Below are 134,202 nucleotides of genomic sequence, written 5' to 3'. Positions count from 1 at the left end.
ACAAAAGAATCTGTGGAGTAAAACGTGAAAGCCACAGTCCTTCATATTCTTTCATTTATATCTTTTTCACGAAGTAGGACAGCCAAAATTTTAAATTATTCTTAAATTTGAAAGTGCATGCTATCATTAAAAACATTCTTGTTGGTATTTGTAATGACAAGTGTATCTTACAAAACCTTCTAAGCTCTTTATTAAAAATTTCTCCTGTAATTTTTGCACTTCCCTGGCAGTCCAGTGGTTAAGACTCCATTCTTCCAATGCAGCGGGTGCAGGTTTGATCCCTGGTCGGGGAACTAAGATCCCACAAGCCGTATGGTATGGCCATTAAGGATAAAAAAGTCTCCTGTAATTTTTCCAATGAAATAAAACCTTGTTCTGTTTGTGTCAATCTCCTAATTCTTGGAAAGAAAGAAAGAGAAAGAAAGAGAGAGAGAGAGAGGGAGGGAGGGAAGGAAGGAAGGAAAGAAAGGAAGAAAGGAGGGAGGGAAGCAAAGAAGAGGGACCCAGGGAAGAAAGAAGGAAAGAAAGAAAAGAGAGAAGGAAAGAAGAGAGAGAACAGAAAGAAGAAAGGGAGGGAAGGAATGAAAAAAGGAAGAGGGAAGGAGGGGGGGAGAGAGGGAGGAAGGAAGGTAAGAAGGAGAAAGAAAGAAAGAAAACGAAAAGAGAAAGAAAGAAAGGAAGAAAGAGAGAAAGGAAGGAGGGAAAGAAGGAGAGGGAGGGAGGAAAGAGAGGGAAGGAGGGAGGGAGAGAGGGAAGAAGGAAGGAAGGAAAGAAAGGAGAAAGAGAAAGGCAAATCACGGTTGACGCCTGCAGTTCTTCCCAAGTGACAGCGTCCTGACTGTCCATGTGATGTAACTGGGCCTTGAGAGTTCCTTCTGAAGAGACCAAAGTAAGAAAAAGAGAAGTTGGGCTTAATTCACACAAATTTAGACTGAGTTGCCACATCTAAACTTATTACTCAATGAAGCACATAAAGAAGATGCTTTATTTGGTGCCGTTTACACAAAGCTCACCCACATGTCCCTCAACTATGGTAAAGGAACAGAATGTGAGGAGGGCCTCAGAGGACTTGGCATAACAGAGAGTTCTGTGCTCTCTGCTGTAACATCAAGCAAGTCAGTAAGTCCTGGGCAAACACAGCTGAATCCTGGGATGAAGCAAAGTGTCAGCAGGGGAGCTGGTGCGGAGCAGAGACCAGAGCCCATTAGAGTCAGAGATTGAAACAAGCTCTGAGATTGCAAAGAAGGTCAGAAAGGAGGCATAATCTGACATTCCCTCATTCTGCCAACACAGAAGACACAGTGCAAACACATGCTCATACATTTCCTTTCCAATAGATTTCCCTTCCAAAGCCAAGTATGATTTATGAGTTGTAAAGAGTTGCAGACAAGTTGGGAAATACTGGGCTTCTCTACCATAGGATTTCTGGGTGCCTTTAATCGATTAAAATGTGTTGAGCCTCCTCAAGAGGGAATATGGTCCCCAGTGTTGTTCGCATGTCCTTGGTCTCTGAACTCTTTTCTCAGAGGCCATGTCACACAGCTGGAGTGCCTGGGCATGCACTCTGAAAAATGCTAAACTATACAAGCCCCAAGGACCCCGAGGATAAATGGACCAAGTGGTCCACCCTTGCGAGTAGAAAAGTATCTACGTTGGCCATGAAGACTTCCACATGCAGAGGATCCTTTAGCCCAGGAATTTCTTGAAGCTCTGTTGGATATCCCAGCTATACCAGATTGCTGCAAGCTGGCAGTAAATGCCATCTCCAAGGGTGGATGGATGATGGGCTGTTCCACGTGAGCTCATTGGCTCAGCTCCAGAACGTCTTGGGAGCTCCATGGCAGTCAACAAGCATTTTCAGGAGTGAACTATGAACTTTTTAATGTTCTTGCCTTGGGAGATGAGTGTCATGGGCCAAATGGTGGCCCTCCAAAACACATCCACGCCCTAATCCCTGGAACCTGTGAATGTTACCTTATTTAGAAAAACAGTCCTTACAGATGTAATTAAATTAAGGATTTTGTGATGAGGTCATCTTGGATTATCCAGGTGGACCATAAATCCAATGACAGGTGTCCTTATAAGAGTGAGGCAGAGGGAGATTTGAGACACACAGAGGAGAAGGCCATGTGAAGATGAAAGCAAAGATTGGAGTGATGCAGTCACAGGTCAAGGAACACTAGCAGCCACTAGAAGCTGAAAGAAGCAAGGAATGGATTTTCCTCAGAGCCTCTGTAGGAAATGTCCTGCTAACACCTTGATTTCAGACTTCTCGACTCCAGAACTGTGAGAGAGAAATTTCTGTTGTTTTAAGCCACCTAGTCTGTGGCAACTTGTTACAGCAGTCAAACTAATACTCATGCTTCCCCACCAATCTGAACCTCAATATTGATTTGCTGGCTCCAGAGGCTGTAGAGCCAGCAAGTGTCAACCCCCTCTGCCACACATGGTTACATGCAGTGTCTAGAGGCAGCTCCTGGGGCCCCAAGGGAGGATCTCTTTAACCGATGAGTCTGTTGAAATAAACATTTTCATCCGATATTTCAGATTCTAATCTGAAATTGTGTAGTTGCCCTAAAGCGAAGTTCTTCCTAGAAACTTTATCTTGTGGAACCCAGAGGAACCTTTAGGGATTATCTGGCACCCCTCACTCCTGTACCTATGGAAACCATTAAGCTCTGAAGCTGGATTTCTTTTGTTACCTTCTTGTATGCCTTCATTATCTTTAAACAGTTACTGAGCACTTATTTTGTGGAATATGCTGTTAGGCCCCAAAGATAAGCAGGTCAGGTATATCTAAGACCTGATTCCTATCTTCAAAGGTTACCACTGAATTAGGGATGACTATCTAGTTTTATTGGGAAAGAATCTTTTTTACAACCTCACTTGGAGAACCCATGTAATGATTAGCATTCTGACTAATGTAACTAGTCACATTAAATGTAATTACATTTAGATGTAACTCTGGAGCCTAACTAGAATTTCTAAATTTCTTAGGTTGAATCTTCTTTTTGCACAAACTTTAAGCATATGACTACACATACATGTTATTTCTGTTTGTAAATCTCTCCATCCCCCCTTCTCCTGGCAACAAGATCTGCCTCTCTTTCAGAGAATGGATCCTCCCTCCAAACACAGAATTTTAGGGGACCTGCCAGGCTTTCCACTGGCCTATGCCTCTCTTGCTCCTCCGTCCCTGGGAAGGGCATGCAGTCTAGGCTGGACCGAATGGTGCCCACGAACGATGTGTTTCTACTACTGGCCCCTTCAATCCACTCACCACCCTTCTCTACCCTACTCTGAGGCCAGGTTTCCAACACTTCAGCTGACAGTTACATTAACACAATTTGACATCAATCCTAACAATATATTTAATTTCAGTTTTTGACCAATTATTCCAAAGCAAAACAATATCTAACATTGACCGAGCACTTGCCAAGTGCCGGGCACAGTCCAGTGAACTTGACGCACATTAACTCAATAATTCTCAGCAGTTTGATGAGGTAGGAGCTGAAGCGAGCACTCAGGTTCAGTGAGTTACCCACGTCCCACACCTCCGAAGGGGCCCTCGCTCTGCATCTAGGGCGTGTGCCAGGAACACAGCCCCGACTCACAAGGGGCTCTGAGAGTCCCCATCAGAGGTGCCCCTGCACCCTGTATTTCTGAGATCAGATGGGTGTTTAACCTCACCCACCTCCCTCACTTTCCTCCCTGTGATGCTCCACGGCCCACCTCTCCTGGGGTGGTCCTCGCAGCTGCCTCTCTACACCGCTCAGTGCCTCACTTCCTTGCTAATAGGACCATGAGGACTACTCTCTTGACTGTCTAACTTCTGGGTGTTCATTGAGAGACTGAATATACGAACGGACAATAGCCAGGCCATATATGACAATAGAACTCTGACCCACAGTCTGCTGCAACCAGTCCAGGAAGCCAAACCACTACCACTGCAGCAAGCAACCCGGAACGGTCAGCACTTAATAACTGTCAGCTTCCCTAGTTTTTGGCCCGCTTCCAATTCAGGACCAATCAGAGAAAGCCAAATAAGCCACCCTCGCCAATCGCACAGGACGACCCCGCCCCCCGCCCGCCTCCAGCTTCCCCAGGACAACAGCCTCGGATCAGTGCACACCTGCAGCCTTCCCCTTTTCTGTTAGGAGCTTCCCCACGCCTCCCTCGTCTTTGAGCCTCTGCCAAACGCAGGAGGGCGGCTGACTGAACAGCAAGCTCTGCGTAAACAGCCTTTGTTTTTTCTCATTTGGGTGATCTTTGCTTATTTCCACCTCTCTTTAGTTTTAACTGGCCCTTACCTCTTTCTCTTGATGCCCTGACCACCTCTGCCCTTCAGATAACCTTCACCCCTTCCTCTCTCTGAGGCCTGTCCCCCAGCCTCGAATCTGCCCCATTTCTGCACAAATGAACCAGTCTAACAAGCGTCAGGCTTTTTCTGCAGTGACTCATCAATTTCCTCATCGGGCCACACAATTCCATGGCAGGTGAGACCTCAAGCACGGATTGACACCCACAGAGCCTCATTTTAGCCCCAGACCTGAGGAAGCAGTTGCCATAGCGATAGATGCAGCGGGCGGGCTGGAGAGTGGCTCACTGCAGCCAGCCCACGCCGGGAGGGGCCGGGCCTTCCGCGGCGTCTGAGCTGCTCAACTCCCATTCTCACCTCCTCCCCGCCCCCACCCCCGAACACAAAAGGGCTGGGAGTGGGGACTGTCCGTGTGGATCCCTCTTGGAGCCTTGGCTTAGCACATCCCCCGGGTTGGCTGTTAAAGGTTGGCGTCCCTTGGTTGTGCCGCTTAGCCTGTGTTGCTTAGCAACGAAAGAACAAACAACGTAAATCGAGTCCCCCTCGAGTCTTCAGTGAATGCCTCGTTTGCATGGACGCAATCTCAGTGCGCAGCGTCAACCTGGGGGTGGAGACGGTCTAACCCTTTTCAAGTGGAGGATTAACACATACAGCAAAAAGAGCACAGAGCTTAAGTGCACGTCTTGGAAACTTGTAACTAGCACGCAGATCAAGACATAGAATATTTTCAGGACCGCACAGAATTCCCTCCTGCCCTCCCGATAATCAAGACCCACTGCCCCGTACCTGGGTGTGATTACCATCACCATCGATTTGTTCTGCCTGTTGTCGTCTTCTTCTTCTTCTTCTCCTTCTCCTTCTCCTCCTTCTTCTTCTTTATTCGTCTTCTTCATGTTTCAGGTGCACAGCATTTCAATTTGACATTTTATAACTTGTATACACTACGAGGTGGTCACCACTACGAGTCTAGTTACCATCCATCACCATACAGTTGACCCCCGTCACCCATTTCTCCCACCCCCCACCCACTTCCGCTCTGGTTACCACTAATCTGATTCTGTATCTTTGGGCTTGTTTTTGTTTAGTTTGTTTGGTTGTGTTTTTTTTAAGATTCCACATATGAATGAAATCATACAGTATTTGTCTTTCTCCATCTGTCTTATTTCTTCCCCACCAGTCAGTGACACCAAAACCCTGCATCCCTTGACCCTAAGCCTGAGAGTTAGGGCATCCCAGAGCCGGGAGGCCCAGACAGTCACTGCATCTCAGCCTCAGGCATTAGAATTCTGTTTCCCCCAGACAGTATTTCACTTCTTTCCAATTAGTTTCCTCTTCTAATTTTAAAAACTGCTTATTCTGAAATAATTTTAGACTTACAGAAAAGTTGCAATAATAGTACAAATTCTCATACACATTACGCCCACATTCCCCAAATGTTAACATTTGCTTTGCCATTCTCTCTATCCAGACATGGGTAATTTGTATATGTTAATGTTTCTAAACCGTTTGAGAGTAGATTGTAAACATGTTGCCTCTTTGCCCCTAAATACTTCACCATATATTTCTTTTTTTTTGGAAAAAGGGACACTTGCTTACATAACCACAGAACATTTATCAAAATGAGAACATTAACATTGGCACACCATTGTTATATAATGTACAGAACTTACACACATTTTGCCAATCATTTATGAATGTTCTTTTTTTTAAGTTGCCGTTTTTTAGAATTATTTTTATTGTGGTAAAATATATATAACATTCAATTTGCGGCATTAAGTACATTCACAACGTTATGCAACCATCACCACTGTCTTAGTCTGTTTGAGATGCTACAATAAAAATACCATAGGCTGGTTGGGTGGCTAGAAACAGAAATTACTTCTCACAGATCTAGAGGCTGGAAGTCCATGATCAGGGAGCTGGCAGATTGGGTGTCTGGTGAGAACCTGCTTCCTGTTTCACAGACTGCCATCTTCTCACTGTGTCCTCACAGGACAGAAGAAGCAAGGGAGCTCTCTGGGGTCCCTTTTATAAGAACACTAATCCCTCTCATAACCTAATCACTTCTCAAAGGTCCCATCTCCCAATACCATCAAATTGGGGATTAGGCTTTAATGTGTGAATTTGGGGGGACACAACAGTCTATAGCAACCACTATCCATTTCTAGTACTTGCTCATCATCCCAAACTTGCTCATCATCCCAAACTGACACTCTGTACTCATTGAACAATAACTCCCCATCTGCCCTGCCACCCAGCCCCTGGTAACCACTATCTATTCTGTCTCTATGAATTTGACTATTCTAAGTACTTCATAAAAGTGGAATCACACAATATTTGTCTTTTTTTGACTGGATTATTTCACTAAGCATAAAGTCCTCAAGGTTAATCCATGCTGTAGCATGACTAATGTCCTTTATAAGGAAAAAAGGAAAAAATGTTTTTTCCTGGGCAGGATCCAATCCAGAATCCATATTGCATTCAGTTGTCATGCCTCTTTAGTCCCCTTTAATAAGGAACAATGCCTTAGTCTTTCTTTGCTGTTCACGATGTGGACATTTTTGTAGGGTGCAGGCCAGTTGTTTTGTAAAACGTCTCTCGATTTGATTTGTTTGATATTTCCTCACAATGAAATTCAGGTTATGCATTTTGGGCATGTTGTGCCCTTGTGTTGCATCATATCAGAGCCACCTGTTGTCAATGTGTCCCATTAGCGGTCACATTAACTTTGATCACTCGGTTAAGATGGTGGCCAGGTTTCTCCACTGTGAAGTTAGTGTTTTCCCTTTCGTAGTATCCTGTGGGGAAAGAGCTTGAGACCGTATACAAATCCTGCGTCTCATTAAACTTTCACCCACTGTTTTAGCATCCATTGATGATTCTCCCTGGCACGATTATTACTATGGTGGCTCCAAATGGTATTTTCTAATTCCATTATCCCTTCTACATTCATTAGTCAATATCATATCATAAGGAAGAGCTTTCCCTTCTCCCTATGTACTTATTTTTTTATTTACATGATTATATCCATATGCACTTGTGGATTCTTACTTTAGGCTATGATTATAATAAAGTAAGAATAGTTATAATTCAGTAATATCATCATCTTAGATTTGTCCAGTGGGAGCCTGCTCAAGCTAAGTATCTTTTGTCCTTTTTTTTTTTTTTTTTGCCGTACGCGGGCCTCTCACTGTTGTGGCCTCTCCCGTTGCGGAGCACAGACTCCGGATGCGCAGGCTCAGCGGCCATGGCTCACGGGCCCAGCCGCTCCCAGGCATGTGGGATCTTCCTGGACCGGGGCACGAACCCGCGTCCCCTGCATCGGCAGGCGGACTCTCAACCACTGCGCCACCAGGGAAGCCCTCTTTTGTCTTTTTGATATGTTCCTATGATTCTTTGAGCACTTCCTCACTGTCTGGCAGAATAATATGTTTTGGGCACATCTTGTATCTTGAACTGTGAAACTGGCCATTTCTCTGTGGAGCTCTGGTTCCTTTTAGTGGAGAATGGCATTTGGAATGCCCAGATCTGGCGCTGGGTGAGCGTCAAGACTCTCTTAGCGGATAGAATGGGGCGCGCCAGCATTAGCCATGTGGCACTTCAGCCTTCACACCAGTGCGTTCTCACACCAGTTCTGGGTCTCAGTTGACTGCTAAGCTACAGATACGAAAAATCATGTGTTTGTTCTGGGAGGTGGATTACAAGTGACTGATTTTCTTCTTTTTTTTTCGGCCATGTCACGTGGCTTGCAGAATCTTACTTCACAGACCAGGGATCAAACCCACGCCCCCTGCATTGGGAGCACAGAGTCTTAACCACTGGGCCGCCAGGGAAGTCCCTTCATTTTAAAGATGTATGTATTCATGTCCCCTTGCTACTGTAACAAACTACCACAGACTTAGTGGCTTAAAACAACACACATTTATGATCATAGAGTTGTGGAGGTCAGAAGTCTGAATGGGTTTCACTGGCCTGCAGTCAAGGTGTCTGCAGGCCTAGGTTCCTTCTGGAGGCTCTAGGGGAAACTCCTGTTCCCTTGCCTTTTCCACCTTCTAGAAGCCGTTTGCATTCCAGGCTAGCGTCCCCTTCCTCCATCCTGAAAGCCAGCAATTGCATCGCTCTGACCTGTGCTTCTGTCCTCACATTTCCTGTGACCCTGACTCTCCTGCTTCCCTATTCTGAGGACCTCTGTGGCTGCACTGTTCCCCGCTGGATGATGGAGGATAATCACCTTCTCATGATCCTTAACTTAATCACACCTGCGAAGTCTCTTCGTTTTTTGTTTTTTATGGGGGGGGGTGGGCTTTAACATGTGTACAGGTTGTGGGTGGACATCTTTGGAGGCCCATTATTCTATTCAGTGTATTTTATCTATTGTTAAATCATGAACACAAATTACTGTGGTAATAAAAACGTTGTAAGAAAGAAGGGCCAAAGGGACAGCTGCCCTCAGTGCTCACCCCTGCAACTCTTGATGGCATCTGCCTCCAGCTCCTGAAGCATCCCTCCACTTTGGCCAGAGGGCAGCAGAGACAGGAACTGGTGACAAGGTGGCCCAAGCTGGCCATATGCACTCTGCAAAGGCAAAGCTCCAGGGTCACCGCCCAGGTGAATGGCTCCGGCCTCGGTAGGGGCTCTCCTTCCAACCCCCAGCTCCCCAGGAGAGACGTCCCCTCTTTTCGGGTCTCTGAGATTCCTCAGGCTGGCGTGCATTTTAGAGGCAAACTCAGAGGACACTGTGGGGCGCCTGGGACTCGGTTTCCATTTGAGTGGCTGGATTGCAATCACGCGATGGAGGAGTTTAGCTTATCTCCGTGCATCTCCTGCAGGAAGCGTCCGCACGGCCGTCTTCCTTCGCAGCCCCTCGGCTTGCTAGCCCCGACCCAGCCTGCCCTGCGAATTGTGCCCACCCCACCGGGCAGGGGTCCCACGTGATCCCGGACCCCGCCCCGCCTCCGATCTAGCTCCTGGCCGCCTCTCTTCTGCTTTCTCCGCGACCCCCATCCCTACTTCTCTGGACCCTCCTATTTGCTTTTCTCAGTAATACAAATATTGCCCTTTTACGAACCTCCCGCCCCCTGCAGGCCCTTCGATTCTGAGCCAGGTCTCGCTGGGAGAGTCAGGACGGATTCCGCTGACTCAGCGCCCCTTTCCCTGCGGGCCCTCCGCTTCCTCCTCGTGTCCCCGGCGGCCCTTGCGGGACCTCGCGCCCACCCGAGGACACCGCCCCTCTCGGGCCCGGCGGCGACCCCGGAGGGACAGGATCCAGGGGTGCCACCGCAATCCGCGCCCCTTGAGAAGCCCTTTCTGGGCTGGGGGTGCGGTTATGGTTGGTTTCGGGGTCTCCTGGGATGGCTGGGATTGCGCCTGGGGTCGAACAACTTTGTTAGTGTCGCGTGCCACCCTTTCCCTCGGACCGCAGCCCCTGGAGCTCGGCAGGGGTGGAGGGCCCCCCTGGGGCCCCGCCTGGCAACACGTGCGCGCGCCCCCTGGGGGTGCAGCTAGAGACTCCTCACCCACCCTCTGCCTCCCCTAACCCCATCCCACAGCATCTGAGCAGGAAGAGGGAAAAGGGAAAAGGGAGCCTTGCAGAAAAGGTGGCAGGGGCCGAGAGCAGGAGGCTGTTTCCCAGGCGATCTTCTTGCACTTAGGACAGAAATGGCATACCGTATCCATCCCTCTAAGGACTAGAATACCCATCCTCAGTGCTCAAAGAACAATTATTTTTAACCTCTTTATTGAGATATAACTCACATTACCATGCCATTCATCCAAAGTGTACGCTTCCACGGTTGATACATTCACAGGGTTGTGCCATCGCCACTACAATCAGTTTTACAGCATTCTCCTTTCTGTAAAAGGAAAACTATTCCCACGAGCAGTGGCTCCCCATTCCTCCTCTCCCCCCAGCCCCTGGCAACCTCTAATCCGATTTCTGTGCCTATAGATTTGACTATTCTGGATCTTTCATGTAAAGGAAATCATTGTACTATGTGATCTTTTGTGGCTGCCTTCTGTCACTTAGCATAATGTTATCAAGGTCCATCGATGTTGTAGCATGGAAGAGTACTTCCTTCCTTTTTATCACCAAATAATATTCCACTGTGTGGATATGGAGCATTTTATTTCTCCATTCATTAGTTGGTAGACATTTGGATCATTTCCACTTTTGGGCTATTATGAATAATGCTGCTGTGAACATTTATGAGTACGTTTTTGTGTGGACATATGTTTTCAGTTCTCTTGGTTATATTCCTGGGAGTGGAATGGCGGGGCTATATGGTGACTCTGACATTTCAAGGAACCGTCCAAGACCTGATTTTAGCTATTTGGGAAAAAGGGGGGTGGGGCTAGGTCAGAAAGCAACCAAACAGGATAACTACCTCCCAGCTGATGACAGAGAGCCTTCTGTACAGAAAGCCTACCCTGTGGAGACCTACGAGAGGAACTGCTCACTATGCTGAGAGGAATAAGACCCAGCTCAGAGAGGGCTCGGTCCAGTGAGGACACCCTCCTCCTGGTGATGGAGACGGAGACAGACATCCCAACTCCCAGCGGTCACCCTTTCACACGGGGAGGGCAGAAAGCCAGGGGAATGCCCAGCGGTGACTGTTTGGGGTGGGGAGGGTGTGGGGAGAGGGCAGCTTTACAGCTGAGATAACATCTGCGTCCACCTCCAAGAGACTTTGCAGCAGAGAGGGGGAGCAGCATGGGTTAAAGCCCAGCCATGTGAATGTGCTTGATGCACTTGGCTGTGAGAAAAGGAGGACAGGAGTGGGGCAGACAGGCCCAGGAGGGCAAACTGAAGCCTGACTTCGATGCCACGCTAGGGAGTTTGGACTTGAACCTTTAGGCCCTGGGAGCCACCCAGGACTTGGGGCTGGGAAGGGTGGTCAGCCCACGACCCGGAGCCAAGCTTTTGGAGGAGGGGAGGGAAGGAGGCCTGAAGCTGGGGGTCTGGGTGGAGGCTGCCATAGGAGAGAGATCAGGAAAATGTCGGGGCAAAGACCGGACGTGAGGGTGGGGAAAGGGGGGAGGAGGTGTATGGGAACCCTGACGGGACTGCGGGAAGGTGGGAGGTGGTGAGGGAGAGGGAGAGCCGCCGCAGTCATAAGGTTTAGTCCTTTCTTCCAGGGAGAAAGAATGGCTACGACCTGGACCGCGCCCAGGGCATGTACAGTTGCTAAACGCTTTTACTGTGTGCTTCTTCCCACTGAGCTTCAATAAGGAAACAGCTTCAGATGAAAACGCAGCTTCTGTGGGTTTGGGAGAAAGCCTTCACTATCCGTCCCCGCGGAGGGGAGTGGAGCTGCCCATTACATGCCTCCCGCCCCTGGCACACACAGCGCCCCAACCCCCCGCCCAGCCCCACTTCTGCAAACCCCTCTGGGCTCCTCCTAGATGGCTATTTAAGGGCCACCCTAGGGTCATCAGAAGTGTGAAAAGGAAATACTTGTCTCCAGAAGCCATTCTTTTTCTTCCTTCTTTCCTTGTTTCTCTGTTTCTGTGCCTCTTCTCTCTACTCCCCTGTTTTTCTGTAAGAACTCAGAACTCCAGCTGCCAGTGTCTCTGCAGGGCCCGTTCCCAGGGTGGTGTGGCTTCCCCGCCAGCCCTAAGGCTCAGGTACAGGCTGAGGGTTGCAGAAAGAGCCCCTGACTCAAGGGATCAGAGGAAAAAAACGTTCCCTAAGGATGCATGCGGGCAGAAAATCTGGGCTGGGGGCAACAGAGGAGCAAGCCAAAGCCCTTCCAGGATGCTGAAGTTCCTGGTAAGAGTCATAGCACGCTTCATTACTTACCCTTGGGGGGTCAAGTCTGAGGTAGGGAGAACTGCTAGTGCAAAGGCTTTGAAGTGGAAGAAAGCATGATGAACTTGGTGAGGTTGAATAACGGGGGCAGGTGTGGAAGCAGTTCCCAACTTTGATATTCTTGCATGCCACTTTCTTCCCAGGGAATTTCTGGAATGAGCCCAGACTGCAGAGGTGGTCAGATGTCGGTGTAGCCCTGGTCCTCATGCAACTGCCGCTCCTTACTGCCAGAGTGTGACAGGTTTGGCAGCCTGCAGTGACAAGAGGGCCAGGTCTGAGCTGCAGGCACAAGGGTTATCCTGGCCTTCTCTGTGCCTTCTGCTGCAGACACCTACCAGCATTACAGCCCTGGTTCACGTGCACGTTCAGCTTTGCCCGCATCCTCTTGGCAATTGGGTCTTTTCCTAATTCTACAACACTGTGAAATGTTTAGACATCAGGAAACCTAAGGGAGTTGACATACAATTAGATAATAATAGTACATTTAAAAATAGCTGATGGATTCGTGTTACTTTTCTCTTAGTTGATGGTTAAAATCCCCATAACCATCAGGGTCAGATTTCTCTGGCTCATCTATAAGTGGTTTCTGATAGTTTTAAGTAAGGATTAACTGCATCAAAGCTGGAATGAATACAAGCTTCTGATCCAAAATAGATCTTTAGTCTAATTTCATCCAGGTTACAGTCTCAGAGCCAAGAGCTAATTTAATTAATGTTTATATGAGCTTTAAATGTTATTAACAATAGTGTGGTGCATTGTGACAGTCATGGCCCCCACAAATGGTGTCCTGTGTCCTCATTCCCTTGCAGTGTGACTTTGCTGCTCTTCCCTAAGTCAAGAGGTGACACCTGTCTCTCCACCCCTTGACTCTGGGCTGGCCTCCTGACTTGCTTTGGCTGATGGAATGCAGCAGAAGTGACACTGTGCAACCTCGGAGACTAGGTCTTTAGAGGTATTGAAGATTTCATTCTCAACGTCTTGGAGCAGATAGAGACCATGTGGAGAGGGAAGCCCCACCAGCAGCCCAAACAAGGTCCCAGGATGTGAATGAGGCCACCTTTGACTCCAGCCACAGTACCTCCACCAGCAGTCTGACCTGGGGAGACCAGCAGAAACTTGAGAAACAATACCTTGTTGTTCTAAGCCACTAAAGTTTAGGGACATTTGTTACGCACAAAAGATAACAAATATAACTCGTATCCTAAATGGTGGCAGAATGGAGTCCTTTCCCATGAAAACAGACCTCATCCCTAAAAACAAATGAGACATTTCCTCACTTTCTGGAATGGTACGGTAGAGTTTTCACCTTTGAAAGCAAGCAAGCAAGCAAGCAGGGTTGTTCAGGAAAGTCTTTGTGTTGAGGTTTGAAAGCCAAAATATAATAATGTTTATCCATTTTTTAAAAAATTAAGTTTTATTATTCAGACTAAGAGCTCGTTAGGGAGAAAGAAAAAGAAATTGATAAATGCATCCCATGATTGCCTCTCATTTGTCCTGGTCGGTGCTTTGTTGGCTTCCAACTCGGAGGAGTTGGACCTGCCTTCCTAGCACCTGACGCTGAATTAGCAAAATTCTGCTCTCCCTTTCTGTCCTATTTCCTTGCTGATGCCTCCTTCACAGCAGCTCTCACCGCACTAGATACACGGTATCTCTCCCCCCTGACATCACGACCTTTCTCACTTGCAGGCATTTGAATTAAAATGCATCTTCCTATACCAGGTTCATGTGCCAGATGCACAAATGCTGAGATGCGGAGGCTTGCAGCACAGAAAGTGTTTATTCACGAGACAGCCGCGCGAGGAGATGGGAGAACAAGTCTCAAATCTGCCTCCCCAAAGGCGAAGGGCTTGAGATTTTTATGGGATAAAGAATCAGAGTGGCCTGAGGTGTGGAGAAAGAGGATCAAGGCCAAGAAAAAGGTGAAGGAATAGGTGTTCTATGAAGGTGTATCTGAGTTACATGCTTCTATGGGATGCATGTTCAGAAAATGGCAGTGTTATCCTGATCGAATTTGGAGAACTGTCCAATTTCTGAAAAACAACTTAAGCAACCATTACCATAGCGACCCCATAGGTCAGAGGTGTCATCTACTTGTGATATATTGTCTAAGCTACATGAAGCTTGGGGGGAATGCGGTTTGCAAGGACAATTAAATCGAGCTAAGTCGGTGAAGACAGGTTACAGAATATTACTCATTAAGCAAGTTATAGTAAAAGGGATATAAGTGAAGACTCCTGCCCTCAGTTTCAGGATTTCAGGAAGGACCCCTTTGCTCTTTCACTGAAAAAGAAACACATGATGACAATACTCCTTTCATGGGGTTCTCTTGAAATTAAGGAATTTGATAACAGGATTTATTCCCTTTTTCACCAGAATACTGGGCAACAAATACCTAGAGAAAAAGATCCAGGTACGGAATTACTGTTTATCCTTTTTTATATTTGTCTCTTTACATATTTTAAATTATTTTAAATGTACATACTGTAAAATACACATTTGATTTTGGTACACAGCTCTGTGCATTTTAACATATGTGTAGATATGTGTATCCACTACAATCAGGATAAAGAACAATTCCAACACCCCAGAAAATTCTCTTGCATGCTCTTTTGTTGTCAACCCCTCTCCCAATCCCCAGCCCCTGGCAACCACTGGCCTGTTCTCCCTTCCTACAGTTTTGCCTTTCCAGAATGTTGTATAATGGAACCATGTACTATGTAACTTTTTGAAACTGGCTTCTTTCACTCACCTGTTCATGTTTTTGAGTGTGCAATATTGTAATTTATATATATTTGTTCACTCAGATGACCAAATATAAATTTCTCATGTATATATTTGGGCTTCCTCCATAGTTCCTGGCTTACAGCTCCCAAAATCCTTAGAATTTCCTGAGTCATAAGAGCAAGGGGGAAAAAAAAGAGTAAGGGAATAATAATTGGTCTCTTATCCTCCTGAAATTTCAGGAATTTCAGTTCCTGAAATTCTTCAGGGAAGGTGACTTTTGAGTCCCACCCAAGATTGGGGCCCTGATACCAGGAGAATCAATTAAGGGATCAGAAGGTTGGAACTTTCATCACCACCCCCCAACCTCCAGGGAGGGGAGAAGGGGCTGGAGGGTCAACCATTAGCCAACAGCCAATGGTTTAATCAATCGTGCCTATGTAATGAAGCCTCCATAAAAACCCAAAAGGACAGGATTCAGAGAGCTTTTGGGTTGGTGAACACATGGAGGTTGGGGAGAGGGCCTGGAGCGTGGAAGCTCCGTGCCTTTCCCCATGCCTTGCCCTATGTATCTCTCCATCTGACTGTTGATTCCTAACAAGCCAGTAATCTTGTGAGTAAATGGGTTTTCCTGAGTTTTGTGAGCTGCTCTAGCAAATTAATGGAACCCAAGGAGGGGGTCATGGGAACCCCTGATTTATAGCCAGTTGTTCAGAAGCACAGGATGCAACCTGGACTTGGAGTTGGCATCCTGAATTGGAGGGGGTCGTTGGAACCTCCAATTTGTAGCCAGTTGGTCAGAAGCACAGGCTTCCACTGGCGTCTGAAGTGGAGAGTGGTCTTGTGAGATTGAGCCCTTTACCTGTGGAATCTGGTTCTATCTCCAAGTAGATTTAGTTGAATTCTTGGACACCCTTACGGGCACCCAAGAATTGCTCGTTGATATGGGGAAGCATCCATACACAGACGCGCATCACACACACATTGGAATTGGGTCCAGGAACCCTTTGCAAGGTGTGTAAATAATTTGTTCCCTTTTCTATGTGAGTAGTATTCCATTGTATAAACGTACCATTGTTTGTTTATCTGTTCACTCACTGAAAGATATTTGGGGGACTTCCCTGGTGGTCCAGTGGTTAAGAATTTGCCTTCCAACTCAGGGGATGTGGGTTCGATCCTTGGTCAGGGAGCTAAGATCCCACATGCCACAGGGCAACTAAGCCTGTGTGCCGCATCTACTGAGCCTGCGCGCCACAACTAGAGAGAAGCCCGCGCACTGCAACGAAAGATCCCACGTGCCACAACTAAGATCCAATGCAGACAAAAAATAAAAATAAAAATAAAAAAAATAAAATAAAAAGATATTTGGGTTGTTACCAGTTTGGGGCAATTATGAGTAGAGCTGCTATAAATGACTCTTTATTTAAATTCATTAACTGTAATGTTATTTATTTCAAAACTACTTTATCAGCAGAAATATTAAACTGTAGTTTATGACACTTTAATTTTATTTGAAGTGTTTATTCTAGTAATTTGGGGGTAAATTAACATTTCTCTTGTATTCACTTTTATTACATAAATATAGATTATTAAATAACTACCATGACTTGTCCCCACAAATCATGACAAGGCAAAGATCAAGTCCATATAATGGATACAAATAAAGTAAAATGGTGGTTTGGAGCAGGGCAGTTTTACACATGATCTGAAGATGGAGAGATAGAAGTTAAAATTTTTAGAAATTTGATGCACTTCGGTTGGACCTTAGAAAGTATTCAATATATTGGCAGCCAGAAATGGATAAGCGAAGGCATGGATTTGTGGATAAGTTTTTGGCATCCTTGAGGGTAGTTTTGGGTACAGAAGGAACTGTGTGGATGTTTATTTTGGCTTTACATTTTAATTTCCCATATATGAAAGTTACAAATCCTAAATCCTTATTCTCTTATTAGTTATTAAAGTTCAGTTTACAGATCTCATTCTTCTTATTATACATCTAGTAAACCCGAGGCATCAGTTGAAAGAGGTTTTTGGATTTACTAAGTTAATGAACCATCTTCAGCTCTTTTAAACAACATTTATACATGTAATGTAACTGATTTTCCTTTAAAGTATTTTTGTTGCCCAAATTAACAACAAAAAAGATTCCTGAATACTACATAATTATAGGAAATTTAATAAATTAATTTACAAAAGAAGCAAAGCTTAAGTTCTCTTACTCCTTTCAGTATGATGAATCAACCTAGTAAGACTCCAGCCTTGAATCACAAATCTAAATTAACTATTTAGTTACACATTTTAAATTGGTGATAAATGGCTGACCTTCTAATTGGTCAAATTCTATTAAATATTCCAAGAACATAAAATACCAAATATGCACACATCTTACCTGAGAAATTTCATGTTAATACTACGGCTTTGACTTTCATAAAGTTTTGATATTTAATTCTAAATCTTCCCCTATTAAAAGGTATTTACCCAGAGGAAAGGATGGTTACCATTCCAGTTAACTGAGGCTACTCAGGCCGGGGGCTTCAGACAAACATGAGTCCTGATGCTGCAGACATTTAGAATGGAATAGAAATCTCTGCCTGACAGTCATGCACAGCCCTTTCCACAGCTGTTTTGTGATAATTCAATACAATTGACCCTTGAACAACATGGGGGTTGGGGGTGCCAGCCCTACTCCCACCCCACCCCTCTGTCAAAAGTCTGCAAATTGATAAATGACTCAACCAAGGGCAGGAAGCTGAAACAGTTTGGGTAGGATCAGGACTCAAGCCCTAGTTCTTTTGATACATACTGTGATCTCTAATCAAACACAAACTTCCCCATACTTCATTGTACCATGTGGAACAAGATTTTTAGTAAAGGAGCCAAGTGATCAAACTTAACATGACTCACAGTGGGACACCTAACGTTATGTTCCTCCTCATGTCCTAGAACATGAAGTTCTTCAGACTCTTGCCAAAAATGTTTAGCCTGAACTACATCAACCCTTTAAACTTACCTTCCAGTTCACAGGAAATACAGGGGAGGGTAGTTAAATGGACACTGTATTAGCTAGCTATTGCTGAGTAACTAATTACCCCAGACCTAAGCTACTTAAACAACAATGAGCAGTATCTCACACAGTGGTCCAAGAGAAGGCAAGGAGAAAGCCCCAATGCCTCATATGAACTAGACTCAGAAGGCACAAGCTGTCACTTCTGCCATATTCCATTTATTAAAAGTGAGTCAATAAGGACAGCCCACACTCAAGGGGAAGTTCCATCTTTTGAATCGGGAGAATCAAAGAATTTGTGAACATATTTTAAAATCACCACAGGGGTTATTTTAGTTTAAAAAAAGATAAAGAAAGCAGAAGAAATGTGTGAATCCTGATTGGATCCTGGATTTTCTAAAAAGTCATAAAAGTCATTTTGAGGACAATCATGCTTAGTGAAACAAGTCAGACAGAAAAAGATAAATACTGCATGCTATCACTTATATGTGGAATCTAAAATAATAAAACAAACTAGTGAATATAACAAAAAAGGGGGCTTCCCTGGTGGCGCAGTGGTTGAGTCCACCTGCTGATGCAGGGGACACGGGTTCGTGCCCCAGTCCGGGAAGATCCCACATGTTGCGGAGTGGCTAGGCCCGTGAGCCATGGCCGCTGAGCCTGTGCGTCCAGAGCCTGTGCTTTGCAATGGGAGAGGCCACAACAGTGAGAGGCCCATGTACCGCAAAAAAAAAAAAGAGAAAGAAACAGACTCGCAGATATAGAGAACAAACTAGTGGTTACCAGTGGGGAGAGAGAAGAGGGAGGGGCAAGATAGAGGAAGGGGATTAAGAGGTAAAAACTACTATGTATAAAATAAATAAGCTACAAGGATACACTGTACAGCACAGGGAATATAACCAGTATTTTATAATAAGTATAAATGGAGTATAATCTTTAAAAATTGTCAGTCAGTATGTTGTACACCTGAAACTTAAGTAATATTGTAAATCAACTTTACCTCAATTAAAAAAAGGTAAGACACAATGATATGTTGTCTACAAAAGACTCACTTTAGATATAAAAACACGAAGATGGTTGAAAGTAATGGGAAGGAATATATGCACCTTGCTCACATAAGCTTAAAAAACTGGTATTACTATATTAATATTACTCAAGTAGACTTCAAGACAAAGAGTTTTGTCTGAGATAAAGAGAACTATTTTATTATGATCAAAAGATTGTCAATAGAAAACCATAAAAATCCGAAGTGTGTGTGCATCTAATAAAAAGAGCTTCAAATACACGAAGTAAACATTGACAGTATTGAAAGGAGAAATAAACAAATCCGTAGTGAGACTGAGACAAACATCCCTCTCTCAAGATGCTTATCTGCTGAAAAAAAAAGTAAACAAAAATTAGTAAGTGTATAGAAGATTTCAATAGCATTATTGACCAGTTTGATCTAACAAACATTTATAGATTGCAAAAAGAAAAAAGCCATAAAAGTCATTTTGAGAACAACTGGAAAACTTGAATATGAAACAAATATTAGACGAATTAAGGAATTATTAATAATTTTCATAGATATGACAGTGGCATTGTGGTGATGTGGAAGAAGATTTTTATTCTTAGAGAAGCACACAGAAGTATTTATCAATGAAATGTCATGAAGTCTGCAACCTGTTTTTAAACAGATCAGAAAAAAAAGAGATAAAACAAATGAGACAAAGTATTAACAATTGAATCTCAGTAGAGAGTACAAATTATTCATTGTACTGATTTTTGACCTTTTCATACTTTCAAAATTTTTCAAAATAAAAATAGGTAAATATATCAGGATAGTTTGGTGTCAAATTAGGGGTGAGTTTCTCAAATTCAAGACTGAGGAATTAGGTTGTCATCCGTGGTTTGCCAGAAGGAAAAGGAGACCCTCTGCTTTTAGTAAATGCTCTTCTTTTGTCTAATATTCCTGGCAAGTGGGTACCACATTAGCTTCAAGGAACTCTCTTCCTGTAAGAGACACAGGAAGAAATCCCTGGTGTATATGTGGGGCTCCGTCCGCAAAGCCAGGCAACAAAACCACTTTGAAGACATTAAAGACACTCTGGAGAAGCAGAGCCAAGCAGAAATTGATGTCAAGGAGAAAAGCCGGTGTACTTTACAAAAAGCAGAAGTTCCAGGGCCTTCCGTGAAAGTCTGAGAAGGAAGAGTGGAGGAGGTAAGGAGGTGGGGAAGGAGAGCCCCCTCAAACTTCCAGCCCAGGATTTCAAAGAAAACCACCAAGAAGCCTCTGTTAGACACTGAGAGACTCTGGAAGAAAAGGAGGGGAGAATTGTGTTTGAGGTCAACAAACGAAGGTCTCAGGTTTATGCCTCTGTAGGCAGATAGAATGGGTGTCCCGGAAGAAGAGAACCAGACATACTGTCTAACACAGGGGTCCCCAATCCCTGGGCTACGGATGGGTACCAGTCTGTACAGCAGGAGGTGAGCGGCGGGTGAGTGAGCAAAGCTTCATCTGTATTTACAGCCGCTCCCCATTGCTCACATTACCGCCTGAGCTCCGCCTCCTGTCAGATCAGTGGTGGCATTAGATTCTCAAAGGAGCATGAATGCTACTGTGAACTGTGCATGTGAGGGGTCTAGGCTGTGCACTTCTTATGAGAATCTAGTGCCTGATGATCTTTGAGGTGGAGCTGAGGCGGTGATGCTAGCGCTGGAGAGTGGCTGCAAATACAGATTCTCATTAGCAGAGTGGTTTGACTGCACAGAGACCCTAATATATAAATTGCTTGCAGACTCATATCAAAACCCTATCAGTGAGTGGCAAGTGAAAACAACCTCAGGGCTCCCACTGATTCTGCATTATGGTGAGTTGTATAATTATTTCACTATATATTACAATGTAATAATAATAGAAATAAAGTGCACAATAAATGTAATGCGCTTGAATCATCCCGAAAGCATCCCCCCCATCCCCAGTCCGTGGAAAAATTGTCTTCCACGAAACCAGTCCCTGGTGCCAAAAAGGTTGAGGAGGCCATTTTGGCCTAAGCCATTTTGTGATCTAAGCCTGTCTACAATGCCTGCCTTTGACCAGGCCAGGGAAATAACTTAATCATATCAGAGACAATAAATCAGTTATAAGGACTCCCAGTTCTGTTTGAAGGTTAGGATTAGCCTGAAGCTCACTCTTGTGCCATCTTGCAGGATCGAAACCTCCTTGAGCCCTCAACCACCAGAATAACTGGAAGCTAGGGAACGATGATGCTGACCTCTGCTGACCCTTGAGACTTCAGTCAACCAGAACCTGGACTCTGTCAATCTCTTCCCCAATTCTAGACTGAATTCTCCTCTGCCCAAGTCCCCTTGTGAATATGCATATACCCTTGGCTTAAAACTTCCCCAAGTTTGCTCTTGGGGAGACACTGCATTGGGAAATATCCCTGGTGTTTTCCTTACTCGATGCAAGTAATAAATCCTATGTTTCTCTGTTCTTTGGCTTGGTTGTCTTTTGTGGCTTGGCATTCTCCAAGAGGCGAACCGAGTTTTTGGGTAACATCTTCGAAAGAAGACTACATCCCCTACTTTAGAATACTCAAAGGTAATCCTACATATAGAATTTGAGGTTAATAGTAGAATAAGTTAATAAAACATTATTTCAACATCCCATGATGATTTAATAACTCTTATTGACACCAAAACATTTCATCCATTTAATAACATGTGGTATTATTTTTAGCAACTAGATATTGATCTAAAAATCACATTTTATTGAAGTACATTAGAAGCAAGTAGATAAAGTCAGAATGTGGGAACTGCTACAGCAGCGGTCCCCAACTTTTCTGGCACCAGGGACCGGTTTCGTGGAAGACAATTTTTCCATGGATGGGGGAGATGGGGGATAGTTCAGGCAGTAAGACAAGCGATGGGGGGATGGTTCAGGCTGTAATGTGAGCAATGCGGAGCAATGGGGAGCAGCAGATGAAGCTTCACTTGCTCACCGCCACTTGCCTCCTGCTGTGTGGCCTGGTTCCTAACAGGCCATGGACCAGTGCCGGTCTGTGGCCCAGGGGTTGGGGACCCCTGTTCTACAGGATAACAACCCAATGGGGAGACTATTCTAGATAAAAGAATGTTAAGAAAAAAGATAATCTCAAAACTTGGAAATAGAAAAGTGATGATTTAGTGTCCTGTTTTTTCAATGTCACGCTGGGGCATTGCCTAACATGCTAGGGGCGTGCACCTTCATTTCAGGCTATTTAAGATTAATGAAGGTATTTCACAGTTCTGTGAATAAAGATGACAACATGTATAAAACAGAGTGATGCAGATGATTCTTATCTGATAGCAACTGGGATTAATTTTGTCTGGTAGAGATGCAAGTGATTTCTATTTGGTAGCAAAGATCATCAAAAAGATTTTGATTTTAATTTTTATTTTCTTGGAGGTTGTTAACCAGTTTTACAAAAAAAATCTAACTTAGCAATCATTTTCTGATGCCTCAGTTTCTCAAAGTTTCTTTTAATCAATTTAATCATCTTGCTGCTTCCCTTATTACTGAGTTAATTAAATATTTAATACCTAGTTCCTTTATGTTTATAGGAGACTCAGGTTTTGCCTTTTAAAAAATTCTATGTTGAAAAGAGACTTGAAAAACAGAACACCAAATGCAATAGGGGGACCTTGTTTAGATCCTGTTCTCTAACAAACCAGTTGTAAAGACATTTTTAGGGAGATGGAGGACATTTACAAGATGGTCTAAGCATTAGATGATATTAAGGAGTAAGTGATAATTTTCTTAGGTGTAAAGATGGCATTGTGGTATGAAGGAAAAGATTATATCTGTATCTATATATATTTAAGTGTATGAGTTATCTAGTGCTGTGTAACAAATTACCCCAAATTATGCTATTTTAAAATGTAGGTTTTATTATTATTTACGTATGGCAAGGCCAATAGATCAGAATATGAGTGCCATTGAAAATACAGTTTTCTATACTCCTACATCCCAAGAGAAGGGAGCACACTACACCACACCACAGGTGAGCTACATGGGGAAGCACCTGGGTCAGTCTGGAGGCAGAGGGACTGAGGGGAACATGTGGGCATGAGACTTTGTTGTGGTTTCTATGGGAAGGGACAGGCAAGGCAGGGAAAGCGGGCTTAGGATTGTCTAGTCTGAAAAATTTCAGTGGACTCTGGGGCATGGGGGCTATCTCTAGTTGTCTGGTCCCTGGCTATGCGGTCACTGGTGCAGGTAGATAGTGGCCCAGAGTGTGAGAGCCTGATGGAGGAGGTGGTTGGGGTGTGGGCTCTGGATTAACTGGTTTGCTTATGAAAGCTATGTTCTCTTTTTAAATTTTTAATGTTTTATACAATTTTTAAAGGTTAAACTCCATTTACAATTATTACAAAATACTGACTATATTCCCTATGTTGCACAATACATCCTTGTAGCCTGTTTTACACCCAATAGTTTGCATCTCCCACTCCTCCATTCCTATATTGCCCCTCCTCCCCTCCCTACTGGTAACCACTAGTTTGTTCTCTATATCTGTGAGTCTGCTTCCTTTTGTTATATTCACTCGTTTGTTGTATTTTTTAGATTCCATGTATAAATAATATCATATAGTATTTGTCCTCTGTCTGACTTATTTGATTTAGCACAATGCCCTCCAAATCCATCCATGTTGCTGCAAATGGCAAAATTTTATGGCTGAGTAGTATTCCATTGTATGTATACCACATCTTCTTTATCCATTTATCTGTTGGTGGATACTTAGGTTGCTTCCATATCTTGGCAATTGTAAATAATGCTGCTATGAACACTGGAGGGCATGTATCTTTTTGAATTAGTGTTTTTGCTTTCTTTGGATGTATATCCAGGAGTGGAATTGCTGGGTCATATGGGTCATATGGTAATTCTATTTTTAGTTGTTTCAGAAACTCCATGCTGTTTTCCACAGTGGCTGCACCAATTTACATTCCCATCAACAGTGTACAAGGGTTCCCTTTTCTCCCCGTCTTTGCTGATATTTGTTATTTGTGGTCTTTTTGATGATAGCTGTTCTGACAGGTGTCAGGTGATATCTCATTGTGGTTTTGATTTGCATTCCCCTGATGATTAGCAATGTTGAGCATCATGTGTGCCTGTGAAAGGCATGTTCTATCCCTGGGAATTGGCTAGCCCTGGGAGGCACAGTCTTTCCAGGCCCCAGAGATAAAAACATCAGAAACACATGGTTAATACACATAGCGACTTTAAAAAATTTAGTATTTCATACAGTTTCCGAGAGTCAGGAATCTGGGAGTGGCTTTTCTGGGTGGCTCTGGCTCAGGGTCTCTCAGGAGGTTACCATCCAGTTGCTGGCCAGACCACGGTCATCTGAAACTTGACTGGGGCCAGAGGCTCTGCGTCCAAGATGGCCCAGGCATCTTGTTTTCTCTCTGTTGGAAGAGAGCTCCTTGCTGATTTTGGCCAGCGGCCTCAGCTCCTCAGCAAGTGGGCCTCTCCAGAGGGTGGCTGGCTTCTCCCAGAGCAAGTGATCTGACAGTGAGTGAGAGAGTTAAGCCACACTTATAAAAATATAAGTATCAGAAATGACATACCATCACTTCTGCCGTATGCTATTGGTCAGACAGATTAACAGTGGTCCATTGTGGGGGAAAGGGCTGCACAGAGTATGAATACCAGGAAGCAAGGTTCACTGTGGGCCAATTTGCAGACCACCACGGTCCACCAAAAATTCATATCCTTCCCACATGCAGAATACAGTCAACCCCTTCCAGAGTCCCCAGAAATCTCATCCTATTGTAGCATCCGCTCAATGTCCAGAATCTCATAATGTAAATAATGTAAATCAGGTCCGGGTAAATCAGGTCTCATAATGTAAATCAGGTCTATAAATTTATTATAATTCCTTAAATCCAGTTTCTCCAGTACAGTTCTTCTTGACAAATTATCTGCTCCACCCCTCCCCCTCTGTATTAGTCAGCTCAGGCTGCTATAACAAAATACCACAGACTGGGGGGCTTAAACGACAGACATTTCTTTCTCCCATTTCTGGAGGCTGGAAGTCCAAGATCAGGGTACCTGCATGGTTGAGTTCTGGTGAGGACTCTCTTCCTGGCTTGGACCTGGCTGACTTCTTTTTCTTTTTGGCTGACTTCTTACTGTATCCTCACATGGAAGAGAGAGAGACAGAACTAGCTCTCTGGTCTCTTTACAAGGGTACTAATCCCATCATGAGGACCCCACCCCCATGGCCTCATCTAAACCTAATTACTTCCAAAATCTCCACCTCCAAATACCATCACATTGGGGGTTAGGGCTTCAACATGAACTTTAAGGGGACACGAATATTCAGTTCGTAAACCCTCTCCTACTGAACACACAAGGGGACAGACAGAATAACCACTCTAGAAACTCTTGCTGAAAAAGGGAGAAGATGAGAGCATGAAGAAGTTGCTGGTCCATATAGATTCCAAGCCAAGCAAACATCCTAAGTTCCTTAATTATGTCTCAAGTCTTGGGAACCATACTCCAAGGCTTTGGACTGCCCTCTGGGCTCTTGGTTTTTCCCTGTGAGTCATCCTTCCTTTTCCATGAAAGGAAAGGTATCATGCTGTAACATGAAAGGTATCATGTGTTAGCAGCTGAGTAATATTCTCAGCCTGCTTCCTGCCAGTAGCACTTTGAGGGTCCAAAGACCTCTTTTTATTTTGTACTGGCTCTGTCCCTTTCAGTCCAAGTTGGTAATGATTCTGTACATATAATTCTCATAAAAACTTTATGGATTTCCTGCGAATCTCCATGGGATCTACTCCATTAGGCAAAGTCAACACCCCTAAATCTCTTTGAGATGAGCCCTTCTCCACATAGATAGGGCTTCTGCAGACAGCAGAGGGGCAATGATCCGAAGCTTCTAGGAGCACTGTTTTTCTTTTTTTTTTTTGGCCGTGCCGCTGGCATACAGGATCTTAGTTCCCTGACCAGGGATCGAACCCATGCCCCCTGCAGTGGAAGCGTGGAGCCCTAACCACTGGACCACCAGGGAAGCCCTGAGGAGCACCATCCTTTGATTGAGAGGGTCTGTGAGTGTCTTAGTCCACTGGGGCTGCTGTAACAAAACACCACAGGCTGGGTAATTTATAAACAACAGACATTTATTCCTCACAGTTCTGGAGGCTGGAATTCTGAGACCAGGGTGCCAGCATGGCTGGGTTCTGGTGAGGGCCCTCCTCCAGGCTGCCGACTTCTTGTGACCTCACATGTGAGGTACACCTTTAAGCCCACAAGCATTCGGGCCACAGCAGCGAGGCACACGTTTACTCTCCTTAGAGGGCCTTTTGTCTGACAAAAGGACTATGGGGTATGGCTTTATATCTTTCTGAAATCTTTTAAAAATTATTTACAGGCACAGCCTAGGGTCTGTCTCTGGACCACAGGTTTTCTGGCAGGGCCCTGAATTTGGACTTTTGCTTGGAAGCCATTCCTTGATTCTAGCATAATTTGTCATCTGGCCCGGCTGAAAACCTTCCAGTCCCAGCTCCTTTCTGCTTAACGACCCTTCCGTTCATTTCTCTCTCTCCTCTGGCATCTTACTATAAGCAACTAGCAGAAAGCAGGCAGCACTGAAAACGTTTTGGCTCCAAATCTCCTTGACTAGATCACGAGTTCATCGGTTGCATTTTCCTCTGTCCACATGACTGCAGGCAACAGCATCACCAGGATCCCTTCCTCCAGTTTCTGACACTTTCCTGCAAGCTCTGACCTGAATCTTTAACGACCTGGACTCTTTAATTCACAGCTTCTTCAAGGTGCTCCAGGCATTTACCGATGCTCTCAACAAAGCCCACCGCCTGGTGCCAAAGCCACTCCCACATTTTGGGTTTCTGTCACAGTACCCCGCCTGCAAAGGTATCCAAATGTGTTCTATCTGTACTACCAATGTAGCCCCAACTTTAGCAGGTTAAAGCAGTAGAAATTATTATCTTGCACAGTTTCTGAGGGTCAGGAATCTGGGACTGGCTTAGCCGGTGGTTCTGACGCAGGGTCTCTCAGGAGGCTCCCACCTAGATGTGGTGGGGTTTGCAGTCATCTGACACTTGACTGGGGCTTGGGGATCTGTGTCCATGAGGCTTTCTTTGTCACATGGGCCTCTCCATGGGGCTACTAGCGACATGGCAGCTGACTTCCCCCAGAGCAAGTGATGAGAGGGAGAGGGAGAGAGAGAAGGCAAGATGCAGCCATGTGTCTTTTGTAACTTAATTCCAGACGAGACAGGCCATCACTACTTCTGTATTCTACTGGACCAACCCTGTACAATGTGGGAGGACACTGTCGGAGGGTGTGAAATCCCAGAGGCGAAATGTCATGTTGTCTATAACCTATATATTTCAGCAAAAAAAAAAAAAAAAAAAAAAAAGAAATGAAGTAAACTGCAAAAATAGTCACAATAATTATATCTAAATCAGGGGAATATGGGACTTTACTGAGCTTTTCTTTCTATTTTTCTGCATATTTGTACAGTTTCATAGTAAAAAGTGAAAAAAAGCTAACTTAGGCTTTCTGTCTGGGGGTGACAAGATGGCTTAATGGCTCAAGAATCATCTAGAAACCAGCTTTCTTTTCTACCCAGCCTTCCGACCTGCCTTCAGCAGCAATGCCTGCCCTGCACCCAGGACTCAGTGCTTTCCCAGCTGGCTACCTGCAGCTGCATTCAAGGGGTGGGGCTGAGTCAGCAACACCGCCCCAGAAATGGGAACAGATGAACTGCAATACACTCTCCCCCAGGTATTCCTGGGAGATGTTCTCAAACACACCAGCACTTCTGATTTTGTTCCAAAATTTCTTTAGAGGAGCAGTTCCATGGAATACTTTTCCTGACCTTGCCTTCAAGGTCAGTGTTCATACAGGGCTTTAGCAGAGTCTGCGGTCTTGTTTAACTTTGCCCGGTTTGTTAATTCAGCTTGGGTTCACTCAGTTCCTGGAATTTAGTCCCTTATTTCATAATAATAAATAAAATAACTTTGGAGGGATAACCAGCTGTGACTGCTGAGTCACAGCTCTTTATTAAGGAACTCTGTGAAATCCCAGTGTTCACTTATGCTAAGAGTTTCTATAAGAATAGAGCTTTAAAAAAATTTTTTTTTAGAGTTAAATATTAACGTGTGATGAATTTTCCAGAGGAGTTTGGAACTAAAACTGGTGAAGGTGAAAAAAATGCCATTTGGGGTGTTGCAAGCAGTTTGTACGTTTTAAGATAGAAGCAAGAATTTATGTTTAGGGCCCACCCTCCGTTGGTTCTGGGTGGTAACACTTTGGTGACTTCTTTGACTTATTCAGATATTTAAAAATTACCTACACATTATTTTGGAGAAATCCCAAGGCAGTGAAGTAATTCAGTTGCAGATGTTTCAAACTGGCACGTGAAAGGTTCTGTTTAATGCTAAACCGGTGTATTTCTAGCAGGATAACACCTTTGCCTTGGGGAGGACTGGAAGGGTACCCAGCCATGGTGCGATGGTTTGTCGATGTGCCCACTGGGCTAAGCTGATCTATGTTTCCCAGGATTCCCTTTTCTTGTATGTTTCTAGTTTGATGGACCTATAAGATTTATTTTATCCTGAGAGTTGCACCTGCCTTCCTCCAGCCAGGCTTTCCTTGCTGAACCTATAACATAAAATCATGGAAGGTTGACACTGACATGGCCTATACAGATTATCTAGTTCAATTGGGTCCTAAAGTTGGTCCATCGTAAGAGTCATTTGGGGAGTTTTTTTTTTTTTTTTTTTTGCGGTATGCACTGCTGTGGCCTCTCCCATTGCAGAGCACAGGCTCCGGACGCGCAGGCTCAGCGGCCATGGCTCACAGGCCCAGCCGCTCCGCGGCATGTGGGATCTTCCTGGACCGGGGCACGAACCCGCATCCCCTGAATCGGCAGGCGAACTCTCAACCACTGAGCCACCAGGGAAGCCCCTGGGGAGTTTTTTTGAAATATGGTTTCCCCAGTGCCACCCTGTAAGATTCTGGTTCAGTAGGTCTGAGCCCAGGACATCTGAATTTTACAAGTTCCCTAGATGGTTTTGATGGTCAGCAAAGTGGGTTTGCTAGTCACTGTGATTCTCAAAGTATATGGTCCTTGGACCAGGGACACCAGCATCATCACCCACAATCTTGGACCCACAAATTCCTGAGGTTCCCCCTGGACCTCCTGAATCAGAGGCTCTGTTTGCGGTCCAGCACTCTGTGGTTTAATAAACCCTCCAGGGGATTCTGATGCGTGCTAAAGTTTGAGAACCAAATCTAGTCTAATCCCTCATTTCATAGTTAAGGAAAACGAGTCTAAGGAGAAGGGACACGTCTTTGGTTTAATGCAAGGAGATGGACACAGGAGGCATCCTCTCCTTGCACTCAGGTGTTTCGAGCAGAGAACACTCACAGCCTGCCTTGAGAAACCGCAGGTTACTACACTTGTGAAAGCAAGGTTTTCATCAACTAGAAGATGTTACATGATCCAGTGACCCAGTTTGTAGTACAAAATGCCAAAGGAATCATTTTTTTTTAGGAGTGCAGGTTAAGGAAAATCAAGAGCTGTAGCACTTAAGCAAGCTTCATGAAGAAGAATTCTGAAAGCTGGAAAGGATTTGCATAAATGGAAAGAGAGAGGGCGGCCCTCTCCCCAAATTGGGGAGACCACAGGGAGGAAGAGGCAGGACAACGGAGATTCCAGCCAGGTTCAGGGGGAAGGTGCACGTTAAGACAAAGAGGAGACTGTGAGAGGGGTCTGGGAGATAGTTTTGGGAAAATAGGTGGGAAAACAGTAGATATAAATCGTTTTTGAATGTTGTAGCAGAGGTGTACTTTATAATATAGCGCTGTCTCGTAATATTGGAATCCACTGCACAACTTTGCCAACTGAGACTGATTTGGAGGCAACTTTTTAAAAAATTACTTTTAAGTGCGTGCATAAGTTTAACGCTGAGTTGGCAAATTTTGGCAAGGCATAGAGTTGTGAATATGAAATCCCTCATGTTAATAAGTGTTAATTAATGTCAGGAATGATACTTGGAGAGCTAAATTTAGCAAATAGAGAAAAATGATGTGTAATCAGTCACATTAGTCTTTCCATGTAACTGGTACTTCCAAGATGCTGGAAGATGCTTAGAAACAGTCTAATAGAAACAATTTTGTGTTTCGATGGAAACCTATGCTTGCCTAGAGGTCACCATCCAGGCTATCTGATTCTTGTCTTCCAATGTCTGGTCGCTGTTTCACAATTCTGTAAGTTGTAGGTAGATGACAGACAAGCAAATTGACCTCGTTCCCCATCCTGTGGAACAAAAGCCAGTTTGCCTCTGTCTGCATTTTCCTTTCACCATTCCTTTACTCCATATGTGTGCACTTTTTAAAAACTTTCTTCTGAACTAGTTTTAACATCTGCCTCGTTTTCTTATTAATTAATGAGTACTGTAAAGTTTTCAACACAGGTCATTTTTATATCTGTGTGAGCATCATGATTTTACCTTTTTCTGAAAACTGCCCTTTAACAATCAGATTAAGTCTCACAAACCTTACCCCTCGAGGCTTTTTATATTACTGATTTGCCATCCCTCTGCAGAAAAGATCCCTTAAGAAAAAGTCACCCTCAATCAGAATTCACGCCTTTTCCAACTGGAAGCGTCTTAACTAGTAAGGCTCTATCTCACGGGTCATGAGATTTGTGGTGAAATTCTTGTGGCGTCAAGAAGCTGCTGCTACTTTTCCCCCTGTCACTTATTTTCCTAATCAACATTTCTTCCGGTTTTCTTTCTTAACCCTTCTCTGTAGCCAATTGAATTGGTTATCACAATGTTAGGTGACCAGACAAAATATGGAGTGGCGGCGGAGGGAAGGAGGTCAAGTATGAATATGTAGTCATCTACTGTTTAAAATAGCCTAATTTTGATTTACAGTAAAGAAGTCACAGGTCTCAGGAGACAGGCGCACATGTAAATTTCATAGGCGGACTGTCTTCCTCCTCCCGGTCTCCCTCCCCCCCTCGTCGTCTCCCTTCCCCTCTCCTCCCCCCTCTCTCTCTCCCTCCCCTCCCTCCGTCTCCCTCCTCCCCTCCTTCCCTCTTCCTCCCGACCTCCCCTCCCTGCCCCTCCCTCCGGCTCCAGCCTTCCCCGGAGGCCGGGAATCCAGGACAGCCACTGGTCCACCGGGATCCCACCGCCCTCCGTCACCGCGTCCACTTCCGTCCCCGAAGGAGGCGCCTCCCCCTCGGCTTGCCCCTGACCGTCTCCCCTGTGTCCCGCGGGGCTGCGGCGTTGCCCGCTCCGGTCCGGCGTCCTCCGCGCGTAAGGACAGCGTCCTTCAGGCAGTTGGACGAGGTACGTGCGCTTCGCTAGCCCAGGATCGCGCTGCAGGTCCGCTCCGCTCTAACTTGCGCATGCGTTTGCTTGAGGCAAAGGCGGTCTTTGCCATGTGCACAGGTAATGAACCTATTAAAGTCCATTTTCAACACCAGCTTTTATCAAAGCAGTACATTGTCACTGCAGAAAAGCAACCCCGCCATCCTACTTTGGTATATTTTCCTGTATTGTTTAGCCATACATTTTGAATAGACAGTTGAAATCATACTGTATATAAACTTGTATTCCTTTTTTTCCATTTAACACTATGTCTTGATCCTTTCCTCCGTGCCATTAAATACTCTTTGTAACCGTTTTCCTACAGTTGAACATTTTGGTCGTATAGTTCTTACTACTGATATAAAAGTATGGGGGAAAAATGAGCGTATCTGCGTCCAGCTCATTCTCCACATTTTGCAGCCTTTATTAAGGATGGGTGTTAAGAGAGTAGGGTCTTGGGCTTCCCTGGTGGCGCAGTGGTTGAGAGTCCGCCTGCCGATGCAGGGGACGCGTGTTCGTGCCCCGGTCCGGGAAGATCCCACATGCCTGGGAGCGGTTGGGCCCGTGAGCCATGGCCGCTGAGCCTGTGCGTCCGGAGCCTGTGCTCCGCAACGGGAGAGGCCACAACAGTGAGAGGCCCGCGTACCGCAAAAAAAAAAAAAAAAAAAAAAAAAAAAAGAGAGGAGGGTCTGGTCTAGGCGTGTAGCGTCCTGTATACTAGGTCCGTGTTGCCAGGAGAGACTGTACCGTTCCCACTCGGCCATGTGGGTCAGGAGGTGAAGCGGTGGCCTGTCCCAGGCCTTGCTGACGCTGGGCACTGCGATTTAGGGCTACTTGCTGATGGACATGCCACCTGTTGTTTTCAAAGCCCATTTAAAGTAAGGTGGTCAGAAGTGAGCCCTGTGGGTATCTGGGGGAATGCCATCCAGGCCTCACAACAGTCCAAGAAAAGGCCAGAGGCAGCCACTTGATTGGCAGTTCACAGGCCAATCTAGCTTCATCCCATCTAGTTTTCTAATTAATGCTGTCAAGACCGTGTACCCTTTGGAAAACACAACCGTGATTACTGAAAAATAAAAATAATTGGAGGAGTTGATGTTCACAGAACCATCTAAGGATAAGGAGGGCCCTGCCTTCCCTGCTGCAAGATGGAAGATCAATTGCCATGCAAGTTACAGTGTTTACCCCGTAAAGGAAACCCCCAGCCTTCCCCTGCAGCCACCTTAGAGGTTCTGTAGTTGTTTTCGATGCCCTTTCAGGTGTTTCCGTTTCTAAATCTCTGAGGCTGCCAGCATTTTATTCCTAGACTTCTTTGCTTGTTGCATTCCCATCAACACCAATCCCCTTCACTTATCAAAATCTTCTTCCCTATTTCTTTTGGAGATCTTCATTGCTTTGGGAAGTGTGACTTCTGAGTTATTTAAATCCTGGGGGGTATGAAAGCAGGAAACCACACTAGCTCAACCATACCTGACCACCCATTTCTCGCCTTCTGCCCTCCAGTGAGAAAAGGGAAATGTTCAATTATACAGTTAAAAGATAAGTTTCAGCAAAAGGCAAAATCATGACTAATACAGATAGAAAAACGAACGTGTGTTAAAGATTCTATTTTATTCATTAAAGAGGGAACCAGGCAGATCTTATAACTGGTTCAGAAAAAGAAGTCAAGAAGCACAAATTTGTTTGGAGTAAAAGAATGCCTCCGGATGGTACATTTTAGGAAAGGGGGGAGGACACAGCAGCCCCTTGGAATTTGCAGGTCAAACACGCACCAGTGATCCCCGTAGGTTTTGACTTACAATTTTGTGGAGGCATTTGCTGTGTGAAGGAGGACTGGAGGGTGTCAAAGAAAATATCATTCATTCGTGACACTTGTTAAAAAACGGTAAGGCAGACCTTATTCAGGACCATCGTGATAGGGGTTAGGGACCACTCCAGGGGGATCTTGCAGTAGGAGAGAGACATTGGGCTCAACTCTGAATATAAGGAAAAGTGGGAGTTTCTAGCCAAGGGGCAGAGTAGGGGGTCAGTGGATGGAAATAAAGGGATTCCAGCTAAGCTGACCTAACAGGATTCTTGCAGAAGACAAGCCAGGGTGATCGGACATCACCTGGGGGATGATGGAGGATGAGGGAGAGAATCAGATAGGTGGCTGGGGGATTCTGCTAAACCGACTTAGCAGGATTCTTACTAAAACTGGACAAAGCCCAAAAGCCAGGGCCTAGTTGAGAAGAGAGTTCAGAGGATCCTGACTAGAGTTCGGTCAAGGAGAGAATCTTTGTCAAGGGGCCAGAAAAGTCAGTCTGTAGGGGATGGGTCTCGTAGTCATTCACAATTATGTGGGATCTTGCAGGGGTGTTATGGGGGAAACATGTACTTTAGTGCTGCATCCTGGGTGGCACTGACAGAGAATGTGCCCATCAGGGTCTCCCCTGCTGGAGCGTGTCCTGGCCATCCCTCGTGTCATAAAGAGAGCTCTGACTTCTGGAGGCGTTACTGGTGGAAACCACAGATCTGATCTCAGGGTGGCTGGAGTGTGTTGCCAAGTCCACCTGACATGATACAGAAAAGCGCTTCTTGGTACATTTTATGAGGACCCCACCATACATGTCAGACCTACAGTCCCATCCCCTTACAGGAGGAAACCTTATCCCTCACTGTGACCTTATAATGTCATAGAAGAAACTCTGTGTTTCAATGGAAAAGTACCCATCTACTATAGCCCACCCTTCCGGGCTGTCTGATTCTAGCCCTGTTCATTGTATTTGAGCTGTTTTGCAGCTCTGTGAAAGTTGGGGGTAACTGATAGGTTTGTAAATTCTGTCCTGTCTGGTGGAGAATTAATTGGCTTCCTCCCCTACTGTGGAAAAATTGGTTTTGTCTCCATTTACAATTCATCTCAACATCCCTCTACTCCATATAAATTAGTGCCCTTTTCTTTTTTCCTTAGGACCAGTGGTAACATCTGCCTTATTTCCTCCTATCATATGAGTAAAGTACAATCCTTAATGTGAATTCATTTTGGTAACTGTATAGGAGTTGAGTTTTACTTTTTTTCTGAAAATTGTGTTTTAACAAATGTGTCATTTGGGAGGGAAAAGAGCCCAAATCTTGAAATATATATACAGAAGGTTTACGTATAGTACAATCAGTAGAGTGTCAAGGGTGTGTTTCCCAAGGCTCTTGCCCACAGAGAGACTGTCTACCCTGCCCACTGTGGCCTTGGCCCGGGACACACTGGCTGGGCTTGGCTGCTGTGCCCCGTGAAGTGTCTGGCAGGAGTCCAGCCTTCATGTGTGGCACATCCAGGCCTTCCCAGCCAGCACCCCTTTCTGTGGGAGAAAGGCCTTTCAGGATCAGTTCAGAGAGTGGCTGTCTTAGCTGTAAACATTCCTTTTGGAAAGTGGATAGCAATCGAAGGTAAGTAAAAAGATTCAGATTCAAGGCTGCTTATTTTCTGTGGTCTCGCATCCTCATAGGACAGCCAGGTAAGAAATCAGCCTGAGGAATAAGTTCTCAACAAGTAATGTGCAGTGGGACATAAAGTTTACTGCTATTGATACTGGATTGTTCTGACTTCTCTTATAATAGTTCCATAATGTAGTTTATGGAAACAAAACTATGAAAAATACCGTCAAAGTTTTCTTTGGTCAAATGACTAGCTCTTAATTTCTCTTTCCTTAAAATTTAGTCATTTCTAGTTATGAGCATTTAGAACATTCTGGAAAGTACAGGATATAATGTAATAGCCACCTATAGTCACATGACACAGATTTATTTAAAAAAAAAGATATTAACATTTTGTCCTGGGCTTCCCTGGTGGCGCAGTGGTTAAGAATCTGCCTGCCAATGCAGGGGACATGGGTTCGAGCCCTGGTCCAGGAAGATCCCACATGCCGCCGAGCAACTAAGCCCGTGCGCTACAACTACTGAGCCTGTGCTCTAGAGTCTGTGAGCCACAACTGCTGAGCCTGTGAGCCACAACTACCGAGGCTGCGTGCCACAACTACTGAAGCCCGTGCGCCTAGAGCCCGTGCTCTGCAACAAGAGAAGCCACCGCAATGAGAAGCCTGTGCACTGCAATGAAGAGCAGCCCCTGCTCGCCGCAGCTAGAGAAAACTGGCACGCAGCAACAAAGACCCAACACAGCCAAAAATAAATAAAATTAATTAATTTAAAAATATGTATTATTCAGGGGTTTTAGTATTAACTTAGCATCAAAAAACCATTGTCTCTCTCTTTTTTTTAACATCTTTATTGGAGTATAATTGCTTTACATTGTTGTGTTAGTTTCTGCTGTATAACAAAGTGAATCAGCTATACATATACTTATATCCCCATACCTCCTCCCTCTTGTGTCTCCCTCCCACCCTCCCTATCCCACCCCTCTAGATAGTCACAAAGCACCGAGCTGATCTCCCTGTGCTATGCGGCTGCTTCCCACTAGCTATCTATTTTACGTTTGGTGGTGTATATATGTCCATGCAACTCTCTCACTTTGTCCCAGCTTACCCTTCGCCCTCACTGTGTCCTCAAGTCCATTCTCTATGTCTGTGTCTTTATTCCTGTCCTGCTCCTAGGTTCTTCAGAACCACTTTTTTTTTTTTTTTTTTAGATTCCATATATACGTGTTAGCATACGGTATTTGTTTTTCTCTTTCCGACTTACTTCACTCTGTATGACAGACTCTAGGTCCATCCACCTCACTACACATAACTCAATCTCATTTCTTTCATTGTCTCTCTATATAGCATTGTTTTTGAGATTTACTGTATTGATAAATATCTATGGAATTTGCTCATTGAACTGCTATGTAATGTTCTTTTTAGGAGTGTATTAGCTGTAACACATTACCGCAAACTGGGTGACTTAAGACAGCAGAAATTTATTCTCTCACTGTCTGGAGGCCAGAAATCCGAAATGCAGATGTTGGCAGGGCCGTGCTCTTCCTGAAACCTGTAGAGGAGAGTTTTTCCTTGTCTGTCTCCCGGCTTCTGGTGGCTGCTGGCAATTCGTGGTGTTCCTTGGTTTGTAGACGCACCCCCTCCAAACTCTGCCTGTGTCTTCCAAGGCTGTCTCTCCATGTGTGTCTGTGTCTGTATCCAGATTTCTCTCTCTTCTTCTAAGGACACCAGCCATTAATTAGATTAGCACCTACCTTCACCAGGATGGCCTTGTCTTAACCTGATTCCTCTGCAAAGTCCCTATTTCCAAATAAGGTCACATTCACAGGTTCTGTGGGTTAGGACTTGAACAGTATCTTTTTTGGGGGACGCAGTTCAACCCACGACAATGAATAAATGGCAACGTATCTCATTCTCCTGATGGTCGTTATATTGCTTGCAATTGTTGCCACATTTTGGTGGCAAGAACAGGCTTGCATACCCACTGCATGTGTCTGTGTGTACACACATACACACACACACACACACACACACACGAGTGTGAAATTCTCTAGGGAATACACCAGTGGGGGGTGTATTCCTCATTGCCTTTGCTGAACTGCTTCCCAGAGTGTGTATCAGTTTACACTCCCTTCCGTTTCCCTGCTTGGGCACCATCTCTTGGTGTTAATAGACTTATTGCCAATCTGCAAGAGGTAAAATGGTGTCTTGTTCTTGTTATAATTTCCTTAAATACCAGTGAGGTTGAGTATCTCTTCACATGTTTACAGGCCATTCAGGTGTATCCTTTTGTAAATTGCCTCATATCTTTGGAGCATTTTCTATTGGGGCTGTCTTTGTTTTGTTAATTTCTAAGAATTCTTCATATATTTTATCTGGATACTATGGCCTCTGCTTTGAAAATAATTTCTTCTTTTAGTTCGTATCTTGTTTTCTCACTTTTTTACGGAGACTTTTATCTTACAGTGTTTAAAATTTAATAGAAGTTTGAAAGCTTTTTGTTGTGGGAAATCTCAAGCGTGTATGAAGGTCGAGAGGGGCTTCCCTGGTGGCGCCGTGGTTGAGAATCCACCTGCCAACACAGGGGACACGGGTTCAAGCCCTGATCCGGGAAGATCCCACATGCCGCGGAGCAGCTAAGCCCGTGAGCCACAGCTACTGAGCCTGCGTGCTGCAACTACTGAAGCCCGTGCGCCTAGAGCCCATGCTCCACAGCAAGAGAAGCCACCACAGTAAGAAGTCGTGCACCGCAACGAAGAGTAGCCCCTGCTCGCCGCAACTGGAGAAGGCCTGCGTGCAGCCATGAAGACCCAACACAGCCAAAAATAAATAAATTAAATAAATAAATTTAAAAAGAAAAAGAAAGTTGAGAGACTAGTACAATGGACGCTCCTGAACCACCCAATTCCAGTACTGTCAGTACTTAGACACTCTCCCACAATCTCCACAGCCTACTGGGAAAGTCCCAGTACACACATCAGCACGTAGCTATAAAAGATAAGGACTCGTTAAAAAAAAACCCATCACTGTTATAACACTATTCCTCCTTCCCTTCCCCCCCCCATTAAAATGATTCTCAATATCATCAAATATCCAGTCAGTTCAATTTTCCCCCATTTTCTTATAAGTGTTTTTTACAGTTAGCTACTGCTATGGACTGAATTGTGTCCCCCAAATTTACATGTTGAAGATGGTACTGGGAGGCGGGGCCTTTGGGAGGCAGTTAGGTTTAGATGAGGTCATGCGTGCAGGGCCCCCATAATGGGATTCGCACGTTTGAAGGAGGCTGACAGGATCTCTGTGTGTGGTAGGCAGTGACTCACAGGGCTTTGTTTTCTCACCTGGGTTGCTTGGTGTCCATCCCACCTCCTGAGGAGTCACAGAGCCTTCCTGCCCCTGTCATGACCCGGCAGAGCCCCGTCTGTTCTGCCGGCCTCTCCCTGCCTGCACCCTGTAGCTGGACCTGGCTGGGGGACACGGCCTCGCTGACCCTGCCTATGTTCCGGGCCCTCATTTTCCACTTCTATTCTCCCTTCCAATCTCCTCCTTCTACCCTGATCTGTTGACTCTGCTTCTTAGTTCTCTGAGCAAACAGAGGCAGGTGGGAACATCCACAACCTCCCTCCTGGCAGCACCCACCCACCTGTGTCTGTGTCCTCACCCTCTGCCTTCTCTCCCAGGGCTGTGGGAGGACCTGCCCAGTGCCTCCTCTGCTGTGCTGGCCTCACCTCTCTCTCCAGAGACCACTGGTTCCCTCTCCGTGGTACATTCTCATCCACAAGCCAATATGCTGACATTTCTTCCATGAAGAAAAAGAAAAAAAAAGACTTGTTTCCACATCTTCCCTCCATCTTTTGCTCACTCTCTTTTTTAGGACTGGTGACAGTCTAGAGAGAGCTTTCTGTATTTCCTGTCTCCCTGTCTCTCTTCTGTCTCAGCCCCCGGCAGTCCCGCCCTCCCCGCTCCTGCAAACCTGTTCTGGACGCCCTCAGCCTGACTTCCACCGTGCAGAGCCTGGTGGGCAACCCTGTCTGCACCCTCGGGTCTTCCTGCAGAATGTTGCATGGTCTACACCCTCCCTTTCTTTCTTTCTTTTTTATAAAAATTAATTATTTTTGGTGCATACACGTTTTTTCATTTTTAAGTATAGTGGATTTACAATGTTGTGTTAGTGTCGGGTGTACAGCAAAGTGATTCCGTTATGCTTACACTCTCCCGTTCTTTTTTTTTTTTTTTTTTTGCTCTACGCGGGCGTCTCAGTGTCGTGGCCTCTCCCGTTGTGGAGCACAGGCTCCGGACGCACAGGCTCAGCGGCCATGGCTCACGGGCCCAGCCGCTCCGCGGCATGTGGGATCTTCCCGGACTGGGGCACGAACCCGTGTACCCTGCATCGGCAGGCGGACTCTCAACCACTGTGCCACCAGGGAAGCCCCACTCTCCTGTTCTTGAAGCCCTTCCTTGGCTTGGCTCCTGGACACCACACCTGGGGTTTCCTCCTCTCTCACTGGCCCGTCCTTCTCAGACACAGTCACTAGCCCCTTTTTACCTCCCCAAAGGAAGTCTTAAGTACTGAAGGACCCCAGGGCTCCGTCTTCTGCATTCTTCTTTATTGTTATTTCCTGAATGATGTGATTCACTCTCGAGGTTGTAAATACTGTGTTCAGCTGATTCTCATTATTCACAGAAGGTATGTTCGGTAAAGTTGCTGTGAATGCTGAACTAGCTGCTAGTGGACCACAGGGAAATGTCGTCGGTTCCTGCGAGCCTCTGGTCACGTTTCCATCAACTCATCAATATTTGACCTTGTTTTGTTTGTGTTTCTGTATGAAGAAACACAATATATATTTACTACATATTGCTGATTCATTAACATTGACTCATGGCCAACAGCAGTGTGACTCACACCTGAACAAAGCTTGTCTAACACGTATTTAAGGCACATCACAGCCTTCTTGCACTTCGATCACTAGACGGCACTTTAGCGCTGCCCATGAAATCACCAACAAAAAGCACAAAATTACCAAACGTGTGGCACTAAATAGACCATGAGAAGGACACTTGTTTACAGCGTGAGAGCTGATACAGGAAGACAGAGCACAGCCTTGCTCGACCTTGACTGGGAACGTGCATCTCAGTGACTCAGATTTTTTGTGGCTCTACACAGATTTGTGGGTGATGCAAAAGCCCGGCAAGAACTGATTTTGGAGTTACGAATAAATTTAGCAAGTAGGCAAATTCATGAATACAGAATCTGCAGATAATGAGGTTCCACTGCGTATGCCGATCACTCTGAAATGCATATCCTCAGCTTGGACCCCTGCCCTGAACTTGGGCGTTGTTATCCAGCTGGCCGCTGGACAGGAATGTGAATGTCTCATAGACATTTCAAACTGCTTATGCCACAGCCTGAAGTCCTGGTCTCCTCAAACCTGCTCTTTCGGCACTCTCCCCTTTCACTTAGACATTCCATCCTTTTCCAGTTGCTCAAGCAAAAGACCTAGTCACCACGGACTCCTTTCTGTTAAATATCCTACGCGTGCCATCTGTCAGCAGAACCAATTGGCTGCACCTGAAAAATCTATCCAGACCCTGACCTTTCTCACTCTTTTCACCATTACCGTTCTCGTGGCAAGAATTTGGCTTTTTCGGTGTGAGATGGAAGCTGCTGGAGGATTCTGGGCAAAGCAGTGTTTCCCACCACGCTCTCTCCCTGATATTTCTGTTCCAACTACACTGTTCCTTGTTGTTCCTCAAAAACCGGAAGAAAATGAACACTTGTGATCCCCTAGATTCAACAGTTGTTTGCAATGTGCCATAATTGCTTTATGTTTCTGTATGTATGTCTGTGCATGTGTGTTTTATAATGATTTGAGGGTAAATTGCAGATGCTGATACTTCATCCCCAACTTGAGCACACATAGTTAAAAAATAAGAACGTTCTCGTACATAACTTCTATTACCACACCGTAGAAAATTAATATTAATTCGTAATATCCACTATCATCCATATTCGCTTCCTCACTTGTTCCCCAAGTGTCTCTTGTAGCGGTTCTTAACTTGGAACGAGGATGTAGTCAAGATTCACATGGTGCATTTGATTTCATTTCTCTTTAATCTCTTTTAATCTCGAGCTGTCTCATCACCTTTTTTTTTCTTTTACATTTTTGAAGTTAGGAATTTTTTCCTCTCATTCTGCATGTTTGTCAGTTTTTCCTGTTTCTAAATTTATTAGCGTAAAGTTGTTCATACTAATTTTTTGGTGATTTTTTTAAAGGGAAAAATCCGTACTTACGTCACCTTTTTCATTCCACATATCGTTATGCTGCTGTTGTTGTTGTTATGTGTTCTTTATCATTCTTTCCTTTTTATTGATCGGGTTTGCTGGGGATATACCTATTTTATAACTTCGAAAATCAGATTTTAATCACTTTCTGTTTCTCCATTGTTTATGTTCATCTCATTTTCTCCTTTTGGGTTTATTCTAATTTTTCCCCTCACTTCTTGAATTGAATGCTTAACTTATCTCCATTCTTCCCTTTTGTCTAATACACGCAACTGAAGAGGATCAAAGGATGCGCTCCTCAAACGTGGTACTTCGGCGCATTGATTATTTTGAGCTGAAGGCAATTAGGAAACAGCAGATGCCAAAAGAGTTTTTCTCCCTCCCCCTTTCTGCCTAAAATTAGGGCATAAATTCCCTCTCCCCCATGAGGGGAGCAACTCTCATCACCAGATTCCCCATATATTTCCCAGTCATGCCTCCACAATTTATCACCCTTTGTTAAAATGCTGTATAAACCATGTGTCTAACTGCTTCTTGGGTTTTCACTTCTTTTCTGCAAAACCACTGTGTGCTAAAAATTAAAAATATTAATAACGTGTATGCTTTTTCTCCTGTTGATCTGACTTTTGTCGGTTAAATTCGCAGGCCCTCCGGTGCTGAACCTAAGAGGGTAGGGGAAAGTGTTTTTCTCTCTGACTGCAGTCTAGGGCATCAGTATTTCTCTAAGGACCAGTGTATTGCTTCAACTTTTCGCTACAGTGTTTTCATTGTAATTCGGTTCTAAACCTTTTGGATGTTTATTATCATTTCTTCATTGTGCTAATATAACACGTTTTATATAAAATTTTTGTTGACTTGTGGGTTAATATGTGGGCAGTTTGGTAGCTGTTCACATCCGCTTGAAAAGACTGTAGATTCTCTAATTGCTAATGAAGAGATCTCTATCTTTGGGTTCAGGCTTCCTAGTTTTTCCTTTCCAAGGAAACCTCTTTGAATTGAAAACAAAAATTTAATTAGAGAATCTGTCTCAAACAGTGAATTTAATATATTTACATTTGTTTGGATTCATTTCAGCCCACATTATTTTTTGCTTTATGGTTGATAGGTTTACTGTTCTTTTTCTTCTCCTTTCCTGCTGTTTGTTTGGTCAAGTGTGTTTGGGTCTCTTCCTCATTTCTACCCCCGTTCCCACCATCAGTCTTCCTGACGAGTGTTTATTTGGAGCACTTCCTCCTGTGAAGCTATTTGTAGTAAGCACCTCTTCAGTGGGAAGCATTTTTCGGCCTGGATTGTGAAAGTCTTGCATTTGTTTCTGCCAGGCGCCCAGGGATTTCCCTGCCCAGGGTCCACTGTTCCATCAATTTCTCAGCCTAGGTATTCCTACTTCAAAAGGATGGTGCAAATTGGGGGGATTGGTTTTTGTGTTGTTGTTGCTGAAGACTTTACATTCATTTATTTTCCAGTTTTATTTTATTATTTTATTTTTCATGGTTTCTTTTTTCCTTTCCTGGGCTTCCTTACCATATTCCTAGGCTTGGTTGGCAGAGTTTTTCTTTTTTCTTTTGTTGTTTGTTTTGAATTTTGTCTGCTAAATATGAACCTTTGAGGGCTCAGACCTTGTGTGGGAAAGTCTCAGTTACAAATCCCTGTCTCAAGGGGTCCCAAGGCCTCACTGGACACAGAGTCCTAAGCACTGGTTAGGTGAGGGCCTGTCTCTGGGTCTGGCCCTGTCCCCAGCACCCTGGCTCCTTCACATCTGCTCCTGCCACCCTGACCCTGACCTCCAGTTTCCTCTCTCACCCGGGGAGGGGGGTTGCTTTCTTTTCCCTCTGAGCTCCACCATTTTAACTTTTATTTGTTAGTTTCACTCACTCTGCTATTTCTACTGTTTATAATGGGAATGGATTTTTTTTTTTATTATTTTTTTTTTGCGGTACGCGGGCCTCTCACCATCGTGGCCTCTCCCGTTGCGGAGTACAGGCTCCGGACGCGCAGGCTCAGCGGCCATGGCTCACGGGCCCAGCCGCTCCGCGGCATGTGGGATCCTCCCGGACCGGGGCACGAACCCGCGTCCCCTGCATCAGCAGGCGGACTCTCAACCACTGCGCCACCGGGGAAGCCTGGGAATGGATTCTTCTTAGCTTAATCTTATCACCCAGAACCAGTATCATTGATTTCTTGCATGAATACACTGTAAGTATAGTTTAAATTAATTTTTTCCTGTACTCTTGATTTTAGTTTTCTCATTGTTTATAATCTTGGGATGTGCCCCACTCAGTGTAATGCATGTGTCTCTCTGTAGCCTGACTTAAACATCTCCAATGGCTAACGAAGCTCACCCTTGTCCATGTGACATTGGCCATAGAATAGAGTACGGAGGGTTGGGGCGTGAAGTTCAAGTTGAGCACATCAAGGCTTATCTCACCGCATCCCCCGTGGACGCTGGCAAAGCTGTGATTGTCATTCAAGATATATTCGGCTGGCAATTGCCCAATACCAGGTATATGGCCGACATGATTGCAGGAAATGGATACACGTACGTATAAAATTCTTCTCCTTTTTTTTTTGTTTGCTTAAATTCATGTAAATTTCTGTATTTTGTTCCCTTCAAAGGAAATGAAACCAAAAAACCCTGAGTATATTCTGATGTACATTATGTAGTGCAGGTAAATGGAGACTGTCACATACGCCAACTGCTCCCAACCCAATGTCTGGGCTTCAGGTCCTCCTAGGATGGCTAGCCCTGTAGACTTGTTGGACGCTGGGAGAGTTATTTCCCGATGTGAGGCCCTGCGCAGACACCGGTACAGGACACCTAGGGCAGAACTCGCCAGCTCTGAAATGGATCCATTACTTGGCCCTTGAAGCATCTCCACCTGGGGTCAGCTTTCACGCACAGGGCACACGTAGTTATCCTGGTCTGAACACGAACTGTCATGGCCTGATGTGAGTTAGACTGGCTTCCAGAACTGGCAGAGTGAGACCTCAGCTCCCAAAGGCTGTCTCTGTCACATTGTGTGACCATGGCCACCTTTGGTGACTGCTGTCACCTGCTTGCCCCGCACCGCTGTGCTGTTGGTAGCAGCTTCAGTAAAGCACGGAGGAGGGAGAGGAGGGGCCATCCCTGCCAGCCCAGCTTCACTCAGCGAGCCCCGAGTGTGGTGCACCCCAATTCCCTTTGTTTTCTTATTTCTTAAAAAGAGGAGCTGAAAACCAAAGCGTGCATCCATCTCGTTTTCCTACAAAGAGAAACCCATTGAAAGGAAGCACCCCCACTGCCGTGTGATGCAATTTCCTGTTGACTGGAAAGAGGACGTCCACTTGATTTTTCCCTTTTTCATGCCCTCACGTTTCTTCTTGTGGATGAGGCAACTTAACTTTCCAAGGGCAATACCAGTAATGAAAACAATAGCCAGCCCTGATTGCTTTCTGGCTCCGCCAGACCGGGGCCCTAGGGCGTTCCCTGGGTAATTGCCCGTCATCCTTCCAACAACCCGGACAAGGCGGGGCTGTCACTGTTCCCATTTTGATGGTTAGGAAACCGGGGCATGAAGGCGGAGGTCTCAGTTGCCCCAGGTCACCCGCTGCATCGAGGAGATTGGATGGGACGGTGGCTTCCGTTGTCTTGGGTGGGTCCATTAGCTGGAGACGGAACATAAAAATGAGTAAAGATGCCTGTGACTTACAAAGCCTGTCACCCTTATCTAAGTATTTTGCCTTCAGAATAATCCTCTGAGGGTGCACAGCTCTGTTAGATCAAGAAAAAGAGGCTAAAAGTCATTAAGTGACTTGTTAAGGTTTCAGGGCAGAACGGGGCAGTACAGAGACCTGAACTTAGATTCTTCTGACCCAGATTTCAGTGCTCCTCCCACCCCTGCAGGAGAGGTTGTGTTCCTCCATCCATGGCCGTGACCTTTACTTCCGGAACCGGCTCTCTGGCGGGGGCCGCGTTGCCCCACCCCGGGGTTGGTGCGGAAGGAAGGTTGACATGGACCCCGCAAGCTGGCGTGTCTGCTCCGCGGCCCCTTTTAGAGCCTGCATGAGACCAAACCTTCGGGGCAGGACATTGTGCCCTGTTGGCATCCTGGGCGGAGGTTGGGAAATTGCATGGTCATGGTGACTGGGCCGCTCACCAGGTGTGCCCTCTGGCCTGAGGCTAATGCGAAAGGCCAGCTGAGAGGTGCGACTCCTCAGGGGCAGGAGGGGAGCCTGTGTCCGCCCGCCCAGGCCCTCGCCGCCTGGGAACCCTTGTCCTGGGCGTCACAGCTAGCGGGGAGTGTGCACGACCGGGGCCTCGGCATTTCAGACGGGCTGGGCTCTCAGCCCGCTGCCAGAGGCCCTGCACCTTCGGTTGTGAAATCTGAGATGCTCTGGCCTGGAGCCAGTTGGCCTCTTTGCTGCGATCACAGCTGGCCCTTGTGACCACTACCTTTCTTCTCCTGTGGTCCAGAACCGCCAACGTGACAAGTTCTTAATGAACAGAAGCAAATATGGAGTCCCAACAGTTCTGAAACTAAGCAGGATGCATGTCCCTATTTTACAGAACCATTGTTCCAGACTTCTTTGTAGGACAGGAGCCATGGCACCCCTCAGGGGACTGGTCCACCTTCCCGGAGTGGTTGAAGACAAGAGATGCCAGAAGGATCGATAAGTAAGTCCCAAGTACGTTACCAGCCAGCGTGGCTGTCTTGGTGGCGCCCCAGGGCCCCGGGGGGAAAAGGCAGGAGGGAGAGGAGGGTCTGGCTTCCTCGGTCACCCACCCACCTGCCCGCCCTCCCGCCGTGTACGACCTCAGAGGCCACAGCTCGCAGAGTCCTTCCTGAGGCGTAAAGGAAACCGATTTCGTTTAGCACAGTCTTTGCAGCGGAGGGTTGGTTAGAAACCAACAAGTACCCTGCTGGCCAGTAAGTTCACTTGCTTTCCTCTCTGGGAAATGCTTCGTGGCACTGATGCTGAGAGAGCTTCCTTGAAGTACCCGGGGGTCCCATTTTCCTTGACAGTTGGGCTATAGGGGTCCGTAGATCAACACTCCCTCCTTCCCCTCTGGTTGCAGAACCAGTTGAAACAACAGGCAGAGAAGAGAGATCAGAGAACACGTCAGCCCCACTTCTACTCCGCTGATTGGAAACTGAGGCCCCAAGCGCCATCCCCTCCCCCCCAAAACCGCCACCCTCCCACCCCCTGCCTCGGGGAAACTGGGTCTTTAGACCAGACCCACCAGACCAGGACTGTGGTCTTGCCGGGGTCCAGGGAACTGTGGAAAGAAAAGGGGGGGATCCCCCAGGATTGCAGCCTTTTATTAAATTGGCTCCAGTCAGTCCAGAAGCAAGGACCAGAGGGCTCAGCTGCCACTCAGATCCCCTCTTCTTGGTCTGGAGGAATAAGGATGGAGTGGGGAAAGAGGCAGGGATGTTCTCTAGTGCCAAGCTCCTCCTGAACAGGAAGACCTGAGCCCAGGGCAAAGGGTCCCCCAGCCCTAGCCCCCGACTCACCGTGACCAGGCATCCTCCTGAATGCTGTCCTCTCCCATATCACATCACAGCACAGCCCAGCTTCTCTCTCTGCCCTGCTTCCTCCCTTGCCTTCCCCAGGGTGGACTCTGAGATCACTGGGGACCCAACTTCCCACACCTTTATCCATTTCCAGGCCTCCCTCCCAGGGACTCAGACTGCAAGCCCAGGAAAAACAAAATGAAGCAAGAAGTTATGAGTAAAATACAAGTAGAAACACAAGAGACCCCGAGAACCTGTGATGTGAATATGAAATTCAGCTTTGCGTGGAGGGGAATAGTTAGGACATTTTGAGGAAAAGCCTTGTGGGGCTGCCTTCTATCTGTGAGCGCAAATCAGGGTGATCCTTTCTGGAGGGCATTAGAGCACCCAGAGGTACCTCTCCACAGGGGATAAGGAGAGCCACACATTTTAAATCAAAATGAGACATAAAATGGAGACACTAACTTGGAAATTAGACTAAAGTCCTTGTGTCTAGTCAAATATCTTTTGTTTGAAAGAAAACCCATCTTGAATGGTTACTGCTTAAGGATTCATGGAATTTATTGGCTTATAGTACTGAAAAGAGGTAATTTCTGGCTTCAAGCAGAGGTTGGTCTATAGCTCAGAAGGTATCCCCAGGATTCGACCTCCCAACATCCCTCAGCACCCTTGTCTGATGCCCGCCCCATTGTCAGGCAGCATTTGCCTCTGGGTGGCAAGATGGCTGCAGCAGCCCCAGCCTCCCATGGGCTCCTTTCCCAGCAAACCAGCAAAATTCTCGTTTTGTCCTGATGGTTATGACTGGGTCACAAGTCCATCCTTGAACCAATCGTTGTGGCTAGAGATTGCTATGCTGCGATTGGCCAGGCCAGAGCCACATACTCCCTTCCTGGAACTGACCCTCCCAAAGTATATGGACCGAGCATGGGGAAGGGAGTTTCATCCAAAGCTAAGCTCTGGTGTTCCCAGGAAAGTGGGGAATATACTCGGCAACAAAAGGAAGATAGGTTCACTTGAGTCAGTGAAAGAACGTTTATAGAAATGCCCTCTTCCTTCTTGTCCCCTCCAGTTAAGGCAGTTATTCTTAAGATCAAAGCATTCGAGAAAAACTGAAAAACAAAATGACAAAAACTATTCCTTATTCCATTTTATTTTGCAGAATTACTTAATTACAGCTCTTCTAACATTATGAAAATAACTACTTGCACACAGAATGGTATGATACATATGTTTAAATGTGTTCAAAGATATCTTACGATTAAAAGAAAAAGAACGTGCAATAGAATTGCTTTCTCCTTTTTTTTTTTTTTTCTTAATTGCAAACAGACAGCGTTTCTTCCTTATCAGATCCAGCAGAACTTTCCGGGCCGGCCTTGCAGCACTACCTCTATTTTGGCATCGTGCTTCTAGTTGCAGAAGCTGTATGAGTTCCAGACAACCAATTTGCAAACGAACCATTTGCAAGGCCAGAGCCACTGTTCCCCGTCCCCTCGGGCTTGCCTCTTCCTCGTGGCTTTCCAAATACTACCGTGCTCTTTGGGCATGGGAGGAAACAGGCGATGCAGAGTTAGGGTGTCGGGCAGGGAGATGGAATGTGCTGAGTCAGACAGAGCTGGGGAGCTGCCTCCTGATTGAGGCTGCGCCCTGTTGAGAGAGAGGAGATGAAGGAGCTCCCTGGGGCCGGATCTTGGGATCAAGCCCTAGAGCCGCGGTGTGGCCTTGGGCCTTGATCTCTCCTGAGGCTGTGGAAGGCTGTTGCTCAAGATGGTCTGATTTGTGCCACCCTGTCAGGTGGTTGGAAGAGGCTGGGCTTGGCAGGGAGACTTGCTGGGGAGAGATGTCACTTGTTACTCGTCACCCAGGCAGGAGGTGGTGAGGACGGAGCTCTGAAAGTGGGGATCTCAGAACCTCAAGGAACAGCTGCTGAGAAAGCCCTGCTACCACTAGTGCTTGCTGCCTAGTGTACTTTCAAGGGGCCACAAAATACCTCGTTTGTTTTTTTTGGCTGTGCCAGAAGCTTGCTGGGTCTCAGCTCCCCCACCAGGGATTGAACCCGGGCTCCGGCAGTGAAAGTGTGGAGTCCTAACCACTGGACCACCAGGGAATTCCCCTTGAATAACTTTTCTTTCATTCTAGAGAAGTTGACGCGGTCTTGAAGTATCTGAAACAACGTTGTCATGCCAAGAAAATTGGCGTCGTGGGATTCTGCTGGGGTGGAGTTGCTGTCCATCACATGATGATGAAATACCCAGAATTCAGGGCAGGGGTGTCCATCTACGGTAAACCTGCCTTGTGCATTTTTACACAATGAAAACTGGAGGAGGGGTTGAGTGACAAAGGCCACGAGCCTCTTCCCAAACTGAGGGTCCTGGTGTAACACAAACCCCAGTGGAGCAGAGGTGGCCTATCTTAAGGAATTGGTTTTAAAAATCTGAAGGTAGAGGCGGAAGTATGTAATATCTAACCAGAGGGAACCTGGGTCCCGACAGTGTGCCTTTGGGGAAATCCCCTAATCCGAGGTCTCAATTTCTTAACCTAGGATGAAGGGGATAACTTTCTTTCTGTGATGATGTTTAATATCAAGCAATATTTTTATGAGCAATAGCTGTGAAAAGATTTTTCGAAGATATGACTAATTCTCAACTACTCATGCATGCATGCAGTCCTGCACACACACACACTATATATACACATGCATATATGTGTATATATATGAAAACAGGGAAAGGGAAAACCGACTCTAAAATGTAAATAGCAACATAAACATTTCATGCAAACAAACCAAATGTATCACACCAATGACATAAGAACATTATATCTGTGTATAGAAATGGTTACTAAGTGAGGATATGGAAACATCCGACCTTGGCTTTCTTTCATGATAGTATATCCAACAGTTATACTAATGATTCTTATTTGGCTTAATGGTTCCTCACTGCGGTATTTTCACTTACTTTTAGCATTAAAAAAAAGCCCTTTACCTGTTTACTTACTCAAAGGCAGCAGCAAGCTGCCGGTTGCCGCTGTGCACAATGGGGCTGGCAGCCCTCGCGGCGCCTTTGTGTGAATTAGCACAAGCCGCTCCGGAGTGGACTGCTCGCCGGCGCCCCCTCGTGGCCGCCTCTGCGCAGTGCGCGACTGCGGAGCCGGGCGGGACTTGGAGCCCAGGGGCCTCAAAGCGCTGTGCAGCCACCTAACGTGGCCTTCACAGAATAGGGCGGAAAGCGTGGCCCTCTTGCCCGTGGCTCCCTGCATTCTAGAAAGGAGTTACAGCTAAGGGGAGGCTCTCCGGCTTACTTGGCTTTGCTATACTGCCAACAGGAAATGGAAAACATTTTTTTTTCCTCCGTACTGACTGGGATTCTCTATGACCACCCTTGAGTCAGGCTCCGCTGTGAGTCCTCTTTCTGAGGAGGTCCCGACCTTGGGCTCTCTCCTTGGCCCACTGGGTCAGTTTAGCGAGAACTCCCCATCCTTGATATGTGATCAAATTCCTCCTGTTCCCCCCCCCCCATGCCTTGTCACCTGGCCTGCCTTCAGCAAAGGCTTTGTCAAATACTGTCTGGCCAGAATCCCCGTAGCCCGATGATTCCTTAGTCATTTTCCATCCACCGGCCCCCATCCTGCTCTGCGGTGGAAAATCCCACTTGTCCTCGCATTTGGGGTTGAGTTTGGTGTCCCTCCCTCACTGCAAACCCTTGTTGCCGTGGTCTCCTCGAATAAAACCTTCCTTACCGTCTTTGACAAGTGCCAGAATAATCTTTTCTTTATTTAAATAAATTTATTTATTTTATTTATTTAGTTTTGGCTGCGTTGCATCTTCGTTGCTGAGCGCGGGCTTTCTCTAGTTGCAGCGAGCGGGGGCTACTCTTCCTTGCGGTGCGCGGGCTTCTCTTTGCGGTGGCTTCTCTTGCTGCGCAGCACGGGCTCTAGGCCCACTGGCTTCAGTAGTTGTGGTGCGTGGGCTCAGTAGTTGTGGCATGCGGGCTCAGTAGTTGTGGCTTGTGGGCTCTAGAGCACAGGCTCAGTAGCTGTGGCGCACGGGCTTAGCTGCTCCGCAGCACGTGGGATCTTCCCGGACCAGGGAGCGAACCCATGTCCCCTGCATTGGCAGGTGGACTCCCAACCACTGCGCCACCAGGGAAGCCCAGAATAATCTTTTCTTTAGAACTCCTCTCATCTCAGAATGACAGTGGAGTTTGAAACTTTTACTTATTTTCCTATAGGAGTGGGCACACTCAAAGTTGTCTGAATCCCCAAAGTCCAACATGCTTTTGACTAAATGATCTCTAAAATTCTGAAGGCACTTTAGAAGGATGAAAACTAATTATTATGAATGACCTGCTGGGCCCCGCTGCCGTGCCCAGGGACTTCACACACGTGGTCTCCTCTGAGCACAAATACCCCATCAAACCCTGACGTCAGAACCTTGGGGCTTGAGTAAACTGTGAGAAACTTCCAGAACAGCGGTGGTCAGATGGTCCAGATTAGAAAGTTATCACCTCTTGGTAAATGAAGACACGTCCCAAGAGGGAGCATTTTTCAGGCTGCTGCGTATCTTTACCTGCCAAGCAGCCGGCCAGGTCTACAGCCGTCATTTAATGGCCTGATTCCTGGTGAGTGAGGTAGAGAGAAGGGAGCTCAGACTCAGTAACCTCTTTGAGCCCAGTTTTATAGAACAGGCCACTTTTGTGGAATTGCTAAAAAGAAGAGACACAAAACCCCCAAAGCATATGTTTTCCTTTGAAAAATCTAACTCACATCGTTTTCTGTGGCACATGTATGGGAGTCATACCCTGTGTCCCTGTCCCGCCCCCATTCTCCAGGCATCATCAAAGACTCTGAAGACGTGTACAAATTAAAGAACCCCACGTTGTTCATTTTTGCTGAAAACGATGCTGTGATTCCTCTAGAGCAGGTAAGTTGGCATCTTAACTCTTCTCGTCTCTGTGTTTAATGGCAGGACTTGACATTTTGGGGAAAACATCCCGAAGGATTCATTTGTTGCTCCAAATACGTTTCAACATTAAAGTTTTAAAGGTGTGTTTTATCGGGGACTTTGAGGGGGTCTGTAACCCCTTAAGTGCTCCTGCCATGGCTGGATGGCTGGTTACTTCCCTGCCCATGCTCCCTCCGCGTGGAACCCATGAGTTATCATAAGATCTCTGTCCTTAAAGACACAGCTCTGTTTGTTTTTTTAATTAAAAATTTTTTTTTATTGAAGTATAGTTGATTTACCATGTCATGTTAGTTTCAGGTGTACGCCACAGTGATTCGGTTATACATAAAAAATATATATATATACATATATATGTATATATTTTTTCAGATTCTTTTCCCTTATAGGTTATTACAAAATATGGAGTATAGTTCCCTGTGCTATACAGTAGGTCCTTGCTGGTTATCTATTTTATATATAGTAGTGAAGACACAGCTATGTTAAATCCAGTATGTTGATAAGGAAAAGGCAGATGGAAACTGTGGTTCAAAAGCAGTTGTTTAGAAATTACTGTTGTTATTCATAACTGATATATTTTATTGATATGTTTTAAACAACTTATACCTGAATCTATGAATTACATATTGAATACATTGAATATGGTATATGCAAATAGACTGAAGTATATATTGAATAATATATAAATATATTAATACAATTTCAAATAATTGATGTATCTTTAAAAAAAGTATTTTATTTTTATTTATTTGGTTGCACCGGGTCTTAGTTGTGGCACGTGGGCTCCTTAATTGCAGCACGCATGTGAGATCTAGTTCCCTGACCAGGGATCGAACCCGGGCCCCCTGCATTGGGAGTGCGGAGTCTTAACCACTGCACCACCAGGGAAGTCCCCTGATGTATCATTTTTATATCGCTCTGAATTCTCTCCTTTGTCAGAGGTGCGGACTGTGCCGATTTTAAAATTAAAAGTGAAAAATTCATGATAGCTATGGAACTTAATTTAAAGCACAGATGTTAAAGCTCTTTGATAAGCATTCAGGGAAGATTTGGAGAATGGAAAATATTGCTAGAGGGTTGAAGTCCTATCATCATGAAATCTTTTGCCAACCAGGTCTCTTTGCTGACTCAGAAGATGAAAGAAAACTGCAAAGTGGAATATCAAATTAAAACGTTTTCTGGGCAAACGCACGGGTTCGTGCATCGCAAGAGAGAAGATTGTTTGCCTGAAGACAAGCCCTATATCGATGAGGCGAGAAGGAGCTTGCTCGAGTGGCTGAACAAGTACGTGTAGCCAAGGCCAAGGGCAAACTTTCTCAAAATAGCTCACATCCAGAAATTTGCTTTGAAATGCTTAGATCATTTGATTTCATTTTCACTTTACAGAAGATGAATCAAGGAATCCTGAAATTCATCTGAAACACAAATTCAGTAGGAAAAGTTAATGTATGAAATACTTTAACCTTTAACATGTGCATAAAGAAAAATTTTAACAACAGGTCAGGACCTGAAGAATTTGGATGGTAGAGTAATGTGCTAACTATTAGTAAAAACCTAGAGCTATCCAGGGACCAGCTCACAGATCAGGCATGGCCTTCCGGCCTTGAACTGAGCACATCCTCTAAAACGAATAATATGGCAAAACCGTGAAGAGCCTGAAATGTAAACTCAGGTAAAGCCCACCTTAATTGGACTTTTATCTCTGTCTTAATACAGATGAATTTGTCATGTTCATATATTGCACTATGAGAAATTTTGAGATTAAAATAAGGTTTTAATGACTGACCTAATCATATCAAGCTAAAGACTTAATTTTTGAATCTGTGGCTTTTTCTAAAAGCTAATAAAAAACGATGGATGAGAGTTGCCATCCAGCTCCCTGCTAGGCAGTGGTGTTTCAGACAGTGACGTTTTCGGGTCCCTGGGGCTGGGGTGGCATCACAAATCTCTCCTGTGTTCAACCAGAAGGGTGGTGTCAAGGGTAAAGTTTCAGTTTTTACATTTAAATTAGTTAAAATCACATCAAATCGAAGGCCCAGCTCCTCAGTAGCCCTCCCAAGTCAAGCCTTCCATAACCACGGGTGGCGGGTGGGAACCGCATGGGGCGTGCGTGCCTGCAACGGTCAAGCCACTTCACGTGCTGTAGCTGCGTCCTGCTGATGCTGTTAACCTCATCATCCCCCACGTGACGGCCCAGCGGTCGTCCTTCTCAGTCCCGGCCCAGAGGATCTCTCTACCTGGCCAAGTGCTCACGACTAGAGCACGTAGCCATCCTTCCCGCTGGCCTGCAGGCTCTGCAGATGCTGAAGGGCTACCTTGCTCTCCACCGGCCCGGCCCTGCAGGAGGCTCTCACCAGGTGGGGCTGCGGGGAGGGGGCCGGCTTGGGTCCTGGGTGGGGGGTGGGCTTTCAGCCCAATGTGCATGGCTGACTGGGGGCCGTTTCTTGTCAGGGCTGGGGCTCCGGGAGGGAAATCGGGGAAATTTCTCGTCCGGAAGCCGGGGAGCAAGAAGGTCCCGGCAGCCTCAGGGAGCCGCCCCTCATCTTCCGTGGTCGCTGGGCCTGCAGAGGCCCCGGGAAGGGGTCCCGGGCTGGGCCAGAGGCCGGGCAGCTGTGGGTGGAGTGGAGAGGAGGTGAAGGCGCGGGGAACCAGGCTGGCTGTAGAGAAAATGAGAGGCGCGAGGGAAGAGCCCAGGACTCAGGACCCAGAGGGGCTTGACTTGTTCTGCTTTTTAAGGGGAGCTACTCGGTGGAAGGTGCGAGGGGGTTGAAGGTGCAGTGGAGAGGTTCTGTCAGGCACGGGGACCTCAGCTCTCAGGGTGAACCTGTCCAAGAGCCCTGACTCACCTCTGCTCCATGCCCACGGCTGCTGGAGGGGGCTCCCATCACTGTCCCTCCAGGGGCCAGGCTGGAGTGGCCGCCTGAAATAAGGCGCCTGGCTGTGCTGAGAGGAGAGCACCCTGGAGGGCCCTGCATGGCTCGTCAACGCTCTGGCCTGGAAGTGATGCTTCTCTCCCCTCACTGGCCTGAGCTGCTCACACGGCCCCGCTGGTCACAGAATCTGGAAGCGCGATCCTGTCGGGTGCCCAGAAAGGGCCACGTGTTGGTGAGGCTCACTCGTGACTACCTGAGATGGGGAACTGAGGGAGCAAGCTTGAGAAGAGTTGGAATCTAGGGTAACACCCCCCCCCCACACGACAGGAGTGTATGAGTTTCCTACTGCTGCTGTGACAGATGATCACTAACTTTGTGGCTTAAAGACAAATGTATTATTCCGTCAGCTCAGCTGTTTTTTCTGCTCTGGGTCTCACAAGGCCAAAGTCCAGCTGCTGGCTCGTTAGGCTCCCTTCAGGAGGTCTGGGAAGGATCCACTTCCAAATACAGCTGACCCTTGAACAGGCCTGGACTGCGTGCGTCCACTTGCAGGTGGGTATTTTCCAACAGTAAACACTGCAGAGCTACACGATGCGCGGCTGGTTGAATCCTTGGATGTGGGACTGAGTGTATGGAGGGCCACAGGGCCGGCTGTAAGTCACTCAGGGGTCTTCACCTGCACAGGTGGGCGGCGCCCCTAACCCGTGGTGTTCAAGGACCAAGTGTGCACCCGTTTTTGCCACAGCCGTCCCTTGCAGTTCGGGACCGAGGCCCCGTTTCCTTCCTCGGCCCCTTCAGGCCTGTCTTCGGGGCCTGCACACGGTCCCTGCATCTCAGGGCCAGCAGGGGGGCATCCAGTCCTTCGCGCCTGCACCTCCCTTCTGTGACCACGAAGGGCTCCTGTGATATCACGGGGCTCACCTGCATCACCTCCCTCTCTTAAGGTCAGCTGACTAGTACTTCATGCCGTCTGCAAAGTCCCTTCACGGCAGCACCTACATCAGCGTGATTGGATGACTGCACAACCAGACTGAACCCTGGTTTGGAATCCTGCCTGCCACCGGGAGGGGGGTGGAGGGGCTGGCCAGATGACCATGGCCGCGAGCACAGAGGCCGGAAGTTCACACCATCAGCTTCAACCGCCCTTGAAACGGGTCAGGATCATACAATAAGTCTTGGTAAGTGCAGATTTTCAGCGCTGTATGAACGAGTTTATTTCAACGAGTGAATGGTGCAAACTACGCAGCGTCTCTTGGCAATGACCGGCATATCATGAGGATTTCAGGTGCTAATGCAGTAATTCTCAAACGTTTTGATCTCAAGATCCCTGTACGCGCTTAAAAACTTATTGAGGACCCTCCCCCCTCCTCCCAAGGGCTTATGTTTTTGTCAGTTACACCCGTTGGCATTTAGTGTTAGAAAATAAAACTAAAAAATTAAGGCAAATATTTATTTTAAAATAATGAACACACGTTAATATACACTAGTTGGAAAACAGTGCATATTCTGTTTTAGTCTCTTCCAAAACAGAACAAGTGGTAGTTTCAATAAACTTTTCATTCTGTTACGTTGGTCCACCTACACAAGAACGAGACCGTAATATACTGATGATTGGAAAACACTAGCTTACTGAGCCACGCACAAATACCATCAGTCGTTGCTGGCGGGGGTGGGGGGAGAAAGAGGGAGACTCCAGAGACCCTCCCGGAGCCACAGTGAGCAGGTGGCTGCCGCCTACAAGCACTCTCACCAGACACCGGACCCGTCGGCACCTTGATCTTGGACCGCCAGCCTCCAGAACTGTGTTGTCTAAGCCACCCGGACTACGGTACTTTTGTTGTAGGTGTTCCACTGAAGTGACAGGGTCACAATTCATTTCTGAGCAGCCGTCTGTCACGCAGACGTGTGAGTAACCGGCTGTCAGTCACATTTAAATAAAGACAGTGTCCACAGGGAGGGGCCAGTCCAGCTGAGGCGGCTGCCATGCCTGTTACGTGAGGTGCTTCACACACTTGCTGTGTCGAGCGAGCACCGAGACGCGTTGTACTCAGGGGCCGAAATCTAATGACTCAGTGGCTGGCACTGCTTCGAGGTCACCCTTCAGTGGCAGCAGCTTTCTAAGCGGGTGGTGGTGAGGAATACAGCTTCTAGCACCACCACCCGATCCCTACTCACGAGTTTTACCCGTCACTGCTTCTGCACCATCAGTGCAACTGTCAACACGGTAAAAACGGCAAATCAGCTCTTAGAAACTACTGTTGGCCTCACAGCCCCTTGAAAATCGCTGTTATCACCTACGTAAGACGTTACAACAGCACTCAGGACCCAGCATGTTCCAGGTGCCCTCGCTGCTGCCACTGCGTTCCTCCAACGCTCCCCAAGGAGCCACCTGTCTTTGGTGCCCTTCTTTCCTGGCACTTCAGATGACCCGCGTCTGCCTGGCTATCCCCAAGAAGCACCTGAAATGCAGAAACACTTCTCCACGCCTAGTAGTACTTCAATTATTTGTTACTTCGTTACTCCCATTCCCCCCCCCCCCGCCCCCTTTAGTGGAGCTGTTTCACCACGAACAAAGAAAGAAAGGATTCAAGACCTTCGGTCACATACAACCCACTAGCCTCTCAGCCCCTGCAGAAGCGTTTGTATTTCTGAGTGGTTGTTTATAATTAAAGACCAGGCCACCTAACAAACACTGAATAGGGAATTCCCTGGTGACCCAGTGCTAGGACTTGGCGCCTTCACTGCTGGGGCCCGGGCTCGATCCCCGGTCGGGAACTACGATCCCGTAAGCTGCACGGTGCAGCCAGAAAACAAAACAAACTAAAGGACAAACAAACAAACAAAAACACTGAATAAAGCCGCAAGTGCAGGAACTGGGAATCAACAGGACAATGCTGGGCCCTGCGTGGGAATCCGGCTTCAGGGTCAAGTGCCTTCACTGCTCTTGATACACACAGGATGAGGTGTGTGCTCCTGATACACACGGGGTCGGCTACAATACAAGGGATATAGACTCGACCAGCCATTTGGAACTGGAAGATAGAAGGTAACATGGTGCCCTGAAGAGGTGCTTTTACCGGAAAACATCAAAAGCTTGTGAAACAACATGTCTACGAGTTTGTTCATAGCCACATAGTTTCTCTCAACCAAAACCAGCAGAAGCATCTGTGAGGTCCACTCTTTGGAGGAGCGGTTTCGTAGCTCTTTTCATTCAACCACAAACCCCTTCTTGTGAGACTGGTCCAAAGCAAGTTGCTGTATGTCCTTTATAGGCTAGAATCCACCCTTGTAAATCAACTCACCTGAACTACTAGGTCAAGACATTTATCTAAGTGGGTCTAAGTCTGACACGATCCCAAACTTGACGCACTCTGACGCTGCACCCAGGAAGCAACAGTGTAAGTGATGACAGTGCCACTTCACAATCCATTTCACGATGAAACGTGTGCCAGGTTGTATGTTCATTAGGGTGAATGATACTGGCGCTTCTACTACGCTGCCTAGCGAAACCACCAATGTGTTAACGCAGAGAAAACACGACGACCCAATAGATAGGACTGGTCAGCACCCAGGTCCCCAGGAGAAGGAACCCTGGATCGTTTCCTAATTCTATGGAACCTGACTGGTCCAAATCCTCTCCCCCTGGTGGCACAAGAGTGAACTTTATCATCACGATTCTCTACGAAACATCCTTTTAGAGAACCAAACAAGCCAATGGGGAGAGGGGAACTCTCGAGTTAGACTGCCAGGGTTTGACTAAGCTCTACCATGTACTGGCCAGAAGAGGCTGGCAGATGATCAAAACTCACCTGTAGGATGGGAATAACAAGAAAACTGTCTCCTTTACAAGGTGGTGAGAACAGGTAAAGTTCTCAGAACACACCTTGGCCTTTGGTAAGGGCTATGTCACTGTTAGCCAGTATTATTTTAATAAGCAGAATTAATTCAATACCAATCTACTCATACATGGTCATTGCAAGGTATTTCCTCCCACTTAACCCATTTTTCTACATTTCACTCTAACCTCTACTCGTTCTGTTCCTCTGATAAGAAAACGCCAACAGGGTTCTGAATCGCCCTTCTAAGCACCTGCAGGTGGTGCAAGAGCCTGTGCCCACTCTGGGCTTCTCTGTACACATGCTGGCCTGCGCTTAGGGTGGAGCCAGGGCAGGATAACGCCAAGGGGACTACGTGAAGGTTACGCTGTTAACACGGTCTCAGTGGCACAGTAATAACGCCCTAGCTCACGTCGGTGTAACCTAAAAGCACGTTAAGACATCCCACAGTCGTTTGGTGGATACTCACCTCTGACGGGTCTCTACAGTCAAAGATCCCACCCATTTACACAGATGCAGCATTTAAATAAATAGGACCAAGCCCATACTTCCTCAGTGTTAAAATAAATCTTGAGAACAAATGGAACATTTAAAGCTGTTAAATACAGGTCCTACGGCTTATTAAAAAAACAAGGAAAAAAAAAGAATAAAAAAATCAACTCAAACCCCTTCAATTAAGGCATTTGATGAATGTTACAATGAATGTTTCTTAACTTGAAGAGCAGAATATAAAGGCTGTTTAAAGAGTTCCCTTTAATAGCAAATACAAAAACCCTGTGAGATCACATCTCTACAATTCCAGGTCTCTGAACAAGTCAAACTATTGCTACCGAACAGCTACTGTTGTTATAGCACCTACAGTGTCTAATGAAGGACACAGTAATAAATAACTGTAGATCATCACGAGACACCCATTTATTTAATCACGGTAGTGGATCTTACTTCTACATTTTATTCTAAATTCTTTTTTTATTCTTCAGATTCTCCAGGCTTACGGATGTCATCAATCTTCAAAATCATTCTAACCACTTGTGTTGCAAGAGAGATCTGCTGCTTTTTGCCAATCAAGGTTTCTATGACGTGTTGTTGCTTCATATCTGAAAAACACATATAAATTACTATAAAACAGCATACATATTTATTACTAATACCTTGCTCCAATTTATGGAATTAGAGTAAAACTTAAGAAACACAAATTTGGAAGCCACTAGTACACTTCCACTGCTTCCCAGGACATTCTGGAATGTGAGCCTGGCTTCCAGAGAGCTGTGGGGACAGGGCCTCCTCAACCACAGGCTGAGTTTCTCAGTGACCTGCCGAAAGGGGAATCGCTCAGCAACACCTCATCCCACAGCACACCCAATGCCGTCACTTACTGATAGTAAGCCCGATGTGACCGTGCCTGAAACGTAAAGTGACTCCAACGAAGACCTGGGCATTCAAGTTAAAGGAACTGAAATATGTGTCTGACAAGGAGTTGCTGCTGTTACTCAACTCCTTGGGCTGCTAACCTAAAACCCAGAATATACCTACAGTTCTAAGTAAAAACAGAAGAAAACAAAACACAACACAACACCAAGGGCTTCCCTGGTGGCACAGTGGTTGAGAGTCCGCCTGCTGATGCAGGGGAGGCGGGTTCGTGCTCCAGTCCTGGAAGATCCCACATTCCGCGGAGCGGCTGGGCCCGTGAGCCATGGCCGCTGAGCCTGCGTGTCCAGAGCCTGTGCTCCGCAACGGGAGAGGCCACAACAGTGAGAGGCCCGCGTACCACAAAACAAACACCAACTGCTGGAGACTCTGTGGTCAGGACTAACTGCAGAACCCCAGAGACGGCCCCATCAGGAATCACTGGGAACCACCAGGACCACCGTTCCAACACGCTAAAGCTGCGCTACCTTTTCAGCAGATGAACTATGCGAGTGCTACAGAAGTTACAGTACCTCCCATTTCTAAAACACCCTGGACTTTATGGGACACGACCACAGAATCAGCTGTAAACCGAAAGTCAATTTCAGAGCTGTCTTATAGGTCATACAGAACCCACACCGACAGACATTTGTGTAAAAAAGGTAAGATGGAAATTATTTTCTAAAATGGAAGTCACCTTTGGAATAAATACCACACTGCAGCTTTTTGTTATTAAAATTAGTTGTAGGTTGCTAAGACCAGCAGTCTAACAATTCCCAAGGTAATTAAATCAAATGTTCTAAAATTCAGGACCTGAATACCTGAAGTGTGTTTAAGTATTTAAAAAGACAGGATAACACGCAGCACGTAATGTTTCAAGTCGAACCACAGCCCCAGAGCGGTGATGGTGCCTCACCGTTTGTTCCCCTGTGCATACAGTCAATCCCGAGGGCAGGGTTCATCTCCTTCACTTGTTTGGCTCGGACTTCGGTCATAGTCTGGATGGGATTCATGCCGCTGTTTTCGGCAAGGGCCATGGGGATGACCTCCAGAGCGTCGGCGAAGGCTCTCATGGCGTACTGCTCCAAGGTCGGGCACTGGAAGGGCACACGGTTACGGTCAGCGTACTTGGCCAATGCCCCCCGCCAGCAGCTATTTGGAAACATAATTAAATCGTGTACTTTGAAAAACTAACTCATAAAGAATTCTAAGGACAGACCGTCCTATGAAAACGTCACTACAGGATAAGGATGGAGAAGGTACATGTGTGAGAAGTCGGAACAGGTCAGCCCTTCCTGCTGTGCCTGCAGGTACGACGTCTAATTCTGAATTTCAAGTAACATTAAGAGTGCAGAGATTTGCTGTTGAGGCTGCAAGGTCTGAAAAGGGCTGAGACACGCTGGTTTGTGGTAACCCGCACTCGAGTACACGGCACGAGAATCGACGCAGATCAGACGCCTGGGGTCTAGCATCCCCGCTGCACAGTCTGTGACGGGTCTCGCTCACCTTGTCGGCCTCCTGGCTGACGGCCAGAGCACAGGCTATTTCAGCAGCGCCTCCGCCGTACACCACGCGGTTGTCACGGATGAGGTTCCGGATGACACACAGAGCATCGTGAAGGGATCGTTTGGCTTCCTCAATGATCTGGGGAAAACAATTTTGCCTAAGTTAACGTGATCACAATCTAATCACTTTAGAGCCGAATACCGTGCACCTGGGGTTTAATCTAAGTGCTTGCTGGGTACTGGAAATATTCCTACCTCATCCCCAGTAATATCCTTCGTTAAAAAGACTGGTGCCAGAAAGTTCTTTGCCAGATGGGTTTTTATCTATTCTACTTTTCCTCCCTATAATGTAGTTAAAAAACCCCAAAATACAGGGCAGCCAGGGACTCATTCCAGGACCTATGCCCAAGTGAAGGGGGTCAAACAAAAACGACAAAGAAACACCCTTACAATGAGTCTTACTCATCTCGATGCACTAAAAACCCATTCCTGGTGAATGAAGAGCATGCCTATGGTTACCACTCAGGTTCCCCATTTATACCTATGAGACAGAGGAAAGGCAAGTGGGCCTCGTAGACCCAACAGTGGACACGGTCTTCAGTATCTTACGTTGTGACGTGTCCTTTTTTTCCCCGGCTGCACCGCACGGCTTGCAGGATCTTAGTTCCCTGACCAGGGACCGAACCCAGGCCCTGGCAGTGAATGTGCTGAGTCCTAACCACTGGACCGCCAGGGAATTCCTGACGTGTCCGTGCTTCTCTAAGAAAGATGCTATCATCTTTCTTAAGGTAACTGTGTCTCAGTTAAGTACATTATGGGAAAAGCCAAATCACGTTCCAAATTCTGAAAAAATGTAGGACAAACAACTGTGTTCTCACCATCTTATTTCCTCCTCTGATGAAAATGGTGACGGCTCTGGAGTTCTTGCACTGCTCGATGACCAGCATCTTGTCTTTAGTGGTCCCGAATGAAATTTCCTTCACAAGACCCGCAAAGCCCAGCTTCTCGGCCGTGAGCTCTGAGAACCTCGGGACGATGCGGCCGCCCGTGGCAATGGCGATCAGCTGACCGGCAGGCCGGGGGAAAGGAAGAACAGGCTGGTGAGCGGGGACTCTCAGAATCGCACCACGGAGGAGCCACACTTGACCCACGAGCGCCGTGTTCAGTAGAACCTCTGCCCCAGCCTGGCCCAGGTTTCAAAGTCTGCCCCGAAAGCCTGGCTCACTGAGCAAGGTTCCGAAGAGCTGGGTGTCCTGGTCAGGCTGCGGCGGCCCAGCGCCATGACCCCGTGCGCAGCCCTCAGCTCCCCACCCGTCCCCACCACGAGCAGCCACAAGGCCACGTGTGCCGGGCTACGGACCACGTCCGCAATGGCTCTCAGTACTGATGGGGCTGACAGTGAAGTGGGCAGCCTGTGCTCCTGCCTCAGAGTGCCTACGAGACAGCCAGGGAGAGAGGGGAAAGCGTCTCCAAGTGCCGTGAAACATCAGAAACACATATAAAAATGGTGACAAAGACTCTAGCGTTCTCCTCTCCCCAGCGCACCCTCCTCTTATCTGTGGAGCCCTGGCAGTGTGCTGACTGCAGGCGAGCGAGGTCACTGGAGCCTCACGTACAGAAACGCACCGTAAGCTCAACCCGTGTTCACAGTCTCTTCACAGGGAGCCTCCTACCTCGATTTCAGGGCCTCCGACCCAACGAACCGCAGGCAGGTTATTCTGAAGAAGTAAATGATTTGCTTCGTCGTCAAAGCCCCACTGGCAAATGGCTAGGTTGGCGCCAGTTTCTTTAATCTGGGGAAAGAAATGCCGCAATCATGTTAATAAAAAGTAAGTACTCCTTGAGCTCTTCTGTTTGAAAAACGGTGAGAAACATAGCTAGGTGTGTAGGTGGGTGCATTAAAATAATGCACAGAAAAGAGAAGAAAAGAAATACCCAAATGTCTACCTTCTGTCATCTCTAAACTCTAAATATTGAACATGTATCAACGGGAATCACCTCATTTTTAAACAAAGCTTTAAACGTTAGCAATTCACGTGAATGCCACCGTTACAAGTGTAGCAACACGAGGCACGTCAACAAGGCCAAAACCCTGCCCCCCGGAAACCAAGGTCACAGCTCTGTGTTGCCACGAACACCTATGAAGCAGTTTATTCGTGTGTGTGTGTTTAACAAAAGTTGAATCTTGCGATACAATTTTCTGTAGCTTGCTTTTCGCACTTGAGTAGGCTATCCTCCGTGGAAGATACAGGCTAATTTACAGGCCGACAGAGGTGACCCTGATTCTAGCACTACCTTCCCCCGCCCCCAATGCCACAAACAGCTAAGTGGCTCCTCCCGGGACGGCGGCAGTGATCGGTACTGTCAATCCCTCCCCAGGCGGTAAGGACTATGCCGTGTCCCACAGCTGCCATTTCACTCCTGTCTCCACCCACCCACCTGGTTCTCCCCCTCCTCCCCCGCTTCCCCGACCCTCTGGAAGCGTCCAGTGGCCCTCTGGAATTGAGCCCATCGCCAAACTCCTTCTTGGCAATGTTCCCTTTCCATTCTGGCTGTGATCGAACGCTGGCGTCCCCTGAAAAACCAACACGCCACGCCTCCTCCTCAAATGGCTGTTTTCCCTCCCACCTGCTCCAAACAGGAGGGGCCCTTGCCTCTCCCGGCCACCCACAGCGTCCCTCTTTGGGTCACACTCTCATTCCTGACAGTGTTGGCATCCAGCCCCATCACCACTCCTGTCAGCATTCCTGGCAACCTGCACACCTATCGACACGGTCCACCTGACCCCCTTGGCATCTTGGTTCCTGTCCTCTTTTCCTGCAGGGCACCTTGGCCAGCACTCCCATGGCTACCCTAGATAGAGCCCAGGTAACAAGCTTTCATTTACAACCCTCTGCCAGCATACCCAACCCCTCAGCCTGCTGTTCCCAGCCTCAGGGCCTTTGCACATGCTGCCCACGCCCACCTCGCCGCAGCCTGGAACGCTCCTCACCCAGCCATGCGGCTCTCACTTCTCTGAGGTCTCTGCCCACGTGCCACGCCCCCAGAGGCCCTCTGACCAGCGTCTGTAACAGTCCCCCGACCCGCTTTCCCCTATTCTGCACCCTAGGAGCAAGCGCTCTGCTTTGTTTACTGCGTATATCCAGTGCCCACGACAGCGTCTGGTATGTACTAAGCAGAGAGATATACCATGAAAGCATAAATGAACTCAACTATTCCCCCCTCCCCTCAGAAACAATGGAACAGGTTCTAGTTTGTTTGCTATGATAATGTTTCAATAGAGACCCATGTTCATGCATCCCTGAGTGCTGGTGTTTAAAACTCCCAAGGACAGAGTCCCCAAAAGAGGAAACCGTTTCGTCGGAGAGCAGGCACGTGTAAAACGTTAATAGCCAGAGAGAAAGTTAAGTATTTATAAAATAAAACTCTTGACTTGTTGAAGCAATGAACTGGGATGACTATGACTGCATTCTGGTTTGATTTCGGTTACTCAGCAACTCTTTTGTCTGAAAGTTATACTTGGAAGTCTCAAACATGTGGTAAGCCACACTACAACTGTTCAAACCTGGCACACACTAGCTCAGATGTGCCCAGGAGAATAAGCACATAAAATCGAAAGTGCAGCTCCAAATACACAGGCCGAGTCGTTCATGCGCCCCAGACACGTTACCATTTTAAGACTTGCCCCCTTATGCCGTCCTGTGCCATTTGATTTTTTTCTCACTGTGAATGTTTATCCATTTGATAATTTAAAAGTAAAGGAGGGGCTTCCCTGGTGGCACAGTGGTTAAGAATCCGCCTGCTAATGCAGAGGACACGGGTTCGAGCCCTGGTCCAGGAAGATCCCACATGCCGCAGAGCCACTAAGCCCGTGTGCCACAACTACTGAGCCTGCGCTCTAGAGCCCGCGAGCCACAACTACTGAAGCCCGTGTGCGTAGAGCCCGTGTTCCACAACAAGAGAAGCCACCGCAATGAGTCGCCCCCGCTCGCCGCAACTAGAGAAAAGCCCGCGCAAAGCAACGAAGACCCAACGCAGCCAAAGATAAGTAAGTTTATATATACAAAAAATAAGATTTAAAGAAAAAATAAAGGAAAGAAGCCTATACCTTTAATACCTTATTTGTAGCCACATAAAGTAGCAAGATTAACACAGACCAGCACCACATGTATTCACTTCCTGGAGCTAACTAACTGCACCCTTTCAAAGTTTTAAATTTCACCAAGAGCCACGGTAAGACTTACCTGCCGAATCATCTCCTCAAACTTCTCCTTCTCATATTTCTGAAGGGCTTTAAAATCTTCTACAGACGTCACATCCAGCTTATGCTTCGTCTTTGGTTTCGGCGGTTCAAACGGACATGTTAAGATGGCAATCTTAGCATCTTCCACTTGCTACAGTGAGAGACAGAAACGTTATGAACAAACCAGTGGGCTAAGGAGGGAAAAGCCTGAAGCTGCAGAAGGCGCTGACTCACTTTGGGCATCTGCGGGTGACTGAAATCCTTGTCCACGATCACGCCCTTGATCAGCTTGGTGTCCTCCAGCCTCCCGCCCACTTTGCCTTCTACTTTGATGAGCTCGAAGTCAACGTCTCTGCGCTGCATGTCGGCAACAGTGAGGACGGCGTTCACGGCAATCTCGGCCATTTGTCGGTGACAGCTGTTAACCCTGAAACACATGAAACAAACCTTTCACGTTCACTGAACAGTGACTGCAACCAGAGCACAACACGTGATGTGGTAACTCATATGACACAACGTACTGTGACCCACAGATACTGTACAAAAAGAATGCCACCACGACCTTCACTTTCAACCGTCTGGAGCAGGGATTCTTAACCTGGGATGCAGGGACCCCCAAAGGGAATCATAACCTGGGATGGGAAAATAATTCCATCTTTATTTTCACTAACAATAACTGAAATTTACTATTTCCTTCCATTATGAATATACGTAAGGTAAGAGACCACTGAAGTATGGCAAGAACCGAAAATTTACCAAGACTGCCACTTTTTAATACTATTAACATCCTGAAGTCCAAAACAGAATGGGAGAGCGATGAAACCACCAAGGAGAAGCCAATCTCATCCACAGGAGGTGCAGCACTTAATGAGAAAGGCCTGACCATATCAGTTACAGAGGGGGGACGTTTTCTTTTCTGAAAGTTTTGAAACATCGGAAAAGACTGCTCAGTAATTTTAATTTGATTCTGGAGAAACCACAAGGGAACTCTAGTACTTGAAATACAGTGCCTGAAATCTTAGGTCACCTAGAACAGATAACCATGAAACTAAAAATACCGTGTGACCTAAGTAACTGATATACAACGTTTTGCTCTATGTTGAGGATATCTGGCCCTCGTTAATCCATTTGGACATTTTCTATAGTAAAGACCTACACATACTGGGGTTTTATAAAGACTTGCAAATAAAGCAGGGTCAACTTAGAAAGCAATAATAACACACGATTTGTGCACTTCAAGAAAGGGTAATGCCTGCTTCCCAGGAGAAAAACAATGCTGTCCTTGTGACAGAGGCCACTCTGGGTAGTCACCCTTGCCCCGGAGCTGTCTCAGCTCAGACCTGCAACAAGGGGACAGCTGGCATCACTGAAGACTTCTTTGCTTTAACACAGTGCTGCAGTGGATGCCTTTCCCCGAAGGCAGAAAGCAGCAGACATTTTTGTAGTACTTCCCCTGACCTCTAAGTTGAGACCATGTCTTCCTTCTTGGTACAAATTAAAAAATTTCTCAAATTGATATGGATAAGAAAAACAGCGTAATAAGGCACCTTACACTGGATTTTTATGCTACATTTTTACAAGAGCCCACGAGTCTCTACCGTTGTTCAAAGTAAGTGTGTCCTGGGGCTGACGCTGCTTTGAGTCTCTGGGGCAACGACTGTGTCTTGAGTCCCCAAGACTTGGCAGCAGGCCTGGCACACAGTCAGTACTATGTAAATGTTCCAAACGTAAGTCACTTTCAGCTTAAGTCAAACTTCAAGACTGCCCCTTCATACTAAATCAAAATTCTGGATCATTAACTTGCTTGTTGAATGAATAAAAGCAGAACTTTCCCACTAAAAGGCTTCCTAGCAAAGAAATGGTAGAAAGAAGTGCTATGAAAAATTAATATATCCCACTAGTAGGACCTTTTGCTAACCCGTCCTATCCTGCCAAATTAAAGAACTCTATAGTTTCCAAATACTGTCAAGAGGCCTTAATAACCAAACCTGGAAATTCAGCTTCCAACTAAAACACAAAATGCCCGTCTACATTTGCAGTAAAGACAGAGTAAACCAAAATAACAACACAAACCGAAAGCAGCTCATTAAATCAACAGGAAACCATCAATGATAATTCTCAGTTGCCTTTCTGAACAAGCACACAAACTCTGCCCACTCTGTGAACGCGCCCGGCAACACTGTACTGTACACGCACACTTTGGAGCCCAGCGTGGTCTTCGCGGTCTGGATCAGGGGCTCGGTGTCCTTCGTGTCGACGAGGACACTATCGCTGATCCTGTCCAGGTACTCGATAGCGATGCGGGCGGCCTGCTCGTAGCCATCGGCGATCCTGATGGGGTGAATGCCGCGGTCCAGCAGCTGCTCAGCCTCTTCCAACAGGGCACCAGCCAGGACTGAGAATGAGACAGCACACACCTGGCTCAGGAAATCGCTAAAACTCAAAACAAATTAGATGCTACCACTGGAAATACGAAGCTTCCAGAATTAAGCTGGAAGCATCTTAGAGGCCGAGGCCATCTAATCTAATTCTGCTTCGGTTCTAACCTGTATATTCAATTCTTGGTGATATACAGAATGTAAAGAACATAAATCGCAAACATTTTTATAAAGGGGAAAAAACTTATGTATCCTGGCCCAGGGATTTCTGTTCAGGGACATTTATGTTGGCGATAAAAGGATTACAAAATTTGTTTATTATCCTCCCCCCAACCTTGCCTTTCCCTCTCATTTCAGCATCACAAAGATGAGGAGTTTGTTTTAATGCTGCTGTATTCCTAGCACATCCAGAACAGTGCTTGGTACCCAATGAATATTTGAAATATTTGCTGAATAAATTAATTCAAATTTCAGATACAGAAACATTAAAGATATTCATCTTATCAATCCTCCTAAACTTTTAAAAAATTCAAACCTTCAGAAAAAATTTCATGACAGTAAAATGAACACTAGTTTACTCATTAATAACATTTTGCCGCATTTGTTTTCTCTACAGATGTGTGCCTTTTCTTTTCAACTATGAAAATTAGTTGCAGAAATCAGACATGTAACCCCTAAATACTTCAACACAGCTCCTAAGGAAAAGGTCATTCTCCTGCATCTCTGTAACACAACTGTCATACTCAGGAACCTTAACATCGATAAGATACTACTCTAACACATGACTCACAAATGACCCCATATGTCCCAAACATTCTTCACAGCTAGGAAAAACAAACAAGCCAGGCATCCAACCAAGTTTTACACATTACAGCTGGCTGTCATTTCTCTTTAGCTCCTTTAATCTAGAATAATTGCCTAACTCTACTCCCCACCCCTTTCTTGTTCTTTTATGACAGTGACAGTTTTGAAGAGTCTGGGGCACTTGTCTTGTATCATGTCCATTTGGATTTGTCCGACTGCCTCCTCATGATTTAATTCAGAATAAACAAATTCTCAGCAGGCGTGTTAGGCCTGTAATATTAAATAACACCTCTTAAATGAGAAAGGACATTTTGCCTTTTCTTACCAACCACTCCTGTGGTTCCATCTCCAATTTCATCATCCTGTGATTTGGACAGTTCGACCATCAGCTTGGCGATCTGATGATCAACATCCATCATGCTTAAGATGGTGGCACCGTCATTAGTTACGGTCACGTCGCCATCCTTATCCACCATCATCTTATCGAGCCCTAAAAGACACCAATGTTTAAAATGGCTTTGACCTCTTGACCCAGTTCCTATCTAGGAATTTATTATAAATAAATAATTCAACATACATAAAGGAATATCTCCATGGAGACCTTTCTAGATTGGCTAATCTAAAGCATAACACTGGAAACAATTTAAAATGGCCAAAACTAGAGAAATGGCAAAAAAATTATGCAGCATCACAAAATGTAACAGTCATCACAAAATATAATGTCACAAAAGACAACAGCTATGATTTAGAAAATGCTAATGGTAATTATGTTAAGTGGATAAAACACCTAACCTAAAATTTTATGCACATTATGACTGTAACCGTGTTTAAGGTCTGGAATACACCAAAAACGTTTGGCCACATTAGGGGAGACGATGCCTCCCTTCATTTCCTAACTTTCGGCAAAGATACCGTATTGACTATTTATGATTTATGACTTTTGTTAAAAAACAGAGAATGTTAGTCTCTTACCATTTGGTCCAAGTGATGTTTTCATTGTATTTGCTACAGCCTTTGCTGCCATTATATGAGACTAAATGAAACAGAAAAAGCCAATATTCAAGTTACATATAATTTTAAGAGTTAAGAACATAGAGCTGATGGTTATAAAAATCACTTATGACATATTTTCCATTCTCTAGAAGTAGCAGCAGACAGGTCCATATCTAACGGTGACCACTTCCCAACTGCTAGTGTTAGAAGACAATTCTTATGTAAAAGAACAGAGCTAAGTGCTCTGTGTTCTCTCTTTAATCCTCAACACATCTATGAGGCAGGTTCTACGGGCCCATTTTACAGCCCAGAGCAGAGACAGTCTGACCTGACAGGCCTTGCAAGAGCACTGTGCAATGCTAACGTCATATGAAGAGTCTGGCCGTCAACACACAGCACCTTGAACTGTCGCACTACGGTTTACTGCACACTCCTCTCTCAGGTGGTCCAGCCAGTACACAACCCACAAGGTGGTCAATGCTGAAAATAACAGCAGCCTGAATGCATCCTTTCCTCCTTCCACACGATTGCACTCATTTGTGTGGTTCCCTGTCTTCCTATTCCTGCCGTCACCGACCTAACCCTGATCCATCGCACCTTACAGATTTCCTGGTCTCTTACCTCACCACCGATCCTTTGGATTCATCCTCCATCCAGCTAAGCTATCCATTTCTCTCAAACATGTTACTTTCCAGTCCCCAGCCCTTAAATGACTCCCCAGCACCTCAACTCTCACGTCTGAAAGCTCCAGCTGCTCTTCAAAGCCCTCCACAGTCTGAGACCCCGCCCCCTTCCAGTGAGGACCTGTGCCTGCGACCCAACAGGTCCTCTGGTCGCTGAAGCACCAATGCACAGAAAACCCTCCGCCCGTCAAAATCCTGACCAAGTCTCCAAGCAGTTCAAGCGCGCACGTGCCGTGAAGCCTACCCGTCACCCCATCTAACAGGTAACAAAACACACAAAGTTCACCAGGTTTGTGAAAATACTGGTAATCCTCAAAATACACCTTGACTGATAGGTCTGCACAATGGAATTTTTATAGGCCAATAACCACAGGGGCGTGGCATATATATTCTTAACCAGGGGTGATACTGCCCGCCAGGAGATATTTGGCAATGCCCGGAGACACCTCTGGTTGCCACAGTCAGGGAGGGGACCACAGTGGGTAGAGGCGTAAACATCCCGAACAGGACAGACCCCACAACGGAGAAGGATTCAGCCCGAAATATCAACAGCGCAGAGGCTGAGAAGTGGGCTTTAGACCACCGGCTGCGGAGTCACACAGAGGTGGGCCTGAACCGTGATCCCGTTCTTTACTAGCTCTGGGACCTCAAGCAATCCCTTAACTCCTGTGGGGTCAAGTTTCCTATTCCATAAAATAGTACCTGTCTCAGAGTGCGAGAACTACACGAGATGTGGCAGGTCCAAAATAACCTGGACCTTCTGTTATACTGGTATTTTGGGTGCATGTACTTGGCTGTTACTTTCTGTGAAGTGAAAAATGGAATTGAATGCGTAACACAAGTGGTGTGAGCATCTACCACATACCAAGACTGGGCGGCCACTCCTTACGTTACCCCGTTTAACTCTGGTCCTCAGCTCGACGGGGGTGTATTGCCCCCACTGGGTTGTGTAACTTGTCCTAAGTCAAACAAACAGCCCGGAGTAGAACTGTACTGCTTCTTAATTTAGTGAAACCCCAAAAAACTAAGCAAACAGGGACACCTCTGACCTGGTGACACGGTCCATACACAGCAACGTCATGGATTCCATCCTAAATGCTACCTCCCCAAGTTTAGTTCTACTTAAATTGTGATTCTGTTCAAATCCCCTTCAATGGCTCCCCTCCCATCCCTCAGGATAACATCTCGATTGCGAGGCATGCAAGAACTTCCACTTTTCGGAGCCACTGTAACTTAAAGTAGACTGTGCTGTTAAAACCGAAGTGCTGTCTTCTACAAAATGCCATGCGTTCTCCTGTCCCGGTCCTTGCGTTCGCTGTTTCCTCTTCCTGGAAGCTAGCTCTTTCCCATTCAAAACATAACTCCATCCCTGATCAAAAGCCAATCAATCCTCTCTCCAACGCCTGAAGGACACCCTCCAACTTTTACCTGCCACCCCTCCCAAAACTGGTGATTTTGGTCGCACACAATCTTGTATGATGGTTATTGGTGACAACTTTTCACTTCTGTAGCTCGTTTGTAAATTTTTACGACCCCACGTCCTGGAATACGCCATGCATAAACGGACTCAAAAATGAAATACGCCGTAAATGACTAAGCCTTTAGGAAGCGACAAAGAAAATTAAACTCATTTCCTTTGGGGCTGTTGCAGGGACACCGCCTGAAGGCTAAGAATCAGAGTCCTAACCGGTCAGGTGACCTGAGAACACCTCCGCTGCATCTTACTGCTGAAAACGCTGCTCGGAAAGACTGCAGGCTGGAGAAACCAGCGGGGACGCGCCTTCAACGCCTGTGAATCCAAGCCACCCCACCCAACTCTGAAGGGCGCCTGCGGGCCTCTTTCACTGCCAAATGGGACTAAGGGCTTATACGTTGGCCTTTCCCGGGCCCGAGGCGTGGACCGCAGGACTGGAGACCAGAGGGGCTCCCTCGAACCTTCCCCGGGAGCACGTGGCAGAACCGCTGTGAAGCGGCGCAGGCGCAGAGCCACTGGCTTCGGCCGCGTCCTCTCATCCCACCGCCAGTGCGTCCCCGTCCCGTTACCTTGAGGGCCTCAAGTCCCATAAGACGAGACTTGCGGTCCTGATCCTTGATGATGAGGAAAGGGCGGCCATATTCATCGAAGGCGAGGGTCCCCACGGACGCCATGATGCAGCCACTCCAGTTACTCTCCCGCAACCGGCGGAAACTACCGCGGAAGCAAGAACACACTCTGCTCTCGCGGGCGGGCGCAAAAGCTCGCGCATGCGCAGTATAGGCCGCCTGAGACTTATTTCTTACTAGAGACTAGTTTAACGCCGGACAGTACCTTCTGGAATCAGCGGCCTTCGGAAACTTCTATCATCCAGGAAGCTGTGGGGGGAAGTTGGAAGACACGGACGGGAACTTGAGAACCCACAAGCCAGGAGTAGATAGAAGTTCAACATTTATTAAATCTATAAAATTGACTATTTCTTGACAGTGGTTCCCAACGAGGAGCTCATTTACTTAGAGCATTATTTTCTCCCTCCTTCCCACCCCGGCTCCGAGGAGATGGTAGAGTCCACTTCCTGTTTTTAAAACTACCGGAGATCTCGCGATGGAAGAAGGAGGTGAGCGCGGCCGGGCGTGGTGGTGTGTTCCGGGCGTGGTGGTGTGTTCCGGGCGTGGGCGGGGGCGCGGCGTGGGCCTCCTGGGCCTGGTGGTCAGTCAGCCGGGATGTCAGCGAGGCAGCAGGTCCGTGTTGGCGCGGCGGGACTGAGAGCTGCGGGGCCGCTGCTCGGGCTCGAGGTCTGGGGTTTGGTGCTCAGTGCTTGTGCCTGCGGCGGTCCTGGTATCTGGCCACCAGGAACTGTTCTCAGCGTTTCAGAGCGAATAACTCACTTAATCCGGAACGGTCTTCTGAGATGTGGGCACTGGAGTCACACTGTCCGGGTGGGGATCACAGCTCTGCCACTTACTAGCTGTGTCTTTGGAGAAGTGACTTGTCTGCAAAAATGGCAATAGTAACAGTAGCATCTCTGTTTACGGCTGCTTTACGGATTCAGGGAGAACAGTGCCTGGTCCCTAGCAAGCTCTGTTTGTTTGTATTATGTGTTTGTTAAAGAGATTTGTTTGTATTTGTGTTTGTTAAAGAGATCACCGTTTTGCACGAATACTCCAGTAACTTGCCCAGAGTTACCCAGCTAGTAAGAAGCAAAATGGCCTGGCCTTGCGCTAAGAGTCCCACTCTGAAGCCCTGTGTTGTGCTGCCTGTGAAAGATCTTTTCCTGGCAGCCCTATCTAAGTAATACCAGGTCCTCTGAATCCCCTCTGCTGCTTTTTCTTCGGAGTGCTGATCACGACGTAATACTTTCTAGGCTTAGACTTATTTGTTATGGGTTTCCAGTCTCCCTGCACTCTAGCTGCTGTAGAATAGGGACTTACTCTGCTGTATTATTCCTAGCCTTTATCGGCTGCTCAGATGTTGAAATGAATGCGTGGGTTGTAACATTTAACTGTGGCCTGAAAGTTAAGAATTGGCTTTGTCACTGGATGGTTTGTGGTGGGCATTTAACCTCTCCTGTTGCTTGGCCCACTTAAGTGGTGCTCCGAGGACATTTTGGCTCTGGTCTCAATTCACTTTGGCTTGGTCAAGTCAGCGTTTCCTCATTCACGGTGATGAATCCTGTAATCCATTTGGTTCATTAGTGTCCTGAAGTATAGAAAATGTCTAATGATGTCCCCTATGCAGTTATTTCCTGTCAAAACATGGAAAAAAAGTTTTTTTCTAATGTCAATACATTCTCTGTTTCAAAAAGACACAAATGACGTTAGACCAGTACAAGAAAGGCTTCTTAAGGGACAAAATAATATACGTTAAAGGGACATAAAATACATGCTGTAGTTTTTCAGCCTGTATGTATATGCAAGTACACGGTGAACAGCCCTAAAATATTGCGACGTTCAAATATAAACCCCACTTTAAACAAACGGCAGGTCCCAATCCCCAAAAGGCCTGTCCTTTCTTCCTGGCCTTTTTCCTTTGGCTTGAACTCGGATAAGAACCCTGTACCTTTTTGTGCCTCTGTCACTGCCTCTAGCTTTGGCTGACCCAGATCTGTCACTGAAAATTGAGATTTTCAACCATTATCAGAAGTCAGTAACTAGGCAAGGCTGGAGACAACAGAAGTTCACTTTTCTGGGTCATTTACTTTCAACAACTGGCTCCCTCCAAGTGCTCAAAAATAGCCAATGGTCCCCACAGCTCTCATGTAAAGGAATGTTGCCATGTTCAAAAGAGCACATGTGACAAATCTTATGTCATTTATATGACAGTAAGACTGAATCTAACATGTTCCATCCGGAGGATTAGACATTTGTAGAAGCAGTCTTGATTTTAGCTTTGAATCTTTAAGGATTGGCTTTCACTGATAAAAATCAGTGCATTTTTTACTGAACGGACATAGCAATATTTTAGATATATACATTGGATTTACATAGTAACTTCTTCAAAAGCTCATGCAAGTTTTTGTGACGTTGAAAGACTTTTGCAGGTCTAAAAACTTGACACAGAAGATTGAGTGATTTCATCAAGGGGTACACTGCTGCCAGTGTTGACTTTCTAAAAAACACAAATACTGTAGTGCTTTTGCACAGAAAGTTTCATCCCAGTGCATAAGAATAAAGTACATGTTTAACCTGGTGTGCAAGGGCTCCCCCCTCCTTCCTGTTTTATCTCCCACCCCGTGCTCATCAAACTGCTCCCCCGCCTTCCATGCCTTGGTTCCAAGGTGTCCGTCTTTCTTTTGAGAATGTCCCTTTTCTAATACAGATATCCTTTGCTTTTTGAAAATGAACTTTACACCACTTTGCTTTTGTGAAAAACCTACATTAGCCCCTGTTTTCCCAAACTGAAAGGAGTCCAAAGAAGGTTTTTGCTTTCATGACAAAGGGGGAAAAGGGAACACAGCGTGCTGACTTAGTTTTGCAGGGAGCTGTCCCGGAGAAAGTGTGCGCCCCGGCAGCGGGAGCAGCCCCGCCAGGCTCCTTCCCCAGAAACCACACTCAGCATCCAGCCGCCACAGCCCTGAACTGTGTCTGGGAGCATCCGTGCTTCACCTAGATTTCTTTTGCTTTAAGCCGTTTGGCTTACGAAAGATTTCATGGAAACACTCTGCTTTTGGACAGTGGGGGAAACCTGTACCCTCACGCCCCGCTCAGATTCTGTTTCTGCCGACACCTTCCCGGTTCCATCATTGGGATCAGTCTTTCCTCCACCTCCTGTCGTATTCCCATGGCGTTTGGTACACGTTAGAGCATCTCTCACAACCTGCCTTGTAACTGTCTCCACTGGGCCCCCACCACTCACTCAGGCTAATGGGGGCCCTGAAGACCAGGAGTTCATCACATCTTTTGCTGATTAAGTTGAAGGGCCCATGTGTACACAGGTGAAACCGTTTGGGTCATCTGACTCGTGTTGGTCTAATCAACTCCCTATTGGCTTATGCTGACTAGAGAAACAGTCCATCAACAGACAAGTGGATAAACAAAATGTGGGCTATCCATACAGTGGGATATTAAATATTTGGCCATAAGGAGGAATAAAGTGCTGATACATAGTACAACATGGATGAATCTTGAGAACATTATGCTAGGTGAAAAGTCACTCACAAAAACCGCATACTGTATGATTTCACTCATGAAAGTCTGCTTCCTTTAGAGACAGAAGGCAGATTTGTGGCCGCTTAGGGCCAGAGGGGCAGGGGGGAGGATGGGGGGTGATGGCTAAAAGCATAAGGGGTTCCTTCTGGAAGTAATGAAGAAGTTCTGAATTTAACTATGGTGATGGTTACACATATCTGAATCTACTAAGAACCTTTGAATGGTACACATCAGATGGGCAAATTGTATGATATATGAATTACATCTCAATAAAGCTGTTAAAAATTGTTGAGCCCCCCTGTGATAGTATTGAGAGTAATAATAATAGTGGCCAGTAGTCATCACTTTCTCTCTCGGGCTGTGCTAAGGGCTTTATATGCATTGTTTATTTAACTGACCCAATAACTCTGTAACGATAGTATTATTTTAGAATGTTACAGGCAAGGAAACTGAGCCTTAGCAACAACTAGTGCCACACAACCTGTTCAGTTCTGAGACTCCAGAGTTGTGTGGCTGGAATCTTCCTAACCACTGTCCTCTACAGTTGGAATGCCTGCAGGAGGATTTTACACAAGGCAGGACAGATGTGCCTTGACTTATAAAAAAGAAAAATCAAATGCACTTCTATTAGCATGTAAGTTCCTCCATACAATGCTGAAAAGTATAAATGAGAATGTATTTAAAACTCTTGCTTTCTATCAAACACAATCACTTTCCTAAACTTTACTTTACTTCCATCGCCTGCATCAGCAATAGACTTTTGTTGTTGTGTCTGAACTGGTTTTCCTCCCTGACACTAGTTGTAAAACTCACTTCAGGGCACCTCGGGCAGCAACAACAAAGCTGCAACAAAGATGCTGAGGTGGGTCAGCTCCTCCCCCCACCCCCCCAAGCAGTGACTCACAGCCGTGGGCCAGCTTCTGGTGTGTCCTGTGTTCACATTTGGACCTCACCACAGCTGTGACAGATGACCACATCTCATGGGTATGGTAGGTGGAAATAGGTCCATGTTTGAATCCCCGGACCCTGCGAGGCCGCTACCTGGGGAGCAAGTTGGCAGATGTGGTTAAGTTAAGGACCTTGACGTGGGGGAATTATCCTGGCTTGTCTGGGTGGGCCAGTGTGCTCACAAGGGGAGGATCCCTTTCCTATAAAGGAAAGGGGGGCAGGGCTGTCAGAGGAGGTGTTGCGATGGAACCAGAGGTTGAGCGATGTGGGACCGGTGGCCGAGGAATGCAGGTGGCCCATCCTACCCTAGAGCTTCCAGAAGGAACACAGCATAGCCAGCCTATTTCAGGCATCTGACCTTCAGAACTGTACGTTAATAAATGCGTGTTTTTATTTATTTTTTCACACACACACACACACACACACACTGTATTTTATTTTTACAGGAGATAAATAGACTGACACCAAGCATTGCAAATGGATGACCACGACAAAAGCAACAATGATTGCAATTACCAAACACGAAACACTCACACTGTGTCATAATATTGACATTCAGTCCAGGAATCCTCCACTGTAACAGCTCCTTCACTTTGCAGTGAAAATTGATTTATATATTTTTTGCCTCTGGGTCCTTGTGGGATTTTTTTTTTTAATTCAAACAGTCATAAAAATTATAATCATCCGCATCAGCTATGCGTGTTGTTTTAACCCACCAACTTTGTGGTTATTTCTTACAGCAGCAGCAGGAGACTAACCCAGTGGGCCTTTTGTATGGCTTACTAAGGCCAAAACTATGAACACTACTGCCTTCGATGGATAAGACTCTGTTGTCGCCCCTCCTCTCACTCTCCTTTTTCCTGCAGATTCCTGTGGTTTTGGTCTTAGCGCCTCAGTGAGATGGAGAGCTGGTTCAGGGCAGCGATGGGCTTGTTCCCTGTGGGGTTCAGGTGCTGGGCGCTGTTCTGAGTGCTCTTCCTGTATCCCCTTGTTTCATCCTCACAAGGATCCCATGATCCTCACCTTACAGAGGAGGAGACTGAGGTTCCGAGAGGTGAAGGGTCACAGCTCTTAGTGAGGGGCGGAGCCAGGGTCCTGACCTTGGCAGCCTCTGCAGCCGTGCCCTTCGCTCTTGTGCTGTGCTCATCATTAATCCATTTAGAAATTAATTTCAAGTCAATTTCAACTTAAAAAACTTGAGATCCTATTAGGAATACTGTTCTAAAGGATAAACTCAAGAGGAGGTTATGTAAGTTACCATTTGTTTCCTCTGTAATCAGTGACTAGAGTTTGCTATATTCTGTACTTGTGATAACATTGAAATGCTTATTTTATTTTTTGTTCTTTGTGGATCTGCTTTAAAAATCTCCTTATTACCATATTTAGTAAAACCTGAGTTTTGTCTCCTCTGTACTTCAGAATTGAATTTGTACAACTGGATAATTGATGCCTGACCAATTTTGATGTAGAATACTTTCATCCTATTTGAAATAGGGTAATAATCAGACATTTTCATGCTTATTTCTTTATGGGGCTTTGTTCTGAACCATAAAAATATGGAGTACATAGTTAATATTTGAATTAACGGATACTGATTCATAAAATACCAAATAGATTGGAACACATTGTTTTCTAAGGAAGATGCCTAGAAAAAAAATCAATATGTTGGAAAGAAAAGGTTTTAGTCTTCCGTGAGTATTGAATACTTTTCTGTAAAACACTTTAGTTGCTGGACTCTAGAACTCATTGTGGAATTCTACATTTGTAATTTAAATTGTATTGAGCAAAATTATCCTTTAAAAAGCATGAGTGTATTTGTCAATAAGAATTGTAAAAAACACCCCTACCTTGGATTTCCCATTTGGTGCTACATATATCTTCTCTGCTTGCTCTCAATCCAGGGACACCCCCAGAAACACTTAAAGAAGAAAGGCAGTCAGGATGTGTTCCACCTACAAGTCTTGAGGGCAACAGTTTGAAGAAAAGCAATTGGGGGTTCTTATTTACTGGCATTGTTGGGGGGACGCTGGTGGTCGTGTATGCTGTGGCCACACCGTTTATAACACCAGCCTTCCGAAGAATCTGTTTGCCTTTTGTACCTGCAACTGCAAAGCAGATTGAAAATGTTGTGAAAATGTTGCGATGCAGGAGAGGACCCCTGGTAGACATCGGTAGTGGCGACGGACGTATCGTGAGTTATGCGAAGATGTTTTAAGGTTTATGTTGTTTTAGGTTTTAAGGTTTAAAATTTCTGTTTCACATTTCTTGTGAGGCTTATGCAAAGACTTGCTAAATTGACAGCCTGATTAAAGTCATTTAATTTTGTGTTTGTTTGGCTGAACTTCTAAGCCCTTCAGCGGGATTTTGGAATTTATTTTTCTCAGATTTAATTTTTCTTAAAGGTGAAAGTGCACTGTAGATCTGCCAGGTAAAAAGGAACAACTAATTTGTAATTATGAAGTTGTCCATTAAAAAACTTAGGCAGTAGAGGTGACATAACCAGAAGAAACATGTTAAGTCATGTAGTTTGTTTTACATTTTTTGCATCGTAAATGCTTCTACATTTACCTGTATTTATACAAGTATCATAATTCCTGTGTGGTAATATTGAGTTAAATAAGGAAGAGCCAATGTGTTGAGCCCCACTTATCCAAAAATCAGACTTTCAGTGACTTCAGCTCATTGTGACCCCAGCTAGGAACCTATAAATAAAGACTTAAAGCCACTGACTGGCCAACGGTGTCCCTCGTTGGGCAAGGTGGCACCATCTTTAGGCCTCCCCCCAGATGATGAGCAGAAAGTGAGGATAGCAGAAGCATAGGCTCGTGTTCTGGAAACATTTAGTGTGGAAACCAGCAGGGTACAGCACCATTCACTGCCCCTGCAGACGTGGACCCTGCAAGTTTCATGGTAGTGACCTGGAATAATCAGCAAGAGTGACTTGTTTTGAAGAAATCCGGGGATTATATATTAACTAGGAGGACATTTTAAAATCCAGATATGAACGCTTTACATCTCTGGATGGTCTCTTTCTGGTTTCTAAGAAAATGGCAAAGGGGCGACACCGTAGTTACTTGGGAAATTGCCGTAGATGGGACAGTTCCTTCAGGGCTGCTCCCTTGAACAGTGGTGGCAAAACAGGGTGAGCAGAGACCGCAGCCCAGCCCACCGTCCCTCTCACCTTTGGAGGCCGGGGACATTCGGCACTTGACTTTATCCTGACTCGTTCCATTTTGCTTTTACCTGTTGTCGATTTTGAGCGAACCATCATTAAATACCAAGGAAATGTGTAATTAATTGCAGGTTCCTCACTGACCGGTTGTTCTCATTGCATGTTACAGCTAGTTCACAAAACAGTCTCCAGGCTCGCTCAGTTCACCTGCTGCTGTTCCGTCAGTGATGGAAGGAGAAGGCAGGTTTTCAGAAACTTTTTGTCAGCCCTTCCTGGGGTGGGCCAGTCCAGAATGAATTAGGCAGCTGTCCAAAGCAAGCCTGTTCTGATGCTCAAGGTGAAATCTTCGACAGAAAAATAAGAAAACTGAGTTTAAATGGACGGGCATTATGTTGTCCACAAAGCTATTGTAACTTCAGAGCCCCACCTTTAAATGGTGTCTTGAACAAACACCTTTTGATTGGATGTTTTATGATTATAGACCATAAATAGGAAGTTTTCATATCATTTGACTATGTGAGTTGATGTTTTTCTTATTTTGAACATGGCCTCTCCCCACAGGTAATAGCAGCTGCAAAGGAAGGATTCACAGCTGTGGGTTATGAATTAAACCCCTGGCTCGTCTGGTACTCCAGATACTGCGCTCGGCGGGAAGGGGTGCAGGCATCGGCCAAATTTTACATCTCAGACTTGTGGAAGGTAAGTAAGGCAGAGGATGGTGCTAGGAAACTCCACCCCCAAACTTTATAATTCATGGTTAGTATGACTGAGACCTGAAGATGTATTAAAAGAAGAAATGTAAGTGTATATTTCAGCATAATGAAATGTGAACAGCTTTTAAACTGATACATTTTACAAATCAACACTACTTTAGAGTAGAAACTTCAGGTTTATAACTTACAGGTCATGTGAATACTAGCATTTCATTTACTCAATTTAAAAAGTTCTCATTTCTATTTATTATGCAGTGATAAGATTTTGATCTCTTTTGGAAGTCTTATGCATCGTAATACAGGCATTAACTTGTTAATGTCATTCTTGGTAAATAGTAGGTGTGTGTGTGTGTGTTTGTATGTGTGTATGTGTGTGAGTGTGTTTATTTGTGTGTATATGTGTATGTATGTGTGTGTGAATGTGTGTGTGTATATGTGAGACTGTTTATGTATATGTGTGTTTGTGTATGTGTGTGTATGTGTGTATGTGTGTGAGACTGTATATGTGTGAGTTTGTGTATGTGTGTGTATGTGAATGTGTGTATTTATGTGTGTGTACATGTGTGTTTGTATATGTGTGAGTGTGTATATGTGGTTTATGTGTGTGAGTGTTTATATGTGTGTGTGAGTGTGTGTGTGTGTGTGTGTGTGTGTGTGTGTGTGTATGTGTATACATACCTAGAGAGAGACAGAGATGGTGCAGGAGAAAAGAAGGGATCCACCAACCATGCTGTCATGGTTCCTTCATGTCTTCATAAAGCACAAGATATTTCTAAGTTTACTTGTTCTCTAAAAAGTGCCCTGTAATTTTGCTTTAGGAATGCTCCATAAAATGCTTTTTCTTAAATAACAATTTCCCATTGTAATATTGTCATCAGTAGCTTATAAAAATTCACTCGAGTTTTATTCTGTATATACGTAAATGATCTCTCCATAGAGTAAATAAAACTTTTATTGGGCACTAAGAATTTTGACTGGTGAAGCACTTTTTCCCCCAGTTTTCCAACTAAAGACCATTTCATTGCATCTTTTACTTAGTATTTTAGAGAAGAGGAGGGGGGCTAGAATTCTAAGGATGGCTCAACAGGAAAAACAGGTGGTTCTGAAATCCCTTGAGCTCTTGCTAAGCTCGTTTGGTAGAGAGTGGAGTAGAAAGCGGGCCAGGGGTGCAGACGGCCCGGGCTACCTTGATGAGCACCAGTGGTCCCTGGATGAGTCACTGCCTTTCTGACAGTTGACCCCGGGCGGCCCTGCATGGAGTGGCTGTGAAGATGAGATGAGATAACTTACGGGAAACTTTTGGAAAACTGTAACAGATGAACTAACACGGGCGAAAGTGTGAATGTGGGAAATCTTAAAAAGGACCACTCTTTGCGAAAACCCACTGTTGGGTGAAATGGGAAATTGATACTCATTTTGAAATAAAACTTAAGCTAATGTATGGCTTTCAAAAATTAATCTGTGAATTGTTTTTTCCCTCCCCTTTAGGTCACTTTTTCGCAGTACTCAAATGTTGTTGTCTTTGGCGTGCCCCAGATGGTGAGTATGCACTCTCCTGCCCCCTGCGTGTTTGGTTCTAGGTTATGAGGGGGCTTCCAGCCCGAACAGACCACCTATCTCAGGCCTGCTCCCCCATGTGCAAAATGACAGCCTCCCAAGATTCTGAGGGAACATCGGATTTTAGATCATTGGTTTAACAAAGTACTTCAGGGCCCTAGAAGATTAATCATAAAAGATCCAGTCTTGTAGTTTAAAACTTTTGCTTCAGATAAAGGTCTCAATGATCTACCTAAGCCCTAAAAATTCCAGTCTGAAAACTGCTTTATGAGCTCCTGGTGTCTAATATGGGTGGATATTTTCACGTTCACTCACTTATATTCTGCTGAAATCACTTGGGAAAGTTAAGGGAATGTTCCCTTGGAGCTGATCATTCCTTGGATTTTGCAGTGAGATGATTTTCAGGGTGCATGAGCGTTGACTAGTTTCAGCTGACCTCAGTTGACTGATTTGTATTGAACTCTGACTCTGTACTTTCACAAGTGAAAATGCTGCCGCATCAGACTGAAAATGATCCTAAATTTAGCCTTTGGAAAGGTGACCAGAATGGGATGCTTTCATTGTAATTGTTGGTTTACAGACCATAGTAAGAAATCCCCCTTCACTTTTCAAAGTATATAATTGTAGCCATAATAATCTTGGTAAAATTGGATGTTTGCTGAAATGCCACTGTATGACTGATATGATTTTTAATTTAAAAAAAAAAGAAATTTACTTTTTTGTTGTTATACCTTCTTATTCATACCTTACTTTTTGTTTAAGATGTCTCAACGCTGGAGAAGTTTTGTCTTACTGTTAGGACTTTCAGTGCGATGCCATTTTCTTTAAAAAGTCTATTTAGAAGTGCTTTTGTTAGATATTCTTGAAAGTGACAGAAGCTTATATGTTCGTAATTCTTAGCAAGCCTAAAATTAAGATGAAACCTCCGCATCTACACTTCTGTTATAGAAATGAAAAGAGGTAGAAAGGCATGATCCCTGGTTATTAAAAGAAAAGAAAAAAAACTATTTAGGATCGTAGAATTGCTATGGAATTTGATGGTTACTTCCTACTTATTGTGAAGTTTGGGCATTCTTTTGGAATAAGTAGCATTTTGGGGCAAATAACTTTAATTTGAAATCTGTACTTTCTAAAAATAGAAAGTTGCTGTTTATTCCTCGCTGTCTTGAGAGGCCCCGTGGTGGCCGCAGCAGCTGTGTCCCAGTGGGGGGCAGCAGTGGCCTTTGCTGGGCTCTAGTTCCTTGTGCTTCTAACCACTTCTGTAGTCAGTTTTGGGAACTGTTCACTCAAGGGAAATAAGAGTGTGTAATTTTGAAGAATACTGTTACGATTATTGTCCGTTCTTCTGTACACAGAGAAATCTTAAATAAGGAACTTGCAGCATTTCACTGTTCCCAGAAAAAGGGAGCGGGTGAAATACACGAAGCACCCACGTTCCCTGGGTTAAGAGGGATTCAGCCAACTTGGAGTCTTCCATGCAGGGGGATCGATCGGGGTGCAGGGCCCAGATGGCTTCTGTGGGTCTGGGGACCCTGGTTTCCGGGTGGAGGGCCCTGCTTTCCCCCTTGTCAAGCTTTGCCTACGTGGAGGCAGTGAGCGGAGGGGAGTGCTCCCAGGGGACTCACGGGGCCGGGTCGGCCCTCTGCGGGTCGTGTGAGCGCTGGAAAGTTCTTCAACCCGTCTGGGCCCCATCATGCCATTTTCTGTTAATAGACTGCATTTCCCTGGCCAGTTTCCTGGCAGTGGCTCGGTGGCTGGACAAAGCCAGCATGGCAGGAAAGGTTTCCAATGGCAACTGAAGCACACAGAGGCTGCGAGAAGCCGGAGGATGCTTAGGGAGCTCCAGAGGTGCGGACCCTGGTGTTACCCATCCTCACTCTGCCCCTGGTACCGGGCTGGTGCTTCCTAGCAGCTCTGTGCAGTGGTAGCTCAGATGAGAGCGGCTCTGACCTTTGATCCTGGGTGTGTGTCCGGCGTAGCAGGAGTAAGGGTGCCAGTGGACCTGGCAGGCCAGTGCTAGGATGGTAAACAGCCGCACTTAACACAAGCTCATGCCCCAAGAGTGTCTTTTTGGAATGTGGGACAGATCGGTTGTGTCCTTGTTGAAAACCCTTCTGTGACTTCTTGCTACCTGAAAGCAGTGAGGGTAAGGCCCGGCCCTCCACATGGCCCGAGTGGTCCTGCTTCCGCCAGCCCTCTGCACACCAGCTCCATCCTTCTCTTGGCCCTTAAACTGTACTGTGTGGGGTGGTGTGTGTCCTTCTCTCTGACTTCAGTGCCCCCAGCTCTGGGCCTGGTTAGGGAGCGTCTGCTCAGCACTCGCAGGTCGGATGTCTTTTCCTTCGAGGAGCCATCCCTGATCGCCCTGTGAGACAAGCCCCAACACCCCCGACTTCTAGAGCCCTTTCCTCTCTCTGAGGACACATGGCCGCACGTTTCCTTGTGCGATGGCTTTGGTGCTGTCGGCCGTGGGCACCGCGCACTGTGAGCTCAGGAGCAGGGCGGACCTGTCGTCCTCGCTGCCAGACCTCCAGCTCAGCAGCACCCGGCCCCGTGATGGCCCAGGAAACGTGTGTCAAACGAACGGATGAATATCGTATAAATACACACATTAAGTACACTCTTCCAGTGGGCTATTAAGTTTCGTAACTTCAGAGGGTGACTCCTTTAATTTTAGTTATGAATCCTGTTATGACTTGATGAATGAAAATACTATCATCATGTTCTGATCAAGAAACATGATTCATGACCGAATCATTTATCATTCATTCATTCATTCAGGAGCAGGTTCCAGGAGCAGCAGGGAGGTGGGCAGGAGGAGGGGAGCAGGGGAGAGGTGGGGTCCGAGAAGAGACAGGGCTTGGGCGGGAAGGACACAGGCTGCCATGGGGAGCAGATGGGGAGGAGCCAGGGGACGGGGTCTGAGCTCTGGCAGGCATCTGGGCCATCGATGGAGCAGCTGGTGAGAGGTGGTCCAATTCTGGATGCGTTGTGAGGAGAGAACCAACAGGGTGAGCAGGCAGATCCAGTTGGGGGCACGAGGGAGGAAGGAGCCCAGGGCGGCCCGAGGTGTTTGGCCTGAGCTGCTGGAGTTTGCTGAGCCCGGAAAGGTGCAGGCAGAGTGTGCAGGGACGGGAGGGGAGACCAGGAATTCCACGTGGCCTGTGCAGTCTGGGACGCGTGTGGATATGTCAGGTGGGCGGCGGTGGATGCCAGGAGTCTGGGGCATGGGAGGGAGGGCTCGTGGGACATTAGTGCCAGGAGTTGAAGCCAAGGAGTGGCTGAGGTCACCTGGGGAGGGGCCGGAGCCGTGTAAGGCCTGAGCCTTGACCCCCAGCAAAGGACTCGAGGGGAGGGGGAGGGGGAGGGGAGGAGGGGAGAGGGAGGAGGAGGGGAGGGGAGGGGGAGGGGGAGAGCAGGTGTGTATGTGGGTTACTCCAGAAGCCAAGAGAAGCCCGTTCCAGGGAGGACTGACCAAGTGGCTTGGAGCTGCAGGTGCACTTCTCTAATGTGTCTTACGCCTTTGAGCTGGTTTCAACTTATGTTTAAAGTTTTGAAGATGTAATTAGAATACGATGAGTTCGTGTCACTTTGAAACGTGTAATTGTATGAATAATTTTGAATTTCATTAGGCGGACGTGGCACATCATGGCTTCTCTTTGTGTATGATATCAAGACCCAGGTTTGTTACATATTTATGTGTAATTTAGTCAGTTAATTTCTTATGGTTGAAATAGTGCCTTTCATTTGTACGTTTATCTTGACTTAGCATATGACAGTCATTTGGAAATAAAAGATCTGTAAAAAAGAAAAGAAGAATGGTAATGTGAATAAATTTATAATTGTCCTTTCTGTGAACAAAATTACCATAAGAAACATCTGATATTTTGGAAAAACACATATTGTCCTATTCTTTGCTTATTTAATTTTTTCCTTCAAGGAAGAAAACTTTTCCTTTTTTTTATTTTTTAAAAAAGCAATCTTTTACTAGCTGTTAAAAGAATGGAAATATTCCATCCTTAATGGAATTTATTCTTTGTTATCTTGGTATTGATTCTAATGAAGAATCAGAATTCTGGCTCACTGCAGCCATAGGTCAGGTTAGAGGAATTTTTCCAAACCTTTCTTTAAAGATATATAGGTGAGGAATAAAATCTTCCTAGAAGCCCTATTGATTTGTTCATCTTGATTTAATTGGTTACTTTTAAAGGGAGTAGGTTTTGCTCAGATCTTGGTTTCTAAATATCGTTTCTCACTCAGAGGAACCGGGAATGTTTGAGAAATGGCTGATTCCGGGGCTGAGGAAGGGAAGACACAAAAGCCTGGAACATTTTGTTGAGCCCATATAGCAGGAGGTGCTCAGAATGTTTGATGGGGCACATCGACAGGAGAGAGAAGCCAGCTTGAGGGAGTTCCCAGTGGCCAAGCTGGGACAATTTGTGTGCTAGAGTAAACAAGGACGATGGTGGGTTGTAACCCATCGAACGAAGTGAGAATCTAGGAGTTCACACTTACAGTGATGGAGAGACAGAAGGGAAAGCTATTCCTCGACGTTTTGACTGTCGATCTGGGAGGAAGGATGGAATTAGCAAATTGCCACTTTCAGTCCTTACAGTAAAACTTGACTCAGGCAGAATCATCAGGAATGCTGCATTGAGTGGGGCAGCTGGATGAGTAATAGGACATTTGCATCTTCTCAAGGCATCTCCCCGCAATTGCTTACCCATTGCAAAGGAGCAGTAGTAACCAAACTGGAGACACCAGAAAGCTCCTTGACTGAGTGGTACGTCACCCTCAAAGCAGGAGGACCCCATGGACTCGGGACCGTGGAGCCCTGCAAAGTCCACAGCCCCGCTCGTGGGGCGTTGCCAAGGACGCGCGCACCGAGTCATCATGAGCCCGTGTCAGAGGGACGTCCGGTAAATAACTGGCCTGTGTTCTTTCTTTTTTTTTTTTTTTGCGGTACGCGGGCCTCTCACTGTTGCGGCCTCTCCCGTCGCGGAGCACAGGCTCCGGACGCGCAGGCTCAGCGGCCATGGCTCACGGGCCCAGCCGCTCCGCGGCATGTGGGATCTTCCTGGACCGGGGCACGAACCCGTGTCCCCTGCATGGGCAGGCAGACTCTCAACCACTGCGCCACCAGGGAAGCCCTGGCCTGTGTTCTTAAAGGAGGTTATTGTCGTGAGAGACTAAAGGAGGCTGAGGAACCATTACAGCTCCATGCAGTGTGGGAGCCCGGCTGTGGGACAATGTGAAGGACATTACTGGGACATTTGACAAAATTGGGATGCTATTGGAATTATTATTACTGGAATACAATGTTAAATTTCCTGAATTTGATAATTGTGCTGGGTCTCTTTCTTAGAAAACACCGAAGTATCAAGGAGTAAAGGGCCATGTTGTATGCGACCTGTTCTCAAGTGGTTTAGAAAAAATGTTCAGAGAGAGGGGAAGAGAGCAATAAGACAAACTATTAAAAATTGGTGAACCTGGGTAAAGGAATACAGGAGTTCTTTGCTCTATTCTTGCAACTTTTCTATAAATTGAAATTATTCCAAAATAACAAAGGAATAAAGTAGAAAAGATGTTTTTAGGAGGTGAAGGTGGTAATATAATTTTAGGACCTGAAGATAAAATTTTAAGCAGCTGTTAATTTGCTGACGTAATTACAATGTCAGTACTCTTAGCAAGCAGTAAAACTCCTCCTTCACAGATAGTAATAAAATTATGCAAAAGTGATAAGAGGATTTTATTTTTTATAAGTTATATTGACTATCAAGAAATTAATTATCAGTGTATTATGGATGCATTTTTAAAAACTATGAAATAGCGGGCTTCCCTGGTGGCGCAGTGGTTGAGAGTCCGCCTGCTGATGAAGGGGACACGGGTTCGTGCCCCGGTCCGGGAAGATCCCACATGCCGCGGAGCGGCTGGGCCCATGAGCCATGGCTGCTGAGCCTGCACGTCCGGAGCCTGTGCTCCACAACGGGAGAAGCCACAACAGTGAGAGGCCTGCGTACTGCAAAGAAAAACCCCCCAAAAACAAAAAAAAAACTATGAAATATTTCATCATATTTCAAGTTGGTAGAATGTGTATATTTTTTCATGGTCTAATTATACCATTTTTTGTTGATTTTAGGTGCTGTTGATTTTAAGATGTACCATTGCTATTGGGAAAGAAAAAAAAATGTTGCCAATTATAGTTCTAAGACAATGTCAATTGTACGATGTATCCTGATTTCAGACATGTTAAAAATGTGGAAAAAGATAAATAATTGAGACAGGTAGATTGAAATGTTTAGGTAGGTAAATAATTTAAGGCTGCTTCTCACATTAATTACTGCCACATCATGATTTTAGTCAGGAAAGTGAACTCTGTGATACACATCTGCTATAAATGGCAAATTTTATAATTGATACTAGAATATTCTTATAACTGTTGTTCATGTGACTTCTGTATTTTAATGGATTATTTGATGATGTATTTATGCCCAGGAGTGGTATTTTTACACTCAGTAATTTTGCACAGGCTTTTTTCAGGGATGCAGATACAAAAGGACATTGAGAAATCATTTCCTCCGACTATCCGCTCACTGAAATGATGGCTGTCGTTCTCCACAGATGCTGCAGTTGGAGAAGAAGCTTGAGCTTGAACTTGAGGACGAGGCTAGAGTCATTGCTTGCCGGTTCCCCTTCCCACACTGGACCCCGGCCCAGGTCACAGGGGAGGGGATAGACACCGTGTGGGCCTACGATGCCAGTTCTTTCAGGAGAAGTAAGAAAAGGCCCTGAAGATCCGTGCATTTCCAGTTGGTCATTCAAATATAAACTTTATCCAGAGAATTTTCTGAAGTGTTGGGGGTCTTTGATTTTATAGAGACTTAAGGCTGTGTCTTCAGCAAAGAGGATGTTTTTCCTTGTTATGGAATGAGAAATTATGATTGCTTTCCTTAACTTTTGGAGAAAATAAACAGCAGTTGAGAACAGCAGGTAGATTTAAAGCTCCTTTCATGGTGTGTTCAAAACAAATGTGCTTGCTGCTTTCCGTGCACTCGGGTGCGTGAAAACATGGGTGAGCTATGGTCATGTTGGTGGGTGGGGAGATGCCAGCAGCCCTCCACATTATAAAGAACATGCTTTAATGCCACAGATGAGAAGAGACAATTTAAAAGGAGGGAATGCATTTGTAAATGTTTGCAATTTCCTGTAACTTTATTCACACTTGAGATTTATCTCTTTTTTTTCTGTACTAGGTCAAAATTAATTTTCTGAAGGATTTAGAGAGGTATTTATATATATATATATAGTTTTAAAATTTTTTTAAAAAATTTAATTAATTAAGTTATTTATTTATTTTTGGCTGTGTTGGGTCTTCGTTGCTGCACACAGGCTTTTCTCTAGTTGTGGTGAGCGGGGGCTACTCTTCGTTGTGATGCGTGGGCTTCTTATTGTGGTGGCTTTTCTTGTTGTGGAGCATGGGCTGTAGGCGTGCGGGCTTCAGTAGTTGCAGCAGGCAAGCTTAGTAGTTGCGGCTTGTGGGCTCTAGAACACAGGCTCAGTAGTTGTGGCGCATGGGCTTAGTTGCCCCGCGGCATGTGGGATCTTCCCGGACCAGGGATCGAACCCGTGTCCCCTGCATTGGCAGGCAGATTCTTACCCACTGCTCCACCAGAGAAGCCCAGTATTTATATTTTATAACACTTATTAGGAATAATTTGTTCCAAAGTTAGTGCATTACTGTATTTTGTTGAATCTAAGCTGTGCATGTGTGTGTCAATGTGTGTCTATAAATACACATTTTAACATGTCTGAAATTGTGATGTACCTTCCAGTTGATGGTGTCTTATCACTGTAATTGGCAGTGCTGTACTTCATGAGGTAGTTGTATGTCACCCACCATAGACAGAATCTCAGATATGATGAACTCTGGTATTCAGAGAAGACACAAGGTATAGTGGAGTAGTTGGTATGGATTTAATAGTAAAATAAACAATCCTGAGCTTTGGTGTAAGCCAGACCTGGCTTCAGATCCTGCTTCCTCATTAGCAGGGACCTTGGACAAGAGGCTTTCCCTTGGTTTCCTGAGCAGCCCTGTCATTGGGATAATGATACACTGAATAGGGGGCTGGGGACCGATCTGTAAAACTCATGGCACAAAGTCCGTGGCCTGTAAGTGGCATTTATTATTTTAGACACTAAAGAAAAGCTTGTTCACAGAAGTTGCAGATTATTTCTGCTAGTCACTTCTTTATTTTATGAAAGCAGCCATTTATTTAATATTTCTCATTTATGAGAAGAGACTTGACTGATTTAGATAAAGACAAGTTAAGGAAAACCTCTGAATGTGAGTAGACAAGCTTCACATATCTGAAAAATTAATATTGAATGGGGGTTGAATAATCCTTGTGTATCATGGAAAATAAACTCCCAATTATATACCTGAAATCTAAATACCAAAGCATTTTAAGAGAGATTTGATATAAAGTGAGATGGTTTGCATCTTTAACTAAACTGATAAAAATATGATCAATTTGATAATCTTCATTTTAGTGAGAAGCCACTGTGGACTCATTCATTCATTCAGCAAATGGTTATTGAGTGTCTGCTGTATAATAAGCTTTTCCAATTCAATGGTTAATGACATGCAAGTTCCTGAATCTTATGGGATTCGTGTTCTAGAAGAGAGACAAACAAACAGGTGAGTGAATGTCACTGTGTGTGAATTCTCTGGAAGAGGTAAACAGTGGGTGGTGTAGAGAGAAACTGTGTGTCTGGGGTGAGGGGCTGGGATGTTGGGGACATGTGTCAGGTTTTTAGCTGTCACCATCCATCCGTTTCCCAATAGTCCCTGATTTCCTTACGAAGAACAAATTCTTTCTCGCTGTGTGTAGTTTTGGTGTCTTCCCCTTGCTGCCACCTTCCATTCCAGCCAGACCTGTAACTTGGCTGGGTGCATCTGGAGAGGGACCTCTCATAGCTCCCTGCCAGGAGGGTGGGGTGGGCAGAGGCCGGGTTTTGTGGAACCTTGGAGGTATTCCATAATTTCCTAGACATATTCCTGCTGGACTTGTAGAGGCATCAGGCTATCTGCAGAGTCATGTATGACTTGGCTGTTCCTCCTTTAGCTTCCTGAGAATTAGATGATGCTTGGTCCTGCAACCTTAGAGAAAAACGGACCGTTTCATAGAAGTTCTGTGATTCATGGCATCTGCAGGGTCTTTAATTGACTTTTAGTTCCTAGGTTAAGGATACGGATCAAATTTGCAAACAACACGAGGCAGGGAATGAGAGCTGCTATATTTGATGTCAAAAATGGGATTCAAAAAATGTCTATACAGATTGAAATCAGAGGCAAGTGCTAACCTGATAAAATTTAAAGTTAAATAAAACAGTAGAAATACAGCTTAGGGGTCATGTAGCATAACAGGAGCCTTTGTGAACAGACCTGGAGGTTCCATTAACACTCAGGTGCTCAAAGACTTGAGCACATTTCCATCTGAACGCATCTTTCTCTGGAAGCATGGCCCCAGGTTTGCAATGCTTGTGTTCCCCAGGTGTGCCAGGTGGGCACCTCATCAGACCCTCAGCCAACTCTGGCATTCAGACTTCTCGAAATGCTTAGCTCCACCAACTGCACATGAAACCAAGTTTAGAAGGTGTAGGAAATGAGACTCTTCCACATACATTGTTCACCGTTGCTGGGAGATGGCATACACCAGGACAGGTGATAGCCAGAATAAAAAAAAATGTAAGATTCCTGATATTTAAACCACGCAACTGGATACTACCCCACTGCCAAAGTACTTTCCCTGATGGCCAAAATTATTAAAGACCTGCTGTGAAGAATTCAGTGTCCTCAAGTCCAGGAGTCTCCTAAGCTTGTGCTAGTATGTGTATTTCCTAGCTTAGCCCTGGCCGAGCACATTCCAGAAAAGACCTTGAAGCCATTGCAGAACATACGACAGGAGTCTACTTAAGTCTCGACAGACAAGAAGCACATCCCTTGGCTGTGTGGTGTGGCTCGTTGCCCACTGTGGCCCTAGTGTGATCAGCCCTTTATTAAGATGTTGGAGTCGTGTGGGCCATGGTGGTGTATTCCTCACCTGGTCTGGGCAGCAAAGTTTGCTGACCCAGGCAGCAGGGGGTGCCAGTAGACCAGCCAAGGGGGTGTGCAGACTCTGCTCCCTCCTGCCCAACAGCCATCTCCCCTCTCCTTGGTGACAGGCACCAGTTATCCAGGTGTCAGGCGTTGATGAGTTCAGGGAATGTGGGCCCTGCCCGTTGTCTGATCCCATCGCCTGGGCGTCAGGATGGGCTGTGGGCAAGTAATCCAGTTTCCTCCAGTGAGGTTGGAGGGTCCATCCGCTAGCAACTTCGGGAAAGGTTTTGCGGCAGTAACACCTGAAGTTTTAGCAGCCATTTTGCAACCACTGGGGAAAAAATGAAGATGAAACCCAAGATACTGAGGCTGGAGGAGCAGAAAGAAGGAAAGACTCTGGGTCTTTCTTTGATGACGCACTGAGTGGCTGAACCGACCTGGAGCCTCTGACTTCAAGACATCTTGTGCGGTGAAGTGATAAAACCATGTTGTTCTTAAGCTGTTTTTACGTGGGTGCTGTGTTATTTGCACCCTCAGCAGCCTGACGGAGACAGGAGGGTTGAGGCTGCATTGGGGTGAGAGGTGCCCGGCAGTGTGAATGAGCCCACTCCCCCCGTCTGGAGGGCCCTGGAGGAGGCAACACCTGCTAGCGAGGTTGGAAGGTATGTCTGGAGTGTCCCAGAGAGACGGCGAGCTCCCAGGAGCAGGGAAGCCTGCTCCCAGAGTGGTGTTTGGGAACTCTTTACCAAGTCAAGGGGGCTGTGAACTTGGACGTGGCCTTCACAGTGACATCTGAGGAGAGCATCCTGTCCTTGGGGACACAGGCAGGGATGAGTAATAGCAGAGCTTCAGCTGTATCCCTACGCCCAGGGAGTCCTGTAGGGGGAGAGATGATTTCTCAGGATGGGAAAGGAATTAGAAAAAGGAAGAAATCACCTTGGACTGCCTTTCTTGACAGGTAGGGTTGCCAAGTAGAGGAGCTGTGTTATGGACTGCACGTTTGAGTCCCCCAAAATTCCTGTGTTGAAATCCTAACCCCCCCACCCCCCCACAGTGTGATGGTATCAGGAGGTGGGGCCTTTGCTTTAGGTCATGAGGGTGGGGCCCTCATCAACGGGGTTAGTGCCCTGATAAAAGAGACCCCCAGAGAGCTCCCTCACCCCTTCTACCACGTGAGGACACAGCGAGAAAAGGGCCATCTATGAACGAGGACGCAGGCCCCCACCAGACTCTGGATCAGCCAGCGCTTTGACTTTGGACTCCCCAGCCTCCAGAACTGTGAGAGTTAAATGCTTGGTGTTTAAGCCCCCCAGTTAGAGCAGCCCGGGCTAAGACAAACTGGTACTTAAGAGAGCCACGCTTGGCACTGCCCAGACTTGTCCGGGCCCTAGCCAGCATTCCCTTAGCTCTGATGAGGAAAGGAACTTAAAGGGAGCTAAGCTTCAAGAGGACTCTCCCATGTGCCGGCTGTGAAGGGCAGCAAACCATCCCGCTGACCTGATGGTCAGGACTGAATAGGCTCCAGAAGTTCTAGTGGGCCGTTGGAGGGTGTGGTTGGACCATGCTCGCAAAGGAGGCCTCCCCGGGAGGGGTCTCCTCCCCAGGTCTCCCCTCCAGGCTCACACGGGGGAAGCTTTTGGCAGTTTGTCTCTAAACTAACATGGGTGATGTAAAAAACTAGAATTAGAAAAGGGAGCAGAAGAAACCACATTGATAAGCAGAGTGACTTCTAGATGGTAAAGTGTCCTGAAAAGACATCCTAAGAGGCACAGAGTGGTTGTGATGTTTATCCTGGGTGAGAGACGGTTCGGAGGAAAGAGCTTTCAGCTTTTGAAGGGCTTCCAAGCAGCAGCAGAAAGGAAAGTGATAACACGGCTGTGTGCCTGGGTTTCCATGCACTGGAACTGTCCCGTTCTCATCCTCAGGGAGGTGGCACCGTCTTTACTTATGTTTCCTTTTTTAACCAAGGCGGGGGTGGTGGTGGTGTGTCATCATTAACTTGCTCAGTTACAACCTGACCCGGAGGCGCAGGGTCTTACTACACTTGGCTGCTTCCCTGCAATTCGACCTGTTCTGTGGCTCTGGGGTGTGAACTGGGGTCATTGGGTGGGTGCCAGAGGGACGTGACGTTCACCCTCAGGATGAAGTACAGTCCTAATAAAGTCATTTATAGTCAAAATGTGTTGCCTCTGGACCTGGTGAGTCCCTTGTCACTGGAGATGCTGGAGCAGAGGCTGGACAGCCACTTGGTGGGGATGTTGCCGAAGGGATCCTTCCACAAGCAGGCTGAGTCCTAAGACTTGAAATGATGATGAGTTTTCCCATCTTAGCGGGGCCGCCAACCTCCGGGGGTCTGGGAGGCATCACAGCAGCCTTCAGCGGTGAAGGCGAGTCACACAACTGCAGAACTCAGCATCCCCAAACACAAGGAGGCTGTGATTTGCTAACAAGGTAGTTGAAGTACTGGGGTGCAGATGAGTGAAGAGAAACGTATCAGGACTCCAGCTGAGAAATGTGTAGGACCAGAGAAGGAAGTTGGAATCTATAACCCCCCCCCCCCCCACCGCCAAGGGCTCAGCTGGAGAGAACACAGTTGTGTTCCCTGGGTCCTGATTAAACCAGGGGACTGTTTCTGAAGACTCTGGTGGAAATAGGTCACTAACGGTGCCTCATTCCCTTCTGACACTGCCTCACCGAGAACCTTGTCCCCGGAGCAGCCTTCTGAGGACCAGAAGCCCGCGACCCTTCTGCAGTTTGTCGGCCCAGGTTTGGACATCTGGTGCGGCTGGCGGATAGACGCGAGCTGAGCTGCGGGATTCGGTGTTGAGAATTTTAACTGGAGAACAGAAGAATTGGGAAAATCTTAGTGGAAGTTAAAGTTATGAAGTTGAGGCCAGAGGAACTTGGTGTGAGAGACGAGAGCCAGGTTTCTCTCTGGGTCAAGGGCTCCGTGCAGGGGCCAGGCCATGGTGCTGGGGACATGGAGGGTGGGACCCCCTGCCAGGTGCCTGCCCCCACCCGCCGGGCGGCAGGAGGACATGTCACTGTTCTGGAACGTCTCAGCTGCCTCTTCATCAGAGGAGTGTCCTCTTCCTTGAAGAGCTCCATTTAGGAACTAGGTTATTTTGGACGAATGAAAATACTACTCATCATAGCAGGTATTAAACAGGAGGAGCTCTTTTTCCCCAAAGACGGTGCAGGTCATATACTTAAATGGAAAAAGATGGATATTTGTATAAATGTAAGAAAATCTCCATCTAAATAACACAATAAAGTTTTTCGCTCAGGTAGAAAACTTCAGTCGTCCAGGATCCTCTCGGGCAGGACTCCTTCTCCCTTCGGAGTGAAGTGTTGCTGTAATAAGGACGTGTTACAGTTGTATTGGAATTGGTGCACTCGTGACCCAGTGGACTGATGCAAATGGAATATGAGCAACAAAAACCATATGCCTGGGCTTCCCTGGTGGCGCAGTGGTTGGGAGTCCGCCTGCCGATGCAGGGGACGCGGGTTCGTGCCACGGTCCGGGAAGATCCGGGCTGGGCCCGTGAGCCATGGCCGCTGAGCCTGCACGTCCGGAGCCTATGCTCCGCAATGGGAGAGACCACAACAGTGAGAGGCCTGCGTACCGCAAAACAAACAAACAAAAACCATATGCCTTTTCCAGGTGAGGGAGATTAGATGTCTTAACTCTTTCTCATTTAATATTATGGTGTGAACGTTATCCGGAAGGATGGATAAAACAGTAGCTCATCGATCACTAGGTTTAATTCAAGGATTCGAGGGAGGAATCAAGTGAGTTTTCTTCTCCATAATATTGTAGGATGAGCAGTTGGGCAGCTGTGTCAGAATAATTTCACAAAACTCCATCTATATCCCAAACTCCGTGGATACATTCATTTGGCGAGGTCTTGTACGGTTGGCTATAAATATAGCTTTGCGGTATTGTCCGTGGGGAACGTGACAGCTGAAGAAGGGGCGGCGTGTCACAAGACATTAGGCGAATGCCCGTACCGCATAACTGGGAGTCAGCAAAATCCTAAGGCAAGTTCATGAAGCTGTTGCTGTTCCAGTGATCTTCCCTTTACCTCCCCCTGCACTGACCTTGTCCCAGGCTCTTACCCTTTACCCCTTTACCTTTTTGGCTTTTGCACATTTTTTCACACTTTAACATTTAAAAAAATTTTTTATTGAAGTATAGTTGATTTACAATGTTGTTTTAGTTTCAGGTGTACAGCAAAGTGATTCAGTTCTACATATATGTATTTTTCAGATTCTTTTCCTTTATAGGTTATTACAAAATATTGAGTATAGTTCCATGGGCTATACAGTAGGTCCTTCTTGTTTATTTTATATACAGTAGTGTGTATCTGTTAATCCCGAACTCCTAATTTATCCCTCCTCCCATCTCGTAGCCCCTTTTTCACATCTCTGCTATTAAGCCTTACATTTTCAAAGGCATTTGCGTTTCGTTAAGGAGTGTGTTAATATGAATTTGAGTAAGACCGAAAGAGATGAATTTGTAATGGAGAAGTGTCAGATTCCTTGCTTCCACCTGCCCTTACCCCAGTCTATACTACTCAACTGGTACATCCGTGACAGCTCGGAAAGGCAAACTGTGGTTGCCGGAAGTTTCTCTTGACTTGAAAATGTTAATTATGAATGGAAATTTGTAGTCCAGAAACTATGATAGTGCTCGTGTAATGACTGTCTACCATGTGATCAGCCTTTTACATACTTTATTTTTAATTCTTATGTTAGCTCTGCAGTGTAGACATGGTATTTCTTAGTGGGGTAAATGGAGGCATTTAGAGAGATTCGTTTACTAAGGCCCAGGCACTACTAGGCAAGTAGTGGAGCTGGTATTCAAACCCAGACCCTCTGATATTAAAACTGCGATTTCCCTAATTTCACTGCCTGGGCAGGACGCAGGGGACATTCTGTTGCTCGGGAATCAATCCCGTCTACCCAGTCAGCAACACTTGAGAAACTCTGAAGCCTGGGTTCTATCACACGGTAGCGGGCACAGGGTGGTCCTCGAGTAATAATAATACCTTCTAAGCAGAACTGAATTCCCATCTACCTGCCTGATAGGTCTACCCCACCTACAGATGGGTTAGTGCAGACAGACCACCTATGCTGGGAAATAAACGACTGGTGAAAAGTACCCATCTGTATTAGTTTGCTCAGGTTGCCGTGACAAAATGTCACAAAATGGGTGGTTTCAACAACAGAAGTTTATGTGTCACAGTCTGGAGGCTGGACATCTAAGATCAAGGTGCCAGTAGGGTTGGTCTCCTTGGCTTGCAGATGGCCGCCTTCTCACTGCGTCCTCACGTGGCCTTTCCTCTGCGCACGTGCATCCCTGGTGTGTCTTTCTCTTCCTGTAAGGGCACCAGTCCTGCCAGATTAGGGCCCCACCCTAGTAGCCTCATGTTAACTTAATCACCTCTTTAAAGGCCCTGTCTTTGAGGTCCTGGAAGTTAGGGCTTCAACACATGAATTTTGGGAGGACACAAATCAGTCCATAAGAACATCTGACCAAGTTAATTATGGCATCAGTTTCATAAGTAAATAATTGGACCTAGCCTAAATGTGCATCGTTTGGAGACTAGTTAGTACCTTCTGGTCTGTGTGTCTGGAGCAGCTGTGAAAAAAACTACAGCAGAGTGACGCGTACCAATGCACGTGTGATTTCCGGAGAGAGGTTCCTGTACTGTGACACGTGTTCTTCAACAACGCACATTAAACGTCACCTGCCTTATGGAAAAGTTGGGTTAATGGGAGGCTATTCAAAATGGGTGCAACCTTGAAATCAGAGCATTAACAGAAAGAATCACTGGTACCTGGGGAGATTACCTGGACTGTCCAGATGGACAGCTCAGTGGCACTGGAGACTGCCCCAGGGGATAATAATTTATTCAAATAGCGTGGGAATGCTGGTTTGGGGGAACAGCACAGCAACAATGAGTCTCCTAGGGCTTCCACTTGCTGCAAGCCCAGGACTGTGCAAGCCCTTGGGTGATGCAGACCCTCCTTTTACAATTTCTTAAAGTACAACAGAAAGGGCCCTAGGTTGAGAGCTACTTCCCTTCCAGCCGAAGCTTCCAATTCTGTTCTCATCATTCAAAGCTAAGCTCCCCTTGCAGGAAAATCACACATGAACCAATATGACTTACAGGTTTTTCTCTACTCTCTGCACCAGTGGTCTGCGAGTTAATTGGTGTTATAACAATAGGTGTTGTTGCAGCGTGGGATGTTGTCAGGTATAACGAACAAGGGGCAGAACACTGATGTTTGCATCTGTTTATGTCATCACGGAGCATTCACATGCTCACACATGTGTTCTGTTTCTAACACACACACACACACACACACATCCTGCCCAAAGTCATCTATGAATATAGGAGAAACTGGTAATAGCTTTTGCGTCTCAGGAGGGTGGGTGGCGTTTGGGACTTGAGGTAAGAGGAAGATGTCTTTCATTACATATTTTAAAAATTATTTTTTGCATTTTTACCATACATATGACTTTTCAGTGAAAAGTTAATTTTTACAAGTTCAGATAGAAGGTTAGGTCCAATTCACATATGAGATGCCACTTTTTAAAGCACATCTGAGGAACTTCCCTGGTGGCATAGTGGTTAAGAATCTGCCTGCCAATGCAGGGGATGCGGGTTCGAGCCCTGGTCCGGGAAGACCCCACATGCCGCGGAGCAACTAAGCCTGTGTGCCACAACTACTGAGCCTGCGCTCTAGAGCCTATGAGCCACAACTACTGAGCCCACGTGCTGCAACCACTGAAGCCTGTGCGCAGCAATGAAGACTCAATGCAGCCAAAAAAAAATAATATGACAAAGGATTAATCTCCAAAATTTACAAGCAGCTCATGCAGCTCAATATTAAAAAAACAAACAACCCAATCCAAAAATGGGCAGAAGACTTAAATAGGCATTTCTCCAAAGAAGGTATACAGATTGCCAACAGACACATGAAAGAATGCTCAACATCATTAATCGTTAGAGAAATGCAAATCAAAACTACAATGAGATATCATCTCACACCAGTCAGAATGGCCATCATCAAAAAATCTAGAAACAATAAATGCTGGAGAGGGTGTGGAGAAAAGGGAACCCTCTTGCACTGTTGGTGGGAATGTAAATTGATACAGCCACTATGGAGAACAGTATGGAGGTTCCTTGAAAAACTAAAAATAGAACTACTATACGACCCAGCAATCCCACTACTGGGCATATACCCTGAGAAAACCATAATTCAAAAAGAGTCATGTACCACAATGTTCATTGTAGCTCTATTTACAATAGCCAGGACATGGAAGCAACCTAAGTGTCCATCAACAGATGAATGGATAAAGAAGATGTGGCACATATATACAATGGAATATTACTCAGCCATAAAAAGGAATGAAACTGAGTTATTTGTAGTGAGGTGGATGAAGCTAGAGACTGTCATACAGAGTGAATTAAGTCAGAAAGAGAAAAACAAATACCATATGCTAACACATATATATGGCATCTAAGAAAAAAAAATGGTCATGAAGTACCTAGGGGTAAGACGGGAATAAAGACACAGACCTACTAGAGAAAGGACTTGAGGATATGGGGAAGGGGAAGGGGAAGCTGTGACAAAGTGAGAGAGTGGCATGGACATATATACACTACTAAACGTAAAACAGATAGCTAGTGGGAAGCAGCCGCGTAGCACAGGGAGATCAGCTAGGTGGTTTATGACCACCTAGAGGGGTGGGATAGGGAGGGTGGGAGGGAGGGAGACGCAAGAGGGAAGAGATATGGGAACATATGTATATGTATAACTGGTTCACTTTGTTATAAAGCAGAAATTAACACACCATTGTAAAGCAATTATACTCCAATAAAGATGTTAAAAAAATAATAAAAAATAAAGCACATCGGAGAGAGACCTGCTCAGCAATGCTGTGGGGCTGAAAGCTGGGCTGTTGTGACCATGTATGTTGGTAAATGAGTGGAAAATTGGAGAGCTGGGTATTTCAGGGCACATCCACCGGCAGTCAGAACTGCGCTTTTGTGAAGATGGAGAGCTGAATTTCAGTGGTTTGTGTTGGTTACTTGTTGTTTGTGATTTCTTTTTCATCGTGCTGGTTACATATTGTTTGTGATTTCTTTTTCATCTTTTTTTTTTTTGGCCTTGCCGTGCAGCATGCAGGATCTTAGTTCCCCGACCAGGGATTGAACCTGTGCCCCCTGCTTTGGGAATGTGGAGTCTTAACCACTGGACCACCAGGGAAGTCCTTTCTTTTCATCTTCGGGTCTTTCCCTCTTTCTCCCCTGATATGTGTCTTTATCATCAAATGGAACAGAGAAACACGTGATTTGTATGATTTAGGTCAGCAGTCCCCAAAGTTAGAGACTGGAAGATGGGAGGTGGGTGGAGCGAGGTGGTGGATTCAGTGGGTGAGGAGGGAAGTGGACGGCCCTGAGCAGAGATTCCCTTCCCTGGGCCAGACCTTCCCCTCCGCCGCCCTCCTTCTCAGCCGCTGTAGGTCACGTCCAGCCCCCCGCCCCCCCCCCCCCCACCTTCGCCCTTGGTGTCCTTTACCTCCTCCTTCTCTGGGAGATTGCCACTAACGTTTGGAACGGGTCACGCCCAACACTAAATTTTGACAGCAAGTTAAAAGCCAAAATGCATTCTCTTTTGCTTTTTGTACTGCCTAAAAAAGGACATCCTGCGTAGATTAGCAAGTGACATGCACGGACAGTGCTGAATGGAACCTTTAGGTTATTGATTCTAAATAACCGTAACTCCTGTCTGAAATGTTTCCTTTGTGTCTAGGGAGCCCTGAGTGAACGCTTCCTGGGACTGGCCGTTCACTCCCAGCCCTTCAGGCAGCCCGTTTACCTTGGGCACCCCTGTTGGAAATGCCTTCTGTAAACGTGACTGAAACCAGGCTCCCTGGCACTTCCCACCCACTGGTCTAATTTTACCCCCTGGGGATCACCCTGAAGGAATCTAATTCTTCTTCCATGGGCTAGAATTTCAAAGATTTGAGGGACCATCTCCTGTCCCCAGTGAATCTTCTATTCTCCAAGTTCTTCATATAAACTAACCTCCCTAGGCTGGTAACTCTCCTCTTAACAGAAGCTAGAGTTTGTATGATGATCTTTCTAAAGTGTGACTCCTGGACCCAGACATGGCCCCAGATGTGGCCCAACCAGCACAGAGGAGAACGGATGACTGCCTTCCTCATCTTCAAATTAGACGACACATGACACTCTCAACTCACATGGAATTTTTAGTTATGCTTCTAAGTCGTCATCTGTCCCATATAATAATCTTATATAAACCACATTCATGGAGTGTTTTTTTTTTTTTTGACCCAAGTGGGTTTTAGTTTTTTGAAGCAAATAAAGAACCTTAAATATAGTCCTTTTGAAATTTTATTGTGTTTGACTTGCCCGACTGCCAGGGGTTTTGAGGGGACGGCTGGATCCTAATTTCATCATCCAGTCATCTGGTTGCCCCTGTGCCGCCCACAGCTGTAACCACCATGCCATCAGTCTTCTCATCCACGTTGTGTGAAGGAAGCAGCCACAGAATGAGGCAGAACCCTGAGACCTCCCCACCTGTAACCTGTACTTTTGCTCTTCTGGCTGCACTCCTGGGAGGCTGTTGTTCACTGAGCTTATACTCTACTCAGTGATGCTCTCTTACAGCTCGTGTCCCTCTTTCTTGACTACAAGGATGTGTAGATGAGCGTGTAGCCAGAATGTCACCTCCACGTGGAATTCATCACTGTGTCCCAGCTCAGAAGACAGTGCCTGGATGTCTTAGGCGGTTGGTCCATAGTATTTGTTGAATAAATGGGCGAATGAAGGGTGTCAGGGGAGAGTTGTTCACATGTCTTACTAAAGTCCAGCTACACTGTTTTCCTTTATCCCACACCCAGTGATGTTGGCTTCCTAGTTAAAAAAGAAAACCCGCTACCCTGCCATGATTCATTCCTAGCCATCCATACTGTCTTCTGTAGTCCCTACATATTTTTTTGACTCATTTTTTTTTATTATTTGCTTTCTCACATTTTTCTTAAAAAACAAAACAAAACAGGTTTATTGAAGTTTAATTGATACACAAAACCCCCCCCAACAAAATCCTGGATGTATTTAATGTATACAGTTTGATGAGTGGACATATGCACACACCTGTGAAACCATCACCACAGTCAAGGTATAAACATATCCATCCCCTCCAAGAGTTTCCTCCTACTCTTTTGTGTTTTGTAGTTGTTCTTGTCTTGGTGGTAAGAACACTTACCATGAGGTCTGCCCTCCTAACAAATTGTGAAGTGTACAATATTGAATTCTTCACTGTAGGCACTGTATTGAGCAGTAGACTTCTATAATATATATATATATATATATATTAAAATTAATTATTTATTTTTGGCTGAGTTGGGTCTTTGCTGCTGCACACGGGCTTTCTCTAGTTGTGGCGAGTGGGGGCTACTCTTCATTGTGGTGCACGGGCTTCTCATCGCGGTGGCTTCTCTTGCTGTGGAGCATGGGCTCTAGGCACGTGGACTTCAGTAGTTCTGGCACGCGGACTCAGTAGTTGTGGCATGCGGGCTCAGTAGTTGTGGCGCACGGGCTTAGTGGCTCCGCGGCATGTGGGATCTTCCCGGACCAGGACTCAAACCCATGTCCCCTGCATTGGCAGGTGGATTCCTACCCACTGCGCCAGCAGGGAAGGCCTAGACTTCTAGAATTTATTCATCCCGTATAACTGAGACTTTATACCCACTGAACACAGCTCCTCTTTATCCCTCTACCAAGCCCTTGGCAACCCTCATTCCACTCTCTGCTTCTGTGAGTTTGACTATTTTAGATCCCTTGTGGAAGTGGACTCATGCAGTATTTGTCCTTCTGTGGAGGCTTACTTCACTCAGCACGGTGTCATCTGGGTTAGTCCGTGTTGTCACATACAGCAGGAGTCTGCTTCCTTTTTGCTGCTGTGCATAAACCTTCTCAGCCTGACTCTTTCCTGAGGTCCAGGTCTTGTCAGTCTGTAGTTTCCAGAATTGACCTTCCTCCCCTTTTCAGGACTAGTGTTTGCACACTGCTAAGAGATCTCCTTACTTCTCCTGTGGTACATGATTTCTCCAACCTCCCCAGTAATAATCTTATTTCTGGACAATATTTTATTCTAACATGGATTCATTAAGAGCAGTTAACTGACCCAGCTGTCTCTCTGTAGATTAAAAAAGCCCTAGTTGGAATACATTTTGCTATCCATTCTGTTTTTTAAAACTTTCTTTCCCTTTGGATGACTATGAAATTCTCGCAGTGCTGGTTTCTTCCTGAGTAAATGAGTCTAAATTTGAAATTTCTTTCTTTTTCTTTTTTCTGGCCACACTGCTCAGCACATGGGATCTTAATTCCCTGACTAAGGATTGAAACTGTGCCCCTGGCAGTGGAAGCATGGAGTCTAACTACTGGACTGCCAGGGAAGTCCCTAAACTTGCAATTTCTAATGAAGAAGTTTTTCTTAGCATAATCACTAATTGAGATAACATTTCTCTCTACTGACAATTTTTCATTTATAATATCTCAATTCAAAAGCTAAGTATTTTGGGTGGTGGGTTCCAAAATAGAACAATGGGTTTCACACTCACCATGTGTTTCTGCTTGTATTTACAATTTACAAATCACTTTCCACTGTCCATCGGTTCAGCTCAACTGACTTTTCTCCTCCTCTCTCAGACACTCACCTTCATCTTATCTTCCATTCTGTCTCTCTTGCATTTTGGGACCTGGCATGTGCTGTGTCCTCTTTCTGTTCTTGAGGAGGTGTTAGGTGTTTTCCTTCCACATTTTAGTTTTTACAAATACAGTTTTTGATCACAAAAATTCACACCCTTACGAAGCCTCTTGTCGTTTTCTGTTCACGTTTAACTAGACATCATCTTGTCTTTTTTTTGTTTTTATTTTATTTCGTAGCCTATCTGCTGATGCAGCATCACTTTTGTTTCCAGTAAATGAAAGGAAAACATTTCCACCCACTTGGTAGTTAGGCAAAGGGAAGAAAAGAAGCTTGAGTGCTCAGCAGTTCTCTGAGGTAAGTACATGATGGATTGACATTTTATTCTGTTTCACTCTTTGGTTCACAGATTGGTGTTTTGTATCTTCTGTAGTTTGGTGATTATTTGTTAAGGTTTTTACTTGATGCTTTTTAAGACATGGATTTGATCCTATATAAAAAGAGTTTCCATTAAAACAGAAGGTTCTGATTTTTTTTTCAGGCATAAAGAATTACTTTGCTACAGAATGCAATGGATTATGTTTAGCGTGATAGGAACAAACAAATATTTCAAATTATCCATATGACTGTTGGTCAAATCCTGCAAACTGCTAGCAAATGTGAAAATAATCCAGACTGATTATGATGAATTTTGTCCCAGAATCAAAGGAACTGTTGCTGGAATTAAAACAAGAACGAGGATCTTACTGCTCCATTTGTCTGTGGAGGGAAATGATGAAGGACAGGGATTTGCTATTTACAGTTTTTCTCCCACAGAGGGAGAAAGCTTCAAAGTTTCAAAGTGGGTTTGATATGGTTTTTTTTCTTTCAGTTGTCAATCCTTTGTTCAGAAAAACCAATATTCTGGCCTAAGGAAATATCAATGGAAATGTCTTCCAAGTGTTGGCCAATAATGATACCATATAAAAATACCATTTAGAATGTTTTAACCTAATGTTTTAAGGTGTTAATGGTAAAATATGAAAGCTATATGCTTTTAAAAATTGAGGTATCATTTACATACAGAAAGACAAACACGTACCGTCGCCTAACTACTACACAGTCGAGATATAGAATAATCCCGTTACCCACAAAATTCCCTTGTGCCTTTTGTGGTCAGACCCTCTCCCCACCCTCACTCCCTGACAGCCACTCATCTGTCTCCTCTCCCTCTATTTTCCAGAATATTGTATGGATGGAATCATAGAGAATGTAAACCTTTGAGTCTGGCTGCTTTCACTTAGCAAAATGCATTTGAGATTGTTTCGTGTTTATTAATCTTTACAGCTGAGTAGGAGTCCACTGTATGGATATACCCGACTTTATCATTCACCAGTAGAAAAAATTTGGATATTTTTCCTGCAATTCTTGATGATTATGAATAAAGTCGCTACAAACATTTGAATAGTGTTTATTTTATTTTATTTTTTTTTTGTGGTACGCGGGCCTCTCACTGTTGTGGCCTCTCCTGTTGCGGAGCACAGGCTCCGGACACGCAGGCTCAGCGGCCATGGCTCACGGGCCCAGCCGCTCCGCAGCATGTGGAATCTTCCCGGACCAGGGCACGAACCCGTGTCCCCTGCATCGGCAGGCAGACTCTCAACCACTGCGCCACCAGGGAAGCCCTTTATTTTATTTTTCATTTTTACTTTTTTGTGAACACGAGTGTTTGTTGAAGTTGGGTAAATCCCTAGAAATAGAATTGCTGGGTGTTCGTTATGTTATAAGAAATCGCCAGGCTGTGGCTGTATTATCCACATTCCCACCAGCAGTGCAGGGGAGTTCTGCTTGCTCGGCGTCTTCATCAGCACTTGGTTTTCTGAGTTTTCTCCTCTCGTTCCAATAGGTTTGTTCTGGTTTCTTATTAGGGCATCATTTTGTATTTTCCTAATGATGTAATGGGGAGCATCTTTTCATAATCTTATTTGCTACCCATAGCAAATCAGTTCTTTAATGAGGTGTCTGTTCAGATCTTTCGCCTGTTTTTAAAATTGGGTTGTTTGTTTACTTATTATTAAGTTTTGATAGTTCTTTATAAATTTAGGATCCAAACATATATCAGACATGTGTTTTATCAGACATATGTTTTGCAAACATTTTCTCCCAGTCTGTGGCTTCTCTTTTTCCTTCGTTTAGCAGTGTATTTTGCAAAGCCGAAGTTTTTAAAAAAAATTTATTTTATTCAAGTATAGTTGACTTACAATGTGTTAATTTCTGCTGTACAGCAAAGTGATTCAGTTATACATATATATACATTCGTTTTCATATTCTTTTCCATTATGGTTTATCACAGGATATTGAATATGTTCCCTATGCTCTGCAGCAGGATCTTGTTGTTTGTCCATTCAATAAATAATAGTTTGCATCTGCTGACCCCAAACTCCCAATCCATCCCTCCCTCCACCACCCTTGGCAACCACAAGGCTGTTCTTTATGTCGCAAAGCAGAAGTTTTTAATTTTGATGAAGTCCAACTTAATCAATCTTTTATGAATTGTACTTTCATATCATATCTAAGAAATTTTGCCAAGTCACAAAGTTTTTCTCCTATGTTTACTTTTGTAGTTTAGGTTTATAGTTACAGTTTTTACATTAAGGTCTATGATCCATTTTGGGTAAAATGTTGTGGAATAAGGTATGAATTAAGGTTTATTTCTTTGCATGTGGCCATCCAATTATTCTAGCAACATTTGTTGAAAAAACTGTTCTTTCTCTTTTGAATTGTCATTGCATTTGTGTTGAAAATCAGTTGACAAAATATATGTGAGTCTACTTCTGGACTGTGTGTTTTGTTCTACTGATCTATGTGTCTATCTCTCTTCAGTTCCTTACCATCTTAAGTATTACAGCTTCATGGTAAATCTCAGCTTTGTTCTTTGTAAAAAGTGTTTTGGCTTATTGCAGTTCCTTTGCCTCTCCATGAAAATTTTAGAATAAGCTTGCCAATTTCTACAAAAATGTCTACTGGGATTTTGAAGGAATTTGCATAAAATCTATAAATTAATTTGGGAGAATTGACATCTTAACAATATTGAGTCTTCCAATCCATGAACACAGTATATCTCATGTTTATTTAAGTATTTAAATTTTTTTTGCCAGCATTTGGTAGTTTTTAGCATACAGATCTTGAACATATTTATTGGATTTGTACCTCAGTAGTTCATGTTTTGGGGTTCTATTGTAAATAGTAGTTTAAAAAAGTCAATTTCCAATTTTTTATTTCTGGTACCTAAAAGTACAACTGTTTTTTATATGTTGATCAGGACCCAGTCATTAGTCCTTGTAGCTCCTTTGTAGGTTCTTTGGGATTTTTTTTTTTAAACATCTTAATTGGAGTATAATTGCTTTACAATGGTGTGTTAGTTTCTGCTGTATAACAAAGTGAATCAGCTATACTTATACATATACCCCCATGTCCCCTCCCTCTTGCGTCTCCCTCCCTTCCTCCCTATCCCACCCCTCTAGGTGGTCACAAAGCACCGAGCTGATCTTCCTGTGCTATGTGGCTGCTTCCCACTAGCTATCTGTTTTACATTTGGTAGTATGTATAAGTCCATGCCACTCTCTCACTTTGTCCCAGCTTACCCTTCCCCCTCCCCGTGTCCTCAATGGGATTTTTAGTGTACAGAATCTTATTGATGGCTTTTCATTTCTCACTTTCTCTTATTAAAAAATGAAATAGGGATATTAATCTCTGATTTCTCCCTCCTTTTTCATGGATTAGTGAGAGAATTCTGAAAAGCAAGCTTCTCGTAAGAAAGGTGTAATAAACATTATAATTGTAATGTATTTTAGTTAAGAAATCTATTAAGATAGCAATTGATACATGTGATAATTACAATTCAAATCCAGTATGATCAGTGCCCTCTAAAATCTATTGTATATCCACAGTAACAGTGCTGGAATGATGTTAAACATAATGGAAATTTTATCCTCCAGTGTTTTAAACCTTCAGGAGCTTCTCTAGTTTTTTACATTTTCTAAAGAATAACGGATTGAGCTTTAGAGCTGTAGGTCAATTTATATCATCTGAGGTTATGAGATAATTGTCATATATATATATATATATATATATATATATTTTTTGCGGTATGCGGGCCTCTCACTGTCGCAGCCTCTCCCGTTGCGGAGCACAGGCTCCGGACGCGCAGGCTCAGCGGCCGTGGCTCACGGGCCCAGCCGCTCGGCGGCACGTGGGATCCTCCCGGACCGGGGCACGAACCCGTATCCCCCGCATCGGCAGGCAGACTCCCAACCACTGTGCCACCAGGGAAGCCCCAATTGTCATATTTTTATAATTATCTTTTAAGAGTGATCCTTGTTTTAATGAATATCAGATTATAGTTAGTTTCCTTGGACTGGTTGCCATTTCTTTTCCAAAATTAAAAACACGTATACACACACTATATTTCAAAAGGAACAATGGTGAAATTTTTGATGAGTCAATGAATAGTCAGTGCAAAGTGAAAAAACTAGAGAATAAACTTCAATAGTTGCAAATACCTGCCTTAACTATGGCTATACTTTATTAAACTTTATTGATCAATTTTTTTGTAAAATGGTAAGCATGTTGAGGAAAGGGAGAAAGTGGAGCATAATCAATGAATAGACGTGATTTGCCTCCTACTGAAAAATAATCATTGCAGAATATTTTATGATAATTATCCTAATAAAAGAAAGAAGGAGTGATTTTTTTGCCCTTTTATTAGCCATTATGCTATACAAATGTAGCTTTGATGACACATTTTTACATCTACACTCTATGATGTATAAAAGTAATGACAGGGCTTCCCTGGTGGCGCAGTGGTTGAGAGTCCGCCTGCCGATGCAGGGGACACGGGTTCATGCCCCGGTCCAGGAAGATCCCACATGCCGCGGAGCGGCTGGGCTCGTGAGCCGTGGCCGCTGGGCCTGCACGTCCGGAGCCTGTGCTCTGCAACGGGAGAGGCCACAACAGTGAGAGGCCCTCGTACCGCAAAAAAAAAAAAAAAGCAATGATAAAATTCTATTTAAGGAAAATAGATGCCACTTAAAGAAAATTATTATGATTTTTAGTGTTTTCATTTTCATCTTAATTGTAATAACTTTTAATATAATTTTTGGGACATAATCAGATTTTCAAATATCAGTATTTTGTCTGATGCTTTGTTTTTTTTTAAAACAGGAACTAGTACTTTATTGTTAGGGCACTGATTGTTTTAAGTGTACAGTTCAGTGGTTTTTAGTATATTCACAAATGGTGCAATCATTGCCACCATTTAACGTCAGAGCATTTTCTACACCCCAGAAATAAACCCTGTACCAACAAGCAGTAACCCCCAACCTCTACTTCCCCAGCCCTTGGAAACCATTAATTTGTTTTCTGTTTCTATGAATTTGTCTACTCTGGAAATTTCACCTAAATGGAATCATACTATATATGTGGCCTCTTGCGCCTGCCTTCTTTCACTTAGCATTATGTTTTCAGTGTTCATCCATGTTGTAGCGTGTAACAGTACTTCATTACTTTTTATGGCTGAATAATATTCCACTGTATGGACAGGGCAGATTTTATTATCCATTCATCAGTTGATGGACATCTGGATTGTTTCCACTTTTTGGCTATAATGCATAATGCTGTTATGAACATTTCTGTATGAGTTTTTGTGAGAACATTCATTTTCAATTCTCTTGCTGGGTCTTATGGTAATTCTATATTTAACTCTTTGAGGAACTGCCAAATTACATTCCAAAGTGGCTGTGCCACTTTACATTCTCACCAATGACATATGAGGGTTCCAGTTTCTCTGCGTCCTCACCAACACTTGTTATTGTACATCTTTTTTATTATAGCCATCCTAATGAGTATGAAGTGTTATCTCATTGTGGCTTTGATTTGCATTTCTCTAATGATGAATGATGTTGAGTATCTTTTCATGTGCATATTGGCCACATATATGTTCTTTGGAGAAATGTCCATTCAAATCGTTTGCCCATTTAATAAATTAAATTATTTATCTTTTTTATTGGTGAGTTGTAAGAGTTCTTTAATTACTCTGGACACTAGACTTTTACCAGATGTATGATTTTTAAGTATTTTCTCCCATTCTATGGGTTGTCTTTTCACTTTCTTGATAGTGTCCTTTGAAGCACAAACATTTTTAGTTTTGATGAAGTCTAATTTATCTTTCATTGTCTTGTGCATTTGGTGTTATCTAAGAAATAATTGCCTGTAATAATTAAATGTAAATTGAATATTTACATTTATGTTTTCTTCTAGGAGTTTAATAGTTTTAGCTCTTACGTTTGAGCCTTCGATTCATTTGGAGTTAATTTTTGTATATGGTGCGAGGTAGAGCTACAGCTTCATTCCTTTGTATGTGGATATCCAGTTGTCCCAGTCTCTGTTGAAAAGACTTATTCTTTCTCTGTTGAATTTTCATGCACCTTTGTCAAAACTCAATTGACCATACATAAGTGGTTTAATTTCTGGACTCTCAAGTCTATTTCATTGACCTGTAAGTCTATTTTTTTTTTTTTTTCGGTACACGGGCCTCTCACTGCTGTGGCCTCTCCCGTTGCGGAGCACAGGCTCCGGACGCGGAGGCTCAGCAGCCATGGCTCACGGGCCCAGCCGCGCCGTGGCATGTGGGATCTTCCCGGATCGGGGCACGAACCCGTGTCCCCTGCATCGGCAGGCGGACTCTCAACCACTGTGCCACCAGGGAAGCCCTGTAAGTCTATTCTTATGCCAGTACTGCATAGTCTTGATTGCTGTAGCTTTGTAGTAAGTTTTGAAATGGTGAAGTGTGAGTCTTCCAACTTTCTTCTTTTTCAAGACTGTCTTGGCAATTCAGGGTCCCTTGCATTTCCACATGAATTTTAGGATCAGCTTGTCAATTTCTGTTAAAAAGTTGGCTGGGATTTTGATAGATGTCTCATTGAATATGAATACCAATTTGTGGAATATTACCATCTTAACAATATTAAGTTGTCTTCCATGAAATTGGGATGGCATTCTATTTCTTTAGATCTTTAATTTCTTTCAACAATGTTTTATAGTTTTCCATGTTCAAATCTTGCACTACTTTTGTTAAGAGTATTCCTAAATATTTTATTCTTTTCTATGCTATTGTAAATGGAACTGTTTTCTTTTTTTAAATATTTTATTTTATTTTTTTAACATCTTTATTGGAGTATAATTGCTTTATAATTGTGTGTTAGTTTCTGCTTTATAACAAAGTGAATCAGCTATACATATACATATATCCCCATGTCTCCTCCCTTTTGCCTCTCCCTCCCCCCCTCCCTATCCCATCCCTCTAGGTGGTCACAAAGCACCGAGTTGATCTCCCTGTGCTATGCGGCTGCTTCCCACTAGCTATCTATTTTACATTTGGTAGTGTATATATGTCCATGCCACTCTCTCACTTTGTCCCAGCTTACCCTTCTCCCTCCTCGTATCCTCAAGTCCATTCTCTACATCTGCGTCTTTATTCCTGTCTTGGCCCTAGGTTCTTCAGAACCATTTTTTTTTTTTTTAAGATTCCATATATACGTGTTAGCATATGGTATTTGTTTTTCTCTTTCTGACTTCACTCTGTATGGCAGTCTCCAGGTCCATCCACCTCACTACAACTAACTCAATGTTGTTTCTTTTTATGGCTGAGTAATATTCCACTGTATATATGTGCCACATTTTCTTTATCCATTCATCTGTCGATGGACACTTAGGTTGCTTCCATGTCCTGGCTATTGTAAATAGAGCTTCTATGAACATTGTGGTACATGACTCTTTTTGAATTATGGTTTTCTCAGGGTATATGCCCAGTAGTGGGATTGCTGGGTCATATGGTAGTTCTATTTTTAGTTTTTTAAGGAACCTCCATACTGTTCTCCATAGTTAATTTGCCCAACTCTTAATATCATTATTGGGCATTTAATTATTTATTCCTTTTTGAAAACTTGGTTGCCGATTTCCACTTGATAGCCTCATTGTTTCCAAGATCTAAGATAAAATTTAAAATTTAAAATTTCTGTTCTTTTCAAGTCTGTTATATCTGACATTTTGTTCTTTAAGTAATTAATTATGATTTAACAAGGGTGATTTGACCTCAGGACATTAACTAACAGACATTTGTTTTTAAGAGATTTGCTACCACTATTAATCAAGGAAGATGAACATGAAAATAAGATCCTAAGTAAACTTGCTAATTGCTAATTTGATAATTTCTTGTAGTTCACCTTATCATTGTCTCTCCTTTAAACAAAGCCAGCTACAAAGAAAATATTCTTAGGTGAATAAAAACATGTCCTTTCCTATACTTAAAAAAATCAACTGATGTCTAAAAAGTTTAAGTTTAGTTACCCCCAGTTCAGAGAATTCCAAAGCATTCCTCAGTCTGAAGGATATTCTTAGAGGTGGAAAAAAAGGAAATTGTGCTACAGCAAAGCAAATGAAAGTCTCAAAGTGAAAAATCCGTAGTGAGATGAATCGTCAATCACTCTTCAAGGTCTAATTCTTCCTATTGAATTTTCTTATTTTGGCTCAGTGACACATTCAGTGAAGGGTCATGATTTTATATAATTAATTCCATGACTATAAGTACTGAAAAAAGAGAGGTTATTAAAACTCGGGAGACTTCTGAGTTCTAGTAAAACCATTAAGAAGGAACTAATGTGATAATAAAATGAAAAGCAATTCAAAACTTATCAGCCTAATAAAGAATATTACCAAATAAAAATCTCTGAAAATGAAACAAAGGGAAAAAAAACCTCACCAGCTCAGATTAACAATCTGTTATGATGGGTTTGGCCCTCATTAAATCAGCCATGATATCTTGAAGAGGGTATTTAATTACCAAGTGATTTGTAACCCGATTCATGGGAAAGTTATAGGGGGAATTGTAAGCATCTTGACATCAGCAACACACACACAAAGTCTAGCCACAAACGTGGTCTATCCTTTGGTACTCACCTGTCTTTTCTGTCAACCAGTTAGAAGCATTTCTTTCCTCTGCAAGGCAGTGAGTTACACATACAGTGCATCGAAATAACAGCATTCTGCCAACAAGGACAAAGTATTTCATCTCTATGAAGGGAGTTTGATGTCAAGAAATGCTTTGTGGTGGATGGCAGTACGTACAGGTCTCCCCCCTCCATTTTTACAGTGGTGAAGGGAAGAGAGGATTAAGTGTCCAACCTTGGACTCTAATTCCTTACTGCAGAAGAAAGGCTGGCTTTCCCCTAAGGGGACTTGTGCTCATTCCATCTTGTTTCTACACAGGATTGTAGAGCACACAACTATTACATTTTACAACCACCAACAAGCCTGAGATGAGCCATCATGCAAAATTCAGGTCATCAGGATCTCAGAGATGCCAGGTGTTCTCTCCTGCTCGGAGTGTCTGCTCCCACCTTAACATCCCTCATCCCTCATTCTCTTCAGCATCTTCCATTCCTGTTTCACTTCCTTCTCCCTCGTCTCCTTTCTTCAAGGCTCTTCTTCTCCCAGTACCCTTAAGTTACTTCTGGGTGCTGTCGACTGAAGAAAAACTCACAACCTAAAAGTTGCCAGTTAAGTTTTATTTGGGGAACTTTCTGAGGACTATAGCCCAGGAGGCAGCCTCTCAGATAGCTCAGAGGAACTGCTCCGAAGAGGTAAGGGAGGGGCCAGGATACAAAGAAGTTTTTGCTGAAAACAAAACAAAACAAAACAAAACAAAACAAAACACGTAGTTGAACATCAAAAGATTACTGCTGATCACAAAAACCAGACATCTCAAGTTAATGATTTTAGTGCTTTTCTATGTATGGGAAGATGCAAGAGTCTGGGCTCATTGAAATTATTCTCTAGATATGCACCTTAACTATCTAGGACCAGTATCCTGTTTTTCTCCATCCTGAATCCCCTCAGGGCCCAAGGTGTGGTGGCTACAGTGGCTGATGGCGTGATGGCCACAACGTTTGTTGTTTACTGAAATGGCAGGCCATTTTTGTCCACAGTGCCCAGCAGAGTCTTAGAAATCTCACTGTTCTCAACTCCCCAGGCACATAACCCATGCTTATGAGCTTTCCCATAATAATCTCCAGTAATCATAAAATTGGAATGGACTTTTAAGAAGTAAAGGTAACTGAGAGGTAACTGAGAAAGTGGTGTGCGCCCCATCACACAGAAGTGGCTGGACTGGAATGGGAACACCATGCCTTTGGACCTTCCTAAATGCCTGATGAGTTAATTCACACCAGGCTGGTAATAGCCAATGCTGGCACATTGTCAAGTCTCTGAAGTGTTTTTTCCAGAAGTATATAGAGCCATTGGATGAATCAGTATGGTACATCTTCTTGGAGCATGAATTCAACTAGAACTGATATTGGGAAAAAAATGAAAGACTGTGTTAAGCTATTGTCTCTCACCTTGCTCTACCTTTCCGTGTTCAGTGTTGGGGTGTTGGGCTGAGACTGCAAACACGGTTCTACTTTGGAGCGGCTCCTTTTTGGGTGCTGCCTAAAGGGGGCGCTAAAGGGTGGCTGCTAGGCTGGAGGGGGAAGAAGGGACGTCCTTCTTCCTGTTTGTTTCCTGTTAGTGACCACCCAGGGACTGACTGCCCAGTGACAGTTTCTTACCCCGCAGCATCCAATGTTCCAGTAGCAATGGTTGCACTTTATCCCACATGTACAGAACCCATCTCATTGGTCCCCTTAGAAACACCCGCACTGCTATTTATGTTTCCTCCTGCAGAGAGCTCCATCCCCTGTGGGACTCGCCTCTCTGCTTCTAGGGTTTAAGGATCCCAACTGCTTCCTTTTGTTTCCCAGCACTGGGGGGTTGGTTGCTTTCTGCATTACAACCTTTGTGAACCTTGGGGTCCCCTATTTCCATTTTTTAGGTCACCAGTGCTTGGTTATCAACTTTATATGTTAAATTCTCAGTTAAAATCGTGGGCGTGGTTTCTGTTTCCTGTCCAGACTCTGACTGATAGAAGTACTTCAATCCGTATTTACGATTATATTAAAATAATCATAAATATCTACGGAGTAGAGCACAGAATTTAATTACATTTAAAAGACAAAACAGTGACTTCCCTGGTGGTCCAGTGGTAAAGAGTCCACCTTCCAATGCAGGGGACGTGGGTTCGATCCCTGGTTGGGGAATTAAGATCCCACATGTTACAGGCCAAGCCCGCGTGCCACAACTATTGAGCTTGCACGCCTGAACGAGAGAACCTGTGTGCCGCAAACTGCAGAGCCCACGTACCACAACTAGAGAAAGAAAACCTGCATGCCACAACTAGAGAGAAGCCCACGTGCCTCAAGGAAGATCCCGCGTGCCGCAACTAAGACCCAACGCAGCCAAAGAAAAGAAAAGAAAAGAAAAAACAGGAACTTCTTCAAAGGAATTTGACACCTCTTCAGAAATGCCTCCTGCATTCCCTTCCAGACACCTTCATTATCTTCCTTTAGGGGTACCTTAGTGGGAAAGTTAAAGAAGCAGTGGTTTGTGGAGTTATTCCCGAGGGTGTGTTAATGCCAGGAGCGGGGGCTTCCAGAGACGAATGCCTTCATTTAAAGAGATGGAGATGGCACGCTGGTTGGGAGGATCACTTTTAGCAGCTCTCCACAAATTTTACCTACGAGCAAGTCAGATTGTATCATCAGAGATGAAGAGTGTGTGACTTTAAATGGCATTATGCAAGTAATGATCGGAAAATAGCAATGAATTGGTATCAGAAGCACTGTTTTCCTGAACTCTATAAAATTCTAATAGAAAGTTTCAGCTGGAGCTGAGTGGCCCACCCCATATGGGCTGGGTAGTTCATGCATGAATCAGAGCTTTAAACAGCCCTTGGAGATAGGATAAGTCAAAACTTCTGATTGGAGCCAGAGCTAAACTAGCAGCTGTGGTTTGTTCTGTTCACTGATCAGCAAAGCTTCTGTTTCACATTGGAACACCCCTGCATATGCTTGGCAGGTGGATGGCATCTTCTTTGCGACTCCCAGAGAAGACATAACCACGGAGCATCATCCTTCTTGAGCAGGCTCCCAATGTCCTTCTTGAAGAAAATAAGGCAAGAGAACAGCAAGAGAGCAACTCATTCTTGAGAGTGTATCAAACATTAAATTGTTCATAATGCAGTTTAGTGTCAGGAGATAAATCAGTCTTTTTTTAAATCATAAATTTATTTATTTATTTATGGCTGCATTGGGTCATCGTTGCTGCGCGCAGGCTTTCTCTACTTGTGGCGAGCAGAGGCTACTCTTCATTGCTGTGCACGGGCTTCTCATTGCGGTGGCTTCTCTTGTTGCGGAGCACAGGCTCTAGGCGCGCGGGCTTCAGTAGTTGTGGTGCACGGGCTTAGTAACTCTGCGGCATGTGGGATCTTCCTGGACCAGGGCTTGAACCCCTGTCCCCTGCATTGGCAGACGGATTCTTAACCACTGCACCACCAGGGAAGTCCCGATAAATCAGTCTTGCGTTGCTAAAGGCGCGCGGGCTTCAGTAGTTGTGGTGCACGGGCTTAGTAACTCTGCGGCATGTGGGATCTTCCTGGACCAGGGCTTGAACCCCTGTCCCCTGCATTGGCAGACGGATTCTTAACCACTGCACCACCAGGGAAGTCCCGATAAATCAGTCTTGCGTTGCTAAAGTTGTAAATGCAATGGTAACGATAGAAACAGGTACACAGCCTCCTACTACTGCAAATAGAAAACCAGGGCATGGAAATTACATTGTGGTCAAAAGTAATGTCCAGTAATAGTTGCGTAAGATGTATAGAATAGGTTGGGATCAATGAAGCTGCACATGTGGGTTTGGGTCAGGCCCATGAAGCTTATGGAATCTAGGTAAAGCTTTCTTCTACTGTTAAGTGTGTAAAATTGCATGAATATGAATGACAAGGTAGTCTTTATGGAACGGGAACCCCTAAAAAAGGGCAACTTGAGAAGAGGACCCACCCCATCCCCTTGCCTGATTAATGGTCAGAAGTAGAGAGCAGAGAGAATCTGTGATAGGAGAATGATCTATATGAAAACATCTTTCCATGCTACCTGGCAGAAGCTTCCTGAAATCATGGAAGCACAGAATATGAAACTCTGGAATGCTAGAGTTGGTTCCATAACACACAGACACCCTTTCCTAGTTACAGGTAAGTTTTTGGATTCCTTTGTTTATATCCTTGAAAATAACCAAGCCTAGAATTAATTCACCTGAGAAACAAAACTTAAACACAATCCAGATAATTCACTTACTGAATTATATTCTTAGAAATGAAAGCCAGTCTTCCACCCAAATGTATTTTAAGGTCCCCTCGTTCCATGGGATGGTCCTGAGAAGTTCTGCAGTGAGGAAACCCGTTAAATGTTTTATCCATTTTTTTCAACTTTATTGGAACACACAATTCTTTTTTCATGTAGCATCTCTTAAGATCCAGTGGAACCTGCATTTTTTTTTTTTTTTTTTTTTTTTTTTGCGGTATGCGGGCCTCTCTCTGCCGTGGCCTCTCCTGTCGCGGAGCACAGGCTCCTGACGCGCAGGCTCAGCAGCTGTGGCTCACGGGCCCAGCCGCTCTGCGGCATGTGGGATCTTCCTGGACAGGGGCACGAACCCGTGTTCCCTGCATCGGCAGGCGGACTCTCAACCACTGCGCCACCAGGGAAGCCCTTTTTTTTTTTAATTTTCAACATGGACTTTAACTTTTTTCTGCTGTCCTCGATTTTGTGGTTTATGTTTTTAGAGGTTTTTTTCATATTTTTTTCTATTATGGTTTATTACAGGATACTGAATGTAGTTCCCTGTGCTCTACAGTAGGACCTGTTGTTTAATCCATCCTATATATACTAGTTTGCGTCTGCTAATCCCAAACTCCCAATCCTTCCCTCCCTCACCCTACTCCCCCTTGGCATCCACAAGTCTGTTCTCTATGTCTGTGAGTCTGTTTCTGTTTTGTAGATAAGTTCATTTGTGTCATATTTTAGATTCCACATGTACGTGATATCATATGGTATTCGTCTTTCTCTTTCTGACTTACTTCACTTAGTATGATAATCTCTAGTTGCATCCATGTTGCTGCAAATGGCATTATTTCATTCTTTTTTATGGCTGAGTAGTATTCCATTGTGTGTGTGTGTGTGTGTGTGTATATATATATATATATCTCACATCTTCTTTGTCCTTTCATCTGTCAACGGACATTTAGGTTGTTTCCTTGTATTGTAAATTGTGCTGCTATGAACATAGGGATGCTTGTATCCTTTTGAATTAGAGTTTTGTCTGGATATATGCCCAGGAGTGGGATTGCTGGATCATATGGTAGTTCTATTTTTAGTTTTTTGAGGAAGCTCCATACTGTTTTCCATAGTGGCTGCACCAATTTACATTCCCACCAACAGTGCAAGAGGCAGTGGAACCTACATTTTAAAGATCAGTCTGGGAGGTGGCCTAAAATATTCTCCTGCATATAGAAACAAGTTGAAGATTGGTGTCTTCTTTTGGAAAATTTATTGGAGCTTATTCTTAGGTATCTTGATCTAAACAAGTGAGTGTGATAATCATAAGGATTGTTGATTATTATTTTGGTAGGTCTGCTTTTCACATACCTGGTAGGATTGGAATTCCCCAACTCCTTGAAATTAGGCATGGCCATGTGACTTAATCTGGTCAATAGGATGTGGACAGAGTCTTTATGATTTAGTGCATCAATTACTGCACTTACTTCTTCCTGCCATAACAGTTCCAGATGGTGGAGTTGTTGTCAGACTCTGTCCCTTAGTGAAGATGACAGGGAGCAGAGCCCGCTCTGTGCCCCCTTATGGCTGATGCATAATGAACAGTTAACATGAGAGAAAAATAATTATTTATTTTTTCTAGCCATGGGAGTTGTAGGGCTGTTACTTACTGCAGCATAGTTTAGCTTATTCTGACTGATACAGAAATTGCTACCAGGAGTCGGACGCTAGCATAGCAAGAAAGTTATAATTTGTCATTGGCTCGAAGGACAAGTCGTAGGCAGTGAAGAAACTGTGATAAAGCCTGGAAAGATGAGAATCCTCGTTATGCAGGTGCAAAAATTTTGGTGAAACTGTTGTTCACAGTTATTTGGAAGGCAGATTATATGCCTAATGAATCTGCAGTTCTAGAGAAAGAGACAGGAAAACAGTAGGGTTGACTCTTGAACAACCATGAATCAAGTAGTACCATAGTATTTACTGTGGAATAAAAATCCGTGTATAAGTGGACCTGCACAGTTCAAATTCATGTTCAAGGATCACCTGTATTAGTAACATGTTGGTTTCTGCTGGCTGCACTTGACAAAGTATTGTAAGAGACAAGGTCAGAAAAGAAGTAGCTGGATTCCAAGCAGGAGGTCACGGAAGATTTGAGGCTTTGCAATATTGGAAAGGCTGACTGATTTTAGATTCCAAGCAGCAGGAGATAAAATTGAGAGAAACTTTTAGTAGCAAAAAACATTAAATCTGAGTCTTGCAGCACAGGGCATGACCTCTGTGCCTACTGTTATAAACCATTCAAATGATTATATTTCCTTGGCTATCACACCATTATTAAAACCTCTGCAAGGGCTAAGGTGCACCAGAGTAAAGATCCAAATAAGACATGTCTTGAAGGTAACTGTGGTTGTGCCTGTTGGCAGATGGAGTTTTCTGGAATCAAATAGATAAAAGACTAAATCGTTGCAAGGGGTACAAGGGGTACACTTGCAAGGAGTACACTTCCAAAAGAATCACCGGGTTGGACTAAAAGAGACTATAACTATTAAAGACCTAAAACGGCCCTTGGGCCCCAAACATTTAGGTCTGGAAGTAGGCTGAGCAAGCTGTGCAGCCCCTGAGCAGGGCATCCACCCTGATGCCTACTTCAGGATGTGTCAAGGAGCATCATGTAACAGGAGGCCAGGCCCTGTGGAGGATGACGGATATGAGGCTTCTTGCAGGGAGCACGTTCGGGACTAATATCCCGCCCGCCCAGCATAGACCTCAGAGTATTTGTCCAGGGGATTGCAGAATTGCTGAAGGCCACTATCTGTTATATACCTCCCATTTTCCTTCTTTCCAAATAGAAATGTTTGTTGGAGTTTTCTCTTCCTTATTTCATCTTCATAAATTGGGTGTGTGTGGGGTAGATAACTTGTCTTTTTATTCTGTGAGTCTCCAGGACAAGAAGAGGCACATCCAGGACCAGTTTAGTCGCTGTGTATCACCTCCTTTCATGGACTGAATTGTGTCCCCTCAAATCAAATACTGAAGGCTTAACCTCCAAGGAGATGACACTTGGAGACAGGAACTTTAAGGAGGAAATTAGGGTTAAGTGAGGTCATAACGTGAGGTCCTAAGCCGAAAAGATAGGTCTCAGGGGAAACCAACCTTGCCGACACCTTGATCTTGGACTCCCAGCCTCCAGAACTGCGTGAAATAAACTTCTGCTGTTTAAGTCCTGCAGTCTTTGGAATTTGTTACACCAGCCTGAGGAGACTAATACACCTCTGGATGAAAGGACGAACATACATTACCCAGAGGTGCTGGATCAATGACTGGGGAGGGAATAAGTGAATTTTGTTTAAAGGAAGAAAACTGAGCTGACTCTCCACGAGAGAGGTGGATTGCGGTGGATTCTGGTTATCATTAGTACTCTTCAGCTGTTAATGTTATATTTCCATGACCCCTTGAAGAGCGGCATGGTCACGTGGCTCCCTTGGCCAATGAGATGTGAGCAGAAGTGACAGGTGTTTGTCTAGGCAGAATCCTTTAAGAGCTAATGCACCATTTGTCATCTCCCCTCCCCTCTGCCACAGCATTTGTGATGTTGCAGATGGTAGAGTGTCTGTCAACCGGTGTCCCTGAATGCAGATTACACGGAGCAGTCCCAGCCAATCTATTGAGCAGGGTGAGAAATAATGTTTACAGCCATTGAGATTTTGGGGGGTGTTTTTAAATGTGGCATAACCTAGTCTACCTCAATGGATCTAATCAATAATATGGGTTGGGAAAATTTCCAAAACTCTTATAGAAAATTTGATTGTGTAATACGATTAAATCAATATATTGGAGCTTGTCCTTCATTAGATAAAGAAGTAAAGCTGATATCGGAAGATACCCATCAGTCACTACACTGTCCTTTGTCTTCAAAGGTGATGCTATTGAATCACTGTCGGAAGAACATGTTTTAAGTTAATTTGTCAGCAGTTGTAATGGATTCTCTTAAAACTATTCACTCTTCTCCACTCAGCTGCCTCTAGGAAGGCGAGGGTTATATGTAATCATCAATCGGAGCCAGGCGGGGCCTCAAACCCACCACGTCAGTTCCATTCACTCTGTGCTGCAGTAAGTGCGCACGAACAGTTGACAGCAGCAAGGCAGAGTCACCAGGGAATCTTCAGGTCATAGTTTAGCTTAAACATGAACCACAAACCAGGAACAAGGAATGGCCACCCACAGATTAAAGACATTTGTACGATCAAGGCATAGTGACCTGAGGAACAACTGTTGTATACCTTCATGAATAAAGAGTTTGCAAGAAAGTTTCACCATGTGCAATGCCAATAACTCATCGATAAAATTCTAAGAAGGTAGGCTGGTGCGTTGTTATAATAGGGAGTTAAGAGAAGCTGAAAACATTCTATGGAGTAGAATGCATGGTTGTCTGTGTGTGGTTTGTTGTTTATTCTCTTAACAGTGCTTCAGAAAGCAGAGAATCTCAAGGGTGTGTGTGTGTGTGTGTGTGTGTGTGTGTGTGTGTGTGTAGAGAGAGAGAGAGAGAGAGAGAGAGAGAGGGAAAGAGAGAAAGAGAAAGGGAGGAATCTTGAAGAGTAAACTTTTGGGAAAGACTGCATATGAGGGAGAAGGTAGAATTTTAGTCTTCAATCAAACCATCGTCCCTGTCTTCCAGAAACTGTCTTCTGCCACATTTGCTCAAGCAGTCATTCCATGCAGTGTGGTCCCTCCTCACAACTATTTGCCCGAGGGGCCTCTTGACCCAAAGTGGGCCCTTCCCTGGGCTTTTTGACCAAGAGCCTAGAGTCGCTCTAGTGACAGAAGTCATAAGAGATGAAGCTGACAGAGTGGAATTGCTGGCAGAGTGGTCTTGCCCCTCTAGAAGGCCTGTGGTGAGAGAGGGGAGAATAAAGCAGGTTGTAGAGGGGATGGCTGGAGACCAAGCCTGTCAGGGTTCCAGGGCCTGGCTTCATCTTGTCCTGTCCTTGACCAGCACAAGACAACCCAGTGTCCTTATGTATTAGTTTCCTATGGCTGCTGTAACAAATTCCCACAACCTAGGTGGGCTTAAAATAACAGAAATGTATTCTTTCAAAGTTCTGGAGGCCAGAAGACCAAGATCAAGGTGTTGGCATGGCTAGCTCCCTTCAAGGGCTCTGAGGGAGGGAAACTGTCCAGAGCCCTCTGCTTGCTCCTGGGGATGGGTGGCTGTTCCTGGCATTCCCTGATGTGGAGATGTGGCACTCCAATCTGTGCCTCTGCTGTTACACGCATGCTCTCCATCTCTCTTTGCATTGTCTTCTCTCTGTGTGTCTGTCTCTATGTCTCTTCTCCTCTTTTTGTAAGGACACCAGTCATACTGGATGAGGGCCACTGTAATGACCTCCTCTTAACTTGATCACACCTTCCAAGACCCTATTTCCAAATAAGGTCACATTTATAGGTGCTGGGGTTAAAACTTGAACACATCTTCTGCAGAGGACATAATTCAAACCATAACACCTTGTATGTATCTTTTCCCTTAAGCTTCCTGGAAATGACCTCTGTCTCTTGCAGTTTCACTTGGATTTGCGGGGAGGGCACCTGAGGCAGAACTTGAGGCCCTGAAGACAGAGTGGGTGTGAGGGAAGGAGCACTGAAGAGAACTGTACAAGTATCCATTGGTGTTGGGAGGGGATACTGGATTAGGAGCTGAACTAATAGAATGACTCAAAGGGGAGGTGTGTGAGGCTGCATAGACTCTTGGCTCAGGAGATGACAGCCAGGGTTAGAGCCGTTGGGACTCTTGCCTTTGGAAGACAGAAATCCAGCTCAAAACTGCTTAAGTAAAAAAAAAGAAAGGGGTGGCTTCCCTGATGGCGCAGTGGTTGAGAATCTGCCTGCTAATGCAGGGACACGGGTTCGGGCCCTGGTCTGGGAGGATCCCACATGCCGTGGAGCAACTAGGCCCGTGAGCCACAACTCCTGAGCCTGCGCGTCTGGAGCCTGTGCTCTGCAACAAGAGAGGCCACGATAGTGAGAGGCCCGTGCACCGCGATGAAGAGTGGCCCCCGCTCGCCGCAACTAGAGAAAGCCCTCGCACAGAAATGAAGACCCAACAAGCCAAAAATAAATAAATTAATTAATTAAAAAAAAAAGGGAGGTGGAATTACTGGCACATGTAACTGGGAAGAGAGGAGATGTTATATATAAAGCAGAATAAAGTATAACTGTTGCTCTTTTACGTGGAAATATCAAAAAGAGCCAGGAAATATCTTGTTATTACGTCTAAAAATTAATAATACCAATAATAATATTTAAAAAATGAGTACCCAGCTGTATTTGAATACATTATTGAATGGCCAATTTTTAAACTAAATATGACTCTACAATAATTACTTAAACTATACATAACATTCTTTCTTTTTTCTAAAGAAAGAAGGCTTTTTACTGAAATAGATAGAAAAGGTTTCCTGGAGGAGTTAAAATATATTTGTCTATATTTGTCTATATTTGTCTGATGAATTACATTAATTTTTAAAATTTTTTAAAACTTTTTATTTTATATTGGTGTATAGTTGATTAACAATGCTGTGATAGTTTCAGGTGTCCGGCAGAGTGATTCTGTTATATAAATACATGTATCTGTTCTTTTTCAAATTCTTTTCCCGTTTAGGTTGTTACATAATATTGAGCAGAGCTCCCTGTGCTATACAGTAGGTCCTTGTTGTTTATCCATTTTAAATATAGCAGTGTGTATACGTCAACCCAAACTCCCTAACTATCCCTTCTCCCCACCCTTCCCCCCTGGTAACCATAAGTTCCTTCTCTAAGTCTGTGAGTCTGTTTCTGTTTTGTAAGTAAGTTCATTTGTATCATTTCTTTTTAGATTCCAAGTTGAAGCAATATCATATTTCTCTTTCTCTGACTTCACTCAGTATGACAATCTCTAGGTTCATTTTATATATATATATATATATATATATATATATATATATATATATATATATATATTTTTTTTTTTTTTTGCGGTACACGGGCCGCGGTACACGGGCCTCTCACTGGTGTGGCCTCTCCCGTTGCAGAGCACAGGCTCTGGATGTGCAGGCTCAGCGGCCATGGCTCATGGGCCCAGCTGCTCCACGGCATGTGGGATCCTCCCGGACCGGGCCACAAACCGCGTCTGCTGCATCGGCAGGTGGACTCTCAGCCACTGCGCCACCAGGGAAGCCCGGTTCATGATATTTTTGATCGTCCGCCATGGATATACTTTTAAGTCGTTTACAACCTTTTGCTATTAGAAATAATGAAGTTTTTTGTGCATATACATGATTTCATACAGGTGCGAGTATACCTGTAGAATACATTCCCCGAGGATAAATGTGTCAGACAGGGGTCAGTCAGGAAAACAGAAGCCAGTCCATGTAGTTCTTGTGTTAAAGATTTGAATAAAGACAGTGAGGGCTTACACATCCTTGTCAGATCCAGGTCAGCAAAGGTTAGGGAAGATGCAAACGGCAATCTCAGGTCGAAGCCTCTGAGTCGGGGGTCCTTAGAAGCTCACTGCGAAATTGCTGTAGCTCCAGGAAGCTCTCACCAAGGACCTCACTGTGCAGTGCAAGGCCGTGGCTCTCAAGAGCTTACCAGGAGCAAGCATCAGACTCCCGGCTTCCATGCCTGGCTCCACCTCTATATGCAAAACAGTGGTGGCTCCTCTCCTGTTTCTCATCTGCAAGGGCTTCTTATTGGAGGACTAACTCAGAACAAACCTGCGACCAGCTTCTGGGGAATATAGCTCCTCCCTTTTCTTTTCTGATTCAGAGATTTTAGAAGGGGTGGGTAGTGATGAAGGGTTGACAGCAGACAATCCAGTGCAAGCAATGTGTAGAGAAGTGCTGGGTTGATGGGTATGTAAACTTTAAATTTCAATTGATACTTCCTAATTGCTGCTCAGAGAGGCTGTACCAGTTTACATCTCCAGCCAAGAGTGTAAAAGAGTATTTATAAGAATGCCTCTTTCCTTACACTCTTGTCTACACAATGAATTATAAAAAATTTTTAACTTTGCAAAACCAGTAATGGAAAATAATATTCTACTGTAGTTTCTAATTTGTATTTTTAAATGATGAGACTGAGTGTTTTTCAGTTTTAAAAGCCATTCCCCCCAACCCTGCCGTGACTAGTCTGTTCATGTCCTTTGTCCATTTTTATATGATGTTGCTGCACTTTTTCTTATTGATTTATAGGAGCCCTTTGTCATAGTGCTACAAACATATACCAGTTCTGGTCTTATTTTTGCCATGCATAAAATTTTAATGCTCTTTATTCAGATTTGAAAAATCTTCTATTTATAGCTTTTGGATTTTGTATCATACATGAAAGTCCTTCCCTACTTTGAGAACATCAGGGAATTTGCCCTTAGTTTCTTCAACAATATTTATGGATTTTTAAAAATTTAAATGTTTGACCCATTTGTGATTTATTTTGATATGATGAGTGTCATAGGGATCCAACTTGATACTTTCCACATGAATCAAAGGAAAGCAGAGAGTTCTAGATTAAACTGTATTCCTTCTAGAAGTTATAAATTGCAGACATTCCACCTGTAGGCTCGAGCAACCCCAGGTCAGGCTGAGCAGGCAGAGGACTGGGAAAGACTTCGGGCTGGGACAAAGCTGGAGGCAGACGTGAGCTTGGCACGTTCACAGCTGGGAATGGGACTAGCCTAGGATGGGCTGGTGATGTGACGCGGAAGAGAGAGGATGGGTCCACCTGGAGGGAGCCATGCTACGGATGCGCCTCAGTATCAGGCCAAGGTGATAAGGAACAGAGCTGTGAGTAGAGAGCTGCAGTCACCGCATTTTGGGAAGTCTGGCCTGGCTGAGGATTGGTGGGAGGGAGGGCAGATGACACAGCAGGGGAACCTGAGTGGATGTGCTGTCCCAGCCCCAGGCTGAGCCCACTCAGGGCTCATTCCCCAGGGCTGGGTGGGCGGCTGAGGCAGAGGAACTGCCTACAGACAAGGGGCAAGTTTCAAACCAGGACTCTCAGGGGCATCCCTGGAGTCAGATCGGAGGGTCCCCAGGAGGCCTGGAGACCTGGGGTTCTGCTTCTGCTCCTGACTCAACCCCAGAGAGCTTCACATCAGACCAAGCGTCCTTGTGGGATCCATGGCTCAATAATGAGACTTAATAGATATGGTGAGGAGTTTGCACTGTGCCAGGGTGTAGGTGAGCTCTATACCTACCATCTCATTTAATCCTCACCTGCTACCATCCCCATTTTATAGATTGGGAAACTGAGGCTTAACTCACTCAAGGTCACAGGGATTGAAAATGGTGGCGCTGGTCCTGAGAAGAGTCTCTCTGACTCCAGAACTGAGCTCTTAATTGCTCTGAAGTTACCTCTGTGACTCAGGGTCAGCAAAACTTTTCTCTCCTCTTGGTTATGAGCAAAGGGCAAAGATTCATGTACATATATAAACTCTTCCATTGTAATTAAAAATGTACTTACACATTGGGATGTACAAGAAAGTAATTCTGAATTGTTGACATACCTTCTAGTGTGATCAGGTAGATACCTACATAGATTTTAAGAACTTCATTGGGGAAGACATCCCCTCTTCCCAAATTACTTGTCCCAGCTTCTCACAGATGCCTGGTGTTCCTCAGAGGGAGACAAGGGCTTTCCTGAGAGATAAGGTTTAAACTAAAGGCTGGGCTGCTGTCTGTTCCTCTGTGCCCTTCACATTCTCTGCAGGGCACCTGAAGCAGAGATTTAATTATTTTTTTCTAGAATAAGGGAGGAGAAAAGGTGGCTTTTAAAGTAATGTTTATCCTTCACATTCACTCGCTATTTTTGTGTAATTATTTGATAAGAAAACCAAAGTTATAGGATTGACCGTGTTGCTGTGAAAGGGAGGGAACAAACAGTCTCTAAGCACTTTCTCAGCAGGCTGTGACTCTCCCTTTCACTAGCAGTGGGCTTCCTGTAGTCCAGAAATCACGGCTACCTACAGGGGCACCACCACCCGGGCTGTTGTACAGCGTCGCCTGCTTAGAAGGGCTCTGTGTTTTGTTTAATGCGCCGCGGTCGCTGTCTTAAAATTCTTAATAGTTTTTGCACAAGGGACCTTGCATTTTCTTTTTGCACTGGGTCCTGCAAATTAGGTACACGTTCCTGCCTGAAATAACATGGTTAGGGACACTTGTAGAAACTTGGGATAGAATACTTTATTGACCTCCAGTGACGTCCTGCATCTTAAGGGTAGGTGATAAAATGTGGGAGCCCCAGGTGCAAGGAGCAAATTTGGTAAGGTTTTATGTAGGATGCCACCCGGCATCTTTCTACAGGCACCTCTGCAACCTTTCTGCCCTCTTCCTTGCTGTAACAATCCACAACCCACAATTAAAGCAGCAGAGCTGTTGTTGAGAGAAATGGGAGAACTAAGCTTGCAACTAGGACCTTTGCTCCAAACTCTCAGTTGTTCATCCTCCAAGAATTCTGTGAGCCTGTCTGCCTGGGGCTCTTCGTACCTTGTAATATATAGTACCTGTCCATTAATACGGAGAGAATTTCCAGGTGGATCCTGTTTCGCCTGACAGCCTGGCACCAAAGAGAGCACTTAGGGGAGTGGGTTTTGAATCTGGTTCATGTTAAATCATTTGCAGAAGTCCAGGAGATAAGACATAAACTTGTGCTTGTTGAAGCAGAGATGCCTCACCTGCTGCCTCTCCTTCTTCGTACCTACCTTCCCTCTTACCTCTAGAGTGCTATAGAGAAAAGTTTACAAACTCCTGGCCTAGATCCATGTATGGTCCTACCAATGTTTGTCAAAAATCTAAGCTTACTTCAATCTGAAGCATTCCAGCTCAGAACACAAAAAATTACAAGAAGAATGAAAAATTCTCTATGGTAAAATGTATTGCCAAATATTAAAATAGTTCAAGGGCACTGTTCAGCTGAACAAAGGAAATGGAGAGAAGAGTCCAGAGCAGGCTGACTCTGTCCTTGGACATTGCAGGTTAAACACCCACTATAGATTCCTCAGTTCTTCTTGAGTATCTACTTTTTCAATCTTGTCATTGTATTGCTTCATTCAGTTCTCCTAACAACCCCAGAAAGCAGGGTACTGGGGTAGGTTGATCATGTGAATGGGCCCAATGCATGGCTCTACCCCCAACCCCCTAGCTTTTAAACTCCCCCAACTCTGAAGCTGGGCTTGGCCATGTGACTTGATTTGACCAATGGGATGTAGAAAATGTGAGACTGTTTTGCTTGCTCTATCAGTCAGGGTTCTCCAGAGAAATAGAACCAATAGGGTATATATATATGTATATTAAGAAATTCCACAGTCTGCCTCTGCAAACTGGAAAACCAGGAAAGCTGATGGTATAATTCAGTCTGAGTCCGAAAACCCAAGCACCAGGAGAGCCATTGTCCAAGGGCAGGAGAAGACTGATGTCTCAGCTCAAGCAGAGAGAGTGAATTCACCTTTCCTCCACCTTTTCGTTTCATTCAGGATCTCAGTGGCTTGGGTGAACCCCGCCCGCCGTGGCCAGGGCGATCTTTACTCTGTCTACTGATTCAAATGCTACTCTGTTCTGGAGATATCCTCACAGACACATCAGAAATAATGTTTTCCTGGCTCTCTGGGCATCCCTTAGCCCAGTCAGGTCGATACATAAAACCAAGCATAACAGGCTATAATGAAATTTGCAGTCCTCTCCCCATCCTTCCCCACTGCTGTCAGCAAACACTTTCCACACTTTTTCGTTTTCTCATGTATTTCCCTCCATAACTCTAAGTATGATGCTTTTACTGCTATTTCTTGACTTTTAGTTTTAGATTACAGTTTTATTAGTATTGAATTTATATTATGAAAAATCAGGATTTAGCTGTGTTTCATGATTACGTAACCCTCACACAAAGATATTTCCCTTTCTCAGATCTCCCCTTAAAAGTCTGAACAAATATTGTGTGTGTGTGTGTGTGTGTGTGTGTGTGTGTGTGTGTGTAATTCCCTTTTCTCCACATTCAGGGGTGGGTGGGTTTATATATCTAGTGTTTTCGTTATTTTATCTGTGTAAATCTTGCTTACAAATGAGACAAATTATATCTTAGTGATTATATTTCATTTCCTGTGCATTTTTTCTGGTTCCTTCTATTGGGAATTGTTTTCTTCTTCGCCCCATCCTGTCTTTCTTCATATCTCTTTCTGACATTATCTTTTCACATTCTCAACCAGTTTTTTTTCCCAACAGACCTCTCAGATAACTTCTCAGATATTTGTTTGGATAAGCTACTGAGATTTTATGATTTTTCCCCAGCTTTATTGAGTTACAATTGACATATCACATTGTGTAAGTTTAAGGTGCACAATATGATGATTTGATACACTTATATGTTGCAAAATGATTCCCACAAGAGGGTTCATTAATACCTCTATCACCTCACATAATTGCCATTTGTTTTGGTGGTGAGAATGTTTAAGATCTCCTTTCTTATCAAATTTCAAGTATATAATATCAACTGTAGTTGACTATAGTCATCATGCTGTACATTAGGTCCCCAGAACTTACGCATCTTATAACTGGAAGTTTGTACCCTTTGATCAACACCTCCTCATTTCTCTCACCCCACCCCCTGGCAACCACCATTCTACTCTCTGTGTTTGTGAGTTCTGCTTTTTTTTTTAGATTCCACATATGAGATCATACAGTATTTGTCTTTCTCTGTCTGACTTATTTCATTTCTTATAATGCCCTCAAGGTCCATCCATCCACCCATCCATTAATTTTGTAGCAAAAGGCGGAATTTTTTTCTTTTCTTTTAACGGATGAATAACATTCCATTGTGTGTGTATATATCTGTCTCACATCTTCTTTATTCATCCATAGATGGACACTTAGGTTGTTTCCGTATCTTGGCTATTGTGAATAATGCTGCAATGAACATGGGGGTGCAGATATCCTATCCCATGAAAATACTGATTTAGGGGATTCCCTGGCAGTCCAGTGGTTAGGACTTGGCGCTTTCACTGCTGGGGCCCGGGTTTGATCCCTGGTGGGGGAACTGGGATCCGGCAAGCTGCATGGCATGGCCAAAAAAAAAAAAAAAAAAAAAGATATTGATTTCATTTTCTATGTATATACACTGAGAAGTCGGATTGCTGGATCATATGGTAGTTCTATTTTTTAAAATATTTATTTATTTATCTATTATTGCGGCTCGTGGGCTCCTTAGTTGTGGTATGCACACTCTTAGTTGCGGCATGCATATGGGATCTAGCTCCCTGACCAGGGATCAAACCCAGGCACCCTGCATTGGGAGCACGGAGTCTTAACCACTGAGCCACCAGGGAAGTCTTGGTAGTTCTATTTTTAATTGAGGAAACTCCATAATATTTTACATAATCGCTGTACCAACTTACAGTACTACCAGTAGTGCACAAGGGTTCCCATTTCCTCCACACCCTCGCCAACACTCTTCTAGGAGTCTTACAGTTTCAGTTTTATGTTTAAATCTTTAATCCAGTTTGAGTTAATTTTTGTGAGTGGTGAAAGATAGGGGTCCGGTTTCACTCTTCTGCATGGGATTATCCAGTTTTCCCAATACCATTTATTGGAGAGACTATCCTTTCCTCACTGAGTGTTCTTGGCTCACTTGTCAAGTATTAGTTGACTGTATATGTAATAAACCTGTATATGTACAGGTTTATTTCTGGGCTCTTGATTCTGTTCCAAATATGTGTGTATTTTTATGCCACCATCATACTGTTTTGATTACTATGGCTTTGTAATAAAGTTTGAAATTAGAAAGTGTGAAGCCTCCAGCTTTGTTCTTCTTTTTCAAGATTGCTTTGGCTATTTGGGGTCTTTCATGGTTCCATATGAACTTTAGGATTGCTTTTTCTATTTCTGTGAAAAATATCATTGGCATTTTGATAGGGATTGCATTGAATCTGTAGATTGCTTTGGGTAGTATGGCTATTTTAACAATATTAATTACTCCAATCCATGAACACAGGATATCTTTCTATTTATTTGTGTCTCCTTCAATTTCTTTCATTAAAGTCTTGTAGTTTTCAGTGTACACCTTCTTGGCTAAGTTTATCCCTAATGGTTTTATTGTTTTTGATGTTATTATAAATAATATTGTTTTGTTGATTCTTTTTCAGATATTTTGTTGTTAGTATATAGAAATGCAACTGATTACTGATTTGTTGATTTTGTATCCTGTGACTTTACTGAATTTATTTATTAATCCTAATAGTTTTTTGGTGGTCTTTAGGATTATAAGATCATATCATCCGAAAATAGAGACAATTTTACTTTTTCTTTCCTGATTTGGATGTATTTTCTTTTTTCTTGCCTAATTGTCAGTCTTGAGATTTTGTGGTTATTTTTCCATGCAGGAAATAGCAATAGCTGAATGATAAAGAGGCTTTCCTCATATGTCTAGAGATCCTTGGCTGATGGCTCACTTTTAAGAATGGAGCACTGAAGACGGGCCCAAGACCCTGTGTGTGTAGATGGGGCTTGTGGATTATATAGTGACTGTGAGGGGACGTAGATGTTTGATGGGGAGACTCCAAATGTAGTGTCTGCACATCTTGCTATTGTGCCACCACTTTTCCTGGGATGTCCTTGTCGCATGACTGGAGTTTATACATCTTACTTCCAGCAATCTGGTGGACATCTTCCTAGCATATCTTCATATGGCAGAGAGAGAGTGCAAAAGCTCTTGTGTCTCTTCTTGTAAGGATGCTAATCCCATTCATGAGGGCTCCACCCTCAGGACTAAATCATCTACCAAAGGCTCCACCTCCTAATACCATCGCTTGGGGGTTAGGATTTCAACATATGAATTTTGGGGGGACACAAACATTCAGTCCATAACACATCATGAGATAAAGTGTGGATATTGCTGAACCCACAGAGCACTGATGCTGGCTTACCTCTCGTACTTGTCAGTAAGAACTTTCCTGATCTCCTTGCCTCCCGCTTCCTGCCTGACCTGGAGGGGTCAGAGCTGGATCTAGCAAACAGGAGCAGAAACATAAGCTAAGGAAAAGAGAAGAGGCAGCTCCCCTCCTAACTGCAAAAGCCTGACCTGGGGAAGGAAAGAAATATGAACTTAGAATCAAGGTTTGAAGTTTGAATGCTTCCGTGGGACTGGATATTTAAAATGTGGAATCGAACTTCTGTTTCGTGATTTAGGTCTTTTTAAAGTTTTAAATTTAACAGTGACCAGAAAATTCATGGGGATGAGTTTTTATCCAGAAGTAGAAGAACTTGTCCATTAGCAGTTTTAAAGGGAAAGTGAGTCGAAAGTGGATGTTAATAAGTTTCAGTTGCTTTATGATTATATCCCAGACTTTGGAAAGTTCATCTTCATGATGACATTCATCTGAGAATCTTTTATTTTGCCCTTCCTCTTGAGAGGATGAAATTCTAGACTATTATTTTTGTCATTACCTCAATGATATTATTCCATTGTCTTCCAACATCTAACGTTGTTGAAGAGAAGTCTGTGTCACTGTAATTGCCCTTTGTGTTTCTGACCGTCTTGTAAAGGAGGAACTGGCAGCCTTTGTTCTGGACTATCTTTTTAAGGATGTTTGTAGAACAAACAGCCTCGGATGGTGGAGATGATGTCTCCTTCTGGAACAAGGGGTAGGCTTGCTTAGAGCCTTGGGAACTGAGAGAGCCTCTCCTCAGGGTCTTCAGCTCTTCTTAGTGCATTGAGATTTTTTTCCTGTTTGTTGTGGGAGATGTTTTGAGCCCAGCTTTGCCTTTTTTTTTTTTCTTGGAGCATAGTGAGTACTATTTAGACAGGAGGTTTACCAGTTGTAGATAAATAATCACTTTAATGACGTTTTCTGGAGTATTTAATCACGTTTCATGGTAATGTGATTAATCCTGGAGTTGCATTTGTTGCCATAGCAGTTTACTATTGATAATTCCATTTAACAACATTGATTTTAATTTTTGCAGATATTGTCTATATTTTTCCTCAACGTTTATTTCAGAGTACTTACTCTATTTTTTAAAAAACATAACTCATCTAGCCTTCCTTATTATACACTCTCTTGGGACTTTCAGATCAGTGGTATTACTACTCCTAGGATTTTACACTGATTCCAGTCCCATCTGATGCTCTGCACACTTCCCATTTCCCCCTGCTCCTGCTAGATATGTTACATTTCCCATTTTATGACTTTTCACTTCTTCAAACTGCCCTTTATTGCTTGAAGTTCCACATTGTAATTTGAAAAGTAGAACACTAAAATATCTATTTCTGAATGATTTGCTAACTACTGGGCTGTAATAGTATTCAAAATTCATAGTTCAGTTGAAACTTTATTTTATTCAACTTGAGAGGTATTTTTGTAGCTGATTATTCTTGCTTATGGCTTTACCTAGAGCTTTTATTTCACGGTTACATTTTGTACCATGTTAAATATTTTTCCATCTATTTTCACAAAGCTAGATAAAAATGTTAACAAAGGCATAAAAGTCATACGTTAAACCAGGAATAGTATTGGAATCAGAAATGATATACTGTGTCACCTTACTTTTATTGTTTTCTGAGATTTATTGCTGTGGAGAAGATTCAACCCAAGAGTAGGATGGCTAATACAGTTATACCAAATTTTCAAACCTCTAAAATTATGACGCTAAAACTTTCATATGCTGACTGGAAATGAAAAGGAAAATATGTTCAGATAAATGTCCTGAGGCAGAAAAATAAATACCAACCATACAGATGAAACAAGTCTTGCTTGTTATCTGTGTTAGATTGACTGCTCTCCTGCTGAGAGCTGTTTCATCATTTGAGTCTTCCTTCAGTGATTTCCCACAGTACACTGTCACCCAAGGGGAGTCAGGAAACTATGTGTAGGATGGCAGAGAATCACTGCAGTTCTGCCCCTTCCCCATAACTGAGAGGCAGCAGCTCCTGACCTGGGATGCCTGGAGTCCCCGGGGTTCCCTGGGCTGGCTTTGTGGACAGGGTGCAGGGCATGGGT

At 44.8% G+C, this 134,202-nt stretch overlaps 3 protein-coding genes and 1 long non-coding RNA gene across 7 annotated transcripts; 2 read left to right on the top strand and 2 right to left on the bottom strand.

The window, feature by feature from the left end:
* Positions 1-25,767: 25,767 nt before the first annotated feature.
* Positions 25,768-31,241, bottom strand: LOC132597061 (uncharacterized). Its single transcript, XR_009563340.1, has 2 exons — positions 31,116-31,241; positions 25,768-27,222 (listed from the first exon to the last, which is right to left on the bottom strand). It is a non-coding gene; the product is annotated as an uncharacterized lncRNA (long non-coding RNA).
* Positions 30,988-53,255, top strand: CMBL (carboxymethylenebutenolidase homolog). Of its 3 annotated transcripts, none has more exons than XM_060295652.2 (6): positions 30,988-31,311; positions 43,220-43,453; positions 45,461-45,568; positions 48,546-48,688; positions 51,236-51,327; positions 52,481-53,255. In XM_060295652.2, the coding sequence occupies exons 2-6, from the start codon at positions 43,239-43,241 to the stop codon at positions 52,658-52,660; spliced, it is 738 nt and encodes a 245-aa protein (XP_060151635.1). In that variant the 5' UTR covers positions 30,988-31,311; positions 43,220-43,238; the 3' UTR covers positions 52,661-53,255. The 3 variants fall into 3 exon arrangements, with proteins under 3 accessions (XP_060151635.1, XP_030712426.2, XP_030712427.2); XM_030856566.3 differs by having other exon boundaries at positions 30,991-31,209; XM_030856567.3 differs by lacking the exon at positions 30,988-31,311 and adding an exon at positions 42,974-43,110.
* A 2,413-nt stretch (positions 53,256-55,668) lies between these two features.
* On the bottom strand, positions 55,669-72,316 carry CCT5 (chaperonin containing TCP1 subunit 5). Of its 2 annotated transcripts, XM_060295651.2 has the most exons (12): positions 72,132-72,316; positions 69,385-69,445; positions 68,738-68,902; positions 67,427-67,625; positions 65,465-65,657; positions 65,232-65,381; positions 62,661-62,780; positions 61,866-62,051; positions 60,989-61,126; positions 60,399-60,579; positions 59,018-59,172; positions 55,669-55,817 (listed from the first exon to the last, which is right to left on the bottom strand). In XM_060295651.2, the coding sequence occupies exons 1-11, from the start codon at positions 72,234-72,236 to the stop codon at positions 59,045-59,047; spliced, it is 1,626 nt and encodes a 541-aa protein (XP_060151634.1). In that variant the 5' UTR covers positions 72,237-72,316; the 3' UTR covers positions 55,669-55,817; positions 59,018-59,044. The 2 variants fall into 2 exon arrangements, with proteins under 2 accessions (XP_060151634.1, XP_030712419.1); XM_030856559.3 differs by lacking the exon at positions 55,669-55,817 and having other exon boundaries at positions 58,810-59,172.
* Positions 72,317-72,817: 501 nt separating this feature from the next.
* ATPSCKMT (ATP synthase c subunit lysine N-methyltransferase) lies at positions 72,818-89,093 on the top strand. Its single transcript, XM_030856565.3, has 5 exons — positions 72,818-73,001; positions 78,560-78,849; positions 80,392-80,529; positions 82,032-82,082; positions 88,722-89,093. The coding sequence occupies exons 1-5, from the start codon at positions 72,974-72,976 to the stop codon at positions 88,890-88,892; spliced, it is 678 nt and encodes a 225-aa protein (XP_030712425.2). The 5' UTR covers positions 72,818-72,973; the 3' UTR covers positions 88,893-89,093.
* The last annotated feature ends 45,109 nt before the right edge of the window (positions 89,094-134,202 follow it).

The sequence above is a fragment of the Globicephala melas genome, chromosome 3, assembly GCF_963455315.2.
Source record: "Globicephala melas chromosome 3, mGloMel1.2, whole genome shotgun sequence".
Classification (NCBI taxonomy): Eukaryota; Metazoa; Chordata; class Mammalia; order Artiodactyla; family Delphinidae; genus Globicephala; species Globicephala melas.
The sequence above is the reverse complement of the archived record's forward strand: the minus strand, read 5'-3'. Positions and strand labels throughout refer to the sequence as shown.

Coding starts and splice junctions, on each gene's coding strand:
- CMBL (XM_060295652.2), top strand. CDS start 43,239: ATGGCTAACGAAGCTCACCCTTGTCCATGTGACATTGGCCATAGAATA. Junction 43,454..45,460: donor ATTGCAGGAAATGGATACAC/GTACGTATAAAA, acceptor CCTATTTTACAG/AACCATTGTTCCAGACTTCT. Junction 45,569..48,545: donor GATGCCAGAAGGATCGATAA/GTAAGTCCCAAG, acceptor CTTTCATTCTAG/AGAAGTTGACGCGGTCTTGA.
- CCT5 (XM_060295651.2), bottom strand. CDS start 72,236: ATGGCGTCCGTGGGGACCCTCGCCTTCGATGAATATGGCCGCCCTTTC. Junction 68,903..69,384: donor AACATCACTTGGACCAAATG/GTAAGAGACTAA, acceptor GGTGTCTTTTAG/GGCTCGATAAGATGATGGTG. Junction 62,781..65,231: donor TTGAGGAGATGATTCGGCAG/GTAAGTCTTACC, acceptor TTCTTTCCCCAG/ATTAAAGAAACTGGCGCCAA.
- ATPSCKMT (XM_030856565.3), top strand. CDS start 72,974: ATGTGGGCACTGGAGTCACACTGTCCGG. Junction 78,850..80,391: donor GTAGTGGCGACGGACGTATC/GTGAGTTATGCG, acceptor CTCTCCCCACAG/GTAATAGCAGCTGCAAAGGA. Junction 80,530..82,031: donor ACATCTCAGACTTGTGGAAG/GTAAGTAAGGCA, acceptor CCTCCCCTTTAG/GTCACTTTTTCGCAGTACTC.